Source organism: Periophthalmus magnuspinnatus, chromosome 13, assembly GCF_009829125.3.
Source record: "Periophthalmus magnuspinnatus isolate fPerMag1 chromosome 13, fPerMag1.2.pri, whole genome shotgun sequence".
Taxonomy (NCBI): Eukaryota; Metazoa; Chordata; class Actinopteri; order Gobiiformes; family Gobiidae; genus Periophthalmus; species Periophthalmus magnuspinnatus.
Genome location: NC_047138.1, coordinates 17,397,250 through 17,541,428, shown reverse-complemented (window position 1 = coordinate 17,541,428; position 144,179 = coordinate 17,397,250). Strand labels below are relative to the sequence as shown.

Genomic DNA, 144,179 nt, shown 5'->3' with positions numbered 1-144,179 from the left:
TCAATTATTATTATTATTGATTAATAATTAATTTATTATGATTAATAATTGTTATTATTGTGTATATATATATATATATATATATATATATATATATATATATATATATATATATATATATATATGTGTATATTTAAATTATTATTTAATAATTCATGTTCTTTATTTTAATATTTAATATGTGTGTTTATATTCATCCATTTATTTATCTCCATCAGAACCACAAATTAATTCAATAAATAAATTAGTTAATGAATAAGGCAATAATAATGACAATAATAGTAGTGACAGCAACAATAGAAACGTGTACATACAATGAAAACAATAACACAACAATAATAGTGATATACAGCAATAGTGGTGGTATGATTGCAATTATTGTAATAAAGTTTACATAATGTCGTGTGTGTGTGTGTATGTGTGTGTGTGTGTGTCTTTGTAGGAATGGGGGGGTGTATAGGAGTGTGCGTGGCATTCTCATAATTACTATGTTAATGGTGTTATAATAGTCTATTGGTGGAGTTTATGTTGTTGATATTGATGACTGATTGAAAACAATATTGAAGTGGTTTATGAATGGTGTCCAGGTTTCCATGAAAGACGGTATGTCATCCTCAAAGTATGCTGTCATTTGAGAGGTTGAAATGTGATGGATGAGCGAGTTAGACCAGTGTTTGATGTTTATTGACTGTTTTGATTTCCAGTTTTGTAGAATTATTTTCTTGGCGATAGTTAGAGATGTCAACAAACTGTTTTTATATTTAGGTGGTATGGTGAAAGTTGTAATAATGCCAAGTAAACATAGGGATGGGGAGGGAGGAATTCTGCAGCTCAGGATGTCTGTGAGTTTGTGTGTAACTGTGTTCCAAAAACCCTGAACTGGTGAACATTCCCAGAGTGCATGTAAATAAGTGTCTGTGACTCCCATGGTGCATTGTGAACAGGTGTCTGTGTCTGTTAGTCCCATTTTGAATTTCTTGTATTGGGTGATGTGTGTCCTGTGGATAACTTTGTATTGGATAAGTTGTAGATTAGTGTTGGATGTCATTGAGAATGTATTTTTGCAAATTTCTGTCCAGAGTTCGTATGTAGGTGGTGTATCTATATCTGTGTTCCATTTGAGTTGTGGTGCATGTATTATATTGTCTGAATGGATAAGTTTGTATAGTTTGGAAATGAGTTTCTTTGGTTTCTTGATATTCTTTATGTTTTCTAATAGTTGAGGGGGATCCAGGGTATTATTAGTTATATTAATCTTGCTTTGGATAATGGATTTGATTTGTAAGTATTGAAAGCGATTATTGTTGTTGATTTCGAACTGTTCCATAAGTTGTCTAAATGTTATGAATTTATTGTTGTGGAATAAGTGGTGAAGGTGAGTGATGCCTTTTTGTTCCCATGTGCGATAGTGAAGTGGGGTACTATTCATGTGAAAGTCAGGGTTGTGCCAGATGGGGGTGTATTTACAAGGTGCCGTGGAAGAATTAGTTAATTTTAAGGCTTTCCACCAGGCTGTCAGAGTTGTTGAAATGACTGTGTTCTTGAAGCAGTTATGTTTTTTGAGAGTAGTATTCATTGAGGGTATGTCTGCCAAAGAAAGATTTTTGAAATATGACTGTTCCAAAGAAATCCATGTGTTATTATTGTATGTTTGTCCTGTCCACTTAACTAGATATTGTAGTTGATTTGCCAAGTGATAGTGGATGAAATTTGGTGCTTCGAGGCCGCCTTGTGCTTTATTTTTTTGTAATGTTGAGAGTTTGATTTTTGCTTTTTTGTTCTTCCAATAAAAGTGTATCATTAATGAGTCTAGTGTCTGAAACCATTTGTCCGGAGGTGTAGCTGGGATGTTTGCAAATAGGTAATTCAGTTTGGGGAGGATTTTCATTTTTACTGATGCTATTCGTCCTATTAGTGAAAGTGGTAAGTTTGTCCATCGTTCAAGGTCGTTTTCTATTGTTTTAAGCAGAGGGTTATGATTAAGTGAGAACAACTCTGACAGCCTGGGGGAAATGTTAATGCCTAAATACTTAATGTTACCTGTGTGCATACCAGGGAATGAATCCTGAGCTGCAGAACTTCCTCCTTCATCTGAGAGAGGGAGTATTGTTGATTTGTTCCAGTTGATAGTGTAGTCTGATATGGATGAGAATGTATTTATAATTTTGAAAGTTTCGTGTAATGATTGCTGTGGTTTTTGTAGGTACAGTAGAATATCATCTGCATATACGCTGATTTTATGATGTGTGTCCGAGACGTATATTCCTTGTATGCTGTTATTTTGGCGTATTGCTACTGCAAGCGGTTCAATGAATAAGGCGAACAGCGAGGGAGAGAGCGGGCATCCTTGTCTAGTGCCCCTGTGCAGTGTGAACGAAGGTGAGGTGATACCATTAGTTGTGACTGTGGCTCTAGGTGAGGTATAGAGTGTCTTAATCCAGTGGATAAATGACTCCCCGAAGCCAAATTGATGGAGTGTGTGGAAAAGAAATGTCCAGTTTACCTTATCAAAAGCTTTTTCTGCATCTAATGAGGTTATGATTGTCCTGATATTTGATTGTTGAGCGATATTGATGAGGTTGAATAATCTACGAAGGTTGTCTGAAGAGTTTCTATTTTTGATAAATCCTGTTTGGTCGGGGTGAATTAATAGTGGTGTAACTTTTTCTAGCCGGAGGGCAAGTGCTTTTGTAATGATTTTTAAATCTGTATTAAGTAATGAAAGAGGTCTATAGCTGGTGGGTTGGGTTGGGTCTTTGTCTGGTTTAAGTAATATTGTTATGGCTGCTGTATTCATATGAAGAGGGATTTGAGATGTATTTTTTATTTCAGTCACTGTCCGGTTGAAAAGTGGTGATAGTAAATTCCAAAAGTGCTTATAAAATTCAGGGGGGTATCCGTCGGGACCGGGGGCTTTGTTGTTGGGCATCTGAAGGAGGGCTTTATGGAGATCTTGCAGTGATAATGGTGCATCTAAGAATTCAGCCATATCGGAGGGTAATTGTGGTAGGTTTATGTTTTGGAAAAATGATTTAATTGCTGTTGGATTGGATTCTTTTTCTGATGAATATAAGTTCTTGTAGAACATACGGAATGTGTTATTAATTTCTTGTGGATCATGAGTGATTTGATTTTCAAAGGTCTGTATTGATGGAATTATTGATTTGTCTTTTTTTCTTTGAAGTAAGTTTGCAAGATATTTACCAGATATATTATGTTTTTCAATAAGTTCATATTGGAGTTGTTGCATAATAAAGTTGTTTTTTTCCTGTAAAATTTTGTCTAGTTGTAGTTGTGTGTTTCTCAATTCAGGCATATTTCCGTTTTCTGTCAATGTTATTATCTTTTGATGTAATTGTTGTTCTAATTCTATTTGTTTTTTCTTTTTGTAGGTTGAATATGAAATAATTTTCCCTCTTAAATATGCTTTACCGGTTTCCCAGAGTGTTATTGCAGTGGTCTCCGGGGAGTCATTCAGTTCCATAAAGGATGCCCACTCCCTCTCTACCATCATATTGAATACTGAGTCTTTGAGTAGTGAAAGATTGAAGCGCCATCTCAAGGAAGGTTTGGTGTAGTAATGAAATTGTAGTGTTAGACTGACTGGTGCATGGTCACTAATTGAGATAGGATGAATTGTGGTTTCTTTTATATTAGACAAGAGAATATTGCTTATGAGGATATAGTCAATTCTTGAGGAAGAATGATGTACCGCAGAAGAGTGTGTGTATTGTCTTTTGTGTGGGTGTGACAATCTCCAACTATCGCCAAGTCCAAAGTCTGTCATGTATTGTTTTATTGTGTCTGTGGAATGCCAGTGTCTATTATGTCCTGCGATGTGTGAGCGGTCAAGGTTTGAATCCAGTACTGTGTTGAAGTCTCCAGCGATGATTATATTTGAAGCTTCGTTTATGTCTTAACACGTGTATGTCTCTCTTTCTGTGTCTTTACATGGTGACTGGTTTGGAGGGGCCAGCTGTGGTCCTATGATCTGATGACGCTGACGAAAAAAAGTAAGAACATAATAATAATTCCATAGAAGCTGATTTTGAATGTTTACCCAGTGTCTTAACATTGTCTATTTCTGTTTTTCCATGGCGACCGGTTTGGAGGAGCCAGCTGTGATCTTGTGATCCGATGACACTGATGAAAAAAGGTAAGAAAATAATCATAATAATTACATAAAAGTTGCTTCTGAATGGTTATGGTACTCAGTGACTTAACATTGTCTCTGTTTTTCCATGGTGACTGATTTGGAGGGGCCAGCTGTGGTCCTATGATCTAATGAAACTGAGGAGAAGAACCATGTCTCCAGAAAATGAGGAACAAGACCTGATCACAAATATGAGGTAAGAAAATAGTAATTCCATAAAAGTTGCTTCTGAATGGTTACAGTACTGAATGTATTAACACTGTCTCTTTCTTTTTCCATGGAGCCAGCTGTCGTCCTGTGATCGGATGAAGCTGATGAGAAAAAAACGTTTCTCCAGAAGATGAAGAATGAGACATAATCACAAACATGAGGTAAGAAAATAATAGTAATTCCTTTGAAGTTGCTTCTGAATGTTTACTAGAAGCTGGTTTTGAATGTTTACTCAGTGTTTTAACATTGTCTCTTTCTGTTTTTCCATGGTGACCTGTTTGGAGGGGCCAGCTATGGTCCTATGATCTGATGAAGCTGATGAAGAAAAGTAAGAAAATTGTAATACTAATTCCATAGAAGCTGGTTTAGAATGTTTACTGTCTTAACACTGTGTCTCTTTCTGTTTTTCCATGGTGACTGGTTTGGAGGGGCCAGCTGTGGTCCTATGATCTGATGAAGCTGACGAAACAAACGTAACAAAATTATAATACTAATTCCATAGAAGCTGGTTTTGAATGTTTACTGTCTTAACACTGTGTTTCTCGTTCTGTTTTTCCATGGTGACCTGTTTGGAGGGGCCAGCTGTGGTCCTGTGATCTGATGACGCTGATGACAAAAAACGTGTCTCCAAAACTTGAAGAACAAGATGGAGCTGATCAGAAGAGCACTCTGAAAGAGTGTCTGAAATCTGTCAATAAAAGGGAGTTTTTTTGGAATAATTTTTTATACAAATTATACAAATGCAAATATTTTTAGTACAATTAACTTTTCTGGTGAGGAGTCCGCTACATGCTTGTCTACTAGAAAGCTACACATTATATCACTAATCTTACCTTATAAAATGGCTTTTTTAAAGTGCTCAAATATTTTGTGAAAAACATGCATTCGTGCGTGCATTCAGGGTTGTAGAAGCCAACAGGTGGTGTTCCTTTGTCAGAATTTTTCATTTAATTTGCTTAATTGCTATGACAACGGAGGACATTGCAATTAAGTTTGAAACCATAAATATGATACTATTGGTTTAAAAATAAGTAAAGATCAGACTGGCATAAATGTTGTTTTACCCAGATCTTAACATTCACAGCCTGATCTCTCAGTCCTATAGCACCAGCCACAGTTTAACTCAGAATCAGAAAAAAGATTTATTGCCATTGTCATTGAACTAAACTCACTCAAGTAAGAACTTGCTTCTGTGGTTTGGTGCAGAAAGTCGTCCAAAGCCTCTGATGACTGTGGGCTCCAATTACACATGACTGTACACTGTACCATAGGCCTGCCTCTTATCAGCAGTGAGAGAGCTCCTTCTAGTAGACAGTAGCCACCAGCCCCCTCTGCTGAAGTGACAGTACTGAAGTAGGCCTCTCTGTGTGGGACATTGCAGCGATGCTTTTGCTCTCCTGAAGCCAAGGGCTTTGGAGAAGATGAGTACGTTCTGTGAAGACCTGGGAGACAATCACACAGCTGTGGGACCACAGCAGCCAAAGAGAACATACTTTCAGACATCTTTGTGTTTTAATGTAGGCTTAAATGTAGGTTATATTCTAGGCCATCGTTAGATGTCTGGTTTGTACACATATTGGTGTATGTTTCAGTGTATATTTTTTGCGTTATGATCCAGAGTATGAATATTATTAATATCACAAACACTTCTTTAAAGGGTTCAGTGAATCCTTGTACTCAGTGTGATCCAGAGGAGCAGTGCTATTTGGAGGGGCCTGGACATCCTGGACTCCATGGTGACTGTGTGTCACCAGTGTAAGCAGCAGGGCAGGGGCGTGCTCTCCTCCAGAGACGCTGTCAGGTACTTTAGGTACTCTTGGTAGGTATACTAGGTATATACAGGCATAGACACTCGTGTAGTGTTTTTTTACATAAAAAATTAACACATGCCATATTTAAAGTTTATTTAAATATTTACAATAAGCTTTACAATCACAATTAGTGACAGTATTTTGTCCACATTTCTTTTCACCTCCTTCACTATTATCTGTTTTACACAGATCTGATTTTTTCTGTATGGTACATTATATTTTCCTGGGGCTCGGTCTTCCTCCCAGTTTTTCAGAGATTTAGGGCTCACACTTTGGTTTTGTTCCACTTCTGTGTAGCCACTGTCTTCCAGATCTGGAAACACACGTTCAGATTATCACACAAGTTTTATGTCACACAAAAGTTAATGTGGTCCATTGGGGGAACACTGGTTATTTCTTTGCAAAAATGATAAATTAGAGAGCGAACTGAGAGTCAAGAGTCATATTTCCTTAATGGGTGCTCATGATGAGGGTGACCGAAATGACCAACAGGGCAAGATCACGCCACTGCTCCCCCATGTGACTGAGCTCAAAACAACATAAGCCTCTGTACCTGTTTGAAGGAGCAGACCAGACCCGTCCTGCCTCAGTTTGACCATTGGTTTGTCCGTTAAGAAGAGGTGGAGTGTTGACAGGCTCCCACTGAGAGCTCCAACCCGAGGACAGAAGGCCCAGAGCAGGGAGAGGGGCACTGCCACACACCCCCTGCACAGGCACGCGCACACACATATATTGATACTTTGCAGCTGATGTCATCAACATTCCCTGGGGGTGTGACACTGTGATGCTAACTGGAGACTCTGCTCTGTCTGAAGCTCAGCTAGTAAAGTTAGACTTTCATTTTATATATATATATATATATATATATATATATATATATATATATATGTGTGTGTGTGTGTGTGTGTGTGTGTGTGTGTGTGTGTGTGTGTGTGTGCCTCTGATGGCTACTTCCAGCAGGATAATGCACCATGTCATAAAGCTCGAATCATTTCAAATTGGTTTCTTGAACATGACAATGAGTTCACTGTACTACAATGGCCCCCACAGTCACCAGATCTCAACCTGATAGAGCACCTTTGGGATGTGGTGGAATGGGAGCTTCGTGCCCTGGATGTGCATCCCACAAATCTCCATCAACTGCAAGATGCTCCTATCAATATGGGCCAACATTTCTAAAGAATGCTCTCAGCACCTTGTTGAATCAATGCCACGTAGAATTAAGGCAGTTCTGAAGGCGAAAGGGGGTAAAACGCCATATTAGTATGGTGTTCCTAATAATCCTTCAGGTGAGTGTATATATCAATAAGTTCAAAATACAAAGTAATGATCCAAAAGTGTTGTAGATTATAACTAAGTAACAGATAAAAGCAAAATATGTCTTTATCCTCACCAGTCCAATTACAGCCAGGTAAAGTGGGAGCTATTTAAACCCAAGCTCACTACTAAGCAACATAGTTATGACAATTTCTATATCAACTTGTCATTCATGTCGTCAGATGTTACAATAATTTTTGAGAGTCCGACACGCTGGAGGGACTATGTCTCTCGGCCGGCCTGAGAACACCTTGGGGTCCCACCGGAGGAGCTGGAGGACATGTCTGGGGTGTGGGAAGTCTGGTAGTCCCTGCTTAGACTGCTGCCCCCACGACCCAGCCCCAGATAAGAGCAAGAAAATAGATGGATATTTTTCCGTGGGTACTTTTTCTACTAGTGGGGAACTTTTTGTTATTTTTTTCTGTACTACTGTCAGCTGACACTACTACTATGATTTGAGCTGTAGGGCTTGAATTAATAACTACTATAATTTCATTATAGGACTTTGTGGACTGGTGTCAGCAGAACCACCTCATCATCAATGCAGGGAAGACCAAGGAGATGGTGGTGGACTTCCGCAGATGCCACTCTACTGCCCCCTCATTGAACATCCAGGGAAGGGACATTGAGAGAGTGGACTCATATAAGAACCTGGGTGTTCATCTGAACAACAAACTGGACTGGACTCACAACACAAACGCACTGTACAGGAAGAGCCAGAGCAGGCTCTGTCTCCTGAGGAGACTCAGGTCTTTTGGAGTGAGAGGGCCACTCCTGAAGACCTTCTATGACTCTGTGGTGGCATCAGCCATCCTGTACGGTGTGGTCTGTTGGAACAGCAGCATTACAGAGAGAGAGGGGAAGAAGCTGGACAAGGTGATCAAGAAGTCCAGCTCCGTCCTGTCCTCTGAACTCAGTGCAGGAGGTGGGGGACAGGAGGGTCCTGGCTAAGGTCTTTTCTATGCTGAGCCATGAGTCTCACCCCCTGCAGGACGCTCTGTCTGCCCTGGAGAGCAGCTTCAGTGACAGACTGATTCACCCTCGCTGTGTTAAGGAGAGGTTTCGCAGGTCTTTCCTTCCTGCTGCTATCAGACTGTACAATGAAAACTGTTAACACTGTGTTGTTCAACCATACCTATGTGCAATACTCAAGTCACTTTACAGAGATGTTACATTAGAGTCTATTTTTAGTTTATTTTTTAAGTCTATTTTTTAAATTATTTAAAGCTATTTATCTATTATCTTGTTTTATTGCATGTATCATTTTCCTTCTGTTCTTTAACTGTGCGGTGCAATACTGGAATTTCCCCACTGTGGGACTAATAAAGGCATATCTTATCTTATTAGGGTTTAAAAAAGTTTTTATTCTGCACTCTCCTGTTTTAATGTTAATATTATGATTATTTATGCTTTAATTTATGTGATTGTAATGCCCTTCTTATTCTGTAAAGCACTGTGAATTACTTTGTGTACAAATTGTGCTGTACAAATAAACTTGCGTAACCTTGTGTAATCCCCGACTCAAGACAAATATATTTAGAGAAAGTTGCCATTCTCCATTGACAGTTCAGGGTTCTGGGAATGGCTCGCCATCTCCTCTGAGAGTCTTCTGAATCATCTCCAACCATACAAAAGCTAGTCTGCATAACAATAATGTATACAGCTAGTTAAAAATCCATTTCCATTCTCTTTGTAGTAGTAGCTATAGCTTTGTTTCTTTTTCTATCAAAGTATCAAGTATTGTATTCCCATTGTACAATTTACAATATCAGTAACATACATGCATGTTTTAAACTCCAAATATTGTTACGCATGAAATTGTTTTTTCCAAATGCAATAACAACAAATTGAATCGCTCCTTTAATCTTAACTCATTAACCATGTGACTTGTGATTAATATTTTTATCCAATTGAATTAGTAAACCTTATCTGGTTTAGCATTGTATTACATCCTTTTGCATAAAGTATCTACATGTACATTTAACATCAAATAAACATCACATTTCCCCCTGAAATAGTGTAAAATTAAATAAAAGTACAGTGACATTTGTTGTCAACTTAACTGTTGCTTTAAAATACCGTAAAACAAGCACACATACGTTTCATATTGACCTTAAACAGTAGTTTACCACTCGCGATTAGCATTAGCGATTAGCGTTAGCATCATGTTAGCTTCACATTATACGACTCTCTGTGATCTGATTAGTAGCTACCTAAACCCCAGCACCTGCAGCCAATCATGATTCTGCCCTAGTGCAGCCTTTGCAGTTCAGTGAGTGAATTCTGGAGGTTGTGAGCTTTCACATGAGGCAGGGACTGTCCATATACTGAGAATGAAAAAAACTTGGATCTCCAGGAGAAGACACTGGTGACACTGGTTCTGGTGTGTTTGGAAAAGAGTATTGTAAATGAGCCTGAGTCAGAAGAGGTTGGCCTATTATTATTAACTTGCTCATGTGGTCGAACATTAAAAATTGGCACTCACTTCTTCAGTAAAATTAAGCAGGCTTCATAATAACCTTTATTTTAAACCAATGTATTTGTTGGTGTGTTAATTATTATTATTATTATTATTATTATTATTATTATTATTATTATTATTATATTCTGTTTGTGTGTATTCGTGTATTTTTTCCCCAGGAGCCTGCAGCGCTGCTCCAGACCACACGATTGCGCTGTTGTATCACAGACGGCCGCTGTAGGTGAAAGACGCAGTTAGCTTTAGCTCTGCAGGCTAACTGCAACTTGAACTGCACTGAGTTTGTGCACTGCTCACTGTGGACCTGCCTGGTAAACCTCATGCACGCACACACTCTGTGCAAAAGGCTGTTTTAAAGAAGTTTGAGTGCATGACAGACGCGGACCAGGCGCGGAACAGCGGTGCAAAAGAAGCAGCGCGGCTGCGAACCCTCACCCAGTGCCCTCTGCCTCAGCCCCGTGCGTCCCGCCTCACACAGCGCTCATGTGGCCCCTGGTAACACGGTCTGCGGTCAACACAGGTCAGTGATCCACACGCTCCACACACGTATTCTAATGTTTCTAAAGTATAAAGTCACACAATTTTCTGCAACTGAAGACGAACCAGAGAAGTGCGTCAGGTGTGCTGTGGATCCGCTCTGTGACCAAACTGCTCCTTCTCTGGTACTCAGTAACTCACTCCAAACAACATAACAGACCCCACTGAAGCCTCTCAGACTGTGATCAGTCACTCAGATGAGCTGCTGTCAAAATTACCTCACTGTAAAGCAGGGCTGCCCAAACTGTGGCAAGACTAATTGCTATCGCCCCACATAGCAATCATACTGCAATTTGAAAAGCTCCTTATAGGTCTCACATCATCAAAATGACTAAAGCTTATGTGGAAAATATATACTTTTACAACGGAAGTTACTCCATAACCCTGAGTAAGTTCAACGGGATCAAAGCATCAGGCCTCGTAGGGATGGGACAAGATCTCATGCCACAAGATCCCACAAGACAAAATTGCCACAAGATTGTGCACACATTATTTAAAAAAACAAACATTATTTTCTTTCCTATCTGTTTACATTTGGATTGATGCTGATGAGTTACATTTCTTGAGTTGTTTTTGAGTCATAATTCCAAAAATATGACTCAACAACATTATAATAAAAATATAAATTTAAAACAAAAATGGTGATAACAAAATTTTGAACTGAATTGGACAATTATAAATCATGTTAATCATCTTGTCTCGTTCTCATGGCCCAAATGTCATGTCTCGTCTCATCTTGTGGAAACTTAATTGCACAAACCTTAACCTTAAGGCCTTTGGTAATGTCTTTATTGTTGGTTGCTTAAAGGTTCTATAGTACACAAAATTGACTCTTGAGCTTTAAGCTATGTCATAATTTTGTTATCTCATCAAAAAAATAGCCAAAGTTGTGTTGTGTTTTGTTTCATTCACACATGTTTAAGTAATCCTGCATTATCAGGCTGCTACGTCTCGAAAGTTCAAAATGGTCTGTTCCACCTTGCGATGTCATGAAGCGGTAGTTTTCAAGTGAACAGCTTCCTTTTACCTTCAGTAGAGGTTGGAATTTGAAATATCCAAATGATTCTAGTGAAGATGTATGGAGTTTAAAAACACACTGAAGCACTTTCTGTATTAACACATGACATCATAAGGTGGAACAGAGTGTTTTCTGTTTGAGAGAATAACTCAGCATAAATATTCAGGATTTGTGTGTTTAAAGGACCCATATTACGCTATTTTCTGATGTATGTTATAATATTATTTCCTCATCAATTCACATAAATGGAGTTGTGTTTTTGTTATAATTCACACATGTTTAACACACAAACTGTATATTTAGGCTGAGTTCTTTCAAACAGAAACACACTGTTCCACCTTGTGATGCCATATGATAATACAGGAAGTGCTCTGTTGTGTTTTTAAACTCCATACACCTTCACTAGAATCATTTGGATAATTTCAGCCCTGGAATTGCCAATCTCTACTGAACAAAAGGTAGAGGGTAGATGCTAACTTGGAATCTACCGCTTCATAACATCATAACATCAGCATTTGAGCTTTGGAGATGTAGACAGACTAATAATGCAGGATTACTCAAACATGAATGTGCATGGAACAAAACACAACTCCAGGTATGTTTTTGATGAAGTAATTCTAACATTGCTTAAAGTTCATAAAGAAATCACTGTGTGTAATACATAAAAAATATATAGATGAATCTTTGGTGTCTGAGCCCTACAGTAAACACATGAGTCTTTTGTTTCAGTCAGGTGCTGTGCGCTCAGAGCCATGTCCTCCTACAGCTCCCTGCTCCTCAGCCGCCCCTCTCCTACTGTCACCCATGTGGAGCTCAACCGGCCCGACAAACGTAACGCCATGAATCGCGCTTTCTGGAGGCAAGACTCCCACTCATGCCCTTATTCATGTGATGGCAAAACCCTCATTCATGTGATAGCAAAACCCATATCCATGTGATGGCAAATACATTTTGAATAAAACTTAGGGGAGGGCTGTCTGTAGGTATAAGGAACAGTGTGATTGATGCCTGGCTTTAATCAGGGCAGTCATGTGTGATGTCACATAGTACTTGCAATTGCAGAGGCCACTGAAGGCAGCACACACTCAGTTTTTGATTGTTTTTGACCAGAAAGCTGCAAATTTACCTAGTTTGTGCAAAAATTTCCAAAAGGAGGGGACAGTATGCTATTAAAACCACCATATACACACATATACATATTTTAGTAGTGAAAGTTGAAAAGGCTAGATGCCAAACTTGATACCACAATGATGATTATAAAAGCACTTTTTAGTGTCGGTGTCCCAAGGTCCAAAACTAATAATGTAGTGTATTGCATAATGTATTGTCTATGAAGAAAGATATGTTTAAATTGTCTTCAGCTGTTATGCTTTTGGGGGGATAGACTGGTTTGGTCTTGTTTGCAACTAATTTACTGCAAATTTTGTTCTAATTAGACTCCAAATCCCAGCACCACATCACAGGCCAAATTAGACCCCTGTTTTAGACCATGTAATGTGACATTAGATAATAGTAGTACCTTTATTATCATATGAATTATTATAATGTGAATTTGCACTAATTTCTCATATAGATTAAGACCCCTCTCTTACTGTCTTAACTGTTTAGTTCAACACTGTCCTATGCAACGTTTTTCCTCCCAGTATATATTTCTATAGCTTGTATATATATATATTTTATACCAGTTTTAGTACAATTTAGTATCTGGATAGAGAGAGACCAGGTAATTACAGACATATTGCCCGTAGGCCTGTAACAATAATTACTATGAACGCTTTTGGTTATATGATAACTTTTGAGCTGTAAAAGTTTGAATTAATAACTTCTATGACTCATTATGGATGCAAAGTAACTACTAAAGTGTTTTACTCTGCTGTTTATTTATTGCAGCTCATGATTTTTTTTTAGAATAGTTTTTTTATGGTATAAATCTGCTCTTGGGTGATTGTGGCATAAATTAGTTTCAATATTACTGTTTATCATCTATATTTACTTCACCAATGTATCGCCGTTCAAAAGGTATTATCGTGACAGGCCTACCCATAGGGAAATACCAACCTCTCCAACCCATCTGAAATAAACCCCTTTGACCATCTGCAGTGAGATGGTGAGCTGCTTCACTGAGATCTCTGATGACCCTGAGTGCAGAGTGGTTCTGGTGTCTGGAGCAGGCAAAATCTTCACAGCCGGTGAGTGCATCCTCTGCAGGGAATGTTTTATAGAAAGTCCCACTCACCTCTTTCTGATTTTATGTGTGCAGGCACTGACATGTTTCCTGATTTGTGTGTCCAGTAGGGCTATCCAAAAATCAATACCCACGCACTAATTGATACTAAAACTTGTATCAAAATGATGCAATTTTTAGAGATAGTCCATAGATACTGAAAAGTTGTGAGATAGTAGAGAGGAGAAAATGGGACCTTTTGTGAATAGCTTTACTACCATTATTCTGTGTTGAAAATTGCTCTCCATTGTGAAGAATCACTTCCTCTTTTTATTTGTTGTTTTGTTTGTGTGTGTGTGTATCTATCCAAAATCAAAGACATTTTTATTTTGAGTTTTGATTTCATGGTTACAAACTTGAACTCGGTGCCATTTAACACGAAAAATGTCCCAATTTCTTCCTCTAAAATGTTTTCCTTAGTATCGGAATCAAGTTGGAAATTTTAGTATTATGATTTTGTGACAATTTTGATGCAGGTATTGATGTGATTTCTGATTTGTGTATGTGCAAATGTAGACGTGATTTCTGATTTGTGTATGCGCAATTGTAGATGTGATTTCTGATTTGTGTGTGAGATGTAGACTTGATTTCTGGTTTGTGTGTGCAGGTATGATTTCCGATTTGTGTGTGCAGGCATAGACTTGATGGATATGGCCAGTGATGTGCTTCAGCCAGAAGGTGATGACACTGCCCGAATCTCCTGGAACATTCGCAAAATCATCTCCAAATACCAGGAGACCTTCTCAGTCATAGAGAAGGTGAGTGTGTGGGCTATTTGAAGCACAACTCTGACATACTGCAACTTTAAGGGGAAATACATTGCACTTTTTTGGTGGGGGTCCGTTGTCTGCTTGGAGATATTATTGCTTTGACTGTATGGTCCACAATTCGACATTAAACCTACCTATCTTGCAATGTTCTGTGACCTATAGCAATACATTTCCAAGGAGACTAGCAGGTAGCAGGTTAAAGGTCCTATATTGTGCAAAATTTACTCCTGTGAGCTTTTAGTCATGTTTGAGTGTTGTTACCTCAGTAAAAACATACCTGGAGTTGTGTTTTGTTTATTCACACATGTTATTAGTCTGTGTACATCTCCATAGCTCAAAATGCTGTTCCACCTTATGATGTCATGAAGCGGTAGTTTTCAAGTTAACGGCTACCTTTTACCTTTAGTTCAGTAGAGATCGGCAGTTCCAGGGCTGAAGTCATCCAAATGATTCTAGTGAAGGTGTATGGAGTTTAACAACAGTATAGCACTTCATATATTACCACATGACATCACAAGGTGGAACACAGTGCTTTTAGTATGAGGGAAGAACTCAGCCTAAATATGCAGGGTTTGTGTGTTAAAAATGTGTGGATGAAACAAAACACAACTCTAGGTATGCTTTTGATAAGGATACAACATTATAACATAGACTTTTTAAAAATGCATAATATAGGCCCTTTAAATGCAGCCCCTTTAAGAGACAGTTGTGATGGTTAAAAGGAATGTATACATGTTTATTGGGCTTTTAAAATAAGATTAAATTAATTCACGAGAACACTCTAAAATGAGTAATAATTGATACAAGCATAGCATCAAAAGAGTTGGTTTGACGTTTTAACCAACATTGTTCCCCTATGAAATATAAATGAAATTGCATGCTGTGATCCAGAATAAACCCATCTCCAATACTTGAGTCTGGTCACCGCTACATTTCCCTCAGTTCATATAGGTGTGATTGACAGGTGCTGTCAGCAGAGGGAGCTGTAACATAAATCTGATCTTCTGAAACATAACATAAAAATGTCAAGGAGGTCTACACCATTTTGAAGAGACAAAGATGTCCAGAGCATCATATGTCCACTTAAAAACTATGCAATAGGAGAAAAGGTGTCTCTTGTAGCACTGACAATACTGTAACAATTAATTTGCCTTTTCTAGTATATATATATATATATATATATATATATATATATATATATATATGTGTCATTATAGCACTTCATAGTCTTCAAGTTTATTTATCTAGCATATACAGATCACAAGATACATTGGAAAACTACAATAAAACGCCAAGATATCCTGTCTAGCTAGTATTAAATGCCAGTCAGAAGAGGTGGGCGTTCAGTGTAGTGTTAAACTGCATTAAAGACTGAGATGATTTGACAGGCAGAGGGAGGCTGTTCCATAGTCTGGGTGCTGCCACAGAAAAGTCTCTGTCACCTCTACACAGCCAGCAGGAGCTGTTCAGTTGACCCCAGGGCTCTGGGTGAAGAATAGAGCTCCAGTAACTCTTTGAAATAAAGAGAAGCCATAGAAGCACATTTTAGCCATTTAAGCACAATCAATAACAGTTTGAATTGTACTTGACATGAGGCAGTGCAGGCTCTCGTCTCTTATTTGTCATATTTTGTGGCACGAGATCTTATTCTGTGTTTAAAAGATTCTGTTAAATTATTTTTTGTACCAATGAGTAATTATTGTGAATATGCTGTAATATGTTTGCAATCAACATAGCTCATCATAATGTTCCCACAGTCATACAATAGCCACAGAATGTCCAGCCTCTGTATCACCTTCCCGTTTGTGCATTTCTTTCAGTGTCCTAAACCAGTGATTGTAGCTGTGCATGGAGCCTGTGTGGGAGGAGGTAGGCTCACATCTACATTTCACATAAAGGCAGAGCCATTTGGATAGTTTTATTATATTACTCTTTGCCCACACTGACAGACAGTGCGAAAATAAAGCATCACAGCTCAAGGTTAAAAATTATAAAACATGTTTTCAGTCGTTCAAGTTCAAAACACACAAGTCTTTCACACTTTTTTGTGCGTCATGGCTCCAAACAACTATTTCTGATCTGTGGTAAAACAATTCCTCATATTGACTGATCACAATTATTTATTTAATTGTATTAAAATACAAAATATTTAAATATTTAAATATTAATTTGATCAATTTAAACAACAGAATTTTAATAATTGACATTTTACACAAAAAAATGTCACATTTCTTTCTCGAAAGACTACTCCAAATCTCACAATTTTACTGTGAGAGGATTGGCTGTTCACCATTAGACATGACGGACTCTTGATCTCATTTAAAATGTGCTAGATTGCACAGCCTTATTGCACAGCCCCTCCATTGTTCAATATTATAATGTACTAAATGTCTTTGTCTCCATGGGAACTTTTCATTTATAAATTGGGCGAAGCTGTACTTTCAAACTTAACAAACTAAAACTAGTTTAGCAGTAAAATGTGCACTGACAATACTCAATATTGCTAAGTTATCTCCCTCCTCTAGGGGGCACTCCAGAGTACAAATAAATCACAATGAAATGAAGTGTACTTGGAGCTTAGTACTGCTGAAAACACATTTGCAGTTTTTTTTGTTTTGTTTTTTTTTTTTGTAAAATTAGGACTCAGTCCACATGTAGTTGAGGACGTTCACTGACAATTTAGAGAAGACTGAAATCTGAACTGCTATGCTAATACAAAAAACTCATTTCAGAACTGGTCATGGAGGTCTAAACTACAGAGTTTTATACACAACAGGATACCATCTATCTGTGGGCCATATGCCAAAAAAAAAAAATAATAATAATAAATATAATAATAATATAATAAATAATATAACAATTTCAATTTTATCATAATTCATGTTTTCTTCATATATTCTATACAGTGGTTAAAGTAACTTAAGTCTGCTGTTTCTGAAAGTCTTTACTGTGATTAGTTGTATCCCCCTGTCATTCAGCACTTGACTGAGGTTGACCAATAGGAGAAGCGGGAAGTGTCTGTTTTTACCATAGACCTGCTATAAACTAAAAAGCGAAAATCGCAATATGGTGATTTTACCAAAATGGCAAATTGTCACAGGGATGAGATCAGGATTTGTTTTTTATTGCCATATCGCCCAGCCCCATGCATGTGGAAAAAATATTCAAAATATGCTCATCCACAGCCAGGTGTTATTACATAATATTGATTATAGCAGAAGAAGGTTGAATCTTGTTATTGTTATTTTCTAACCAAGACACTGTAAACAACTTGGATGTGTTGGTCAGAGTGTAGTTCAGACAGATATTTAAGCCATTCTCTTGCAACAGAACTGAAGAAGTTCTTAATGAGAGACCAAACGTATTCACTCTAAAAAAAACTTTGTCTAGTTGACAGAGATCAATCCCCTTTTGCTATACTCCCTGCTATATACCCTGGACAACTCATGCCAGTGTTCTGCTATTTTAAATGCCTTCAGAATGGGCTTGACTTGATGTTTGCCAATGTTGTGTGTGAGAAGTGTTTTGGACTGAGCAAATTGTATGTTTCAGGTGTGGACCTGATCACAGCCTGTGACATCCGTCTGTGCACTCAGGATGCATGGTTCCAGGTGAAGGTAGGGTTCCACGGATGCTTGCAGACACTGCTGAAGATGGGGTAAGATGGCAGGAGGGATGAAGCGGGTAAAAGGTGAGGTGAACAAGTGGGGTGAGGCAAACAAGTGAGGGGTGAGAAAGACAGGTGAAGAGTAAGAAAGACAGGTGAGGTGTAGGCATACAGGAGGGGCTAAGGTGATGGGTGGGGTGGTGGGTGATCTGGTCAGGTAGTGATGGGTGTTTGAGTCCTCAGGAGGTGGACATTGGACTGGCAGCAGACGTGGGCACTCTCCAGCGACTCCCTAAAGTCATCGGCAGCCGTAGGTGAGAATCCTGCAGCTCACTTTTCACTTTAAGGGTCTGTATTCTGATAATAAGCTTCTCAAAAAGGCAGTTCTTTAGAGCTCAAAATGCTCTCTGCATGCCACACTGTTTTAGTTGGGTTTACACCTAACTGCCCACAGACACAGTTCAAATAGAGCTGCTAACTGGGCTGGACTAAAGAGGAGGGGTGGGGTCTGGACATATTAGGAACAGTGTGATTGGTCTAAAACAACAACTCCGCCCCTGCAGCAGGTGTTTGTAATCAGAAACACCTGGCTGTAATCAGGGCAGTCCTGTGTGATGTCAGCAACCACTTGAAATAGTAGTGGCCACTGAAGGCAGGTCAAACTTAGATTTAAGCGTTTTTGACCAGAAAACTGCAAATTTGCCTAGTTTGCACTAAACTTGTCAAAAAAAGGCTAGGAACAGAAGACATTACTATTAAAACACCATACACACAGTTTACTAGCATAAAAGTTCATTTAGTGTTGCGTTCCTCTTTAATCATGACTAAACTCTGTCTTTAAAGGTCCTATATTACGCTAAATTGGCTCTTGAGTTTTAAGCCATGTTATCCCCTCAAAAACATACCTGGAGTTGTGTTTTGTTTCATTCACACATGTTTGAGTAACAATTTTAGTCTGTTCTCCAGTACTCAAAATGTTTTGTTCCATTTAATGATGTTATGTAGTGGTAGTTTTCAAGTTGGCATGCACCTTTTACCTTTAGTACAGTAGGCATTGAAAGTTCCAGGTCTGAAATTATACAAATAATTCTAGTGAAGGTGTGTGGAGTTTAAAAACACAGTGGAGCACTTCCTGTATTACCACATGACATCACAAGGTGGAACAGAGTGTTTTCAGTTTGAGAGAAAAACTCAGCCTAAATATGCAGGGTTGGTGTGTTAAACACCTGGGAATTAAACAAAACACAACTCCAGGGATGTTTTTGATGAGAAAACATTATAACAGCTCTAAAAAAAAAAGAAGTAATATATAGGCCTTTTTAAGTTTTAGTCCCGCTTTAAAAGAGAGTAAAGCACTGTGGTCTATGTGTGCAGTTTGGTGAATGAGCTGGCTCTCACTGCCCGGAAGATGTACGCAGACGAGGCCCGTGACTGTGGACTGGTTAGGTATGACATGAACTCTACAAACACATCACACTGACAAGAATCCACTCCAATGTCCTAGAATGTCAGTTTAAAGCCAAACTAAGTCACTTTAACGATAGAGTTCTCCCTGACCCTCGCTTGTGAGAATACGTGTCATGCATTTTTTTCTTTTTTATATTAGTTAGTATAATCACATACAAAAACATACAACGCAAAAAAGAGCCAGGGTTTCCCAGGAGAACTCTCTTCTGGTTGATGTTCACCCTTGTAATATAGCAGAGAGAGACGACGATTGCTTCAAACATCCTGAAACTTCATATTTAAAGGTCCTATATTGTGCACTTTTTATGCAAAATTGACTCTTGTGAGCTTTAAGTCATATTCAAATGTTATTTCCTCAAAAACATACCTGGAGTTGTGTTTTGTTTCATTCACACATGTCTACATCTCCAAAGCTCATCACCACTTGTTATGTCTTGAAGCAGTAGTTTTCAAGAGTGTGTTAAACGTGTGAATGAAACAAAACACAAAGCTCCAGGTATGTTTTTGATGAGGAAACATTATAACATGGATCAGAAAATTGCGTGATATGGGCCCTTTAACCATCACAGGGACTTACAAATGATGATCTAATAAGGTAAAAATGTTCCTGAGTTCTACTTTAAATCCTGTAAACATCCCCTGCCTTGGAAAAAGTCTCATCCTGTAAACTGTCCTCTCTTGTGTCCCCTTGTGCGTTCTTGTGTCCTCTCTGTCCCCTTGTGTCCCCTCTGTCCTGTGCAGCCGCTTGTTTGTGAACAAAGAGGCCATGATGGCAGCTGCTCTGGAGATGGCGGGGCAGATCGCAGCGCGTAGTCCTGTGGCCGTTCAGGGCACCAAAGTCAACCTGGTGTACTCCCGAGACCACAGTGTCCAGGAAGGTCTCAACTATATGGTACACATGCTATATTATCAGTCACTACGTTTACATGCACAGATCAGTGTCAAAGTCTCCAGCAAACAGTCGGAACACTCTTGTCCCAGTGTACAGCAGGTCAAAGAACTGAATAGGCGCAAACGGGGGTATGAGGCGTTCGGGGGGGCTAGTATTTTAGCATTAGCACTAAAACTTTGAAAACATAGATAAGCAACATGTCATTTACAGTAAATAATAAAAATAATGCATTAGTGTTGAATGGAACTTTTCCAGATGCTCAAAAGTTACAATTTTGTGCGTCATTCATTCACTCCACACTCAGTGGTGGTAAGCTACCATTGTAGCCAGTGCTTCCCTGGGGCAGATTGACTGTAGTGACGCTGCCAATCTATACCATCAGCCCCTCTCACCACCACCAACACTCATACACCATTCATACTAGGCAATGTGGGTAAAGTGTCTTGCCTAAGGACACAACAACAGTTTTTGCCTCTGGCACTGCACTGTGGCACTTGAAGTTACCAGTGGTCTCCCTTCCAAGTACTAACCAGGCCCAGCCCTGCTTAGGTTCAAAGGGTTGATAAGATCTGGATTTGTTCAGGAGGCTTGGCCATATTGAGTATTTTGAAGAACTGTGTCACTCACAAATTATTGGCTCTCTGCAGTGCAAATAAACAGATCACATCAAATCTCATAGTTTTTACTTTCATTTTTAATGGACCAAAACAATGAAACAGCATAAGCTAGTCCACGGTGGAGAGACTGTAGTTCGTTTAGTCACGACATATCTAAAATCAGTGAGTGAATGTCCAAACAAATGTCTAATATTTCCCTGGCTGTTTCCTACTTTGTGCACAAGGAGCAGGTATCTAAGTACATATCTGCTTCTCCAGATGGTTGATTGGGATCTTTGATATCTGATTCACAATGCCTCAATCGTAGTTTGAGGTTTTACCGGTTTTACATGCATTTTGAAAATCCTGTCTAGATTGGACTAGGCCAGTTATCTGATTTTCCTAGCCTGCATGTAAATGTAATGTGTGTGGGGTGTGTGGGGGCAGTATGATACAAGGGTGGCAGGTGCATCTGAGTCTGACCCTGCCTGTACTCCTGTTCTTCAGACTGCATGGAACATGAGCATGCTGCAGACTCAGGATGTGATGAAGTCTGCCCAGGCCTCCATGGAGAAGAAGGGCCCTGAGAGCATCACCTTCTCCAAGCTTTGACCTGACCTCAGATCTCACCACACTCACTGTGCCTTCACTCATCTGTGCTTATTTAATGATTCATCCCATCATTTTTGTATTAACGTCATCAATAAAATGTCACATTAAATTGTCAGCCAGTTCAGCCTCTTCTTAAAGGAAGTTTGTGGTTTGTAAACTTGCATCAGAACAAATCCTTGATTTTTCAATAAAAAAAAAAAATCTCAGTTATTAAAAACACAAATTAAGTGATTTAATTCAATGAATTGCCCAGCCCTAGCTCTTACAGTTTTAAAACAGATATTACAGTCATAGCTGAACCTGGGTCACTAGTGCCTTAAGATAGAGGACAGTTTCTCAGTATATGGACAGGCCTCATGTGAAAGCTCCAAACCTCCAGAATCCACTCGCTGAGATGCAGAGGCTCCACTAGCACCGATTCATGATTACTACAGGTGCTGGGGTTTAGGTCGTGATCATTCAGATCAGGGAGAGTCCTTTTAGGTTTAAACCAACTGGATTTCAGCATTAAAACTGGCAACCCAACAAACAACTCATGTCCAATATTTTGTAATAAAAAATAAATCAGCATTACAGTTGTTACCAGTAAAATCTATATGTGATGTTTACCTGATATCTGGGGACAGGTCATATTCATGGAATTTAACATCAGACTTACATAATGGTTCCTTTATTGTTATGTCATTAAGTTGTCATGACAAATATGTGGTAGTCTACAGCGTGAAATTCACAGTTGAGTGGGTATAATTCATGTTATATAAATGTGTCTTATATAATGGTGAGCTCAGCTGGCCTTCTGAAGACAATGGGACCAGTACTTATTCACTTACGTATTTTCCGCACTATAAGGCGCATCGGAATATAAGGCGCACCTTCTATGAATGGTCTTTTTTTTTTTTTTTTTTTTTTTTAAAAAAAAAAAAAAACAACTTCATATATAGGGCATTATAGATTATAAGGCGCATAGAATATAAACTACTGTAGTAGCTGGAGTTGTGTTACGCATCCACGAGATGGAGCTGCGCTAAATGGAATGTCAACAAAACAGTCAAGTCAGTCAAACTTTATTAATAGAATAAAAAAAAAAAGTTCTGAAAACTTTGTTCACTCACAAAACAAGTATAGTAACTCTCAAAATAGTGCAACGCAATAACAATAACTCAACGTTGTTCAAACGTTAATGTCCATATTCACAATATCTCCCAGCCTTGTTTAGTTGTAAACACGTGAAAGAAACACGTAAAGCCTCACTTTTTCAGTTCATTGCTCATTCACGAATCAGTCGAGTTCTTCCTCTTCAGTGTCTGAGTTGAACAGTTGGGCGAGCTCATTCAAAGTGCCCGATTCCATCTCCTCAAAATCACCATTATCCGTGTCGCTGCTGTCGTCTAACAGTTCAGTGACAATTCCTGCCTTCGTGAAACTCGGACCACAGTTGAGACTGATACCTCAGTCCAGGCATCCGCAATCCATTGGCAGATTGTGGGGTATGTCGCCCGACGCTGTCTCCCCGTCTCCCCGTTATTACCGCTATTACTTCGGAGACGCCTCCTGACTACGGGTGTCATAATTGACCAATATTGATCCATAAATAAGGCGCACTGTGGGTTTTTGAGAAAATTAAAGGCTTTTAGGTGCGCCTTATAGTGCGGAAAATATGGTACTTTGAATATGTATGTAATTACAGAATACTGAATACCTGCATTAATATATTTTATAACATACTCTGATACATGGTCCAATCAGAGTTCTGTTCTGAATACTTGGAATACTTTTTCATCAAGTTGCATTTAAATTATAGTGTAAAGACGCAACATAGAATTAAAAACAGTATTATGTTTGTTTGACTGTTCTGAATTTATTCATCGCTAATTGAAGAAGGAAAAAATATACATACACTCACCGCAAGAGCAATGTTTTATATTTTTCTATAATATCGTGCAGTTTAAAGCCTTAATTTTGTGACCAAGAGCCGCCATGTATTAATTTCAGTTTAGAAAAGTAACTGTATTCTGAATACCACCAAATGAAAGAATAACTACCTGAATACAGTTACTCAAAATTAGTATTCTGAATGCATATTCTCGGTACATGTATGCAGGTACTTTGCAACACTGCTGATTCATCTGTACTATCTCTCACACTTTGTTGATGCGTCTCAAACGTAGACTTCTGGATTGATCCACAGACTTGCAGCTGAAGCGTGGACGTGCTTATTGTGAATGCAGGTGCGCGCGCTGAAGCGGAGGGGAGCAAACGCACATGCGCAGTGGGCACAGAGCATCACCGAGGCGCGCGGACGGCAGCACATCTTCGCAGCATCCGCGGCTCAGGTAAATGCCTCAAATCCTGCTTTATCACGACCTGCTTTTGACGACATTCTGAGACACGGGTTCATCTTTAGACACGGCGCGATTTGTGGTGTTTTCATAATGATACGTGAGAGACAATAGAGTTACGTTCAGGGGGAGATAAGGTAGCGTAGGGACAGACGCGTGATATACAAAGGCTCAAGCAAAGGTAGAATCAGCGTCAAATGGCGGTGCAGCGGTGTGGTGATGTTCTGGAGCTCTGAGGGTGTTTGTCTCCATCCGTATGCGGGGTTTCGTGCGTATTTTGGGGCGTGAACCAAGAGGCCCGGACTACGCACTTTGGCACGGGCAGCGGATGGATGGATGGATGAGAGGAGGAGTGGTTTCTGTGACTGTGACCACAGCGTCCTGTCTGCCGCGGGGACTTGGGTCGTGACGGCTGGGATAGGGGCAGCGTAGAGCCCGGTTTGGTGGATGACTTTGTGGTTGTTTTGGTGCGTGTGGAAAATGGAGACTTGGGGAAGGTGCCATGGCCGCCATCCGCATCACGCTCTACGTCACGTTTTGTCAAAATAAACCTCCAAATCCCGTAATTAATCACAGCCTATTAATTCCAGTTAATATTTAAGCAGCGTTTGTGTGGTTAGGTTTTTGTTTTGTTTTTTTCCAATGTTTGTAATAAGCTTCATTGGCTCTTCTGCACGGTGTTGTTGACGCACGTTGTGGCCACGTTCAGATTTAATTAGTCAAATATGGAGTCTTTGGCGTTGGCTGGACAGAAATCATAGCAATCCAAACTGAGGATGAGTAGCCGTTCAAGCTATCGATGATGGCTGAAGTACTCAGTTTTGTTACTTAAGTATAAGTACAGATGCAGGAGTAATTACTCAAATAAAAGTAAATGTATCACATAAAACCCCAGACCTACTTAAGTATTTAAATATCACTTTAAAAATTTAGAGTACATATTTTACTGACATTTTTGAGAACTGTTTAAAATGTTAAATGCTGTGATATTGATGAAGAATTGTCAACAGCAGTCTTATGGCCATGGTCACATTTTTATACATTTTCCACCCTCAAGGAACTCAAAGCACTTTACACTTTACTGTAAGTGTCTTACTCAATGATAGCATTCATCTGTGGGAGCTGTGGGTGATTGGATCTGACTGCTCAAGCAATGATGTTTATGTTAAGAGCAAGCGAGATTTGAACAGCCAACCTTCGGATCAGTGTACAAACCGTACTACCAACTGAACTACTGTTGCATGCTCTGACCACTGAGCCTCTGCCGCCCAAACTGCTAAGCTCCATCTGCCCTCATTCTTGCCCGTTACATCTTGTAAGTGAATAGATGAACGCACTAGCTGTTTTTCCACATTAGGCTGTGCAGAATATTAATTATAGCCGAAGCAATAGTTCTTTGTTCTCTCCTTAAAGGGCCAATATTATGCTATTTTCTGATCTATGTTATAATGTTGTTTCATCATCACAAACATGCCTGGAGTTGTGTTTTGTTTCATTCACACGTTCAACATGTAAAACCTGCATATTTAGGCTGAGTTCTTCTCTCAAACAGAAAACACTCTGTTATGATGTTATGTAGCGCAACTATGTTTTTAAACTCCATACAGCTTCACTAGAATCATTTGGATGACTTCAGCACTGGAATTGCCAATCTCTACTGAACAAAATGTAAAAGATAGCTGTTAAATTGAAAACTACAACTTCATGACAAGCTGGAACAAAGCAGCTTGACCTTTGGAGATGTAATCAGACTAATAATAAAGGGTTACTTAAACATATCAATGAAACAAAATACAACTCCGGGTATGTATTTGAGGAGGTAACAATATTATAACACGAGCTAAATCTCACAACAGCCTTTGGGCTTTTGGTAGAATAGTACCTGTGGTAAATGTTTAACAGTTAAGTGGCAGTTTGTGAAGAAAAAGATGAGAAGAAAAGTACAAAAATAGGTCAACAGGAAGTGGATATGAGTTCTAAAGCAGAATCCCTCTACCTATGTCATCAACACAAAAAAATCCAAAATGCAGAGAAAACTAAAACGTATTTAGTCTAATCATAGCTATTGTGCAGTATAGACTAGTTTTGGCCTTTGTTTACGTTCTGGTTGCTGGAGGCAATAGTTATGGAATTACCTCTATGTATGTCATATCTGCTACCCGTGTCCAGTCAGGAAGTGAAATTAGGAAGATTTTTAAAATTATTTTTAGTATGTTGATATAATGATGTTTATTGTGTTTTTCCGAAATGTATAGTCTAACCTGTAATTTGCAATTTTAAGGTCCACAAACATGACAAAAGAGGAGGAACTTGTGACAGAGAGACAGGAGGAGGAGGCGGTCCGGAGGAGTGAGGACGGAGACACAGAGGACGAGCAGGAGGAGCCTGAGGTGGACAGAGACGAGCCAGAGGACGCACAGGAGGAGCCAGAGCCGGAGGACAGGGACATGCAGGAGGATGGGGAGGATGAGGGGGATGTGCCTGCAGATGAGAGGGACATGCCAGAGGACCAGTCTCTCCCTGAGTATGTCCCTGTGGACCCAGGGCAGGAGAGACGTCGACCCAAAGTACACCCCTCTGCCCTCGCCCCACTGCCCAAAGACTATGGTAGGGGTTTCTTGTAAGCATGTGCTATACAATACAGCAAAATATATCCATAATTAGCACCGTTGTTTGGAATGGAGATATGACTAGTAACTGATTTAAAGGTACACTGTGAAACTTTTTTATGGTGGAGGGTCCATTTGTCTCCATTGATATGCTGTTGCTTTGCCTGGAATGTTCCATAGTAAAGCTTATTAAACTTTAAGCCACAGTAGTGCAACTTTTTATTCAAAAATAGACTATTTTTTACTCTTATTTGGCCTGGAGAAGGGCCTCCTCCTGCTTGTTTCCATGGAAATGTTGTTCAGCTATAACATTCCACAGTATGGCATAAAGCTTATCTGTCTCCATGGAGAATGTTCTAGAGTATGGTTTTAACTTTGTATCTCCATGAAATCATGCAGATGTGCTACCTCAAAAAAGTTACATGCTGTGCCTTAAATTTTCTGAAATTAATTCAATGAGTTATTGGTGACATTTTGATGGCTTTTTACCATTCAAAAGATATAACCTTTAGTTTTTAAGTGTTAGTTGCTATGACAACGGTTCTTATTTTCCATCATTTTGAAACCCGTGGATGGAGAGGAGCAGAGACAACGGTGAAACAGTCATGGATTAGGACGACTGCTGCTCTCAGTTGCTCCTATAGTTGCAAATGTAATATACCTAATAAATACTAGGGCTGAACCATTTGGGAAAAATAGCAAATTGTAATTTTTCTGACAGACATTGCAATTGTGTTTAGATTTGTAATTTATGTTTTGATAAAAGGATTCTGTTCAAAGTTCACATTTTAAACACGTCAAGGAGAACTGACAAACTAATACAAGATTCACATTTCAGAACATGTTTGTACAGATCTAAACTACAGGGTTAGCAGTTTTGATGCAGAATAAGACAGAGATTTTGCTGTTTGTGGAGGAAATTACTTAAAAGAAGTGATTTTGATTTGATCGTGATAAATCTTGCAACATGATACTCTACTAGTACAGGTGCATGTTTAAAAATCATCTAAAAAAAAATACAGTTTCTCAGTTACAGTGACATGAGTATTAGTGTTGTTACGATACAGAAATTTCAAACTCTATTTTGACACTAAGGAACAAACTTGATTCTCAATACCGATTACAATACCATGATGATAATAAAAATACTCTTTCTTAGCATGTGGTTTTCAACATTAAATAATAATACTTTCTTTTCTATTCCATGTGACCGTATATTTGTGTAATCCCTCAGTCGTCCAAGTAGATTCCATAGTGGTCCATGGACGTATACTAGTCTATGTGGGCTTATACTTGTTCTGATACAGCTCAAGATCATTTTAACGCTGTTCAGGAAATTTTCATTTCTGTCCTGTGAATGTGACTTTTTAGTATCGATACCTGCTCAAATGAGTATCTAGTTTTGATACTGGTTTTATGCTCGATTAGTATCTGATTTTCAGTAGTTTGATATATTTGACAGTGCTAGCAAGTATTTGTAATTAGTTTATTATAATAAGATAAGATATGCCTTTATTAGTCCAGAATTAAATAATTCCAGTATTGCACCGCACAGTTCAAGAGCAGCAGGAAAATGGTAACATGTAATAAAACATGATAATAGATAACATGGTGGTACGGTTGTACAGTCAGGAATATATAGAGAAAAGACAGACCCTGCCATCCCTTTGGGCCCTGATCCTCCACAGCTCTCTATCAGGACAAACTAATCCAAAACGCTATCAGCCATTCACAAAAACATCAGCTATTTAAGCCATTCACAAAAACATCAGCTATATAAGTCACCTCATTTACTCTGCAAACAACAGAATAAAACATCTTATATAACCTCTTGTATAATTTACTAACAATGTAGTTTAGACCACTACAAACATGTTCTGAAATGTCCCTGTGTGTCAGATGCCCTTCCTGTCTGTCAGCTGCCATGCCTGTCTCTCCCTGGGGTCTTATTTTGTGTAAAAGCTGCTAGCCCTGTAGTGTTAGACCTTTACCATCATGTTCTGAAATGTCCCTGTGTGTCAGATGCCCTCCCTGTGTGTCAGATGCCCTCCCTGTGTCTCCATAGGCTCTTATTCTGTGTAAAAGCTGCTAACCCTGTAATTTAGACCTCTACAATCTTGTTTTAATCCCTGGGATTCTTGGAGTAGTTTAGCAGTTCATATTACAGTCTGTTAGAAAATCATGCAGTTAAAATAAAAACTACAGCGCTAATCGTAGCAGCACTATTTCTTTTCTTCATACAATTTTAACCCATTTAAGCTACATTACACAACTTTCCTCTTTGTTTGACAAAATCAGATAGTTGTTGCATTGTGTTTTCTGCTAATTAAAACATTTTTTATCAGTCGCAAACTAGTACAAAAGTGCCACGTGCATAACTATACAATTTACTGGGAGGAGAGCTGTTTGACTGTGCAGAGGTGACCCGCCCTGCTTTACTTCTGTGTCTGAAAACACCATTCTAACGCTATGCTAGTGGACAAACATCATGCATGTAAACACTAGTGCTTTGCAAAAGGGTTTGTGAGAGCTTGTAGATTTAAAAAACAACTTCCTCCTTTCACTGTTTGAAAATCAGGTACAAATAGCAGACGAATGACCAAGAGAATATTACACGTAAATAATGTGGCTCTGTCTTAGTTTTAAACACGGGGCTACACAAGGCCATTACACAGGGCTGTTATATTCTGTAGGCACAAGAGTTATTCATTATATAATTAGTCGACAATTATAGTCGACCCTCCATTCTCCACACTTCACTCCCACCTAAAGCAAAGCTGCACCGCTTCTTCAAATATAATTTAGTTTGTCTCATTTTTGTGTCTCTCCTTTGAAAATACCAGTATGTTTTGTCCTTCCACTTACATCACTTAAAATTATAAATTAGATGTTACGTCCCGACAGATACTCTTTTCTTTCTTTTCTTTTCTTTATCTTTATTTATACAGGGGAAAATGAGAGCACTTAGGCTTTCTTTTTCATGTGCGCCCTGTTTAAAATACAATACAAGCAGAAAAACAAACAAGTATACACGTCCGTATAAAACATTTAAACAGGTGCAGGTGCATTTCTTAGAGGCTGTTTACTCAGTCATTATTCACTTTATTCTGGAAGCTGCCATGGGCCATTGTCATTTGGGTTGTATTATTTTGCATGGAGCGGCTGATCTTGACAGTAGATAACTTCTATACTTTTAAAGCCTCCCAGAGTGCAGTGTTGACTTGTGGGTCACATGAACATTGAACATTTCACACACATGAATCTACTTTATATCATATTTTAGTGTCTTGCCTAAGGGCACAACGACAGAACTTGGTCTGAGCGGGACTTGATCCTCCGACCTTCGGGTTGGGGGACCAACACTCTAACCACTGAGCCACTGTCGCCCCACACGTTCATACATTTGTAAATGTTTTTGTGAATGTTAAGTGAAAACTTATTTTGTGATTATTTTACTACAGCTTTACTTTACTTTAATTTGTGGACGTTGCCTTCCCTGCAGGTTTTTACCCTCCAAAAACATTGCAAAAATCAAAGGTATACTGTCAAAAGAGAGACTTATCCATGCATTTGTCTCCAGTAGGTTAGACTACTATAATGGCCTGCTCACTGGCCTCTCCAAACAACCATTAAGACAGCTGCAGTAAATCCAAAATGCTGCTGCCCAGGTCTCTGCTCTGGCTCCTGTGGCTCAGAGAATAGACTTTAAAACAGCTCTGCTTGTGAACAAGTCTCTCCATGGCCTAGCACCAAAGTACATCTCTGACATGTTTGTGCCATATGAACCATCTCGCACTCTGAGAACTTCAGTGACCGGCCTCTTGCTGGTGCCCAGAGTCAGGACTAAACATGGGAAATCAAAGTTTCAGTTTTATGCAACAAAAACCTGGAAGATGTGAGACAGGCCTCTACTTTCACAATGTTAAAATCCAGGCTCAAAACAGTTCTGTTTAGCTGTGCGTATGACTGAAAGATTTTTGCACTCTTCTGCACTCACTCTTCTGTGCTCTTCTCTTTGTTCATTTTATGATGATTTTTTACAGTTTGATTAGTTTGTAATGTGATTTTAATGTCTTTCTCTAAAGCACTTTGAATTACTTTGTGTATGAATTGTACTATACAAATAAACTTGCCTTGCCTTATATTTAATATATCAATACCTGCAAATATTGGATATCAAGAGCAAGACAATATCAGATATCATATGGCCTGAAAAACCCCAGATGTCCCTTTCAGTTACAGTAGAGTGTACTGATATGGTACTGTCAACATGTGTTGCAGCCTTCACCTTCTTTGACCCCAATGACCCCGGCTGTTACCAGATCCTCACTGACCCCCAGACCACCGTCCCTCAGCTGTTTGCTATTGTCAGGCAGTGGGTCCCCCAGGTGCAGCACAAGATCGACATCATCGGCTCTGAGGTAGGGGCCCTCACACACACAAACACACACACACCTTATGTTAGGGGACACTACATTGACTTGCATCTTCCATTATAAAGAACAATTTCATCTTCCATTATAAAGAACAATGTTGTTGATCTAATACTGAAGGATTTATCTCATGGAGGGCCTGATTTTGGTCCCCACAAAGCACAAAATCCTCCTGAGGTGACCATATTTGTGTTGTGATTGTAACACAACCTTCTTGTCCTGTATAAAATACAAATCATGCTATACATAGTACCTCTGCTTTGTCCCTGTCAGATTCTGAAGCGCGGTTGTCATGTGAACGACCGCGACGGGCTCACAGACATGACCCTGCTCCACTACAGCTGTAAGGCCGGGGCCCACGGAGTCGGTAAGAGCTGTACATCTGCTAAGGGCCACACTGGATCACTGTACAGGGGCCATGTGACATCACAACATTCTGCTGCTGTCATGAACACTATGTCCTGTGTACAGGGGAGCCAGGGTCCTCACAGCTCCTATTTGATGTACTGTGTACAGGGGCCCCAGGAGCCCTCAAAGCTCCTCTCTGATGTACTGTGTCCTGTGTACAGGGGAGCCAGGGGCCGCTCTGCGCCTCACCTCACAGCTCTTGTCTCTGGGGGCTGATGTGAGCCTGAGGAGCCGCTGGACAAACATGAACGCTCTGCACTATGCTGCGTACTTTGACGTCCCCGAGCTCATCCGCGTGCTGCTGCGAGCAGCCAAGCCTAGAGGTACTCCCAAGTTTTAGTATGCTGTAACAGTGTTGCATCATTGTTAACTTAATCACAATTGCATTTAGAGTGATTTCTGCATATGTGAGTTATCCTGTAGTCCCAAATTTGAGTGCTCTGAAGATTCCTGTTGTCACCTATAGCGGCCCACTGCTCTGTATTTACTGTAGACTGGGCTTACCTTATTATTTTAAAACAAAATGTAAAATGATCTGTATGCTACAGTTTCATGCCTTCTGCAGTCAGAGCAAATGTGCAAGGCCTCACAAGCCACTAGGGGCATTTCATTCCCAGTCCGTGTGTCCAGACCTTGTTTTTGTTTAGTAACACAAAAGTCTGTTTGATAATCATAGGTTGTAAGGAAATTCACCACATACACAAGACAATAATAGCCACTAGGAGGCCCCCAGAGAAAGCATGACTCACTAGCCACAAAACTGGGTGTGCTGTTGACCGTAAATACTCCAAGATTTTTCTCACTTAAAATGTTATAAATACTTTTATATATATATATATATATATATATATATATATATATATATATATATATATATATATATATATATGATTATAATTTGAAAAAGTTTTCTGTTTGTCAGTACAGATACAGTCATTCATTGTATTACATCCAATATCTAGTAGAGTTGTACTAGAGCATTATCCTGTAGTACTCACACTGTAATTGCCTCCAACGGTCTGTTAAACCTGTCTCCCCAGTGCTGAACTCCACATGCAGTGACTTCCACTATGGCACAGCCCTCCACATCGCAGCCTCTAACCTGTGCCTGGGGGCTGCCAAGTGTCTGCTGGAGCACGGGGCCAATCCCACTGTCCGGGTAAGTACCAGAACTAGCACCAGCACCAGCACAGCCAACAGGCAACAGTGACAAACTCACTCACACTAGATTTTCTCATTATATTTTTAAATATGTTTTTTTTCACACATACACACATATACAGTAACAAGGAAAACTGCTAATTAAAGGCGCACTAGTAGAGCTTTTCTACCTGCTTGTCTCCCTTGAGATGTAATAACTTGGACTGGAATGTTCAACATTATTGTATTAAACTCATATATCTTGCATTTATTAAACTACAGGTGTGTCTATTGCTCAAAAATACCTTGAAAAAAAAGTATTACTGTGGGTCCTCTCTACAGATCTGACCTGTAACTTGGCCTGATGGTATCACCTGCTTGGCTCCATTGAGATGAATACGTTTAATGCCGTACTGTGGAACATTCCATGCAAAGCAAAAACATCTCTTTTGAGACAAGCAGACAGGATAGAAACTCCACCAGAAAATTTACATTTGTTTTACCTAAATATCAAATATTGAGGTAATGACAATCTTAAACAAAATACTGGGGTGCTCATAGATGTAGAATTTATTAGTTAAAGGCTCAAAAACATGAAAAACAGCACTAGTTTATTTCAGACGTTTTGCAGTGGTGTAATGTTATTCCTCACTTATCTTATGCATTTTCAGCATCCTAATTATTCACCATGATGAGTTTATAAGCACTTTTCACAACTCTCACAGACCAGAGCGGAGTTTTGTTGTCTCGGTAATGCTAACAACAACTAGAATGCCAATGCACACTTGCAGTTTATCAGACAATGAAATAATTAGATGCAGACACACACACTGGACTTGTCAGATGTACACATTGGACTTATTCCATTCCTCCACAGCTGCCTATACAATATATCTGTACTGAGACAAGACTCATTTTGCTCAAATACATGGGACAAAGTCAGGTACAGGCCCTTTAAGTATATAATAATTGATTTAATTTTCATTTGTTCTTTTTAGGTGTAATGCTGTAATATAAATGAATATAAACCCATACAATAACACATTACATGTAAAAAGAACAGGACAATTTTTATACATCTATTTTGCAAAGGTAACAAAAAACTACCACAGCTATCACTACTACCACTACTCCTGCTCCTACTACTACTACTACTACTACTACTACTACTACTACTACTACTACTACTACAACTACTACTACTGTCCTAACACTGTGCTGTTTTTTTGCGCTTTTACTCAAAATTGTACTTTTTTGCCATGCATTTGAGCAATATGTGTCTTGCCCCAGTACAGATATATTGTATGCGCAGCTCTTGAAGACAAAATGTCTGTACTGTCTGCATCTAATTAAAAAGTGTTTTATTGTTCAGTGACCAGGAAGTGTGTGTTAGCCTGCAAGTTGTTGTTAAGATCAGGTATAGCGCGTTTAACAAAACAAAAACATACATTTGAGCATTGTGTGTTTAGAATGAGCGGGGCCAGGTGCCTGCAGAGGTGGTCCCGGACCCCATGGACATGAGCCTGGACAAGGCCGAGGCAGCGCTGGTGGCCAAAGAGCTGAGACAGATCCTCCAGGACGCGCTTCCTCTGAGCTGCAACCTGCCCCGCGTGACTCTACCCAACTACGACAACATCCCCGGCACTCTCATGCTCTCCTCCATGGGCCTGAAGCTGGGCGACCGGGTGCTGCTGGACAATCAGAAGGTCCACTGTCTCATTAATGTATCCTCCTAGTGTCCAAACATCTCGTCTGTGTCCTCCTACTGTCCAACCATCTGACCCTCTCCTCTGCATCCTCTGCTCCTCTGACCCTATCCTCTGCTCCTCTGACCCTATCCTCTGCATTCTCTGACCTTTTCCTCTGCTCCTCTGACCCCCTCCACTGCATCCACATCTCCTATGACAATCTCCTCTGCTTCTCTGATCCCCTCCTCTGACCTTCTCTGTATCCTCTGAGCCTCTTCTCTGCTCCTCTGCTCCTCTGCTCCTGACCCTCTCCTTCTCTCATCTGCTCCATCTGACCCTTTCCTCTGCATCCTCTGCTCCTCCGACCTTCTCCTCTGTGCCTCTGACCCTATTCTCTGCATCCTCTGCTCCATCTGATCCTCTCCTCTGCCCTTCTCCTGTGCTCCTTTGCATCCTCCGCTCCATCTGCTTCTCTCCTCTGCTTCTCTGCCCTGCTCCTTTGCTCCTCTGACCCTCTCCTCTGCTCCTCTGTTCTCAGGTGGGCACTCTCCGGTTCTGCGGGCCCACAGAGTTTGCCAGTGGGCTGTGGGTGGGGGTGGAGCTAGATGAAGCTGAGGGGAAAAACGATGGCAGTGTAGGGGGAGTCCGCTACTTCATCTGCCCCCCCAAACTTGGTGAGTCGGCTCTGCGTGCTTAATAACAAATCAAGTGAAGGCATTTATAAATCAACTTAATGGCTTTTGTATGCACCTATGCACTTTTTAAAAATCCACTATGGAACTTTTCTAGAGGAGGACATGCTACTTTAGCGTCTCCAAGGAGATTGTATAGCTTTGTCTGGAATGTTCCACAATATGGCATTATACTTAACTATCTCCATAAAGTAAAAAAAAGGTAGAAGGTAGCAATTAACTTGAAAAATACCACTAAATGACATCACAGGGAATTCTCTGGAATACAGCATTTTGATCTTTGGAGATGTAGACAGACTAATAATAAAACACAAACATGTGTGAATGAAAAAAACAACTGCTTTTGAGGTTTTGTGTAATATAAGACCTTTAATAAATGTTTGTTTGATTAGTTTAATACTATACTGTGGAACATTTCAGACAAAGTGATACATACCGTAGTGTAATATTTTTGTTAGGACCATTAGCATAGAAGATATATTCATGAGTTTCAGTCACATGGGTGCCATTTTGAGAACATTTAACCAAATCAAATATTGAAGGAGAGTAGTTTCCTCTCATCATGAACTCACTCGAGTAGACTGTCTCGGAGTTCTGAATTAAAAATTCAAATTCCTGCCATTTTAAGCACTTGAAAAGCCCATGGGCATTGGATATAGAACAACATTTTGCCCAAATGTCACTTGTGAGTCTGAGCCAGTTGGAGCAAAGAGGATTTTAAAAAGCTCACGGCCTATTTTTCCATCAGAAGTTCAGTTGACTCTTGTATGAAAATCATTTTGCAGTCATAAGAACCCAAACTTAAAGGTGCCCGGTGTAACTTTTTGTGGGTGTCCCTTTCCTGCTTGTCCCTATGAAGATGTTATTCCTTTGCCAGGAATTTCCACATTTCTGCATTTATTCAATTATAGGTTTTTAATCTCTAAGAAAAGAAACCATACACCGATGAGGTCTGGTAATCACGTGGTTGTTTCCATGGAGCTAGATAAGCTCATGTCATACAGAAGAAGAAGAAATAACTTTTCCATGCAGACAAGTGCCAAAATGTTGCATAGTGCAACTTTAATGCTGGGTCAATGCCAGCATATTTTTCAAGACTGGTAAAGCCATGAGAATGACACTACCAAAAATAAATAAATAAAAATCACCATCATCATCTTTATCAGGTAACAAGGAAGCTTGGTTGAGTTGGAAGTGAAGCAGCAACCAAATTTCATACTTTACCATAGTGAGAACAACAGTTTTGGATATGTCCCCTGACTTATGCTCTGTGTGGTGTTACAGGTATCTTCACTCCAGTGTCTAAGATCTCCAAAGTTGAGGTCCAGACACCCTCCTCGGTCACCTCCACCCCCCGCACTCCACACATGGACCTGGCCTCTCGCCTCGCTGCCAAGATGAAGAAGGAGAAGGACAAGAAAGAGAGAGACAAGGACAAATGTGAGCACACACATAATACATTCCACAATGAAAGCAACTGGAGGAAAAAGTGAAGAGCAACATGAAGGGATTTCACTGTATAAATTAACTAAAGAATAGGGATGGGACAAGATCTCAGAAGATAGTATTGTGCAAAAAAATTATCTTGTGTTTTCTCCATGTGTAGTTCCAAAAAAGCATTACAACAATGATAGCAAAGTATTCAATGACAAAAAAAAAAAGGGCCAAAATTGCGAAGTGGACCACACAATTTATTTATTATAAATTCTATCAAAACCACATCTCATTCACATGGGAATTCTGTCTTGTCCCACCTCTACCAAACAATATCGCAAATTATGAAAATTGAAGCTAGTTTTGGCAAAAGAAAAAAAATGATCTTTACAAATATGGTATGGCCTATTTCACTTTCACTCACCAGTCGTCTCCATTCTGGAATTTTAAACTTTCTGATGACATTTTAAAGGGTATGTTGTTTTGACCTGGTTTAAGGATAATGTCTGTGGAACTATGAACTATCTAGAGTTCAGTTACATTTTTATATAAGTTTTTTTTTCCCTTCATGTGTATGTCCAGGGAGATGTTAACTTGCTTGAAATGTTCCACAGTATGGCATTAAACATGTCGTATTTAATTAAATTTGTTTTTTTTTAAAGGATGCACCAATCCAGCTTTTCAATTTTGATACCAATTTCACTACTATGATATCAGCCGAAACCAAGCAGAGACTGAGCAGCATTTATTTCCTTTAAACTAACAAAACTGAACTGAACTGAAATACGTTACCTAGCTGTTTTTTATCTCTCAAGCAACAACAGAACAGCTTTGTATAAATAAAAGTTACTTTCTGTGCCAAGTACAGCCAGTAAAATAGTCTTAGCCAAGCCGATATCCGATCCAGCGATTTTTTTTCTAGATTGTTGCCGATATCCATGACTAGTATTGAATTAGTGCATTCCTAGTTTTTTTTGGTGCATTCTTACTGTGAGGGAGAGTAATTCTGCCCTCCGTGTAAGACTTTGACGTGAAATTCTATGATTGTGTGTGGAGCAATACAGTTGTGTGACAGCAGCTTCTGTTGTACAGGGCAGAGGAAGAAGTCGTCCTGTGTGCCTCCAGAAGGGGGCGTGGCGGAGCTGGGAGACCACGTGCTGGTAGCAGGACAGAAGCTGGGAGTAGTGCGGTTCTATGGGAAGACAGAGTTTGCCCCAGGTATGAAGGAATGGGTTTGGCACATTTTGGGCTGCTTTATCCCACTTTGGTCTGCTTTAGCCCAGTCGAACTCAGGCATGAGACCATAGTGAAATTCTGTGTCACCATTATCACTCCCAAAATAATAAAGTAAACAGACAGGTGTTCTGGGAATGTCCCATCAGGAGGAGGCCCCGGGGAAGACCCAGGACATGCTGAAGGGACTATGTCTCTCGGCTGGCCTGGGAACGCCTTGGGTCCCACCAGAGGAGCTGGAGGACGTGTCTGTCCAATGACTATATGAGCCATGAACATATTGCGTAAAATTGACTTTTATGAGATTTTAACAAGTTATAACAGTGTTCTGTCATCATTAGCTCATTCAATTATTGCCCTACATTTGTGATTATTCACATTCAGAGTCACATATTTTCAACAATAAAAACACATGAATGAAAATCTGCTGCTCTAGTTTTTTAACAGAAAGTCAATGGGCCAGTTTCTGCTATTAAGCTGTTTGATTTATGTATACTGTTGTTTAATACTAAATACCCCCAAAAAGCTTTAAACCCACAGTATGTAACTTTTTCTCCCAAAAATAGACTCTCCATGGAATTTTTGTTATAATCTATAATAAGATGATCATTGTCTTTCTTTTTAACATGATTGATGATATTATTGCACTGTATTCTATTGAGGCGACAGTTGCTCAGTTGGTAGAGTGTTTGTCCTCTGATCCGAAGGTTGGTGGTTCCAATCCTGCTCTTGACCACTATCACTGGTTGACCAATCAGATCCATTGATCCACAGCATCCACAGATAGATGCTGTCATTGTGGCAAGACATTTAAAACACCTTGCCCCTACTGTATGTGTACACTGGTGTATAAGTGTGTGTGTGAAGGGATGCGTGGTTCTTTGATGTAAAGTGTGCCTTGAGAGTAGAAAACTGCTAAATAAAATGTTTCCAGTGTGTTTCCTTGTCTTAACCTGCTGCCCTGTGTCTTGACAGGTGACTGGTTTGGTATCGAGCTGGACAAACCCACAGGCAAACATGACGGCTCTGTGTTTGGAGTGCGCTACTTCAGCTGTCTGCCCAAATATGGCGTGTTTGCCCCGCCATCACGAGTTCAAAGGTCAGGATCTCATTTTTCATTAGACTGTTGTTATTAAAGTAGCCTCAAAAAGCTAGTTTAACCATTTGTTTTGAGTTTTAGGAATGCCTTTTTATAAGTTGCCAAAGATGCAGTGCTAGGTTGGGCTCACTTGACATCACAAATTTGTCTAATTCCTGTAATTTAAACTGAGCTGGAGGACAGGACAGAGTTCTATGGTGGAATTTGCTGTATAACTGTTTGTAGACTGCAGATGTGTTGACCTGGTTTATGATTAATATCTCTGTAATTACTTGGCCTATCCACATGAAACAAAACTGACACAAAGTTCAACATCTTCTTGTCAGTAAAAATAAACAAAATTTAAATTATTTATTTCACAAGTGCTTCAGAAAGTGTTGGCATTATTCAACCCCAAATACGTGATTGCTGTCAGCTGAAGGGAGCCAATCCCAAACAAATAATAAAAAGGTTCAACATTTGTGGATCATAAGTTTGGAGATTTCTTCCTAAAACAGTGAATCTCCCATACAGTTGTGTTTCAGAGTGGTGAAAAATTAGCACCGTGGCCATAGCAATCAACAATTCAGAACAAAATATTCTATCATTTGAATGGTCAAAAGTCCACTGTCACCTCATAAACAGGAAGCAGAAACTTATGAATAGGCCGCTGCCTTTCATCTGTAATTATGACATCATCAAAGTTTCTATTCTGCCTTTGTCCTTGGGCCTGACCCCTGTGTGCTTTACTCTGTGTGTGTTTGCGTGTTCAGAATCGGGGGCCCCAAAGACGCCTCACAGAACGACTCCATGGTTAAAAAGGTTCACCAAGTTACTAGTAAGTGCTAAGTACTTTTTACTTCACTTTACATGAATACTTTACTAAATAATCCACAGGCCAAAGTACTCCAGAAAGGTACTGATCAGGGACATAGGCTAAAATGGTTAAAGGTGTAAGTATAGGTTAAGGTTAGGCAATTAGTGACTATTGTTAAGTTTAAGATCAGTCTCTAGGAAGTTAGTCAATGTAATCAGCCCAAGAAGCATTGAAACATAACATGTGTTTATGTGTGTGTGTCTACAGTGTCACAACCCAAGCGCAACTTCAACACACTGCACTCTCCCAAGGATCTGACCTCCGACAGCTCCATATCCAGGTACACACTCACCCATACCCATACATGATCTGAAAGTACCAAAGTACACCTGAATACAGCAAAGTGCACCAAAGTACACCAGAGTAGCCTACCCCAGGGTACCCCAAAGTACACCAAGTTACTTTAAAGTGCAGCACTGCAGTCTAAAGTACACTAAAGTGCACTATGGGATACACTAGAGTATCCCCATGAAACCCACACATAAAGGCCTGAAGAACAATTACCTTAATGTTGCATAAGTATGCAAAATGATTTTAGAAAACTCATGTGTGTACAATTGTTAAAGATGCGGTACCTGACTTTCATACCACAGAAAGAAGTAGGTAGGTTACAAATGTAATTACGGATCTATGAATCGCAACTGACCGCAAAAACAATCATTCAGTGCTTTCAGCACCACCCTCTGATGGTCAGTAGGTATGAAATACAACGGTCTAAATTCGTCTTTAGCTCTCACAAACCCTTAAGCACATTGTTAATATTCACATGCATTCATTTTCGGGAACATGCACAGCTTTAGAACAGCTTTTGTTGTTACTACTTAACACTTCATTCTCAGCAGCAGACAATGTGCAGAGGTCTCATTTTGTCACAATATGCTGATTTTACAGTTTCCTCTTTGGTGTGAAACACAAACTTTACTCATTTAAGTGTCATACCCCAGATTTAATCCATGAGTTTAAACAATAAGAGCATTTAACTTTCCTCCTCCGGTCATAGTCATGGTTCTGTTGACCGGAGTGCCCAGCACATGGTTATTCCCTGTTCCTGACCATCTCCTCATGTGTTACAGATTACTGTTCTGCTGTTGGTTCCCCTGGATGCTCCGCGCTGAGATGCACTCCTAACCTCCCCCTCCCCTCTCCACTGGGCCCCCCCTCGGGCCCCCCTCACACCTGTGTCATTGTGTTTGAGACAGTCCTCTTACTATAGCCATTTGTCAGCAGATTAGTGCCTTGTATCAGACACACACCACACGGCTACACATGCACAGCTCTGAAGGACAAGGAGAACCACAGATGAGCTTAGAGCAGACAGTACAGGGGAATCTGTTGGCCCTTATAGAGCTCGCGATCAAACGGCAGAACTTCATGTTATTGGCAAAATGTACAAAATCTCCATAGAGATGCATTATCTCAATGTCAGAATACATTTAAAGAACATATTATGCATTCTTGTTGTTTTAATTCTCTTTTAAGCATGATTTGGTCACACTGGGATAGGTTTTCTTAATTTCATAACTTAAAATAATGTCTGCATTTGGAAAATATATTTTAGAAACTTCACCTTTGTTTCCAGTGAGGCATTTAAGTGTTAGAGCTTCCTCTGCTGTCATAGGAATGAGCAATGGCAAAGTAAACAAGCCCTTTTCCCTATGAATTTAAGCGCAGATTGAGTCTGATGATGGTTTATGGACTTAAAAACTGCACAGGAGAAGTCTAGATTTTTAACTGTGATGCAACAATCCAGACAAAATGCGAACAGAGCATTTTTGAGTGCTCATTTTGCATACTTTGTAATAATGGATTAAACAAAAATATAACTCAAGGTATGTTTTTGATGACGGGCCAACAGTATAACATGGTTAAAATCTAAAAAAGGCCATTTTGCATAATGTGTTCTTTAATATCTTGAAATCTCTGAACTGAAAATTTGCTGTGACAAAACAATCCCGAGCTCTTCTGGCCTAAGTTGCCCTCCTCTTGGAACAGAATTTCAGGGAGGCAGTATAGCGCCCTCTGTGCCACCTAATTACATATGTGTTTGAAGAGGAGGCAACATAACAATTATATGTTTATTGAAATGACCTTGTGATCTGAAAATGTATATATTGTGATTCAGTGGCCTGTACTTTTCCCCACCCACTCCTCCTATTGGTCAGTCTGTTTCACGCTCTGAGTGAGTGACAGGTGGGTTTAACCAATCAGGGTGAGGCAGATTTTAAAGATACTAAGTGTACATTATTGACACATATAAAGTGTTTGTGTTGTGCTCTGAACTACTCACACAGCTGGTTTATTTGTATATTATTCTAATGAGTTGGTGTCATCTGTTGAAAGGTCAGGAGTCCTTAAAATGGTGCCTAGAACAGGAAAATGTCACATGACCAAAACTTAATAATAGAAACACCTCGTCTGAAGTTATTAACCCATTTAGACAGAAGTGGAGTACAACAGCCCCGCCTACTCTGAAGTCCACTGAGGATGTCAGTGTCCCATTCATTTTCTCCATAGACAAAGACCAAAAGTAACTTCACAGTTTATACATTACATTACTCCACCCTCCTCCCACCAGACCTTTTTTTATACCTCGGAAAATCTATGGGGAAAATGAGTTGTAATTTTACTTCCAGAGCCTTGTAGTGGGCGGACACCGTTGCTGTCCATACCATACCCCCCCTCCAAAGATCTCCAGATCACCCCCCTAAACATCTTCTCCTGTCTGAACCTCCCTCTCTACTCCAGTCTGGACCTCCTCCAGTCTGGACTTCTCCCAGGCTGGACCTCCTCCAGGCTGGACCTCCTCCAGTCTGGACTTTCCCCAGTCTGGACCTGCTCCAGTCTGGACCTCCCCTCAGCTCCAGTCTGGACCTTCCCTAGTCTGTGCCGCTTCTCCTGAGCCCTGGTTTTCTTGGTGTGTAAAGTAAAACTACTACTACTGTAACTTTTCCTTTTATTGAGTATTGAAAGTTATATAATCACTAATGATGTTTGCTATTACTCAAATAAGAGTAACTGTATGGACTGATATTTGATTTGATGTAACTGAAAGGATAAAAGGTTAGAAAATGCACCAAATCTGGTATTTTCAAAACTGAGACAAATTAAATCATATCTGAAGGAGCCCTGCAGGAAACACCAATGTTCAAATCATTTCATATTGTCAACATAAAGCTTTTGTCACTTGTTGAGTTACTCACAGTGGAAAGAAGATCCACAACTTTTACTCAAGTAAGAGTACTATTACACTGTACAATATATGACTCCTACTGTAAAAGTATGGTGTCTGTAAACTACTTAGATGAAAGTACTTGCGGAAACATGAGAGTGTTGGCGCCGTCTGCAGGCCGCTGGCGGGAAGACACGTGAGAGTCTGTTCTGTATTCTTGTATCTTTGGGCCAAACAGCTGTTGTTGTAGCCTCGTGTACATGTAACCTTGGTGTGATGCATGCTCATATCAGTGACATGAAAACGCCTTGAACAATACCACCAGTGTATCCCAATAAAGCAGGTATTCATGTTTCAGAGTCTGTGTCTCATTCACCTGTCCAAAAAAACAAAAAACAAAACAAAACGAGGCCTGTTTATGATTAGTACGTTTATTTAAAGGTCTTATGTTATGCAAAATTGACTCCTGTGAGCTTTAAGCCATGTTACATTGGTTAAATTGTCCAAATGATTCTAGTAAAGGTGTATGGAGTTTAAAAACACAGTGGAGCACTTCCTGTATTACCACATGACATCACAAGTTTTCAGTTTGAGAAATGAACTTAGCCTAAATATGCAGCGTTTGTGCGTTAAACATGTATGAATGAAACAAAGCAGAACTCTTCTCACTCATCTTTTTGATGAACTCATCTTTTTGATGAGGAAACATTATAACAGAGATAAATAAAATAGTGCAATACGGGCTATTTAAATAATCACTGTGTAACTTTTCTAATGGAGGGCTGACCACCGGCTTGACTCTGTGGAGATACTGTTGTTGTTATGCCTGGATGTTCCACAATATTGCATTAAACGTATTTGTCTTGCATTTTATCTGCGTTGCATTCCATTACAAGTGTTTTTATTTTTCAAAATGTTGTAGAAAAACATGCATTTGACCTATAACTTGGCCTGGTGATGTCGCCTGCTGTGTAATGCCATTCTGTGGAAACTTCTAGGCAAGGCAGAAACATCTCCACAGAGACAAGCCGGTAGCTGAATCTCCACCAGAAAAGTTGCTAAGTGCATATTTAATGAGGAAGCAGAACTGTTTAGCAGAATAAAGGGCCTTAAACTCTCTCTGCACCTCCACTCTGCTCCTGTGACTCCTGGTCCTCCTCTGCATCTCCTGGTCCTCCTCTGCACCTCCTGTGACTTATCTGCACCTCCTGTGACTATTTTATACCTCTGGTCTGGTGCTGGTCCTCCGTTGCACCTCCGGCAACTCCTCTTCTACTCCTGTGACCTCTCTGCTCCTCATCTACACCTCCTGTGACTCCTCTCTTCTTCATCTACACATCCTATTTTGTCCTTCGGTCTGGGCCCCCTCTGTACCTCCTGTGACTCCTCCTCTGCTCTTCCTGTTACTCCTCCTGTGACTCCTTTGTTCCTCCTGTGACTCCTCCTGTGACTTCTCTGTTCCTCCTGTGACTCCTCCTGTGACTTCACTGCTCCTCTTGTGACTCCTCCTCTGCATCTCCTGTGACTCCTCTGCACCTCATTCTCCTCCTCTGCAACTTCTGTGACTATTTTGTCCTCTGGTCTGGGACTGGTGCTCTGCTCCACCTCCTGCAACTCCTCTACAACAGGAGGAATTCCTGTGACTCCTCTATACCTACTGTGACTCCTCTGCACCTCCTGTAACTATTTTGTACTCCAATTTGGTATAGGACCTCCTGTGAATCCTCCTCTGCTCTTCCTGTGACTCCTCCTGTGACTCCTCCTCTGCACTTCCTTTGACTCCTATGCTCTTCCTGTGACTTCCTGTGGACTGGACTGACTCCTCTGTCTTCTCCTGTGACTCCTATGTAACTTTTCTGGTAGAGGGAGGGTTTGTCTCCATTGAGATGCTATTGCTTTATTTGGACTGTTTCACATTTTGGAACACATCTATTTTACTACAAAATACACTGAAAACATCCCATCGTGTGGGCATCCATAGATGGACCATTGCCCTGGTGGCATTACCTGATGTTCCCACAGTGATAGATATTTGAATGCCAAACAACATTCCTGGCAAAGCAACAACATCTCTATGGAGAACCGCAGTTGGCAGACCCTCCAACAGAAAGGTTACATAGTGCATCTTTAAAGGGCCGTATTATGCTATTTTTGATGTTGTAATTTTTTTTTCCTCATCAAAAACATATCTGGTGTTTTGTTTTGTTCCATTCACAAATGTCTAACACACAAACCCTGCATATTTAGGCTGAGTTATTCTCTTAAACAGAAAACACTTTGTTCCTACTTGTCATGTCATGTGGTAACACAGTAGAGCTCCACTGTGTTTTTAAACTCCATACACCTTCACTAGAATCATTTTTGATAATTTCATCCCTGGAATTGCCAATCTCTACTGAACAAAAGGTAAAAGGTAGCTGTTAACTTGAAAATGACCACTACATGACTGGGGAGAGCAAGGCTGCAGGAGCAGGAAAGGTATGTGGGGAGAGGGAGGACACAGAAACAGGTGTGTGGGGAAAGGGAGGATGAAGGAGCAGGGGTAGTTGTCTCAGCAGAGGGAGGATGAAGGAGCAGTGGGAGGTGTCTGTCTGTCTCCTAGTCTTGGACGTGTAGCTCTACCTGCCCGTGTAGGCCTGTACGTGTACGTGCCTGTACGTGCCCGTTAGGCCTGCTTTAAAGCCTGAGAGCAGAGCAGAGGTTTGAGTGAGGGGCCTGTCCGAGGCCCGCTCTCTGTAAATGGCTGATTTATGGATGAAAAGATGGGGGTGACCACCCCCACTGAGCGCCCCCCACCCACACCCACGCTCAGTGCAGTGCCCCCATTGTTCTCAGCGCGCGCACATACGCGCACGCGCCGGCCCAAACAATGGCCTAACCCCGCGCGGAGAGGTGAATGGAGCCACAGTTTGTGCTTTTGGCGCGCTCGGGCCTGGCTCTTATCTCCATCAAGGCTCACGGGTTTGTCTCCTCACGTGGTGCGCGGACAGACGCGTCCAGAGCACCACGCACGCGCCTATAACGTGTGGTTGGGGTGCGCGCGCGGGGATGAGCGCTTTTGGCTGAGGTGCACTGGGCGGGGTCTCCAGCAGTCTTCTCTGTTGTCCGTGGCAACCGAGAGGATTGAGCGGGGTTCAGGCGCTTTGTTTGGAGCCCCTCGTTTTTATGCGGCCAGCGTAAGAACCTGCCACCGTCACACGCACGGCGCGCGGAATGTGCGCGTGGACACGCAGACGCGTTCACGAGTCAGAGAGAGCGAGAGAAAGAGAGCGAGGAGAGATGGCTGCTGGGATTTAGCTCGGCGTCTTTTCGCGTCCAACACAACAAGCTTATTATCTGTGTGTACGCACGCAGCACGGATTACGCGCACGAGAACAGGTCAGTGTGCTCCTTTATTCTGGGCTTTTTTGCATGTTCATCTTTGTCCTTTGGATGATATTAACGGTAGATAATTCTGCATAAATGAGCCATAATGAGCTGTAGTGTGATGCACGGGCGCGTAAACGTGAGGCAGCCGTTCGCGCCTGGCGGTAAAGCCGTGAGTGCGCGGTTCTGCTACTTGTTAGTCCCTGTTCTGTGCTTGTGGACACGGAGGAGGGGCGCGGGGCGCTCTGTTATCGTCCGCACGGTGTTTGTGCTCGCGGCATGTGGAGAGGCGCACAAACATGTTTCAAACGTCTTGGCGGATCACATGATCCGGATCCAGCCGAGGCGCATCAGTCCCGACGGGGTGTCTGGATCCCGAGCCGGAGTGTCTGGTCCCGGGCCGGATTGTCTGGACCTGGGCCGGAGTGTCTGGACCCGGGCCGGAGGGTCTAGGTCCACGGCTGGGGTGTCTGGTCCTGGACCATAGGGTCATGGTCCTGGGCTGGGGTGTCTGGTCCCGCGCCGGAGGGTCTGTGTCCCGGGTGGAGTGTCTGGTCCCGGGCTGGACTGTCTGGATCCGTCTGCTTCAGGAGCAGCACCGACTCGGTGATGTCATGTGGCCACGGGGACCTGTCTTTGTTTTCCCGGTGTGGGACTCGGTCCCCGGGGCTCGCTCCCGTCTCCAGAATGAGTGCATGTGACACGTGTGCTCTACTCGGTGCTATCTGCTCCGTAATCCCCGCGCGTCGAGTTTACTGCCCGTTTTGCCATAGCAATAACAAAGCCATAAAGAAAGACGGGTGGGTGTGCGGGCTCGTGCGCACTGGCGGGAGACGTGCACGCGGCTGTGGAAGGGCATATTTGGGTGTGCGCTCTGACGGTGGATGCATATTATTTATTATTGCCTGTTTTCTGCGCACACTGGACCGTTTGGTTTTCGCGTTTTCCTTGTTTTCCTCAAACAGAACTTGGCCTATAATATAGCCCATATAGGCGCCATATTAGAAGAAGTTACCCCCCTTCCACAAAATGGAGGGGGAGACGCTCACTGGAGCTCTCTTCATTAGCAATGCAAATGAGGCGCTTTTAACGGGGCCAGAGCACCTGCTGTCTCCCGGGCTCCCGGTCCTCTGCTCCGGCCGAGCGCAGCCTGTGACCCGGGCACGGCTCCGCACGCCGTTATATCCACATCTACTGTAGCTTTGACCACAATTTGAACAAGTGAATAATGTGGGGGTACTGGAGGTGCGGGGGCTCTATCAGCGCGCTATGGAAGGCGTCACGTGACCCGGAGATCAGACGCTGGTTTTGGAGAGGAGAGATCTGGGTCAGGAGGAGTCAGAAAATAGATCCATATTGTGAACAGAAAAGGGCCGTCTGGATGATGTCTCCAGAGCAGGTTTAAGACGGTACAAAGATGTCCGCGTGTCTCTGTGGTCGTGGCGTGTGACCAGGAGAAGCATGTGTCTAACATGGCAGCACCAAAACAAGTCTAGTCCTAAATCACAGTTTTGTTAGCTCTAGAATTATTATTATTTTTCTAGCCTAATCAGTATCTTTTTATTGCAAATTAAGATATCATTTTACTAACCCTTTTTTAAATCATTTTAACTTGAATTTATCCATAGACCTTATGATCAGACTAACAGGCCTAAAGGCATGAGTGTATCTCTGACCCACAAGTCTTATAGAGCACTCTTTCAGGGCATATTTAAATCGAGTTTCAGTCATGTCTAATAGTCAGTTTGGGTGTTTTTAATGGAGAGGTCTACAGCTTATCCTCTGTCAGGAAAAGCATGTGATTAGGAGAAGAGTTCAGATTTGGAGTCTCTCATGCTTTTGTACATGAAATCAAAAATGAAAATGAAAACCATTTTATTTATTTTTAATCATAAAAATGTAAGAGAAAATGAAAATATAGCTCGATCAATACTAGGAAAAAATATGGGGTTTTTTTGCCAGCTGTAGTGTGTGACTCCAAACCTGTACATGATCCCAGATGTTAATCCCCAGATGCAATGGTCACAGCCGCCCTGGGACAGACTGGTGGAAAAGTGCTTTTCTTTTCTTATCTACCGCCACTGTAATACACACACACCTACACCCCCCCCACACACACACACACACGCACGCGCGCGCACCCCCCCCCCCCCCCCCCACACACACACACACAGAGAGAGAGAGAGAGAGAGAGTTAGAAGTATGATAGCTGTACAACCTGTGCCAATGTGGCCCTGTTGGAAATGGGCTACTTTACTTACACTCAAAAAAGTTGATCCTATTTAAAGTGTTTGTATTTTTTCATTTTATATTGCCATGTTAAGCCAAAGCTTTTTTATTTTTATGTAACTTTTTAGCCAAAAACAGACTCAAATATAAGCAAAAAGAAAAAAAGAAAGAAGAAAACATCCTTAAAGTGAGCTTGCCTGCTTCTACTGCTTGTTTCCATGGAAATGTTGTTCCTTTGGTCCTGGTTATAATATTCCACAGTATGGCATAAAACATATTTGTCTCCATGGAAAATTTTCTGAACTATGGCTCTATTTCCATGAAATCACGGAATCCAGAACGTTACATACTGTACCTTTAAGATGGTCTACTGCTTTGCCTGGATTGTTGAACTCAGTATGGCACACAGTATGGCACTAAACATATCCAAGCCAAAGTCTGATCTTTGGTGAGGAGAGTACAGTCACAGTAAAAATGCCTGTGTGAAATGATTTTAATGATAAAAACACGTGTGATTAATGATAAATGTGGCATGCTCAGAGCACCTTTAAAGGCCTTATATTACGCAAAATGTGATTCTTGTGACCTTTAAGTCATGTTATAATGTTGTTACCTCCTCAAAAACATACTGGAGTTGTATTTTGTTTCATTCACAAATGTTCAAAATGCTCTGTTACACCTTGTGATCATGAAGCGGTAGTTTTCAAGTTAACAACTACCGTTTACCTTTAATCAAGTAGAGATTGTCAATTTCAAGGCTGAAATTATCCAAATGATTCTAGTGAAGGCGTATGGAGTTTAAAAACACAGTGGAGCACTTCCTGTATTACCACATGGCATCACAAGGTAGAACAGGAAAAGTGTTTTCTGTCTGAGAGAAGAACTCAGCCTAAATATGCAGGGTCTTTGTGTTATCACAACTACAGGTACGTTTGTGATGCGGAAATAGCAATATAACATAGATCAGAGAATAGCATAACATGAAATTATGAAATCTAAAACATTGCCTCAACATTTCATTCATGTGTAGATGTTAACCTAGTGCAGATTTGTGAGTGCAGTTTGTGAAGTGACAAAGCAGTTAACTTCCTGTAACTTATGTCTGCTGCATTTTTCTGTGAATGAAAAATCTGTGAGGCTCAGCAGAACAGAGCGCCACTGTGTAGTGCAGGACCGGGGGCGGACCGTAGGGGGCATCATGATGGGTCAGTACCTCTTTCTAGTATGAATGAGTATGAATGATGTTCTCCAATGAAACTGTTAGTATTTATTTAGAAATTTCAATGCCTAGACACCAGTTTGAATCTCTGGATCAACCTCTGTAGGGCCTAAATGTCCCTTTGTCTCCATGGTAACCCCTTGTCTTTCATGAGACCTAACTGTCCCTGTGTGTCAGATGCCTATTTCAGCCTTCAAATGTTCCAGGACATATTTAAAGTAATCTTGGTGTTAACACTTAAATCATCAATCTAATTACAGTCAGAAAGTCCAAAAAAGTAGTTATTCCAAACAAACTGAGCGCTAGAATAATGTCCAGTGTATCCAGTGTGTCCATGTGTCCAGTCTGGTCCTCTTACATGTGTGCTTGCCATAGATTCCAGGCGGCATGCTTCACAGGGTTAGGAGGAGAGAGAGGGAGAGAGAGAGCGTGAGAGAGAAAGCACATGATGGAAGATAAAGAGCTGTCTGTGTGAGTGTGGGGGTAGAGAGGAGAGAGGGAGAGGAGAAGGACAGAGAGAGAGATGAGATGGAGGAGAGGGGAAGAGACGAAGACAGGAGAGATAGAATGAGGGAGGGGGTGTGAGGAAGAGGGAAAGATATGAAGAGAGAGAGAGAGACCAGGAGGATGCATAGAGAGAGAAAGAGAGAGAGACAGACCAGAAGGATGCATAGAGAGAGAGAGAGAGAGAGAGAGAGAGAGAGAGAGAGAGAGAGAGAGAGAGAGAGACAGACCAGGAGGATGCATAATGAAGAGTCTCTATAGCAGCCTCACACAAGGCCTGTCTGTGAGCGGCCCCTGGGAACACATAATAGGCTCCTAATGATCTACGCTCCACTCTATCTATCCTTCTACATATCCATCCATCCATCTATCAGATTTCTCTTGTTGAATATCTCACTCATTCAGTGAATTGAATAAAACAGGGACAGTGAACATCATTTCTCTTTAAAAGGTGATACAGGGGAATAGAGAGTAGTGAGAGCATCAAACTAACACCACATGAGATCTTTAAGTGTCTCCCTGTTGTAAAGAAGACCTATTGTGCTTGTGTCTGTTCTGTCGTTAGTCTCTGAAACCTGTGGATTGTAATGTTATTTGTGTAATCATGTAATTTAAATATTTTAAATCACAGTATTCATGATTTAATAAAAGAAAACAGTCTGCGTTAGAAAATTATGTTGCCCAATAGAAGCTGACGTCACTGTAAACGTCATTACAGTAGTGTAGCTGTCGGCACTTCTGATGGATAGCTGCACATCATGCTAGCAAGATGCAGATTTTTTTTTCATTTGTACCAAAATTAATCCTGCACGTATCACCAATCAAGAAAATAAAATTGCAGAACAAAGTACGCACAGATCAGTGGGTGTGTAATGGTGGAGGTGAAAAAACGGGAATTGATCGACAATATGGCATCTTGAAAATAAGCAATTAAAGATGGCAGAAACATGCATGAATCACTCCAAATACAACTTCAAGTGGGTAAATGAGAACGAAACGACTGTAACATGGTTAAAAGCTCTGATAATAGTCCACTTTAATGGATTTATGGGAAGTGGTTACTTCAAAGGCTATTACACATGATCACTTCTGGTAGTACCCATATTCTCCCATATAACTTTCCACAATATCTTCATTGAAAGCAGCAGCTACAGCATAGTCTTACACAACGCTTTTCCTGATGTTCAGTCATATTACAATTATTCACTCCACAGTCAGAGGTGGTAATCTACTACTGTAGCTACAGCTGCCCATTGGCAGCCTGACAGAAGCGAGGGTTCCAGTGAGTGCCATTGGCCCCTCCAGTCACTAACACTCATGCACACACCACAATCTGAAATAAGTGTCTTGCCAATGACCATCAGAGCCAGTGCACCGCTGCCCAACTGTGGCCTCATATTCCCCTCATGAAGCTGGTGCACACATACTATTTTCATACCATTATATGAAAAACAGCCTTGTTTCTGAATTCTAGTTTTAGTAGTTTTGCTTTTTCAATAAGTTTTTTATGTGTCGATTTCCATCAACTATTATGTCAAGGTATTTATATGATGATGATGATGACACAAAATTGATGGGCGTTCCCTGTGTGGTGATCATTTTGGGGAGTTCTGTTGGATAACAACATAGTCTTATTTGCATTGTAAAAGTCAATACATGCTTGTATCATGCAGAGTTGTGTTTGAATTATTTATTTAAGTATTAAAAAGAGGAGGCACTAAAATGGAGCCTTGTGGGACTCCCTTTGTAATGTACAGATAGACTGATCAAACTTCACACATTTAAATAGTTTGAAAATGAACCCAGAGTCTGATCAGTAAATCCTATGTCCAAACATCTCTGACACAGCATAGAATGGTCAACTGTATCAAAGACTAACCTGCAGATAGAGGACACATACATTTTTTTCTCATGCTCAGCATATGGACAGGCCATGCTTCATGTGGAAGCTCAGAACCTCCAGAATTCACTGAGCTGCAGAGGCTGCACTCGCACTGATTCATGGTTGGCTGCAGGTGCTGGGGTTTAGGTAGTGACGATTCATATCAGAGAGTCTTTTTAGATTTTAAATCAACTGGATTTCAGCATTGAAACTGGCAACCCAGTTAGAGAACTAAAACACCAAATAATAACCATAAATGGGACATATGGGTTTTCGCATGTGAGTGGCTCTGTTGAATAACCCCAGTGTGACCCCGGTTTACTTTTGGGTTCAATTTTGTTCACATACACCACACATCATTCACCCCAAACGCAGCACCATGAGCCACGTGAGAGACCATCAGCTGATAGCCGAACGTATTTCTATGAAAACGCGCTTCACGCGGACAGAGCCCCGTGAATACGCGCGAACACACGCTTCCCTGTAGGCGGTGGTCTTTTCTTTCACCTGTGGCTAAATACACTGTGAGGACTGTACGCACTGGCAGCGGAGAAGAAATAGATTTTTGAACGACACACAGACAGACTGAGGCTTACCTGCGCAGACAGAGGCAGGAGAAGTCTTCTGAAGACTGATAATAAGTTTTCCTGATCAGACGAGCATGTAAAACAGCGTCCATTTATGCAGATATACATGATCCGAGCACTTTTTTGCCCAATCCCAAGCACTTTACTCTCACAGCATAGTGCGAAGGTCAGCCCGAGGTCGGCCGCGTTTTCAACGCACTCCTAGACCTCCTGTTTCAAGCGCTCTCCCAGTCGTTTACTGAGGCCCAGAGGTACAGAGGTCCTTTTATGTCCACCTAACTAGTGGCATTGTGAAAATGATCTCAGTCAGCATTACAATAGTTATCAGTAAAAGCTATAGTTGATTTGAACATGTTTCCTGGTATCTGGGGACACAGAGGTCATGTTTATGGTTTACATGTGCTTGTGTGTGTGCGCGTGTGTTCAGAGAAATGCTAATCCATGTTTAAAGCAGTCAGTAGGGGGCACTCTGGGGGCGCAGGGAGATCTGCTAACTTCTCTTACATAACACATCATATTCTGAAGGTGGATAATCAGCATATGAGAACATTAAAGCTTTGACGGCAATATGAGCCTGCTTATGGTGAGACAAGGCAATTCAATGTGTTAGAAGAACACTGTAATGATAGCAGCTAAATATGGATTGGAGTATAAATCAGCCCAACTAGGCCTGCATATTGTCACTGTTAGCCAGTGGGAAGTTATTCTGAAAAAGTCTTAAGTTACCCACTAGTAGTTACTCTTAAAAATGTAATATTAAGTTACACCCAATACTGTTACATGTTTGTGTAGTGTGCATATGAAGGTCGTATTGAAAAATCTGTTGAGTTGTTGCCATGATGATGTGTGGTATGGTTATAGAATGTAGGATGTCTCTGGAAGTCCACTGAGGGTGCATGATGTCACCCATAGCATTCGGCTCCAGCCAAATGAAGCCCATCGAGGCTAACAGTTATAGTGACTAATCTGCAACTAGGTATCATATTTGGAAATCCAAAGTGCATGTATCATAGCAGCAAAAGATCTAATGAGGACCAAGGTTCCTGAAGGTACTCCCGCACCACTGGATTGGTAGGGGGCAGGCGCTTAGTAAGGCACGATAGTTGTCAATTAAACCGGTTGCTAATGGTAGCTATATTCATATCTTGATTTAGGGACAAAATAGTGAAGTAAAAACACCAGGAACACGTACAGCGAGTTACAACCGTTTAAGGTCAGAATGACAAGCCTGACAGCAGCCATTACAGAGAGAGAGAATGAAAGTGAATTAAAGTGAGATGGGTAGCGGGCTACCTATGTGCTTTTATATATAGTGTATTGGAAATCTGTTGCTGTGCACCTCTGTCCAGGTGACGTGTAAACACAGCTTTGCGTGCAGCCTCCTGATCTCTCTTATGGAGTTAACAGGCTTTGTGTAAACACTCGGACATTGAAACTTCGTTGCTCCCTTCAGGAAAATCCTCTTTGGTCCGAGCCTCTAGTTCAGAGAAGTCCCAGGTCAAGGTGAGCTGCACTCCAAGGTGGGTGGCACCTGGGGTCACCCTGGGCACAAAGAAGTGAGGGGCTGGGTGCTTCTCTGCTCTGTCTGTGGTTCATGTGGTAGAAGCTGGACATGTGAGTTACCCACACTTACAAGTTCTTAGTGGCCTAAAGCCTTTGGATTTGTGAGGGACAGTGGAGGTTGGAGAGACAGTCAGAGACAAACTGTTGATCTGGGAGTAGATTCCAGAGTAAATTGGCTGCACTCCGAACTCTGGATTAGACCTGGGCTTAATACCTTTACACTAAAAGGCCTGTCCAGCAATCTGCTGCCAGAGAGGCCTCACTAATCCACAGCAACAACAACAAAGAGTGATCTGCAGTTATCTACTGTCACCTGTGTCACCCTGTGTCCCCCACTGTCCCCCGATGTGACGCTGTGTCAAGCTGTGTCACCCACTGTCACGCTGTATCCCCCACTGTCATGTTGTGTCACCCGCTGACCCCTTTCCCCCCACTGTCCCCCAATGTCCCTCTGTGTCACTCACTGTCACCCAATGTCCCTCACTGCGTGTCACATGTAGTCAACCACTCTCCTATGTCACCTATTGTCCCCATGTGTCACTCACTATTACCCATAGTCACCTACTGTCTTCCTGTATCACCAATCACCACTGTGTATCAACCAATGTCACCCTGTGTCACCTTGTTTCAGCCTATGTCACATGCAGTCATTATAAGTCAATTTTTGCGAAATTCTGCAATTTTATGTTATGTTATGCCACCCTTATTACTTCATTATGTTGCTGTTTGAATTTATTTAATGATTTATTTAATGATTGCGTGTGTGTCTGTGTGTGTGCAGGAGGCCCGCGGTGGAGGCGTACAATGCTGAGAGCCTCTTCTCCCTGCTCCTCGTCGTCACCTTGTCCTCCATGACCTGAGAGTGCCAAAGAGAAACAGAAGAGAGACAAAACAGACAGAAGCTGAGGAGGCCAGGAACGCATCCTGCACCTTTGTCAAAGTTTGCTTTTCATTTGCCACAATGGCAGAGACAGAGGCGAGTGCAGCTCATGCGGTGGACGAGGATGGTAAAACCACAGAGAGTACACCGGCAGAACCAGAACAAACCCCCGCCAAAGCACCAGACCAGCCCGAGGTCAGTGCAGAAGTCAACAGCAAAGACACTGTGAACAAGGAGGAAGTGGTGGCCGACGGCACAGAGGCTGGAGCCACACCTGAGGCACCCGAGACATCTGAGGCAGCTGGGGGCGAGGGCGAGCAGGCCGGCACCACTGAAGCAGCCTCCAGCACTGAACACAAGACATCACTACTGGACTCTTTTCTCCACAAGAGCGGCCTGGGCAAAGTCATGGGCACAAGGAAGAAGAAAGAGAGTCCAGCAGCAGGAGCAGAGGAAAGCCCTGCTGACGGAGGCACCAAGGATGGAGAGAAGGACGGAGAGAAGGATGGTGAGAAGAGTGGAGAAAAGAGTGGAGAGGAGGCCCAGGCAAACACAGAGGAAGAGGCAGCTGCAGAGGGAGAGAAGGAGGGAGAGAGCGCAGAAAAGGAGGAGGACAAGAAAGAGAAGAGTAAAAGTTCAGAGGCCAAGTCTACAGTGAGAGACTTCATCAGAAAACCTGTGGCCCGCATCTTCTCCCATCGTAGCACTGACAAGAAGGACAGCTCGGAGCCCCAGAAGCACATGAAGGTCCGCTCCAAATCCTTGGATCGAATTGAGGATGCAGAGGCTCTGAACACCACAGATCCCAGTACAGAGGAGGGGGCCACTGTGGGAGCAGAGGAGGAAGCAGAGCTCAAAGCCTCCTCAGCTCAAGCTAAGCACATGAGGCGCTGGCATTCTTTTAAGAAGATGATGGCTCAGAAGACACACAAGAAGAGCAGCGGGGGAGTGGAGGATGGGAAAGAGGAGAGTGCAGACGGAGAGGGCGGCGGAGACTCATCCACACTGGACTCCAAAGAGTCCGGGCAGAAGCGCTGGAAGCTCAAGCGCTCCTGGACTTTCCAGGGAATGAAAAGAGACCCATCCATAGTTGGCATCAGCGGCAAGGCCAAGGGTTCAGACAAAGAGGCGAATGATGGTGCCAAAGGGGAGGAGGAAGCAGGGGAGAGTGGAGGAGAGGCCCAGGCCGAGGGAGCTGAGGGGCCCAGTGCAGAGGGAGGGGAGGAGGAGAAAAGCGCTGCCTCAGCAGGGGTGGGAGCTGTCACACAACACGCCAACGAAATCTGGACCTCCTTCAAGAAACGGGTCATCCCCAAGTCTAAGCGCACAAACACAGAGTGTGCCCCGGAGGAGGACACTGCAGCAGGTACTGTCCCTCACATGTGAGCTGGTAGCACTATTACCATGTTAGAGATGTTGTCCATACCTGTCATTCTATTCTACTATTCTCTAAGCACACAGCTCTGAAGTCTAGTTCAATAAAAAATATTTTTTTTATTAATTAGTGCTCTTATGTTGCCTAATTATCACAGCTCTTCTAACACAGCTCCTCTGTTCTGTAGGTGAGGAGGGCAGCTCTGAAGAAGGCAAAGATGGAAAATCAGCAAAGGCCAAACGCTCCCATTTCGGCCGAGCCGTGTCGCTGAAGAACTTCATCCTGCGAAAGGGCAAGTCCACCAGTGTGGACTTGAGTGAAGGAGCTAAGGAGGAGGAGGGGGCAGCTGATGGAGAGGAGGCAGAGGCCAGTGCCGAGCCTGCTGCAGATGGTGAGTCTGCCCCCACAGCAGAGAGCAGCAGCACACAGCCAACTGACACAGAAGCCCCAGCCAAAAGCCCGGCCGAGGAGGTGAAGTCCACGTCAGAAGAGAAGAAGGAGGAGAAGGCCTCAGAGGACCACCCCGTGACTAACTGTGAGAACGGCTGTTCCAACGGCACCGACGACAGCGCACACAATCACCAGGACGAAGACTCCACCAGCCCGGTCAAAAAGAGCAAGGTGTCCGGAGACAACGCCAAGATCATAAACACCACAGCGCCCTGCAACAGTGGTGAGTCCCCACCGCCCCACCTGGACACCAGCAGGGGGAGCACTAACCACATTCATGGCCTCCAGCACGCTGCAGGTGACAGGGCGCAGGGAGGGTCAGAGAGGGGTCAGGGGAGGAGTCAGGAGGGCCCAAACGAGGACATGGGGAGGAGGAAGGGACAGATCCGGGAAGCTGCTGTGGCCATAGTGGAGAATGTGATGTCAGCTGCAGCAGATCAGTTAGAGAGAGAGCTGTGCACATCCAATGGTCACCACTGAGTCCTCCTTTAACGTGCACGTGTCTGGGCTTGTGGGCACCACCAGGAGCATGCTGTAAAGGAGGAGAGCTGGTGCTGCAAGGAATGACTAACCTCAATAACCCCAACAGAGACAGTGAATAAACTTAACCCTAACAGAGATAGTCACTACATGAAAAGAGAGCTTCCAATGCACTAAACAACCAAATTCAAATCATCTTTGCCCCCAAACCTGCCAGACCTTTTGTCCCAGGCTACAGCAGGTCAAAGAACCCAAAAAGTGCAAATGGGGGGCTACGAGGCATTCAGGGGCGTCTAGTAATTTAGTATTAGCACTAAAACTTTGATCACTGGTCTGTAGCTCGGGTCACTCTGTGGTCTCTCTGTGGTCACTCTGTGGTCTTTAGTTCAGGTCACTCTGTGGTCACTCTGTGGTCTGTAATTCAGGTGACTCTGTGGACACTCTGGTCACTTCTGTGGTCACTCTGTGGTCTATAGTTCAGGTCACTCTGTGGTCACTCTGTGGTCATTCTGTGGCTTGAGTCACCCTGTCTAAATGAATCCAAACTAAACTACTGAAATGACAAACCTCCTGGAGGTTGTAGATCTGGAGATGGGTCCTTGGGTTCTGCACTCTCGCTGCCCAGAACATTGGCCCACTGCTCCTGAAAATGAAGTATACCTTAATCTCTCAGCCAACGTCTCAGACACTCCTGGTTCACATGATGCACACTTACAAGTTGTGAGATGAAACTGCAGTGTCCATTGCAGGAGAGGACATCCGTGGTGACCTGGGAACGGAGATCCAGCCTCCTGTGTCCCTGCTGCTTATGATCTAAAGAAACTAAAGCCTGACACGTGACGTCACTGTTTACCTTTACCACCTTTAATACTGTAAATTCTGGTTATTGCAGAGCTGTAAATATTTGCATACTTGCTATCAAATACTGTCTCTGTTGGTGTCTATGGGGGAGGCACAGACTGTGACTGACTGCTCCTGTCATAACCCTGTTCTGATCACCATGACTGTGTATGTTCATATCACTGTGATTCTGCAGACCTCATTTAATCCTTATTTTCTGTTATATTGTTTACCAGACCAAAAGGCGGAAAACGTGTGAGGCCACACAAAGAGGATTAATACGGCCTGGGATCCGCTGAGCACCTCCCAGAAGCCCCCTCCCTGCCCCAGCCCCTGTCCTCACCTGTCCTACTCTGACCCTGCCCCTGTCTTGTCCCTGTCCTCACCTGTCCTCTTCCTGTCCTACCCCTCTCTCCCCAGTGCTCGCCCCCCTGCCTCTCACTCCTGCACTCACCCCAGAGCTCTGACCCTCTCCCCTGGGCCCAGAGCTGTGACCGGGCTGTCACGTCCACACCCCTCCCATACACACCAATAACCACGTGTTAACAGTCACAGTGTGAGATGCAATTAACATAGACAAAAAAATATATATGATCATTTCTGACAAAGCAATAATTTAGATCTTTCTTATGACCCTTATTTGTAAGCGACCTCCATTTTGTTTTCTGTGACATTTTATATGGTCTTAATGATAGAAAAAAAGAATACGGCTGCAGCGTTGTTGTTGGCCTGCTCTCTGTGCGTGCCTGCAGAGACTGTTAGTTTGGTAGTTCCCCGCCCTGCCCCGCCCCTCCCCTTCGTGAGCCCCGTAGGACGGCAGCACCATGGACTGTACATATGGACTGCTCCACTGCACTGTCTCCACACATGTGATGTTCTAGCTCCCTCCGTGTACACGACACCACAAAGAGTACGTCCAAATGTTTCTCTTCTTTGCTTTGTATTCTCTCATTTTGTAAAAAAGACAAAAAATCTCCTCTCACTGAGCCACTGTCCCATGTTCTGTTGTTTGGATATTAATGATAATGTTTTGTTGCTTCAGGTTTTCATATGTTGGATAGCAAACTGTCGAGACAAAAAAGAAAATAAAGATTCAAATCTAACAACTAAACTCAGGTGCTTATGCTATTCCTGGCTGCATGTGTTTATGTGTGTGGGAAGAGTGGTATGAGTGCGCGTATATGTGTATGTGTGTGTGAGGGGTATGTGTGTGCGTAGGGGCGTATGCATGTGTGTGAGTACATCAGTCAATCAATTGATCAATATATCAATATCACTTTATTTGTTCCTAAGGGGCAATTCAAACACACTGATAACAGAAAGCTCAAACAAAAGTAGATCCAGTGTAAGGGCAGCTTGAGGTGAGTAACATCCATCAAGACAAAAGTGTTCCCCTTCTGTGTCTTCTGTGTCCTGCAATATCACAGCAGCCTACAGGGGAAACTCACCTTACCCAGAATTTACACCTGGAGATGCAGCAACATGTAAAGTTTGCAACGCTGCATACGCACGTATAATTTAAAGTGCCAGAGACATCAGAGTTGCTCCTGAAACGCTAGCCTTTGTATATTCTCACGTTTAAACACCTAACTGTTGTATATTGCTTATATATTCATTGTTGATTGGATGAATTATGTTTTAAAAGTACACAAAAGTTGACAAGAGGGATGATGCTTCATAGCAATAACAAACCGTGGCTGTGGTTCTCCCATTAATTAGGCTCATTACCATTTAAGTTTTGGTGTCTGCTCCATGTGCATTTGCCTTCATAAAAGTTGTTTTTGTGAAGTTGCTGTTTGACGTTGTGCAGTGCTTTATATCCTCCATGACTATAAACTTTTCCAAGTCCATGAAGAGTCAGTCATTCCCCGAGCTCCTGAGAAGTTTATTTTGACACCATGTAACATTTTCCTGTCTTTCCCCTGCTAAAAAGCTTGGAGACACCCCATTGACACTGACAAATTTGAACACCAACCTAATTTGTGCGACGCAAAGCATAATTGGACGTGTGTATGAAATTGCTGGTGTAGATTTGTCAGACTGGTTAAAATGAAAAACAATTCCTGTGCATATCCTGGAGATTAGCCTCACTCTCAAGTTCTTAACCATATTGTCAGTCTGCTCTGTTGTTTCAGTGATGAGATGGCTATTCGCTCAAAATGTTTCCTCTGGACCGTCTTCTGTCATATTTCATGTAGAAAGTCCGTTGTGTTGTTGTCATAAGTCAGTTGCATTTCAGAGCTAGCTGGGTAGCATAGCTAGCTCCAGGAAAAACAAACTGCTGAAATCACACAATCCAATAGTCCTTCTTTTCTTTGAACTGCTCTTGCTCCACTTTCTAGTTGATTAAACTGCTCAATGTGTCAGCCACAAGAGCAGCCAACCACAGAACCCATGTGTGGGTGTGTATGTGTGTATGGGAGGGTATCTATGTATGTATGTGTGTTTGTGGGGATGAGGAGGGGGGGGGGGGGGGGGGGGGGGGGGGGACGTGTGCATATGTATGTGGTTATGCACATACATATGCACCCCCCCCCCCCCCCCATCCCCACGTATGTGTGTGGTTATGCACATGTGCGTGTGGTTATGTACATGTGCGTGTGTGAGTGGGTACGCATGTGTATGTGTGTGATTATGTGTGTATGTATGTATGTAGGGGTGTGTGTGTGTGTGTGTGGGTGTGTGTGTGTGGGGGGGGGGTGTGTGGGTGTAGGTGGGGGGGGGGGGTGTGCGTGTGTGGGGGGGAGGTGTGTGTGTGTGTGTGTGTGAATGTGGCAGGGGTAAGCGCACGTGAGTATGTGTGTGTGGGTATGTATGATGTGTGTGCGTGTGTTTGTGTGTGAATGGAAGCAGCTTTGTGCTTGAACATCATTGGACACTGTGTAATCTGCCCTATAATCCCATCTCTTTACATAACACTGTAATGAGTATTACACTGACGCGCGCACACACTTACACACCCGCGTGCACAAACACACACATGTTGACTCTATTAGACTGTCATTCACACTTTGGAGTCATTAATCGACTCTTAAAGGTGTCATATTCTGCCCCCCTGACCAGCCACACCTCTCATCAGGTTATTTATCAAATCAGACCTTGCCCTCTCTGCTCTCAATATAGAGACCCCGCCCCTGGACAACACAAGATGCTGTGGTCATTTGGGTGTTTGCTGTGACGCTTTGTAAGTGTGGAAATGACTTTCTGGAATAATAATAATGAATGATTTCAAACACACACGTGACAATAACCATTTAATTGTTATCATATATACTCTTCACAAACAGTACAAAGAATCTCCTGCTAACCAACAGGTTCCACACTAAAGCAGTGGTAGTTTTGAGCCTGTTTTAAACTACCTGGCACTCCTGTCTCCTGACAGTAGAGGGCACAGTTTGTCCTGATCTCACATCACAGACGGACAACTGATACAGAAGCTCCTCTGCACACAGGAGGACACTTCTGATTGGTCCATCAGCGCTGGGCACAGAAAGACAAAGAGAGTACCCACAGACAGAGAGAGTACTCACTCTCATGGAGAGTACCCACAAACACAGAAAGCACCCACAAGGACAGAGAGTACTCACTTCTACAGAGAGCACCCACAGACACAGAGAGTACTCACTCTCATGGAGAGTACCCACAGACACTGACAGCACCCACAGACACAGAGAGTACTCACTCCCACAGAGAATACTCACTCCCACAGTGAGTACCCACAGACACAGGGAGTAGCAAGTCTCACAGAAAGGTAAGCAGACGGACAGAGAGGGGCAAATAGACGGACAGAGAGGGGGTGATGTAAGAATGTGATGTCCATGGTGTCCTCTCACAGAGCTACAGGCCTGTGTCCAGTGATGTGACTGCCCTGTGGCCACTGTCACACTACATTCAACTGTCAATCATGTTTATCTTTACTGACATTGGCTGGACGAACAGAGCTGAGTTTTAGGAGTACCCAGTGAAGGGTGAGAGTACCTGATGGGTAGCAGTAGTACCTGATGGGGGGCGGGAGTGCCCTTTGGGAGCCTCAGACGTGCAGACAGACAGCCCCTAATTCCATAGTGACAGTTAGAACAGCAGCATGTGTCCTCTGCACAGATCAAAGGATTATACTCCGACAGCCACACACATATGCACACTGCCCCCCCCCCCCCCCCCCCCCCCCCCCCCCCCCCCCCCCCCACACACACACACACACACACATGCCATCTGAGATGAACACACACTCACTCACTAATATGCTCGCACACACGCACATCATCACGGGAGAGACAGGGAGCTGTGGGCACCAGGCTCCTGTAGAGGGCGCCAAACAAACACACTTCATAGAGTGGAGTGTTAAATGGTGAGTAAAGGAACGAAATCCTGTCCTCCTTGTTTCATACTGGGGCTAATAATGACCTCAGTCACACTCATACAATCATAAAACTGCACAAAATGCAACTCTTTAGATAAGAAAGAAAAAAACACTCAGCTACGCCTGTATCTTTTTCACAGGTTGTCCCAGTTGTGTAAAGAGGGTAGTCATAGATATTATTGATTCTTAAAGAGGGGGTATTTTACTTCTATGGAGTATTAACTGTTAATACATAATATATTTAGATCATCATATTACCTTTTATTGTATTGAAAATCCTATATACGTTCAATATCTCCACTCCTTTTGCTCTCCGAGCTAAGTCTCTCCCCCATAAGAGCGCTATCACAACACAACACACAGCACTGCTGCACATTACAACTGGTGTAAGTTACTGTTTTGTATCATGTTTTTGTATATTTATGGAGAATGGTCACTGGGAGCATGGATGGAATTTCCAAACACTGTTAGGCTAAAGATAAAAAGTAGCTGTTAACTCTAAAACGACCACTTCATGACATCACAAGGTGGAACAGAGGATTTTGAGCTTTGGAGATGTAGCCTAATGCATCTAGGCTAATAATAAATTGTTAGTCAAACATGTGTACATGAAAAGAAACATAACTCCGGGTACGTTTTTATGGAGGTAACACTATTATAACATGGTTCAAAGCTCACAAGAGTCAATTTTATGCAATATGGGACCATTAAATGCCTGTCTATGTATTCCATTATAAAATATGTCCGCACAGATCTCATGTGTTAAGCGTGCGTATGTACAATAAAATGTTCTGTATGTGACTTTCCATGTTCATGTTTACTGTGTGTCGTTACTCTCAGAGATGAGGCAGAGTGAGATCTGTGCTTAGGGAGAAGGTAAGTAAGCAAGTTTACATATATTTTGGTAAGAATTCCACGTGCAGTCGTATCGATTTACAGACCCCTGACGTCACCATATTTTCTTTAAAAAAATACAGAGTTCTTTTAGATCGTGCTCTGACATTGCAATTGTTTAGAGAAGACATTTAACCTGCCCGGTCCTGTCTGTGTCCCCGTGTCTCTACAACTATGTGAGTAATGTTGAGCGTCAGGCCGCTCCGGTGCATCCACATTTACTCCTGTGGCAGATCAGGGAGCACGCCCAGCAGGGGGAGGACTTCTGCCAAACGAATACAGCGGCCATGGAGGAGTTCTGAACTAGCCGTGAAAGTGTCATATACTTGTAATAGTTCTGTGTCTCCATTCAAAGAGATAATAATGTTTTGCCTCGAATGTTCCACGGCTTGGCGAGCATTGTCTTTATATTTGATTACACATAGCGATGTTGCCTTTCAACAGATCTGACCTATAACTTGTCCGGGTGGTGTTTGTTTTTTTTGTTGTTGTTTTTTTTGGGTTTTTTTAGCTATAAACTATTTGGCTATTCTTTCCCCACACAGGACTTGCATAAGTCTAGTAATTATACTAATTACACTATTCAGTTGTAATTAAAAAATGAAATAAAATTCAGTAGCCTACAATTCGATCCAGTATATAAATAATACGGCCTACATACGCTGCCATACAGTAGACTATACTGTAGGATTATTCTTAAGGGCTGCGTGGAGTGGGTTAACTCTAGCCTCTATAGGGTGGAATTTATTATGTATGCTTATGGTGTGACCACACGCACAATCAGCCCGAGCAAAAGTTCTAAGACTGAAACCGAAACCTGTGTCTGCTGCCATCTGCTGCAGGAGTGGAGAGCCACAGGGGGGAGAGAGGAGCGGCACACAGAGGAAGAGCGCTCTGGGCTTCACACTCACAGGAGTGGACTTATATTGTCCATGTAAGAGCTTTGGTCCTGGCGCGCAGAGAAGTATGAACCTACATGTCCCTGGCTCTGTTGTGTAGTAGTGTGTACTACTACACAACACAACTACACAACTACTACTCCTACTGTACGCCTACTGTAATGCCTGATCAGGCACTAGGACCGGATTCCTGCGCTCCTCCCCGAGCACAGTACAGCTGTGGGCTGTGCGCAGGGCGCGGGCCAGGGCGGGGCGTCTGGACAGCAGAGGTGAAGGGACGAGGCCGAGCTCAGACCGCACTTCTCCGGGCACTGCTGACTTGTCTCTCCGGTCTGTGTGTCTTTCGTGTCCCCGCTGCTACAGGTAAGTTGCGCTGTTTTTTGAAAACGTAAACTCAGGCTTTGACATGGATCCCTCTGCGTAGCGTCAACAGCCTACGCTCTGGAAACTTTACGTCTATCAGGCCTCCGTGCTTTAGTCCGTGTGTTGTTTTTTTTTTTTTGCTTTGTAGCCCATATTTAGCTGATTATGTGTGGAATGATCATAAACTTTATCATAAACTTCTTTTATAGAGAATCTATCAAAATGTTTCTGGCTAAACGTCTCCTGGGAGGCATCGTAACCGTCATCAGGTGAGTGCCTCTCTTGCCCCTCACCGCAGGGGCAAGAAGTAAACAAACAGCCATCCATGACAAACAAACATTCACCGGAGAATTTGCTGTTTTTGCAACCGAAGGGACATGAGCTGAACGTGGGCACGCTACAGGGCGCAGCAATCCGCCTCTATCTGAATATAGACCCATAGCCTATACTAGAATTCAAATGGTTCCTAATCTACTATTATAAAATGGGCTATTTAAGCAGAGTGTGCTATAGTGGGCTTAGACTATACATAGACTGTACCTGCTGTTGCTTTGCCTGGATTGAATGTTCCACAATATGGCATTTGATTTAACAGTAGTATTTATTTAATGACCAGGACAAGTGCATTCTTACTGTCAGTGTCACCTCTCCCCAGATCTGATGTATAACTTGGCCTGGTGGCAACTGCTTCTATCCATGGAGATAAATAAATTTAATGCCATGCCCTGGAACATGTAGGCAAAGAAATAAGATCTCCATGTAGATGAGTAGGTGCCATTCAAGAAAGTCTGCTTTGATAAAGCTGGAAATGTATCAGACCCTGGATATAACACAAAGTAAAGGACCTCCCTGTTATTGTCAGGGTGTTAATAATTTGACATCATGCAACTACTATACATGTGCCTGCTAGACTACATGGTGTACTGTGATACTGTTACAATTTGGTACGTGGAGTGCAATGCTAATGTGAATACTGTAAGCAGTCAAGTTTACAGTACAAGTAGTATGATAATAGTAATGTGTAGTATGGTAGTACTATGAGTGTAGTACTTATGTGTAGTATGGTAGTACTATGAGTGTAGTACTTATGTGTAGTATGATAGTACTATGAGTGCAGTTGTACTGTGTAATATGGCAGTACTATCGGTGTAGTAGTACTGTGTAGTGACTGTGGCTGTTGTTCTCTGCAGTAACATCGACCCTGCAGACTTCAAATCCTCAGACCCCGTGAGTATCACACAGCTTCACTGTGTGCTGTGTCCCACTGTCTCTGCTCCCTCGTGTCCTCTGGGCCCCTGGGCCCCTGGGCCCCTGGTCCCCATGTCTCTGGCCTCTCTGTCCCTAGTTCTCTGATCCTTTTGTCTCCTAGTCCCCAAGTCTTTGGCCCCACATCTATGGTTCCCCTGTCCCCTGGTCTCTTTGTCCTCTGGTCCCCATGTCCCCTGTCGCTCTGTATACGTCAGTCCTGTGTGATACATGTCCCTGAGTGTAGACATCATGTGTGACACATGTCCCTGTTGTGTGCAGCCTCCTCCACGCAGACCCCTCAACTTCGCTGAAAGCCATGAGTCTGAGGAGGAGAAGAAGTTCAGACAGACGTTCCAGCAGCTCGCTGGAGATGTGAGTACACCACAGTACACAGTCTAGTACACACTGTAGGACACACTGTAGAACACACCTTTTGAATATGTGGGATAGTGAAAGTAATTATTATTAATATTAAATAATAAAATTGATGTTTTTTACTTTTTAATCTGCTCTTTTTTATTTTTGCAACATCTTTAATTATAATAAACAGTATAACAGTATAACAATGACCTCTAATTATAATTTATCTCTGTAGTAGTTGTAGTTGTAATGATAAATAATTATGCAGATGACAGTGCACACACAGACACCACTAAACCCAGTGCTTAGTAAGTTATATCCAGTCCTTCAGGATCTGCAGAGGTTGGGGTGTGTACACACACACACACACACACCCCCACACACACACACACACACACACACACACACACACACACACACACACACACACATTCACACATTCCTCTCATTGCCAGGCGGGGCAGCTTTGAGTCATCCTGGGGCGATGGCTGTTGGACTGGCCCAGCTTGTCTAAGCTCTGGTCCACACACCACTCAGGCACTCTCTACAGGACACACCCACTTTCTCTACTATCGGGATTTGAATAGTTCCTATAGTAACACAATGTGGACAAATGTTTTACCCACAATGCATACTCAATACTCAGCAACTCAAATGGACAGATTTCTAGTTTGACGATCACACAAGATTACATTAGATTAGATTTATGCTCCCCTTTAGCAAAACCCAGGAAGAAAAATGATGCTACAAACCCATAGCCTGTAGCTTTGTTGTCCAAATATAGACAAAAATATATAAATGTTTTTTTCATTATTATGTTTTTATAGCTCTGAAAAACAAAACCATGCGTCTTTACTGCAAGCAGACTTGCATCTCCACAAACCTGACTCTTATTTTGCCTGGGGGAGCAAATTACAGTGACTTTAACATTTTAATAATGAAATACGTGAGGCTACAGCAAGTGGGGAAAAGACTGATTCAAACGAATGCAATATCCAACATCCACAATAAGGAAGTGTCAATTGTCAGTGTGAAAACAGGGGGCACTATAGCTCTACAGATTTACTGATATTTCTTTCTAATTTGATTCTGATGTTTTAGAATGAAGAACCATCATTTGACATTGATGGATGGATAGAGAGAGAGAGAGAGATAGATAGATGGACGGATAGATGGATGAATGGCTAGATAGTCCCCCTCAGGAGAAATTCAGATGTCCAGCAGAAACACAGTTGTTCCAAAACTGACACAAACATAAACCTGTAGCAATATTAATAATTTCCCCCAAATTATATAATTTAAAAATGAAACTGTAAATCCAGTGAAAATAACAATAGACTTGAGTATACTTGAGACTGCATTTTGTATAGTTAAAAAACAAGGCTTCGTGGGGGTGCTCTGTCCAAGCTAAATATTGGCCTATGCTGAAGCGTTATTAGCTGATACGCTAAAAGTGCAAATACCGACGCAATATTCCAGCTCTCCAATATTTTGTAGAGAGTGCCACTGTTTATGAAATAAATAACCGCTTTTTATGACAGGGAGAAAACAAAGGATTTTTGTCCATTTGTGCAGTAGGGCTGTAGGGCTTGTATTAGTCGATGTCATTTAGATTGTAAGGACTTATATGAGACAACAGCAGAAAGGATTGAGTTAAGTATTTTTACACGTAAATGCAGTTCCCTAGTGCCTTTTTCTGCATTAACAGTATTTTTTACATGAACTCCCCTGCAGGTGTAGTCTTATGAATGCAGTTTGGGTCAGATACACAGAGATGCATAATAGTTTTGAGAGCTTTTGCCACACCCCTTTTTTGTAGAGATCGACCTAGATGTGTTTTTTTCATGGCCGATGCCGATACTGATAGTGTAGAATCCAGTGCAACCGATGGCCGATAAGATATTTTTGGCTATTTATATATAGAGCCAATTTTGTTTGCTTCCCTCAGAAATATCTTATTTGAAATTACAACTAATATAAATATTGTCTATACTTTTTTACTTCTCTGCATTATTCAACTATAATAAGGAAAGATCCTCTCAATAGAAATGATTTTTAGGCATCCACAACCCTATTTTTACTACTAACCCATAACAAAGCTGTGTAATCTCATTTTGTAAACACCATCAACACCAAGAGTTTGTTTAGTTGACTACAGCCCTATTGTGCTGACAGAGAGGACCACTTTTTGTTTCACATGGATAGACGCAGTAATGAGTTGTTGAGTTGTTAAGCCAGGACTAAATGACTTCATACCTAACAGTGTCTCCTAAAGCTGTGTGTGGTGGAATATGTTGTATTAAATGCCATTGTCTTCACAGGACATGGAAATCAGCCCTGAGGAGCTGAAAAAGATCCTCGACAACATCTGCAGAAAGCGTGAGTCACTAAAACATGTTCTCAATCAGGGGCACTGTTATTTCAAAATGATAACTCCCAACTGAAGAAACTACTACTCATATAAGAGTAACTGTCTGATTTATAATCGGAAGTCAAAAGGCTGATATTACATTATTCTCTTATCTATGTTATAATGTTATTTCCTCATCACAAACATATACCTGAACTTGTATTTTGTTTCATTTACACATGTTTAATACACAAACCCTGCATATTTAAGTTGAGTTCTTCTCTCAAATGGAAAACACTCTGTTCGACCTTGTGATGTCATGTGGTAATAAAGGAAGTGCTCTACTGTAGTTTTAAACTCCATACACTAGAATCATTTGGATGATTTCAGCTCTGCTGAATAAAAGGTAAAATGTAGCTGTTAACTTGAAAAGTACCACTGCCTGACATCACAAGGTGGAAAATAGCATTTTGAGCTTTGGAGACTAACTAGACAAACTAATAATAAAGGGTTGCTCAAATCTGTGAATGAAACACAACACAAATCCAAGTGTGTTTTTGGGGAGGTAACAACATTATAACATGGCTTCAAGCTCACAAGAGTCAATTTTGAGTAATATAGCACGAGACATTAAATAATGCACAAAATCTGGTAAAAAAAAATAAAAATGAGACAAACCAAATCATATCTGAAGGTGCAAGAAACACAAATATTCAAATCATTTCATATTGTCACACTGGGAAGAGTGACCACAACTTTTACTCAAGTAAGAGTACTGTACACTGTACAATATATTACTCAAGTAGGACTTGTGCCTAAAAGTAAGCACTTGTACTTGAGTAAATCCAATCCAATTCAATCCACTTTATTTATATAGCACATTTCACAAACAAATGCAGTTTCCAAAGTGCTGCACAAATAAATAAAACAACTGGTCAAATAAGCAAAATTAAAATAATAAATATGTATATAAAAGCAATAAAACAATAACATCAAATAAAACAAGCAAATAAAATCAGTAGGAACAAATCAATAAAAGACAACAGAGGACCATACAACTCATGCAGAGTTAAAAGTCAAAGAGTAAAAGTGGGTCTTAAGACAAGACTTTAAACACTCCACAGTGGGAGCTGTTTTGACGTGAGCAGGCAGAGCATTCCAGAGCTTTGGACCGGCCACAGAAAAGGCTCTGTCTCCTCTGGTTTTAACTCTTGTCTTATGCACCACGAGCTGGAGCTGGCCCTCGGACCTCAGTGTGCGCGCCAGAGTATAAATTTGGATAAGGTCCAAGATGTAATCTGGGGCCAGTCCATTCAAAGCTTTAAAAACAAACAATAAAATCTTAAAATCAATTCTAAAATGAACAGGGAGACAGTGCAAAGACGCAAGAACTGGAGTGATGTGTTCATGTTTTTTATTTCCTGTTAAAAGTCGGGCAGCAGCGTTTTGGACTAACTGCAAGCGATAAAGTGTATTTTGGTTAATTCCTACATAAAGTGCTTTGCAGTAGTCCAAACGAGAGGAAATAAAAGCATGCATCACATGCTCAAAATCCGAAAAAGATCAAATAGACTTAATTTTAGCTAAAAGACAAAGATAAAAACTGGATTTCACAATTGCGTTGACCTGTTTATCAAGTTTAAAATCAGAGTCCATAATGATGCCAAGGTTGGTGACTGTGGGCTTAGTGTACTGACTCAGGGGTCCCAGGTCGAAAGAGGAGCTTGCACCGACACTGGGCCCAAACACTATCACCTCAGTTTTATTTTCAGTAAATGCAACAGAGTACTTCCCCACCTCTGGATTTGAGTAACACTGGTGCAGTCAGTCAGTGTTTGCCCTTTGATCAGAGGGTAGCTGGTACAAATCTATACCATTTCAACAGTATTTCAGTAGAATTCTCCTTCCTGATCATGTCCTGTGTGTTGCAGGTGGTCTGGAGATCGGTACTGATGGCTTCAGTATCGAGACGTGCCGCAGCATGGTGGCTGTCATGGACGTATCCTTCTGCACAGGCCCCTGGTGTAAGGCCCTTGATCAGAGAGGCCTTGCTATCAGAGCTGTGGACTTGCAGCAATTTGAGCCAGTCTACAGTCATTATTTTTAAGACTTGACTTGATTTGGACTAGAAAGTAAGTGACTTGGGACTTGATTTGACAAGAACTTAGAGTTTGACCTAGGGCTTAACATGGACTTAACTTGGGACTTTACTTGGACTTGATCTGGACTTGAATGTAAGTGACTTGGGACTTGACTTGGATATGACTCGGACTTCAACCTATGTGACATGGGACTTGACTTGGTCGAGTATTTTTTTTTGCTCTATAGCAAAAACATACTGAATTCTGTCAACTGGACAGTTCCGCTTTCTTTTGCTGTAGGTGAAAAGTGTCCAAACTTTTTCAGCAAGGGCCACATATCACACACAGATAAAGTGTCGGGTCGATCGAGAGACAAAGACTGGAGATCAGTACAGTGAATGATTCAGTTATGTGCATTTATAACAGGTTAGACTGAGCCAACAGACCTTTATTCATGCTTAGATTCTCAGTGGGATTTGCTAAATATTTGATATTGGCTTTATCAAGGTAGTGTTTCAAAAACTTGTAGTAGCAAGTACTGCTTAAGGTAATATGGGCCAATTCACCCAGAAGCCATATAGACCCTCGGACACCTTTTTATTTGTGTGACTAGGGCTTTTATTTGAAGAAGGATCATTTTAAAACCACATAAATAGCAAAAAAAGCTTAGGACTTGGGACTTGACTCAGACTTGAGGCCAAAGACCTGAGATTTGGTTGTAAAAGGGCGACAGTAGCTCAGTTGGTGGAGTGTTTGTCCACTGATCTGAAGGTTGGCGGTTCAAATCCTGCTCTCAACATCATTGGTTGAGCGGTCAGATCCACTGATCCATAGGTTGGCGGGGTGATTCTAACTCACACAGATGAATGCTGTCGTTGTGTCCTCAGTGTCTGCGTACACTGGTGTGTGAATGTGTGTGTGAATGGGTGAGTGGCTCCTTGTTGTAAAGTGCTTTGAGTGCCTTGAAGGTAGAAGGTAGAAAAGTGCTATAGACCATTTAAAACAAGGCCTTGGTGAGCTCTGGGTACACTGCTCTCTTCTTTGTGCTGGTGCTGCGTTCTTTGACTCTCTGCTCAGAGCGACAGCACAGGCAAACTGGGCTTCCACGAGTTCAAGTTTCTCTGGGGCAATATCAAAAAATGGCAGGTGAGTCTTTACATCGTTTATCAGGGGGTCAGAGGGGTAGAGGAGTCAGAGGGGACAGAGGAGTCAGAAGCTTCAGAGGAGTCAGAGAGGTCAGAGGAGTCAGAGGGTGGCTGTGACTACAATAATAGCTTATAACTTCTGTGTCTTTTAGTGTTCAAAATACTCTATATAAATAAATGTATACTTATTGTTATTATACTTGTCTCTCTTTTCATGTTCGTAATATGTGTGTGTATGTGCAGGGCATCTTCATGAAGTACGACAGGGACAGGTCTGGCCGCATCTCGTCTCATGAGCTGGCCGGCGCCTTGGCGGAGGCAGGTGAGTGTGAGATCATAGACTATATATAACACTATGGGTGACGTCACACTTAGTCCACTTCTATTATACAGTCTATGTGTGGGATGTGTACCTACGATGGGGTGCATGGAGTGTAAAAGACAGACCAACTGAAATAGGACCGTGCAATTATTAGAATTTGAAACATAATTGAAAACTTTGCTCCAATCAGCTAGGCTACAAAAAGCTGTCATTTAAAACTTTAAATATAATGACATTGTGTTCTGAATATTATACATACTATTAGAGCTTTGGACCATGTTATAATGACGTCCACTCTCCTGTGTTCTGTGACTGGTGCATGCAACAGTTTAGTGCTCAGAAGTGTTACCTACCCCCTGTTAGGCGTGTTCTATCAAAATGACGACTGGATTCGGTCAATTCAAATCTCAAAGGTTTATTACCCTGACAGTTACAATCTAATACAGCAACTGGGGTCGAATGATCTATCCCTCGAATGTGCAGCAAGCGGTCTGTCTGCCTTTCCCTGGACCCAAAGAATAAAAATGTAACATGCAACATGAATATGCAAATATTGAGTTGAGCAGGTAGACGCCTTGATCCCTCCTTCCGGCCTCGTTCACCTCTCCGGGCTGCACTGGTCTCTTTTTCGGCCTTGAGTCTACTCCGGCAGCCTTATCTCTGTAAAGGAGTGTCTACACAACCCCAACAGTTTCCCATAATTCATATCACACAATGTTACCTTTAAAGAGAGACTGTTATGAGTGAATAGTTAGTGCTTGTTAAACAACCTTCAAAAGGATACAGCATTCAAAGAATATATGAATTCAGTATAAAAATGGTGTTTACATGACAATATTCAAAGGATATATGAATTATTATGTTTTGATATGATATATGAATTATATAATGCATCTAAGCTTTATTCAAACTAATATGCATTCAATATTTTGATATATGTATATGTGATGCAACTAAGAAGCTTTATTACTTAGCATAGCCTTCACCCCGTATCTCCATCTACAGCCCAGACAATGGCTTCTGGGTGGCAGCTGAAACATTTCCATTTCAAGAACATTGTCATTTGATGCCTTTTCTACCACACCCTGAAAAACACAGAACATTCTCTCCAAAGATCTGACTTGTAACTTGGCCTGGTTGTGCCACCTGCTTGTCTCCAAGGGATACGTTAATGTTTAGATATACTGTAATTTGATGCTGTACTGTGGAACTTTCAGAGACCAGTGCTGAGTTTTGCCATTTTGTCCTTTATATGTTAGCTGAGTATTTTTTGTAGTATTAACAGTAAATAAAAGTCATAGCTTATTGAGTACAGACCATGCTCTCCTCTGTGTGTAGGTTTTCGTCTGAACGACCCGGCAAAGAAGACAAATGACCTGTACAGCCTGCTCGTGCGTCGCTATGCCGACCAGGACGGACAGATGGACTTCGACAACTACGTGGGCTGCCTGGTGCGCCTGGACAGCATGTGCAGTGAGTCACCTATCAAGCCTCTGTGGACCTGCTCCTGTCCTGCTCCTGTCCTGCTCCTGTCCTTCTCTGGTTCTGCTCCTGTCCTGCTTCTGTCCTTCTCTGGTCCTGTTGCTGTCCTGCTCCTGTCCTGCTCCTGTCCTGCTTCTGTCCTTCTCTGGTCCTGCTTCTGTCCTTCTCTGTTCCTGCTCCTGTCCTGCTCCTGGTTCTTCTCATGCATCTCCTCCTACTCCGGTCCTACTGGTGTCTTGATGTTTTAGCGTGGGACATATCTTTGGATTAACTTGTATGATATTTTCAATTTTTAACGTGAGTGACAAGAGACAGGAATCCCTCATCCTTCGCTCTCCCTTCTCCCCCCTCAAATAAAATAAGATAAGGCAACGCAAGGCTTTCTTCAACGCAAAGTCTATTTGTATAACACAATTTGTACAGATAGTAATTCAAAGTGTTTTACAGAATAAGAAAGACATTAAAATCACAATACAACAAATCAAAACATAAATAATCATGAATAATCATCATAAAATTAACATTAAAAGAGAAGAGTGCAGAATAAAAACCTTTCAGTGATATGCACAACTAAACAGAACCGTTTTGAGTGTGGATAATAAGATGAAGACACATATCCTAGGTGCCTTTGCCCAAAAATACAATAACTGGAGTACCCTTCAAATACATTGCCATCACTGATCACTCATATGCACCATTCTATTCCAAGGCATGGGCCATATTGACAAAAAGTGCATTAATTCATTTATATTTTGTATATTTTCCAAGAACAGTGACGTTATTCTTCCAGTCCATCACAAATGTTAATGCTAAAATGTGCCTGTAAATGTCCTGCGTTAACTCATATTCAGAGTTGCTAGATTTTCTGAGGAAAAAGTCCTGCTCCTGTTCTGCTCCTGTTCTGCTCATGTTCTGCTCCTGTTCTGCTCCTGTCCTAGCCTTGTCCCGCTCGTATCATGTTCCTGTCCTGATCCTGTCTCTGTTCCTGTCCTGACCCTGTCTTGTTTTATTGGAATTGTTTAGGTAATAAAATGTTCTCTACAAATTACAAAAAATGCAGGCATTTGTTGAAAAAAACAAACAAAAAACAAACAAACAAAAAACTAAATTACTAACCCTGTAGTTTAGACCTCTACAAACATGTTCTGAAATATGCCTGTGTGTCAGATGCCTTCCCTATGTCTCCATGTGGTCTTATTCTGTGTAAAAGCTGCTAACCCTGTAGTTTAGACCTCTACAAACATGTTATGTGATTCTTGTAGTAGTTAAAGAGTAGTTATTTGAACCTTCTGTCAAATGTGAATACTCATGGACTGCATCTACATCTGAAATCATAAATATCCAATTGATCCAAACAAGTAAATAAATACATTTTACCTTTCTTTTTCCACAAAAAAGGTCTCAGGATGTTGGATAAATACATGGAAACTATTTGTTAATTAGTTAGTTTGTACAAGGGTTCTTAAAATCAGACACTAATCAATACTAAAACTAGTATTGAAACTAGATACTGATTTGAGCAGATATCGCTACTTAAAAAGTCACGTTCACTGGACAGAAATGAACCTTTCCTGAATATTACATAGAGTAGTATACACCCATGGGCCACTATGGAACCTACCCAGATGACTGAGGAAAACACAGATATAAGGCCACATGGGAAAATAAACAAAAGTGCTACAATTTAATGCTGAAAATCACATTCTATTGTCTGAATAAAGAGGTTTTTATTATCATCGTGGCATTGGATTTGGTATGGAGTCTGTTCCTTAATATCAAAATTGATTTTGAAATGTTAGTATTGTGACAGTGGTAGAGACTGAAAACGTTGATTTGAAAAAAAAATCTGTTTTTCTCTTTAGGAGCGTTTAAGACTCTGGATAAGGACAACAACGGAACCATCAACCTCGGCATTGAGGAGGTAAGGCTGCTTAGAGCTATGAATGAAAAATGCAGTCAGCAAAAGTAATAGTAGTAGTAGTAGGGCCCATATTGTGCAATTTTTTTTATCTGTTATAATGTTGTTTCCTCATCAAAAAGAAAGATGGAGTTGTGTTTTGTTTCATTCACATGTTTAACACACAAACCCAGCATATTTAGGGTGTGTACTCCCAAACTGAAAACACTCTGTTACAGTTTGTGATGTCATGTGGTAATACAGGAAGTGGTCCACTGTGTTTCTAAACTCCATACACCTTCACTAGAATCATTTGGATAAGTTCAGACCTGGAATTGCCAGTCTCTATTGAACAAAAGGTAAAATGAGCTGTTAACTTTAAAACTACCACTTCATGACATCACAAGTTAGAATAGAATTTTGTGTTTTGGGCATATAAACAGATTAATAATCCAGGATTACTCAAACGAGTGAATGACACAAAACACAAATCCAGGTATGTTTTTTATGAGGTAACAACATTTTAACATGGCTTCAAGTGCCCAAGAGTCAATTTTGCATTATATAAGACCTTAAGTATAGATAATTGTACTTGTGCTGACTATTGTTCTAGTTTATGTTCCACCCCTGCCTACTTGTATGCATAATTTTTTCTATATTGCTTACTACTTATTACTCCTAGCACTTCTATTTGGCTGTGTACTTTTCGATAACCATCCCTTTCTCAATCTACTTGTGTGCTTGTGTTGGACAGTGGCTACAGCTGACCATGTACTCTTGAGCCCGGAGCTGCGGAGACCATCTTTGGGACCACACTCTAACATTCCACTTGGGACCAAATACCTGCTTTTTCTTTGTGAGATAAAACGATAATAAATGATGTCATGTTTCGCACTCATGAGGCATATGGTCATCTGTGAGGGGTATTTTACTTCTGTGGTGTACTAACTGCTAACACATAAATATTTAGATAAATTTTAGCTGCCCCCATCAGTGGTGGTAAGCTACTATTGTAGCCACAGCTGCCCTGGGCAGACTGATGGAAGTGAGGCTGCCAATCTGCGCTATCGGCCCCTCCGACCACAACCATTCACTCATGCACACATCACTTTCATACAGAGGCAAGGTGTGTGAAGTGTCCTGCCTAAGGACACCACAACAGAACTTGGTCCAATTCTCTGATCTTTGGGTTGGGGGGACCACTGCTCTAACCACTGAGCTACTTTGGTGATGCATCTCAAGGGGCTATCCTTAATAAAATTAACATTTGAGCAGGTATCAATACCGAATAGATTCCATAAGGCAAAGTTGACCTTTTTTGAATCGTTTTAGTGTGCGGTCACACTTGCCCATACACAACGTAAAAATTAGGAGTATAAACCAGGGGTCAATTTTGAACTAATCCAAGACTAATCCTAGACCAGGACTATGGGCCCAAACCAGCATCCAATAACAGCATGTGTGAGAAAAGCGCTATTTCCATTATCAGTGATATGGTGCAACATAAAACAAAATTGTATAAATAAAAACACATTTGGCCATGTAAAAGGGAGATATTTTGGCACAAGACAACACAGACGGGCTCTTCCACCTGTGTACGGATGGAGGCGCTGTGCTACAGCGGAAAGAGAGAGAGAGAGGAGTCTGCGCACTGCAGTGCCTTCTTTCGTTCGGAAGTTTGGAAAAATACACAAAGGAGCAGCGGAGCGGAGTGAGGTGAGTGTCCGGACACAGACCTCAGTAGTCTCCTGCTTTGCCCTCTGGAGCGTGGCTGTCTGCTGCAGAGCCATCCCATGAGCCATCCACGGAGCGCATCAACCCGCGGAGAAGCGAGAGGCAGCGACAGAACGCCCCCGGAGCCGCAAAGCATTGTGGGTACTACAAGGCTCGTTACAGACAACATCCCGTCTGTGTGTGTCCCCAGTCTCTTTATCTACAGCCGAGCTGTGGTGTTTGCAGTTGTAAGCAGCGGGAGAATGCCCAGGAGCAGTGTGGAGGGCTAGGATATAGGATAGGGATCCAGGCACTGGTCACTCTCTGGTTACGATAGTGTGCAGGGTGGGTGGGGCTTGAGCGGGTCATAATGCATCTGTGAATGAAAAAATCCGCCTGGAGTCCACTGCACGATGGATGCTGTTTTATACTGGGACACAGATTTATCCTCATTGGAACACAGAGGGATACAGAGCTATACATTCTGTAGGATGCAAAAATAATATGTGATATTTTGAAATTGAAAAAGAAGATATGGTATATTCAGATGTGGGTAGAGTAGCGAAAAATTGTACTCAAGTAAAAGTACAAAATAGTGTTTCAAGAAATTACTCAAGTAAAAATAAAAAAGTAACTGGGAAACATACTGCTCAAGTGAAAATCAGATGTTACCTCCCGACATTTAAAGAGTAACTGAATGTAATTTGAAGGACAAAATAAATAATGCACAAAATCTGGTATTTCCAAAGGAGAAACACAAAAATGAGACTAAATCATATGTGCTGAGTGCTGCAAGAAACATAATTTCATATTATCAACATAGGCCCTTTACTCAAGCAAGAGTACTGTTGCTTAAATAATAATAATAATTATTATTATTATTTTTTACTAAATTAGGAGTAAAGTATGCTGCTAGAAAAGTACAATTTCTTTAAAATCTATGTCAATGTCAAGTAAAGTACTACTACTTCTGAGTATACAACGGCTTGCAAAAGTATTCATCCCCCTGGAACTTTTTCAAATTTTGTCAAGTCACAAACACAAAATTAAATATTTTTTAATTTGCATTTTATGTGAATAAGTAACACAAAATGGTGTGTGAAGTAGAAAGAAAATTATACGTAATTTCCAGATTGCAAAAAAACCCCAAAAAAACCTGAAAAGTGCAGCATGTAAAACTATTCAGCCCTCCTAAGTCAATACTTTGTGGAACCGCCTTTTGCTGCAATTACAGCTGCAAGTCCTTTGGGGTATGTCTCCACCAGCTTTGCACACCTATGGACTGAAATATTTGTCCATTCTTTCTAGTAAAACAGTTCAAGCTCTGTCAGATTTGATGGAGACCGTTTGTGAACTGCAGTTTTCAGGTATTGCAACAGATTCCCAATTGGATTTAGGTCCGGACTTTGACTGGGCCATTCTAACACATGAATATGCTTTAAATCATTCCATTGTCACTTTGGCTTTATGTTTAGGATCGTTGTCCTGCTGGAAGGTGAACCTCGGCCCTAGTCTCAAGTATTTTGCAGACTCCATCCATCTTCCCATCAACTCTGACCGGCTTCCCTGTTTCAGCTGAAGAAACGCACCCCCGCATGATGCTGCCATCACTGTGTTTGATTGTGGGCATGGTTTGTTTAGAGTGATGTGCAGGGTTAGTTTTCCTCCACACGTAGCGTTTTGCGTTAAGGCCAAAAAGTTCGATTTTGGTCTCATCAGACAAAAGCACCTTCTGCCACTTATAATAATACAGGCTTGTCAAAGCACTACACTATAGTCATTATTCATTCATTTCCACACATGGTGATGGTAAGCTACTATTGTAGCCACAGCTGCCCTGGGGAGACTGATGGAAGCAAGGCTGCCAATCTGCACCATCAGCCCCTCCAACCACCACCTATCATTCACACACACACCACTTTCATACTAGGCAATGTGGGTGAAGTGTCTTGCCTAAGGACACAACAACAGAACTTGGTCCAAGCGGGACTCGATCCTCCAACCTTCGGGTTGGGGGACCAACACTCTAACCACTGAGCCACTTTCACCCCACACTTGTTTGCTGTGTCCTCCAAATGACTTCTAGCGAACTGTAAACAAGACTTCTTATGGATGGTTTTCAACAATGGCTTTCTTCTTGCCACTCTTCCATTAAAACCAGATTTGTGTTGTGCATGACTAATAGTCCTGTGAACAGATTCCCCCACCTGAGCTGTGGATCTCTGCAGCTCTTCCAGAGTCACCATGGACCTCCTGACTGCATCTCTAATGAATGCTCTTCTTGTTCGCTCTTTAAGTTTTGGTGGACAGCCATGTCTGGGTAGGTTTGCAGTTGTGCCATACTCTTTCCATTTCCGGATGATAGATTGAACAGTGCTCCTTGAGATGTTCAACCCTTGGGAAATCTTTTTAGATCCAAGCCCCGCTTTAAACTTCACCACAACTTCTTCTCTGACCTGTTCGGTGTTCTCCTTTGACTTCATTTTGTGGTTTGCTCCCCAACACTTTCTTAGCAAATGTCTGTGGCCTTCATAGCACAGCTGCATTTATACTGAGACAAGATTACACACAGGTGGACTCTTTTTAGTCATTAAATCAACATTCAATCTTTCCAAAATCATCAGGCAACTTCTAAAAGCAATTTGTTGCATTCAAGAAAAAGGGGTCTGAATACTTTTGCACGCTGCACTTTTAAGTTTTTTATTAAAAAAGAAAATTGGAAATCTTGTAAAATATTTCCTTCCACTTTGCCATTTTTTGTTGCTCATTCATATAAAGGGCTAAGAAAATGTCTTTAAATGTGTGGTTGTGACATGACAATATGTGAAAAAGTTCCAGGAGGATGAATACTTTTGCAAGCCACTGTAAATGAAACTCAGTTTCAAGAAAAATAGCTGAACATTGTATTTATTTATTTATTTATTTATTTAAGGAGTGTTGAAGGATGTTGCAATGGCAAAAAACTGGCAATGACACAGGGTTTGATTAGTGATGGGACTTTCAGCTCTTATATGGGATCCGAATCTTTTGGATCAATTTACACCCATTTCAAAGAGCCGTTTAAAGACACAAGCCAATGTGAGAACTCATTTCATCTACAAACTAATCACTGAGAGAAACGACCAAGTGTCTTGTGTAAAATGGTTCAAACTGACAGTGGAAGTGTGTTTACCCTTTGAAATGATGCAGAATCTAAATAAAATGTTGTACTACAATAATAATAATAATCAAAAAACTGTTTTTTATGATGCCAAATCTATTTTTATATGCACAAAGCTCTCACTCGTGTCACCTGCTCTGCTTCTCTGCTGATTCATGTGCTGGTTCAGAGTTAATCTGTGTAAAAATGCATAAAAACTAGAAAGAAAAAGAATCAGTTATTTTAAAAAAAATAGACTCTGTTCCAACTGTTCACGTTAATGAACCATTCAAAAGAGCCGACTTGTTCAAGTCACGTCACATCAGTAGTTTTGATTTAGTGTCTCTGTTGTGTCGGGTGCAGTGTGTGTCAGGATCAGCACAGAGATGAACAAGGCGGATTACATCATCCCTCCAGATGAGGACTTCACCAGAGTGGACCCAACGCTCCTCGGGAACAGGGCCAAACCGCGGTTCTCCCACACGGAGGTCAAGGTTTTGCTCGAGGCCATCAAGAAGAACCGCTATGTCCTGCTCCGTGAGTACATTCACAACCCCTGAGCAGAGGTGGTAGAGTAGCCAAAAACTGCTCTCAAGTAAGAATTACTCCAAAATAATATCACTCAAGTAGAAGTACAAAGTAGTGGTCCAAGAAATGACTCAAGTAAAAGTAAAGCATATGGGACTAGTACTAGTCAAACAAGAGTAACTTAAAGAGACTTAACTGTTGGGACACTAATATTGAGCAAAATCTGGTATTTTCAAAGAATAGATACAGAAATGAGACAAACTAAATCATTTCTGAAGGAGCAGTGCAAGACACACGTCCAAATCATTTCATATGGTCAACATAAAGCTTTTAGACTCACAGTGGGAAGAATAACCAACACTTTTACTCAAGTAAGAGTACTGTTACTGAGTACTGTTAAAAATATTACTCAAGTAGACGTAAACGCATGTTGCTAGAAAAACAGCCTGTGAATACATGCAAGCTCTTGGGTAATGTGACACTAGCACCGTAGTAAATGTATAGGAAATAATACTGTGCTGGTCTGCTGGAATTACGAATACTGTAAGTGATGTTCTTGTTGTGATGTTGCACAGGGAAGTTTAACCAGGGCGTCTCTGCTGAGGCCAAGAAGAAGATGTGGTGCCGAATCACAGACCAGATCAACAGTCTGGGGGAGAACCAGAGGGAGGTGGGTTCTGGAGCTGCTCACTATTGACATCCTTGCAGAATGATCTCGTATTGGTGGTTTTAGAGATTGTAGAATGTGATGATACTTCCAGATGTGGGCAAGAGCCAGAGTTTCTGATTGATTACATTGTGTTTGCCATGAAATATCTAAAAGGTATATTCATAAATGCTTAACCAGATGATTTCTATTAGTGACTAGTAACTTCATTAAAGGTCCTATATTACCCAGTCTTGTGAGCTTTCTGAGATTTGAGTCATGTTAAAATGTTGTTACCTCCTCAAAAACATACCTGGAGTTGTGTTTTGTTTTTTTTCATTCACATGTTTTAGTAACTCTTTATTATTGGCGTGTCTTCATCTCCAAAGTTCAGAATGCTTTGTTCCACCTTCTGATGTCATGTAGTGGTAGTTTTCAAGTTAACAGCTACCTTTTGCCTTTAGTTCAGTTGAGATTGGAAATTACAGGGCTGAAATCATCCAAATGATTCTAGTGAAGGTGTATAGAGTTTAAAAACACAATGGAGCACTTTCTCTGTTACCACATGACATCACAAGGTGTGTCTTTGTTTGAGAGAAGAACTCAGCCTTTTTTGTGTTAAATGTGTGAATGAAACAAAGCACAACTCCAGGTATGTTTGGAATGAGGAAACAACATTATAACATAGATCAGAAAATGTCCCCCCCCTCTTTTAGACCCTCCTCTGCTCGTCTTGTAGACCCTCACGTGGACTCTAAAGTGGCTTGTCTCACGCAGGTGCGTCAGATCATGAAAAAGTGGGCGGACCTGAAGTTCGATGCAAAGCGCCGCATGGTGGGATCCAGGAAGCGCTTCAGGAGGAGGAACCTGGGCCCCATTGAGAAGGCTGTCCACAAGATCCTCACCATGAGCCCAAAGGGAGGTAAGGGAGTCCCTCCATTACTGACAATTACTGCAGTTCTAAATGCGTATCTTGTTTCAAATAATTCAGTCAATCAATCAATCAAAATCACTTTATTTGTCCCAAAGGGGCAATTTGAGCTCACTGACCAGTAAAGTATAATAATAACAGAAAGCTCAAACTAAAGTCTCAGTGCAGCTCAACAGGCAGGACCATCAGATCCAATGTTAGGGCAGTTTCAGGGGAAGTAACAGGCCTCAGGACAAAAGTGTCCCTTCTCTGTGTTCCCTGTGTCCTGTAACATCACAGCGCCTCTAGGGGGAACCAGTTAAAATCTGCAAACACAACAGGAAATCCATGATATAAAGGATTGGACTTTTCAAGGCATGAAAAACTGCAAACAAAACTCCAGGAGTAGCAGATGTAATGCCAAATAACACAAAGACCGGATAATTTGTTTGTAATAGATACAAATGTGCAGCTTTTACGATTTGCTCTAGCGCCCTACATCACAGCATTACCACCAAGTTATAAGCTACTATTAAAGGGCCTGTACCAGGCTTTGAACAATGAGTCAGGAACATGGTTTAGTTTGAACAGTTAACCCACCCACTTAGTCCATCCTGCCACTCTAAGAAACAACTGTCTGGGATATTTTCATGAAATTGTTTCCACGTGTTTCTCATTGATCTCTCTTCATAATGCACCATGAGCTGTCTGGGATAGTGTTAGGGCTGTCTTTTGGTTCAGCATGAAGCTCTGTTTAACTGAGTAGAGCGGATCTGACATAAATCTGAACCACTCAAGCTTCTGTGGAGCTAATCAGGCTCCAGGTGCATCATGTTGATAGAAACCATATACTTCATATACAGACATTTCTGTACCAAACCTTAGCTGTTCCAAGCTGCCACATGTAGACAGCGCTACAGAAGCCACAACCTCTCTGATTGGCTGTCAGGTGTGTCGCAGAGCTGTGCAGTACATCCATGGTGTTTGAGTATAAATCTGCCTTCAGGCACTTCTTTTCCCATGATTCTTTGTGACAATGTGCCTGAATTGACAAAAACTCATGCCGTCATCATTAGCTTCTTTGTTAGTTATTCCCCATATGTCCTTTGGTCAATTTTTTTTCCTCTCAAATAAATGTATTGCCAATACACTTTAAGGAGAACCAGGAGAAAATCAAGTACAGGGCCTGTAAGAACTGAGTATCATTTTTGGAAAACAGTAGTATGTGCTGTTACCTGTAGAGCCATGTCACCTGTATCTGTGTTCAGATGGAGAGAGCGACATAGACCTTGATGAGGACCGCTCCTTCGCCAGTATCTCTCTGCCTGAGAACAGCCTGTCTGAGAACACTAGCTTCAGCCTGCCTGACAGCTCCTACAGCGAAACCTTCAGTTCTGAGATGTCCACCACCGACAGGGCAGGGGACGGTAAGGACACACGGCAACAGGACAGGGGACGGTAAGGACACATGCCGATGGGGCAAGGGATGGTAAGGACACATGGCAACAGGGTAGGGGACGGTAAGGACACACGCCAATGGGGCAGGGGATGGTAAGGACACATGTGGAGACAAGACAGGGAACGGTAAAACACACGTGGCGACAAGACAGGTGAAGTTAAGAACACACTGGACAGCCGATGGGAAGGACACAAGCACCAACAGGACCGGGCATGGTACGGATACACACCCTAACAGGACAGGGGATGTAAGGACACACGCTTTGACAGGACAGTGGACGGTAGGGACACACGCTTTGACAGGACAGTGGACGGTAGGGACACACGAGGTGACAGCACAGTGGACGGGAAAGACACGTGGTCCGACCAGACGGGACGGTAAAGACACATGTGGTGACAAGACAGGGCATGGTAAGGATACACAGGACAGTGGACGGGAAGGACACAAGCGGTGACAGGACAAGGGACAGTAAAGACACACGAGGCAACAGGACAGCAGATGGGAAGGACATGATTGCCAATAGGCACTCGCCATGAGGACAACAGACTGGAAGGACATGTGTGCCGACAGGACAGGAGATAGTAAGGACACATGACCGACAGCACGAGGGACGGTAGTTGATCAGTGATTTTGGTTCCTGGTTTCTCCTTTCCCAGACTTGAACTATGAATCCCCGGACTATGGCCTGGACTTTGATGAGGAGGATGATGAAGACCACAGCCCCCTGATGGAGTCAGAGGAGTTCTTCCGATCAAAACCCACATACACGTACTCCCGACAGGAGGGCAGCCCGTCCCGCCCCCAGGGCCCCGCCCCCTCATCCCAGGACCAACAGCAAGGGGCAGGCCAGATGCTGCAGAGCGCCACCACGTTGCCCCTGGCCCAGTGCCTGCAGCAGCAGAGGGTGAGCCGGGTGCTGCTGGCCTCAGTGGCCCGTTCCGTGGAGACCCTGGCACGCTCACTACAACTGATGAAGCAAAGGCAGCAGGACTTTGTGCAGGAGTCTCTGGAGCTCCAGAGGCAAGGCGTGGACACTCTCAGGGACTTCTCCACTATGGCCCTTGCTATGCTGCGGACGCCACCCCGCGATACATCCACGGCCACGCCCATCCCTGCGTATATACACAAGTGACACACCCACCGACATGTCCACCACCGCATACATACACGTGGCACGTGGTTACTCAAGTAACCACTGCACCGACAGTAAAGTCACTCAGGACTTTTAAGACTCTGGGGGCCCCTTGTTGTAGCTTCCTTGGGCCACATACACTATATACAAAAATACAGAGGCCAGAAGGATCAAGATAATACTGACCAGAGATGGTTTGCTGTATGGTTTTCATGTTCCCTTTAACCTGTAAATCTTAGTAACACTGTAACTCTTTCATTGTTCAAATGTAAATATTTATGTATGTGACTTTAATCATGTTACTCGGGCAACCTACTGTACCTCACTGCTCTAGTCATGTGACCCAAAGATCAAATGACTGCTAAGAAGGACTGTATACACCAAATGAAAAAGTAAGTAAGTTGTGCTAGAATCCAGTGACTCAAAAGTTTGTATTCAGAACATGGATTTTTGGTAGATTTGTACAGTTACTTCTCAACAATGAGTAAGAGTAACTTAAAACATTATATAATATATAATTATGTAATTATAAAATAATGCACAAAATCTGGTATTTACAAACGATAGAAACAAAAATGAGAAAAACTGAAGGAGCGATGCAATAAACACAAATGTTCAAATAATTTTGTATTATCAACATAAAGCTTTTGTCACTTTGAGTAATCAGAACTTTTACCCAAGTAAGAATACTGTTACTTCAGTACAAATATTACTCAAGTGGACAAAAGTATGCTGCTAGAAAAGTACTCTGAAAAGTATAATTTCTTTAAAAAGTTAAATGTAACTGAGTACTATCCACCTCTGATTATTAATAATACATTCTGACCTGTTCTTAAAAGTTGTATCGCCTTCTCTCTATCTTTCACTTTCCTGAACCTAACCTTTTTTAAAAAAAAATAAACCACAACTGGCAGAAAAATATCTTTGTTTATTAGAAATCCACATTTGTTACTATGAAATCATAAAATCCGGCTGGACAGGTGTTGTGTTATTGGATGATAGAAGGACTGGGGGAGGGGACAGGGCGGGACAACAGCAGCATTCAGGCCACGCCCCTCACATAGTGCACACTCACCACATACTATTGCTTAGAAAACCCGGAGGACGCGAAGACAGGGAGGACACAGGGGTTAAAGTGCCTGGGAAAGTGTGCTCTTGGTGGGACAGGGACAGGTGGCTGTGTCCCTGTAGTGTCCCCGTGTGCTTGGACAGTCCGCAGTGCGAGTCCACATCGCCTGGTAAGTGTTCATCCTTTGGCATATGACTCGAAGCTGGAGACGGAAAAACAGTCCAAAAGTGTCTCAACATTTCCATGTTTGTCCCCCTGTGAGTTCTGTACCAGGACATTCTAAGAGAGGAAGTCCCGCCCCCTGCACGTGCACGCTGGTACAACTGGAAGCTCGGGCAGTGCGCATGTGACATGTCCTCTGTATGTCCACAAATGTCTAGTATGTCCAAACATGTCCAGGGCATGTCCAGAGTATGTCCACTGTCCACCACTGCATCTGGTCTAACACAGCTCTCAGGGGGAACGCTGACACCTATGGGACAGAGAGAAGAATGCACTGTGACAAAGCATATGTATAAGTACCCTCTTATTTAATGCTTTTTTTTATCTTTATATTTACTACTTTCTGCCTTTTAGATACATACAAAAGACATCAAATATATGATCCAAGACATGGAATTATGGAGTGAAAAAAGTGAAATAACTCAATAATTTCTATATTTTATATACAAAGCAAAGGGTGCATACTTGGATTATTTGAAATTCTACCTTTGCTTTGTCAACAGCGCTACAAACCCTTGGCCTTCTTTCAGTGAGCTTCATTATGTAGTCTCTTGAAATGATTTTCACTTCACAACTATACTTTGTCAGGGTCAAGAAATGCCAAAAGGGTTCAACGCAAAGGGTAAAGGCTATTCTAAAAAATCTAAAACTAATTTGGAGTTATTTTGAATTTATTTTATGTGTAATACACTCCGTATAGTTTTGCTGCTTCAGTGAGAATCTACAATGTAAAAAAATATGGAAATATAGATAATAAAGAAATATAAATAGAAGAAATATAAATGAAAAACTGTTTTATTGTCCGAGGCCCAGTAAGTGCATTGTGTGCCTGCTAGTTGTTCTCTCTGAAAGTTGTGAAAAGCACTTATAATTTTGGTGCAATGAATAATTAAGATGGTTGGAATATGTTAGGTTTAAAAACCGTTTAAAATTAACTACTTCTGTTTTTTACATTTTTGAGAGCCTTTAACTTGGTATAATACCACATTTCTTTTTTACAAAGAGAGCCAGAGTGAATACTGACCAGGCCAGCTGAGTTCCTCACACACAGGGCAGTCAGAACAGAGGGGGGGGTGGAGTCAGACCAGAGGCAGTGGTCAGGGGCGGCATCAGTCCAGAGGCAGGGCTACGGAGGCGGTGGTGGAGGGGCTCATTGGGACAGGGGGTCCTGCTCCTGCCCAGGGTTTAAGTCCACTACAGTGGTTCCCCGCACAGAGTTGTCCAGCCCCTCTGCTCCAGACGAGCTCCTGTTTGGGCCCCCACCTGTTCAAAGCACACAACAGTTCATAGTTTAAAGATGTAGTTAAAGTGATTAGTAATGACCAAATTATTAAGTAACAGTACTTGTTTGAGTACATATCCCAAGAGGGGCTTATACCTCAGTCAGTGGAGGGGGGGTTGAGCCTGTATCTGAGACCGTCAAAGCAGGCGAAGCCTGTATCTGAGCCTGAGGAGGGAGGGAGGCAGGCTTATACCTGAGCTTGACAATGAAGGCAGGGCCTATACCTTAGCCTGTTGAGGGGGCAAAGTTTATACTTGAGCCTGCTGAGGCTTATAACTGAGTCTAAGGAGGAGGGAGTGGCCTAAGTGAATGCATGGGCATGTAGTTATTCCTGATTCTGTGGAAGGGGCAGGGCTTTTTCCTGATCCTGAGGAGGGGGTGGGGCCTGTGGAGGAGGGTGGGGTTTTTACCTGAGCCTGCGGAGGGGGGCGGGGGCACGGGAAGCACCCCCCCTCCCCCTCCGTTGGTCTGGGAGCACACGTTGGTGTGGTGAGCCGCAGCCTTCTGTTTGTAGTGCTGACTGTGGAGCTTGTACTTCATGAGGAGGATGAAAATGAAGACCAGCACTGAGGCCACGATGATGCCGCCGATGATGATGATCATGGTGCCCCCCAGGAACTGCAGAGAAATAGGCACAGAGGGGGCGAGTTAGAGAGGCACAGAGGGGGCGGGTTAGTGAGAGAGGGGGGTATGAAAAGGGCTTAACTCACATGTTTCACTTGAGTCGTTTTGACAAGTTTATTTTTAGGCTCAGACTGTTTGGGGTGTTTTGGGATATTTCTGGCAGCTTTCAAAATAGAATTGCAAATTTCAAGGTAAAATTCTGTGCCAATGAAGGCTTCTTCTGCTTTTTTGAGTAGATTTTTAAACCTGTACTTGTACTTGTAACTGAGTATAATTCTAAATCAAAGAAGTTACTGAATAGTGTACAAGTCTCAATTGTATCGATTCACAGCTGTCTCACTGCTGTCACTGCTCCTCTCTAAACCCACAAACGCACATAACAGCATCACCTGCTTTGATTGGACAGAGCTCAGAAAATATGTAAATTGTGGTTTAAAACAATTCAAATTACGCTGTTTAACTGATCAAAAATACTGATCTAAAATACAACTAAAACCTTTATGTGAGTACACATTTGCAGTACTCTTTCTACCACTGCTGGTTATACACATGGAGTGTTCCAGACCAGACTGTCCCGGTCTGGTACGGCTTGGGTGTACACTCCATAGTGTATGGATTGTACCAGACCATTACCTGGTCACGTATGGAATGGCAGCGTCCATACTCGGCCTCTGTGGTGAAGGACACACAGCCCACGAGCCTGGTGCCAGTGAGCGCGGTCAGGCCATCGTCATACACTGCAAACACGCACAGGTCATAGTCACGTGCAGATGCCAGGTCCCCCAGAACCATGGACTTGTGACTGGAGGGCAGCATCCTGGACAACAGACATAGTAATAGAAGGTTTTAAAAAATCATTACAAAAATAAAGAAACAAAGCTATAAAAGATGAGAAGCAAGATTTTGTATTTTAGTTTATTGTGTTTGTCTAAGTTTGACAAATACAAAAGTCACTCTAAATATTCAGTGCATACATATCTTCCTACAAATAATACAGTCAAGTAAATGAAACCTGAAAGTATACCAAAACATCAAGGACACACTGAAACATGTGTCTGAAATTCAGAATTTCATCACATTTCTAGTGTTAGCAAAAATGATTCACGGGTAAAATTTCAGAATGTAATTAATTAAATATGTAAATGAAATGAACACTTTATATACACTCTACTGCGCACACTCACACACATTCACACATGCACATGCACACACACATGAACACATTCGCACACACCAGCACACACACGTGTGCGCACACACACACATGCACACACAGGCACACACACACACGCACATTGAAAGTCAGATCTAATAGCAATGCTGAGAGGCATTTTCAAAAGATTATCTGCTCCTCTAACCCTAAATCTTGCCAAATGTGAGTTTGGACAAGGCACTGTGCAGTCAGCAGGTTGCTAGTAGAATGGTGCCCTGTAGAAGCCAAAATCACAGCTATCGTTGCGTTCCCTGGTTCCCAGCCCATAGCCGTGTTCACTGATCACAATCCCCTGACATATAATAATAGTAAATAAGTATATTTATACAAGACTTAAGATGTGACATTATGACGGCTGCATGGCATAGATGGAGCAGCAAGGCACTCAGTCCAATGAATTCCCGCTGGGCTTTGTGTGAACAACAGAGTGAACCATTACTGAGAGGAGTAGGGGTGCCTTATATGAAACTTAGCTTTTTATTTGTTAAAACACAACTATTAAATTAATATTGGTTACGTTAAACAAGAAATACTGCTAAACAGAATGCATATCAAAGTTCTGATTTTGCTGGGCCCTGTCAGCCCTGGGCCATTAGAATGTTTCTACCCTTTCCCTCTGTTCAGAGCCCTTGTATATAACACAATTCATATGGTACACATAGAGTCAATGTGCCAGTGCATTAAAAGAACAAATACATCACAGGAAGTTAGACTCAGATCACGCAATGGTAAATATGTTAAACAGAATGAAAATAACCAAAGCTTGTGAGAATAAACAGGTTTAAGTCTGCTTAGATTTCTTGCCTCTCTTAGTCCCAGCTATTGAGTTTGGTTTTGTACTTTGATTTTGTCCTATTGGCACAACTGGCACTCACCTCCTCCCACCATTTCATGTAAGAATCATTGCATATTTTGGCTCAGAAATAAAAGAGCCATACATGTGTTTTGACTTCTTGTCTCATTCTGTCTTATACTAGTTATGTCTTTAATAAATAAGCGACCCAGCTATTGGGTTTTCTGATTATTCTAGTCCTCTGATTTTGACCATGTAAATGCAGCCAGTGTAAACCTGGTCAGTATTTAAGAACCTTTAATACGTAGTGCTGCACATTTCACCTGCGGAGAATGTCATATCAGTGGACCCTGGATTATGGATTATAAAAATATAAAGATAAAGATATTATTTCTTTCCTTCTGTTGACAGACATAAAGAGGGGATATTTTACTTCTATGGAATATTAAGTGCAAACACATAACATATTTAGATCTGCATCTCCCCTCTCTTTGCTTCCCACACTAAGTCACTCCTCCTTCAGAGCACTATCATAACACAATCAGCGTGCATCTCGCTAATGAAACTACTGCACATCACATCAGGTTTGTGAACTTGTAGTGTATTGTTTTATATCCTACTTTTGTATATTTATGGAGAATTGTTGTGTGGGAACACAGGCTTGTGGGAGGAGGCATAGAATCTTACAGCTAAATGTAAGAAGGGTTTGATAGGGCCCAGGAAAGATCGCTACATTACTCAAACATGCATGGATGACATCTAAAACCTCTTCAGGCATGTTATTGATGGGGGAACAACATTATGACATGTTAAACAGCTGAAAAAAAAGAGCAATTTTGCATAATACCCCCTCTTTAAGTCCACATGCTTCAGTGGCGTGCATAGTGTCACACACGTACATATTTCATAATACATGTGATGCTCCGCTCAATCAGGCATGCTCTGAATCCTCATAGGACATGAGGACTACCATGTAAACCACAGAAACATCATAACCAGAGCATGGATGGGGTCTGACTGATCACTGGGACTCTCATCTGCACGGTAAATATAGGGCTGTAAGATTAATGTGAAATGCAAATTTGAATGGACGCAATTAGCTTATCGCAAATGCTGCAATTTTTGAAGTACGATAATGTCCTCTACCAAACAAACTCATCTGTATTATTCTGCATAAAAACTGTCACATAGACTAGTATAAAGCCATGGGCCACTATGGAAACTCCTGGACCACTGAGGGATAACACAGATATAAGGCCACATGGAATATAATAGAAAGTATATGATTCAATGTTGAAAATCATAATCTAATACCAATACTTGTCGGAAAAATCAAAGCTAGATATTTTTCCACATCGTTGGCCCTCATGATAAAGCATTCAGTGGATACCTGTGGCGTGATGTATGTAAAACTATGCAGTGCTGGCAGTACATCCTGGTGACTGGAGCTCATGTTTGCCAAACAGCGGACTGCATTATCATTGGGCGGTGTCTCTGAGTACACCATGGGGCCGACGTTCTGCACCAGACTCAGAGCAGAGAGCCGGGCCATAAGCAGATGTGACAGGAGACAGATGAAGAGCATGCTGCCGTTCATTAAGACTAGACAAGTACAAGTGTGAGGAGATTAGCATGTTCCAGGGGGAGCAGGGACCATCACGAGAAGAGACATGTTCCAGAGCCAGAGAGTGGACTCGTTTCAATTTACACTTAAGCAGGGGGTATTAGGAAAAATAGATTTTTCTGAGCTTTCTATCATACTATAACTCTCATCAAAAACATTCCTGAAGATGCATGTTTGGTTACACAAATGCAAGAATTCTCCATAAATATACAAAGGCATGATATATAACAATACACTGACTCAGAGCCTCAAAAAATTAAAAAGAATAATGATCTAAATATGTAATGGGTTAGCAATTAATATCCCATGGAAGTAAAACACCTCTTTAAGCCTGGGCAAGTGCACGTGTGAGGAGTATGTTCCAGAGTCACTCAGGGGGAGCAGGGACCACAGCCAGAGAAGGCTTAAATACCCACTTAAAGGTACTATACATGATTTTCCCATGTATTTGAGCTAAATTTACCCCAGTACAGATATATTGCATAAATTTACCCCAGTACAGATATTGCGTAAGCAGCTTTTGAGGTTAAAATAAGTCCACTGTGTACTCTTTGCATCTAATTATAAAGTGTTTATTGTCTGATAAGCAGGAAGTGTGCGTTAGTATGCCACCTGCTGTTAGGCTTTACAGTGACAGCAATACTCTGGTGCTCTGGTGTTCACTGCTTTCATATATTTGGGTAGCATGGTGATAGCGGTAGTGATTAGCACCTACGACTCACAACAAGAAGGTCCCTGCACTATGACATTTACATTACATTCTCTGCCTTGTTTTATGTTGCTGTGTTTTCATGCTAAAAGTGCCTTAGCCAAAATATCAAATTGGGCTGCACAATTTTGGAAAATATTTAGCTGTGATTTTTCTGACAAGCATTGGGATTAGAATTGCGGTTTCTGTTCAAAGTTCACATTTGATTAATTTTACTAAACTCATTTCAAACTAATTCAAGAATCACAATTCAGAACATGTTTGTACAGATTTAAAGTACAGGGTTAGCTGTTTTTATGGGGAAGATTTTATGCAGTGAATGCTGGCTAATTCTGCCTAATATCAATTCAATCAAAATGTGAGACCAAAATTGTGAACAGAACCACACTATTATTTATTATAATGTCCAAACTCATCTTGCTCTCAAATCCAATCTCTAGATCCTCCCCATCCCTCTTGTTTGTTATGCTCATTTAGGCTCTTGTCCCTAGTCCCACTCATTTACAGCATTGATTTCCATCCTCTGTGCCTTGAGCTACTGCAGGTGTGCCTTGGACAAAAATCCATAAGTTAATTCACACAGGCTTTTAATTGAATAGTTTACCATTTTGGAGTGCCCTGAACACATTCTGAACAAGTTGTGAAAGCAAAACAATCCTCACTGCCAAATACAAAGAACCAGACACAGGGGAATGGAACATATCTGCACCATTATTTATAAATGATGTCATTTGGTAATGCTGTATTGGGTATTGTGTTGTTCAGTCACTTTAAACATTTTATATTATGTGATATTGACTCTTGTGAACTTTAATCCATGTTATAATGCTGTTATCTCATCAAAAATAAATACCTGGAGCTGTGTTTTTATTCATTCACACTCTGTATTAAGCTCAAAATGCTCTGTTCCACTTTGTGATGTCATGTAGTAATAGTTTTTAAGTTAACCAATACTTTTTGTCCAGTAGAGATTGCTCATTCCAGGGCTCATCATCCAAAATCATCATCAAAATGGTTCTAATGAAGGTGTATGGAGTTTAAAAACCCAGTGGAGCACTTCCTACATTATCACATGACACCACCAGGTGGAACAGAGTGTTTTCTGTGTGAGGGTAGAACTGAGACTAAAATTCAAACATGCATGGATGCCATCTAAATCCTCTTCACATATCTTTTTGAAGAGGTGATAACATGGTAGAGAGCTAAAAAAAAAAATAATATTTTTATTTTTTGCATAATACCCCCTCTTTAAAGACATCACAAATGCAGGATAAACTTGAGGACACTTCTGTGCTTAGAAACAAGGGTCTAATTTTGAGGCATAAAAATATAAAAATAACTCAAAAAATTCACGTAATCTACATATTAAAAAAAAATTGGTAGTCTCTACATTTAAAGCAGACCTATTCTGCAAAAAAGACTTTTCATAGCTTTTTAACCATGGTGTTTTAAACATGGTGTTTCCCCTCACCATTTACTCACCCGAAGTTGTATTTGGATTGATTCCTGCATGTTTGAGCAATCTTTAATTGCTTATTTTCAAAACACCATTTTGCAGATCAACCTCTGTTTTCACCTCCACTGGCGTTTTCATGCCCACTTTGACATACGTACTTTATTCTCAAATAAAAAAAATAAAAAAAATCCACTGCTCACTAGCATGATATGCAGCTATCCATAGGAGGAGCCGTTAGCTGCACAGCTCTTTGTTGTGATGCATTAACAGCAATATCTGTTCCCATTGGGCACTACAGTTTTCTAATGCAGAAATCAGTGGGCATGTTTCTTTTATTAAGTTGTTTTAGATGAATATTACAATTTAAAATGTCCAAATTATGTATTCCTTTCTGTGTAGACTCAGCACACCTGACTGGGTGACAGGTGCATCGGAGGAGAGGCACTTGACTGAAATGTTAAGAAAACTCCTGCACACTGCCTTACTCTTGGTTCACTTTTATTAACACGTTTCGTTCCCTCTGACCTTCCTCAGGTCTTCTTAACATTTCAGTCAAATGTCCAAATTATAACATAATGATCCATGGGTGTCATAGATTATAACTATAGAGCAGATATAAGCACAATATGTCTTCTTTAAGTGGTTGCTTGTTTTATTTTTCAAAAAAGTAAGCATTAGAGCCTATTGCCCCACCAGTAGTAACAAGTTGTTAGTAGTAAAGTACAACGAGAGTACAAGCACACACCTGTATATGAGGATGTCATCTCTGGAGCTGTTGTACTGGACCTGGTACATCCTGACCCCGGGGATGTGGCTCTGGTCCGGCCATGTGACGGTGGCGGAGCTGGAGCCGAGGTGGGACACGGTGACCCTCTGTGTGTCTGCCCGAGCCTGCCCACCGCTCCAGTTGGACTTGATGGAGGTGGGCATGTCTGAGGGGCCCGGCTCTGGGTCTAGTTTGGGCTCATAGTGAGGGGACGGGTTCACCACCAGCTCCACCGGGGCCGTGGCCTCTCCCGCTGCATTAGAGGCGATGCAGGTGAACTTCCCCGAGTCCTGTATGGCAAACACAATAATACTTTCATTTATCATTGGCCTTAGTCAACTCTCAATGTCACCGACAGGAGGCAGTAACACAAGTACAAAATAGGATAAGATTAAAAGTTACTCAAGAAATGTAAAGCTACAGTTAAAGCCAGAATATGTAAGACATTTTAAATTCATGTCATGACCTAACTCACACACACTGAGCACTTTTTGAAACTTTTTAGTTTTTTGAGCTCAGTTTCTTTGGATTGCATCTTTTGAATTGCAGTATGTGAGATCAAAAGACACAAGTAAGAGACTGTGTGAAATGAGCTGTTTATTTTTCCCGTATCCATGGTGACCGTACAAGAGGCTAGCTAAGGAGCTAGGTGGACCTTTAAAATGCTACAGGCTTTATACGTCATATGTGGCAGACGAGCTTCTAGAGGAAATACATTGAGGGAATGTCTCATTTCATCACTGAACGAAACAACAGAACGATGAAAGGGTTAGGCTCGTTCACCCGGCTCCCCTTGGACACTGCTGTCATGCCCAGGCTGCAGGACAGACGAGGGGCACTTTTGTCCAGAGGGCTATTCCTCTCCTTATACTGCCCTGACACAGAATCTGCTGTTGAACTACCTGACCAGTCCTCCCCCCCGTCTGTTTCTATCTCTCCCTCTGCCTCAACCTCTCTCTTTCTGCCTCTCTAAGAATATACAAATAACTCCATTTTGACAAAAACCTCAAAAAGAACGTTATAATTCTAAGGAGACAAAATACAGTGACATAGCAAAAACGCACATGCAGAAATCAACAGTGTTGGGCCCTCTAAAAGGCCCATAAAAGGTAAACATCACAGAATAACCGAGAATGCAGATAGAGCCTTATAATTTCTAGGAGACCAAATGTCATCAACACAAAGCACCACATTACTGGACCATACTGACAACCCCTCCTACAGATCGAAATGCATTACTCAGATGACTCCAACATGCACCAGTCACTCTAAATGTAAAAGTGTGTGCGCTGGGGAAGCCATATAACACAGTTAAAAGCTCATAAAAGTCCATGTCTCCCTCAGCACAGTATTATAAACAGCAGTAAAGCTTGTAGCGTGTCACCTTGACGGAGGCCTTGAGGATGTCCAGGGAGCCATTGTCGTAGCAGATGGTACGGCTGGTGTTGGCCATGAGCTTGCCGTCAGGGCTCACCCAGTGGGTAATGGGCTCCGGGTCCCCGATGGACTTACAGCGCAGGCTCACTTCCTGACCCTCCATCACAAACATCTTGGACGTGTGACGGGTGATCATGGGCGGCTCACACACAAACTCCTCCTACAGAACACAACACAGGAGGTATACGGTCAGTGGACATAATGGTCTGGGCAATAGTGTGGAGATGGATGTGTGGAGCTGATTCAAAACTCTGAGATGAACATAGTAACCATAGTAACCGATCAAAGAAACATTTGGCCCCTCTCAATTCAACAGATGAAGTACACGTGAAGAACATATGAAGAACAGATGAAGTACACATGAAAAACAGATGAAGTACACATGAAGTACACATGAAGAACAGATGAACAGATGAAGAACAGATGAAGAACAGATGAAGTACACATGAAGAACAGAAGAACAGATGAAGTACACATGAAGAACAGATGAAGTACACATGAAAAACAGATGAAGAACAGATGAAGTACACATAAAGAACTTATGAAGAACAGATTAAGTACACATGAAGTACACATGAAGAACAGATAAAGTACAGATGAAGTACACATGAAGAACAGATAAAGTACACATGAAGAACAGATGAAGTACACATGAAGAACAGATGAAGAACAGATGAAGTACACATGAAGAACATATGAAGAACAGATAAAGTACAGATGAAGTACACATGAAGAACAGATGAAGTACACATGAAGAACGGATGAAGAACAGATGAAGTACACATGAAGAACATATGAAGAACAGATGAAGTACACATGAAGAACAGATGAAGTACAAATGAAGAACAAATGAAGAACAGATGAAGAACAGATGAAGTACACATGAAGAACAGAAGAAGAACAGATGAAGTACACATGAAGAACAGATGAACAGATGAAGAACAGATGAAGTACACATGAAGAACAGAAGAAGAACAGATGAAGTACACATGAAGAACAGATGAAGTACAGATGAGGAACAGATAAAGTACTGATGAAGTACACATGAAGAACAGATGAAGTACACACGAAGTACACATGAAGTACAGATGAAGTACAGATGAAGTACAGACAAAGTACCCATGAAGTACAGCTTAAGTACAGACAAAGTACAGACGAAGTATGGATGAAGTGTAGATGAAAAAAACATGTAGTACAAAGTACAGATGAAGTACAGATGAAGTACAGATGAAGTAAACATTAAGTACAGATGAAGTTTAGATGAAGTACACATGAAGTACACATGGAGTACAGATAAAGTACAGATGAAGTACACATGAAGTACAGATGAAGTACAGATGAAGTACAGATGAAGTACAGACGAAGTACAGACGAAGTACAGACGAAGTACAGACGAAGTATACATGAAGTACAGATAAAGTACAGATGAAGTACACATGAAGTACACATGAAGTACAGATGAAGTACACATGAAGTACACATGAAGTACAGTCTTAGTAAATACTCATCTAAATGTACTATAGAGAACAAGTTTGAGAAGTACAGGAGCCAAAGGTTTTTCACTCCTATAAACTTTAGTCCATCTGAAAGAATTCAATTTTCTTTTGCGATAAACCTAATGCCCTTTTCAGGCATTTGAGAGAGACCGGACAGCTCATGCACATGTTTGCTAATCTTCTGAACCAAATGCCAAATCTCCAAGAATTACAACATAAATGATGGATTATAGACTTTGCTCTGAATTAAAAAAAAAACAGTATTTGGGAAGTGTCTGCTAATGCATGACAAGTACACAGCTGTGAATGTTTAGGAGAGATGATGTACAGAGCTTCATGCGTTCAGCTGAGAGGAGGAGGGGCAAATAGAAACAAACACCTCAAAGGCTGCAGATATTTAAAAAATAAAAAGTCCTCTGCAAAGAATAAATATACTGTCTGTAGAAAGATCTTGTGTCTGTAGTTTAGCCCTCTGCAAACATATTCTGAAATATTCCTGTGTGATGCCTTCCCTGTCTCTCCATATACTCTGCTAACCCTGTATTTTCAAAATTCTGCAGCCCTAAGCTTAAGGTACACTTTACTGTCCTCGTAGAGAAATGTGTCCTCTGCATTTGACCCATCCTTCAATTATGCTGGGGAATTCTATCAGGATCAGTGCTGCACCTGGGAACCCTGTCATTGCTCGATTTGGAGCCTTAACCGATCTGGCACCATTTTTCAAACTGAGCATGCCCAGATACATTGGTGCAAGAGCTAAAGTTGCTATAGTAACCGTACTTTGGACAAATCAAATTTTTGAAGTTTACTCTTGAGATATAAACTTTTTACTGATAAATACTTCCTCAAAGTTGGTGAAAAGTATGTATTTAAACTGATGACTTTTGTTAGAAAACAGAGCAGAGCTGATTTAAATCCGACTGCATTATTAAAATGCCTCACTTTGATGATTCTGGTCAAATGCATGACGTATGAATACATTTAAACTGAGCAATACGTGTGGTGACAGCAGACAAAACACATACTACTCACATTTAAAAACGAGTTAAACAAGTTCAATTAAAAATGTGTCAAATGGGACCAGGTGCCAGATCAGGCAATGGCAGAGACCCATGTCCAGATCCTGAACTAGTCTTGGTGGGGACGACCTTTAGCTAGAGCATTTACCCATGGTGCATGTTTTGGGTTGTTTGGCAGCCCTACTCAACAATTATTCATGTTTTGGGTCAAACCTTAAGGGGAGACACTACAGGCAAAACTCTATTTAAATTTTTAATTTTTTTGTCAGTTTGGTCTCTTAGCAACAAGCTTTCATGTGGAAACAACAAACCTGTCCACTCTGCACCGCAAGATGTTTTAATATTTTATTCCATCAACCCACCTCCATAGAATTATATGGGACATTGTGACTTCAAAGGCCTTTTCATAACAGGCCTGTCACAATATGACATTTTGTAGTGCGATATACTGAAGACAATACAGATGATAATATTGAAAATAATTGATACTACTGACACAATAACCCCAAAGCAGGATTACTTACTCTAAAACTATTCTAAAAACATGAGCTGCAATAATAAGTTACTTTATATCTGTAATGAGTCATAAAAGTTATTTATTTGACCCTCTACATCTCAAATCTTACTATAGAACAGAAAAATACCATACAGTTTCCAACAAAGAAAACATATCCATTGTAAATATTGACCCCCAAAAAGTATTGTTCCGTCTAACATATATTTAATGATAAGTCTATATAGTAATTATTGTGACAGGCCTATTTCTCAAAATGCATTTTCTTCTATAGGGACCTAAGTAGCAGCTACACAGACCATACATTACAGTCTTTATAGCACTCAACAAGATTTTGACAAAACATACAGAATTTGTTGATCAAAATCTGATCTATTCAAGTTTTAACTGCAAAAAATAGGGAATTTTTCAGTAAGATTTAATTTTCTCAAATACCACATCAGATATCCAAAAGCCACTTTGCATTTTTAGTATCTATTATGATGACAAAATTAAGCAAGAAATTAAACCTGGATCTTTTTGTATTGTACTATTTGATAGTTTTTCTTATATTCAGGTGAGTAAACTACAGTAGGAGTTTCAAAATAATATGTCTACATTTAAGATTTTTAACCTGTAGCATCTCGCCTTAAACCCAAGAGTGGTAAAGAGGTAGAGTGTAGATTGATCACAGATGGACTCCTCCTCTCCCCTGGGTATGTGTTCCCCTGTGATGGGCCTCACCTCCCTGATGGTCCAGAAGTACTTCCCAGCCAGGTCTGTGGGGGAGGCGCACGTCTCTAGGTCGTCCTCTCGGGTCAGCCTCCTGAGCCACACTAGCTCACAGTTACAGTGCAGAGGGTTACCCCCGAAGCTGAGCACCAGCGCAGTGAGAGGGGAGCCTTTGGTCTTAGCGTAGACCGGGATGCGCAGGAACAGAGGGTCAGGAGGGATCTTCTTCAGCTTGTTGGAGGTCATGTCCAGACTGCACACAGACAAAAGCCTTTTTAGCTGGATTGGATTGGGGTTAGTTCATGCACACTTGGTAATACATCTTATTCTTGTATCCATGGGTTTCAGAATGGAGCGATCTGGGCCAAAAATGTATTAATTAATTTACATGGGACACTAGCAGAAGGGATAAGTTAGTGAATGAAATCTTAAAGGTCCTATATTACACAAAATGGGCACATGTGAGGTTTAGGCCATGTTGTAATGTTGTTTCCTCATCAAAAACATACCTGGAGTTGTGTTTTGTTTCATTCACACTTGTTTAACACACAAACCCTTCATATTTAGTCTGAGTTCTTCTCTAAAATGGAAAGCACTCTGAATTACCAATTTCTACTGAACTAAAGGTAAAAGGAGCTGTTAACTTGAAAACTACCGCTTCAGGACATCACAAGGTAGAACAGAGCATTTTGAGCTTTGGGGATGCAGACAGTGTAATATACAAGGTTTTTGTGAATGAAACAAAATATAACTCCTGGTATATTTTTGAGGAGTTAATAACATTCTAACATGGCTTAAAGCTCACATGAGTCAATTTTGTGTAATAAAGGACCTTTGGTATGTTTTGGTGTAAAAAGGCAGATTAAACTCATGGTTCTCAAGTTGTATCTCTCTTTATATAAATGCGTTGTTTGTGCAGTTTGGGTCAGATACACAGAGATGCGTAATAGTTTTGAGAACTTTTGTCGACTAATCGATCGGCAGAACATGTTTTTATTTGACTACAGCCCAAGTTGCCATAGCAATTCATTACTCAAAACAAAATATATCTTTTAAATGGTCCACTGTCCTCAAAATGTCATCATATAACAGGAGGTTGAAAAGCATTAATACTCTGCATACATCATATTGTGCTGTAAAAATACCAGCTTAAAAAAACTTTTTACAGACATTTTGTAGGAGACAGGTAGAGGGGTGCACAGTGTGTTTGCTGTGTGTGCGTGTGTGTGTGTGTGTGTGTGTGTGTGTGTGTGTGTGATTGGTTGAGAGCCAAGGGGGTGGGGCTCACATGGGCAGGTGCGCGTGCACGTACGTGTGAAAAGGCGAGACTTGCTTGGGGCACAGCGTAGTGAGTCAGGGCTGGGTAGCCGTAATTTTTGTTGACCGCAAGCTTTGTTTCCATTTACCTATTTTGCCATAACCTGTTACCTACTTGTATGTCAATCCATGTTCTACTTTCTCTGTTGCGCTGCTGAATCCTCCGTGTGCCTGCGTGTTCGCCAGAATAAATCACCAACAAACGCATATCTGATATCAGCGTATTTGTCCTTAATAAACCTCCAGCACGTCACAAATCTACAGTCCAGGACCCACTCTGGCTCTCACCGCGGCTTCAATGTTTGCATAGGGAAGCCGCTACACATTTAAAGGTGCACAATGTAACTTTTCTGGTAAAGGGTCTGCCACTGGTTTGTCACTATGTAAATGCTATTGCTTTGCCTGAAATGTTTAAAAGTATGGTCTATCTCCACGGACACCAGGACAAAGATCTGTGGAGATGTGGTCCTGTTCACAGTAAGAATACAACAAAAACACCTTCAATAAAAGCAAGATAGACATCTTTAATGCTGTACTGTGGAATATTTCAAGCAAAACAATAGCATCTCCATTGAGAAAAGCAGATGCCTCTCCAGAAAAGTTACATACTGCATCTTTAATGTTTTTGATAGAAACCATATGTGTGATTCTGATTTTAAATTCCATAAATATGACCGATATAAGGTAAGCATGTTCAATCTAATACAGAGGTTCTGAGCTTTCACATTTACATGCTATTCCATGGTTGCCATGGTTGTGGCTGGAACATTGAGCTGATTGTAGACTTATTGTAGATTGTGTAGATTGTGTAGATATATTTTATATTACAACTTAATATTTGGGTATTTTGACCAACTAAGAAGTGCAGCTTATGCAGTTCAAAAGCTTGCAGGTGTAGACTTGTGGGAATAGGCTTGTCAGAATCAGAATCAGAAGACTTTTATTGCCATTGTCTGTGAACACAGTTCACAAGCTAGGAACTTACTGCAGTGATAAAGTGCAACATAAAAACACACTGAATAAATACAAATACAAATAAGGGCATGCACAAAGTTAAAAAGATATGCTTAAAAATAAAATTAAAATACTTAGAGGTAGAAAATGTATACAGCAGCAGCATCAAAACAACAGTGCAAACATGACTTATTAAAGTGACTTGTGGCAGTAGACTTGTAGGTGTAGGCCTATGGGTGTAGGCTTGTGGGTATAGGTCTGTTGCGGGTGTAGGTGTGATAGGTTAAAATGGCATTACACAATGTTCTGTCTTTATACAGTGATGTTCATCATAATGTGATTTTATGCTGGGAGAAGATTGGTGGGAACAGTAAAAGGTTTGCAATGAATAGTAATTTAGATAGGCCTTAAAAACATTATAAATATAGTTAAAAGTTTGTTAAAACATGTATTATATTATATTGAATGTGTATTGTATTTCTCTGTATTATTCCTGTTGTCTCACTGAAGGGAATTGTAATCATATCATTGGTGATCAACTGCTAAGCCTGGGGATCTTTCTTGGTGATCGGTAATCCCTTTACCCGCCACTTGGGGGATTTCAAGCTGTTTTCACTCATTGCATTAAACTTCTGCGTGAGAGAAACAACATGAAATCACTCTCGTGATTAATTATTTTCAGGTAAAGGTTCCCAAATGTTGTTACTTGTGATCTGTTGAAGTTTGTTGTTGTAAAATGTTAAACTTAGGCTAAAAGACTGTTCATATTTTAGAAGTTTTGGGGAATGTGTTAATTCTGTTGTGAACTGATGCGCTGCTGTGGACTCATAAGCTAATGTGCTAATGTGCTAATGTGCTAATGTAATATATTGTTCATTTCAATTGCATTAAACCTCTGCGTGAGAGAAACAACATGAAATCACTCTCGTGATTAATTCTCCGTATTTTCAGGGGTACAACATATCCCCTCTTCGGGGGTACAACATAGGCCTGTGGGAGTAGGCTTGCGGGTGTAGGTTTGTGGGAGTAGCCTTGCGGGTGTAGGCCTGTGCAAGTAGACTTGTGGGTGTGGGCTTGCGGGTGTAAGCCTGTGGGTGTAGGCCTGTGGGAGTAGACTTGCAAGTGTAGGCCTGTGAGAGTAGTCTTGCGGGTGTAGACTTGCTGGTGTAGACTTGTGGGAGTAGACTTGTGGGTGTAGACTTGCGGATGTAGGCGTGTGGGAGTAGGCTTGCTTGTGGGTGTAGACTTGTGGATGTAGGCGTGTGGGAGTAGGCTTGCAGATGTAGGCGTGTGGGAGTAGGCTTGCAGATGTAGACTTGTGGGTGTAGACTTGCTGGTGTAGGCCTGTGGGTGTAGACTTGCTGGTGTAGACCAGTGTGAGTAGGCTTGCAGATGTAGACCAGTGTGAGTAGGCTTGCAGATGTAGACTTGTGAGAGTAGACTTGTGGGTGTAGACTTGCGGATGTAGGCGTGTGGGAGTAGGCTTGCAGATGTGGGTGTAGACTTGCGGATGTAGGCGTGTGGGAGCAGGCTTGCAGGTGTAGACTTGTGGATGTAGGCGTGTGGGAGCAGACTTGCTGGTGTAGGTTTGTGGGAGTAAGCTTGCAGGTGCAGACTTGCGGGAGTAGTCTTGTGGGTGTAGGCTCGCGGGTGTGGGCCTGTGGATGTTACAGATGTAGGCCTATGTGTGTAGGCCTGTGGGTCATACCGAGCCAGCTTGTGCAGGTTGGAGAAGATGCCTTCTGGGACACTCTCAATCAGGTTGTGGTCCAGGCTCAGGGTGTTGACGCTCGCCAGCAGAGCGATGGTGTCCCACGGGATCTCCACCAGGTTATTATAGCTGAGGTCCAGGTCCTCCAGGGTCTCCAAGAAGTCCTGAGGAGACACAGGAGTTATGGGCAGGAGACACAGACACTCTTTAGTTCGATGTTCTCATAGAAACACATCTGAAGAGTGAAAGACCAATGTGAGCGGAAATTTTGGGTGACTTTTTTGAGAAATCCTCCCAAATCTGATAAGAGCTGAGAGGAAGGAAGCCTTCTCACCCTCTCTCATCTCCCTCACTCCTGTCTCACCCTTCCTTCACCTCTCATTCCAGTCTCATCCTTCTCTCACCACGGTCTCACCCCTCCCTCACTCTCACACCCCTTGCTCATTTCAGTCTCATCCCTCCCTCACCCCACTCTCACCTCTTCCCTTAACGCCCACCCTGTTAAGCTAAAAAAATAAAATAAATCTTGCACTGGAAAAGGTCTAGGAGCACATTTGTGCTAACTGGATAAAGCTTCATTTCCTCTGTGTTGTGTTTAACCAGGGAGAAGATCATTTCATTAAGCTACTTTAATTACAGTGTGAAATGATCACACTTGTGAGTGACATCAAATATTACCATGAAACTCCAACTCAGAGTCTCATCCAGTGTTTTTAAAATACATTTTAATATGGACTCTTTTTCAGTTGTAATAAGTACAATATTATATTGTGAACACAAATGAAAGGAAAGTGTAACTTTTAATGGCACTGTCAGAGCACTGCAGTGAGGCTGCTGGTTCAAGCCGCACTCAAGACACATAGTAGTTCTAGTTATAAAAGTCAGAGCTAATACATTTTTACAGAGATTCCTTTTGGTTTTGAAACTCCACTTGAGCAAAATGAAAATCTCTGAAAGGGTTTCTTAGTCTTCCAGTTTTAAGAGGACCTGTACATGTGGACAAGTGGAAAATTAACTTTTTTGCTACTAAACTGTATATGGTGTTTTAGCACATTCTCTGTTTTTCCTAGAGGTGCTTTTTGGGCTATTGTAGTGCAAACTAAGTAAATGTGCATGAGTGTGTGCTGCTTTCAGTGGCCACTGTAATTTTAAGTACTACATGATATCACGGAGGACTGCCCTGATTACAGCCAGGTGTTTCTGATTACAAACAACTGGCTGCAGAGGTGAAGTCTGAAGTATGCATACCTGTTAGACCAGTGGTTCTTAACCTGGGTTCGATCGAACCCTAGGGGTTCGGTGAGTCAGTCTCAGGGGTTCGGCGGAGGCCAAGACACACACCCGACTCATGATTAGCGGACTGCGAGCGTCTCCAGACGTTGGCCCAATTCAACAAATGTACCCTTTGATGTATCTATCGAAGTACCTGCCCAACTTAAATGAGCCGTTTGAACACTGCTCACGCCTCACAGACCCAGCTCACAGTCCTGCGTAAAGACACAGCCCTGATTTTCAGACGCTGTGCGCAGGAGCAGGAGGATCAGGAGGACATAACTTTCGCCCCTCCCTCATGATGTGCTAAAAAGCTTGTCTGTAGATGTATAATGAAAATCCTGATTGGAAATCGCCACAGAAATCTATTTGATGTAGTAAAAAGTTTATTATATCTGTGATAGATCTGCTCTTGTCTCCGCAATGACGTATCACGTATAACACATCAGACATGTCGCCCAAAAGTAGAGCCACAAGCGAGTGAAAATGAGCCAAAACAAAAGTCTTTGGAGAGCTTTTAACAAAGGGGAAAGGGCCAACTGAGGAGCCAGAAGAGGAGACTACAACCTCCAAGAAAAAGGAAGTTAAATTTAAGAGACAATACCAGGAGTCCTACTTAAATATGGGTTTGTCGCTACAGGTGATTCTCACGTGCAGAGTCCGCTCTGCGTAACATGCAGAAAAAGCAAATGAGGCAATGAAACCTTCAAAACTGCTTTGGTACATGGAGACTGAGTACCTGGGATTAAAAGATAAGCCTTTAGAGTTTTTTGAAAGAAACTGTGGAGCAGACTAGATCTAATCACACTGCGGGTGTCATTGTCTCTCATCACTCCTCGATGGGTCCACCTCATCCCAAAGACACAAGCGCATGGCTCCCACTGATGCAGCGGTTTGGTGAGTTGTATTTTTTATGCACTTAACTTATTTTTGCCATATTTATCTGCCACGTGTAGAAGGTTTGTCCGTGAAAATAAAACCTGCATTATTCCGTTGCATTATTATTATAATTATATACAATGTTATCTTCATTTTAGATGTCAAAAAGTATTTGCGGCTCCCAGTGTTTTATTTTCCGTGGAAACTGGGTCCAAATGGCTCTTTGCGTGTTAAAGGTTGCCGACCCTGTAGCGTGATGGAAATTAGGTGATGGGTGTGTGTTAAAATGTAAAAAATAATAAATAGCATAAATACAATACGTTCATTGTTGAAATACATAAGGATAAAAATTGAAATAATTTCAGTGTGGTAGAATTAAAAAAGGTCATGTCTTTGTAAAAAGGTATGTATGTAATTTGTTGTGAGTTCATGCATTTTATTGGTTTTATTCTTTGAACACAGTGAGGTTAATGCACGATTCATTTTGTGCACCAGTAAAACATCCATATGTCTTGAATTTGAAAAAAAAAAAAAAAAATTCAATAAACAAGGGTTGGGGTTCAGTACCTCCAACAAGGTTAAGAACCACTGTGTTAGACCAATCACATTCTTCCTTGCATGTCCAGACCCCGCTCCTCTTCCCCCCTCACTCTCCCCTTTAGTCCTCCAGACCCTACCCCTCAGCCCTCCTTCACCTTCTTACCCCTCCCCCACCCACAGGCCCGCTCACCCTCCAGGCTGGCTCACCTGGAAGGCCCCCTCAGAGATGCTCTGGAGCTGGTTGTTGGCTAGGATGAGGTGGCGTAGGTTGACTAGCCCCTGGAAGTGCGAGTCATCCAGGCTTGTGAGGCGGTTGGCGTCCAGGTGCAGCGCATGGAGCTCCTGAAGGTCAGCAAACGTGTAGGGCCAGATTTGACTGATGGTGTTCCGGCTTAGGGTCAGGTGGATCTGCACATGCACACACACAACAGACAGTGAACAATGATGGAGGGGAGAGAGAAGGAGCAGGAAGCAAACAGCTCTTATGCGGTAGTTTAACAAGAGAGGTTAGAATGGGTCACATAATAAAATACTTAAAAGAACTGTATATATCCTGCGCTCTGACTTTTTGAAAAAAGACACTACACTCACAGCTGAACTTGGGTCACCAGAGCCTTAACCTGCAGATAGAGGACACATACATGTTTTTCTCATTCTCAGTATATGGACAGGCCATGCCTCATGTGAAAGTTCAGAACCTCCAGAATTTACTCACTGAGCTGCAGAGGCTGCACTAGCACTGATTCATGATTAGCTGCAGGTGCTGGGGACCACTGAGATCAGAGAGAGTCCTTTTAGGTTTAAATCAATAGATTTAAGCATTGAAACAACCCAAATTACAACATAAGTAACTTGGCCATCATGTCCAATGTTTTTCTAATAAGTGCAATATTAAATTGTGAACGCCAATGAAAGAAAAATCTAACTTTTAATGTCACTGTCAGAACACTACAGTGAAGCTGCTGGTTCAGTTCTCACTCATAACACAGAGTAGTTCTAGTTTTAAAAGTAAAAGCTAATACGTTTTTACAGAGATTCTATTTTGTATTTAAAAGTAAGACAGTCAATCATTATGATTAAATCAATATTCGGCTTCACATGTTTATGTCATATCTTGAAACAAATAGCTCAGGTTTTGGAAATTTACAGTCAGAATGTTTAAACCTCCATTTGCCAAGACATTGAAATAACAGTTTAGCCATGATTGTTATGAGCATAGCACCTGGAGAAAGCCCCATGTCACATCTCCACTAACCTAACCTAAAGTTTGGCAGTTTGAATCCTGCTCAAACCAGAGCATTTTGTCATTGTGTCCTTGGGCAAGATACCTCCAGTGTTGAAGTACACTATGTATGAATGAACATTGGTTTGAGAGTATTTACATAATGTATCTCATGTAGCTTGTGCACTTCTGGACAGAATTACATGCTTTTTAAGGCATTTTTGCCACAGAAAATGGTAGATTTTGTTTGTAAAAATAATTTCTGAAACAATTCTGTGAATACTAACAGTAATAATATTTGGCAATACGTTTTTTTCCCACATTTTTTCCAAATGTCACTTGCCGTCATTCCTTTTCTGACTGCCCTACGTCAGAGCAATATTTTGAAACTCTGAATTAACAAAAATCATAGTTGCCCTGGGCCCAACTACATTATGACTGAGAACAGATAGGAGCATCAAGAGGCCTACAATCAAAAGGTTGGTGGTACAATACCTGCTCATATCTGTGTATATTGATGTGTATATTGTGTTTATATAATAGACAACGTACACTACCAGTCAAAAGTTTGGACACCCTCTCATTCAATTAAATTTTTTTCTCTTTATTTTTATGACCATATTTTCACTAAAAACACTGAATGAGAGGGTGTGTCCAAACTTTTGACTAATGTATATACAAACCATTCTAAAGGCTGTGTAAAAGGGCGGGACTGACCAGGCTGGACATGTTGGCGAAGTCACGGTGCCGCAGCGTGGTGATGAAGTTGTCCATGAGGCGCAGTTCGGCCGTCTGCCTGTCCACATTGGGCGGCACAAACAGGAGGCCCGTGTTGGCACAGAGCACGGTGTAGGAGGGCATCAGGTTCTGGCAGGTGCAGCGCTTCGGGCACAGTGCCGTGGGGCCAGCAGGGGGCAGCAGCAGCAGGAGTCCGCACACGAGCAGCCGCAGCAACATGGCTCCTGTGAGAAGAAGGGGCAGATGGGCTCAGCGTGGAGATGGACACATTATCAAAGGCTAACGGTAAGGCTAAGCTAACACAGCCAAGCTACACGCCTTGGGTGGAGTCCAGGCCATTGTTTACACAGGGAGCTAGCTGCAGTGTTAGCACAGAGTGGCTCTCATCAGGAAGCCCCACACACTCACACAGCCAACGTCTGCTCATGGAAGAGAGATTAAAGGGAATGTATTAAAGGGCAATCTATTATTATTTCACAGCTTTGAACCTTAGGCTTGGGATTGTGTTTAGTAGTCTACAGTACACCTTAAAATAATTTGTGTGTGGAGATGTTAAACAATGTGATGATGTGAACGATGTAATGATAAAAATCACCAGCAGATGGCTCTAGGCTTGTAACTGATGGTGCTATGAAAATGAAAGTACATTTTGTTGAGCGAAATACCAAATCCTACACTTTCTGTACTGCTTAAAGCACATATTGTGCTTGTGTCTGCTCTGTAGTTATAATTTATGATACCCGTGTGTGGGGAAGCTGGCCCGAGTGATCAAAATAGGAGGCAGACTCAAAGGAAGTCCCATTAGACACAATTTATTCCCGTGTAGTGGTACACCGTGAACACAAAAAATAATACATATTTACAAAAATTAACGGTGCTCAACAAAAAACGAAGCAACCAAACTTAAACAACTGAAACAAAAGCCACGAGTACCCTGGCTACACTGGTGTTCCTCATCTGTCTAATTACCCAGACTAAAATACTTTCCTGTACCGGAAGCCCCGCCCCCGGTCTACTCCATCTCTTGTCCAGGGGCTGTGGGAGTAACATAAGCACTATGTTCACTATAAAAGCATCTCTCGGGCCCAAGTCCCTTTACTAAAAGTGTTGAACTAAATAAACTATAAACACTTAGTTCATGAAATGAAAATACACAAGACATTAACACAAAGAAATAAACAAACTTGAACCAGTTTTCCCCCCTCCACATGGTCCGTCCCACGACCCCACTCAAGCCTATAAAATGGCCGACATAGGGCACGCCCCCTCTTTGTCTGGACCATGTGGGGATGCAGGTAAGATGATTATTGGACTGAACTGAATAGACACATTTAACTAAATAAAATATATTTAACTAACAAATGTGTGGTGATTTACTGATTACAACTAAACAAAACAAACCCGGGATAGTTCTATTTCGTTGAGTATTGAAGTTATTGAAAATGAACAGACATTTGCAAAACCAAATCTTAATAGTATTAAAAGGGACAAAGGCCCACTTTGTCACACCGTGGATCGTGTTATAATTTGGACATTTTAAATGAAAATATTCATCTAAAATGACTTAATAAAAGAAACAAGTCCGCTGACACTGATGTTCATGTTGGAAAACTGTGGTGCCTGATGGGAGCTGACGTTGCCGTAAACTTCATCACAACAAAACGCTGTGTAGCTGTCAGCACCTCCTATGGTTAGCTGCACATCACACTAGCGAACAGCGATACCAAAATGACTACGCAAAACTGCCAAATACTATCATAGATTTTAAAAATAACATTGGACAAGGAAGTAAGTATGTTACAGTAGGTGTGACCCGGTGAAAATGGGGGTTGATCGGTGAAATGGTGATTAAAGATTGCTCAAACATGCACAAATCACTCCAAATACAGCTTTGAGAGAGTAAATGAGAAGGAAACAACTATAACATGGTTTAAAGCCCTGAAAAGTGCATTTTGCACAATAAGTCTGCTTTAAAATGAACTAGTTTGTTTTTTAAACGGTACAATTCCAGTATGGCACCTTTAACATTGAGAAGTACAATAAGTGCTGGTGCAGGGAAACTTTCACTAATCATTTCAATGTGATCTCTGTGTCTGGAAACAGAACTCGGGCTATTACATTATGGGAACTCTGAGCTCTTAAATGTGGGATGTATCATGGCTCTGGCTCTATTAATGAGTCTGTTTCCAAACACAAACCTACATGTACACTGTCAGCGTTTCCATGGAAGATAAAGATTAAAGCAACTGAACCAGTGCACTAAGATGCCCTGTCAGCACAGAGCTACAGAGACTTAACTCACAGCACAAATATAGGCTAAAGCTGCAAGATCGGGCCCTGTAGGTCTACAAAGGTTGTCAAAATACTAAAACTAAATACTCATTTGGGCAGGCATCAATACTAAAATAGTCACAATCACAGGACAGAAATTAACCTTTCATGAATAACTTTAGAAAGATCTTGAGCTGTATCAGACCAAGTATTAGACCAAATGGACTAGTACACAACCATGGACCACTATGGAACCTACTTGGACGACTGAGGGATTACACAGATATAAGGCCACATGGTAATATAACAGATTTTTCTATTGTCTTATGAAACAGTATTTTTTGTTATCATTGTGGTATCAGAATCAAGACTATTGTAAAAGAAAAATTCAAATCTGTCAACTGGACAAAAAGTTGTTTGAGTGAAGCCGTTTGGCTGCTCATCCAAACCGTTTCTTCAGCTCTGGTCAGATTACTGCTGGACACTGCCTTATATCTATGTGAAGGGAGGAGCTAACTACACTGAAACTAACCCACCTATTTGTGTACAGTTTCTGTTTGTTGGCTAGGTCACCTGTGCCTGAGTCATATTTAGCATAATCATTCAAGCCCCTAATGGGTACTGACGATGGAGTTATAAATAGAGGATAAATAATGTCTAAGGTCCCATTCCTGTTCCTGTTCCTAAAAAGGACTGTCTTTCCTCACTATCTTCAAAGGAGTGGTTAGTGGCTTTGAGCTGGAGATGTATACCAGATTGGGATCTCGAGCTACTCTCACAATGGTGTTGGTAAATTTGCTTATGGAGTGGCTGTTTAGTTTCTCCAATATAACACTCACTGCACTCTTCACTATACTGAATGGCGTAGACCATGTTGCTTAGATTGTGGCTTGGGGTTTTGTCCTTTGGGTGAACCAGTTTCTGTCTTAAAGTATTTGTAGGTTTGAAATAGACCAGAATTTCATGCTGTCTGAAAATCCTCTGAAGCTTTTCAGACACACCAGTTTTGTACGGGATGGTTATACCTTTTATTGTAAGTTCCAATTCTCTGTTGTAATGACTTTTTTAGACTCCTTTGAAGACCCATTTTGGACATCCACAAGCAGAGAGGGCTTTCTCCATGTGTTGTTCTTCACTTTTCCCTCTGTGTTTGCAGGAGCCACTTGAGCCCTGTGTAGTAGTGTACGGATAACACCGAGTTTGTGCTGCAGTGGATGGTGTGAATCAGACAGCAGGTATTGGTCAGTGTGTGTGGGCTTCCTTAAGACTTCTGGGGGCATCTATCTCCTATTTATAACTCCATCCTCAGACCTAAAGCTAAACAAGGAAAGCAATAGGGCTAACCAGTATGCTAATAGGTGTGGGACTATCCATTAGGGGCGTGAATGATTATGCTAAATATGACTCAGGCACAGTTCACATTTAGTGTAGCCCAATAGACCCAATAGGCCTACAAACAGAAATTGTGAACAACGGGTGTGTTAGTTTCACTCAATCAACTTTTTGTCACGTTGACAGATTTTAATTTTTCTTTTACTATGGATCATATCTGAACAACTGAGGAATTATACAGACAGATCAAAACTATTCCTTATAAAAAATCAAGGTTGAAATTTTAATATGACAACACTAAGGCCGACTTGTCTAAAGGTGCACTATGTAACGTTTGTCCTCATGAATATGCTTTCTCTGAAATGTTCCATAGTATGGCATCTAACATATCTATCCTGTATTTATTCAACAGTTTGTTTTTTTTATGTTACCTTGAAAATCTTGCACTCTTAATGTGTCTTGGTCCGGTGGCATCACCTGCTTGTCTCCATGGAAATAGATTAGTTTAATGCCATACTGTGGAAGAAAGTAATACCATCTCCATGGAGACAATAAAATGAAAATTTGCATAGCACAACTTTAAAATTTAAATTGTATTAATGCCTTATGTAAAGTAAGCATTTAGCAGCAAATAGCAGTCTACTTTTATACTTTTCACTTTTACCTCACTACATTTGAGAGCAATCTGTACGTTCTACTCCACTACATTTTTAAACTGGAGTGAAAAGTAAAAGTATTTTATGCTGAGGGGTTTATTTTTTTTTTTACATTTGAGTAAACAAAAATATACAAACAAAAAACAGCTAGAAAAAATACGAAACTGATTCATTTCTGTGGAACAAAAATCTGCACAATTCTTCATCAAAAGCATGATCATCACATTTGATGTTTTAATACATCTCAAAATCTGTCAGAAATACTTTTGCTTTTTTCTCCTAATATACATATAAATACTGGTAGTTACTTTAGTAGTTACTTAAGTAGATTTTTTCATGTGATATTTTTGCTTTAACTTTAGTATTTCTTTTGCTGCTGTTTCCATACTTTTACTTCAGTAACAAAAAAACAAACAAAAAAACACCCACATGGACAAGCATGGGATGCCATCGAGCCAAGTTACAGATCACATCTGTGGAGAACCAAGTCCATTCATAATAAGGATGTGTGTTTTTCAAGATAATATTTAGCAAAAAACACACCTGCAAGGATTTTTTGTCTGTTTACTGACTGCAATGTTACGCAGTGAGGCTTTAAAGGTATTATTTTACACAAAATGGACTCTTGTGAACTTGGAACCATGTTATTATGCTGCTACCTCCAGAAAAACATACCTGGAGTTGTGTTTTGTTTCATTCACACATGTTTGAGTAACCCTTTATAATTAGCCTGTCTATATCTCCAAAGCTGAAAATGCTCTGTTACACCTTGTGATGTCATGAAGCAGTAGTTTTCAAGTTAACAGCTATTTTTACCTTTAGTTCACTAGAGATTGAAAATTCCAAGGCTGAAATCCAACTGATTGTAGTAAAGGTGTATGGAGTTTGAAAACACAGTGGAGCACTTCCTGTATTAGCACATGACATCACAAGGTGAAGCAGAGTGTTTTCAATCTGAGAGAAGATCTTGACCTAAATATGCAGGGTTTGTGTGTTAAATATGCAACATAGATAAAAAAACAACAACAACAAAACAGCGTAATATGGACTCTTTAAACTGTCTATGTATGTGTATTGAGACTCCCATTAGAACCACAGCTATTATACTCACAATAGTCCTTATCTAATTTAATGTTATTCTATTTAGGTTTTTGTGTACATTATGGGATGTATTTTTCCTTCACGACCTAAAATCAATTTGCCCATATGTATAATCCAGCCCAAACAGAATGTGAAGCCGATCCTGTCACCTCTTTCAAACCTGCACATTCACATTGTGGCGCCTCTAAACATGTCTAATTGAAAATGCAAGCTTAATCCTCCTGACTTCTGCAGCAGCAACAGGGAGCATTCATGAGCTGTGTTTCCGTGGAAACCTCAAGGCCGCCTCCCATTGGATGGACACACGCACACACACATGTTGGATTTCTGTGTTTGTGGGGACTTACGCTGACTTGCATTCATTGCCTGGAGACTGATCTTGACCTTATAAAAAGTAAACGTCTAACCAATTTCTGTTCAATGTGTTTTTCTGTTTGCTTTCTTGCAGAGCTTAGCGGAATTGCTAATTTAAACAGAAAGTTAGAAAATCAAACAGTGAGACAGACATTGGTTAATAGCAAACAGACACATGAGGCAACATTCACAGGAAACTAGGCCAGGACTAAACCAGGACTAAACCAGGACTAGACCAGGACTAAACCAGGACTAGACCAGGACTAGACCAGGACTAGACCAGGACTAGACCAAGACTAGATCAGGACTGAATGAGGGCTAGACCAGGACTAAACCAGGAGTAGACCAGGACTAGATCAACCAGGACTAAACCAGAAGTGAATTAGGACTGGACCAGGACTAAACCAAAACTGAACCAGGATTGAACCAGGACTGAACCAGGAGTAAACCAGGACTTAACCAGAACTGAACCAGGATTAAACCAGGACTGAACCAGAACTGAACCAGGACTAAAGCAGGGTTCAACCAGAACTGAAACAGAACTGAAATAGGACAGCTGTAGATGTGTCCAGAACATGGAAGTATAAAAAGGAAGATGAACCAAAGATGGCGTTGGTGTTGTTATCAGTGGCCTGTACTCATTGTGGCCAAAAATGTTTTTTTCTTCCACATTTTTTTCTGAATACTGTCCAGGTCCCATTCACTGGTGTGACGTCAGAAATGCACAACATGTGATTCTGACCAATCAGGGCGAGTTTGTTGGGGGGGCTTGTTTTATATATTTATTTTGGGCGCTTCTTTGCGTGCTTATTTTGGTTCATACATCTGGGTGCTTGTTTTGGATACTTATTTTGGGTGCTTGTTTTGGATATTTGTTTTGTGTGCTTGTTTTGGATACTTGTTTTGGGTGCTATGAGAATTAACTGTTTTTTCAAGTTCATGTTGTGAAAATAAAGAATAATCCCTGTCAGCCGAACACGGGCAGTTTGAATTCCCAAAAAATGCATTGCTCTCTCTGTTCTGTCTGGGCTGCAGTACCTGGAGTGGCCACTAGTTGATTTTGCACTGATACAGTTCAAAAGCTGTACAGAGGCCTGTTTAGTGTTATACCTGTTTATAACTGACAGTTTTGACTACACACTAGCAGTCTTCCTCAGAGTGGCCATGTGATGTTGCTATGATGTTTCCGGTCAGCTTATATACACAGATTTTGCAGTCTGACTTCTTCAAGGCACTATACCAGGTGTGTGAAAGTCCTCGTCCCGGTTTCAAGTTCTGTGGGCACGTTTCCTCCTTAATCAAGCAACGATGTTTGCTGTCTTCTGTCCCAAATGATGTTTGTTCCATCCCAGTCTATAATGTGGTTCTTTCTTTTACAGTGGTCAGAAATAGCTGATTCTCAGGTGGAATTTACTGTTTAACTGTCATCTTGCAGATTTGTTGAGTTGGTTTTAATCTCTGTAATTACTGAGCCTATCCACTAGAAACATGTCATAAAGATAAATGTAGTCTGTCAGCATAAATAAACAAAAGTGATTTATTTTTAGCTTCAGAAAGTGGTGCCATTATTCAGCCCCAAAGACTTGATTGCTGTCAGTTGAAAGCCATAAGATTTATATGAAAAGTTTGTGGAGCCAATTTTCTGACAAATGTTAAGTTTCAACATTTGTGGATCATAAATTTGGATATTTCTTTCAAAAAGGGAGAATCTCCCAGAGGGTTTTATAGACCCCTGCCCTCCATCTGAAATTATGACATTAAAATTCTTGAACATAACCTGTGAGCCAAAATTTTCACTTTAAACTATGTCATTGATTTAACATTAAAGGAGACTGCGTATAGGTTTGGGATGAACGCACGCGCGAAAACACACACACGCACGCGCGCACCCCCCCCACACACACACACACACACACACCCGCACACCCCCACACACACCCACACACACCCACACACACCCCCACACACACCCCCACACACACACATAAGCCTCTTCTGTCTAGACCACAGAAACACAGGAGGAATGGGATTGGTCCTGTCTCTGGCTGTCCTCTGTTTACTCTCCGAAACGGTGCCCGGCCTTGTTTGGGTGCCTGGTTAGGCTGCTTGCTTGAATATGTCTTTGGGTGCTTGCTTTGGGTGCATGTTTTGGTTCATCTTTGGGTGCTTGTTTTGGGTGCTTGCTTGTATATTTCTTTGGGTTCTTGTTTGGGGTGCTTGTTGTGGGTGCATGTTTTGTACATCTGTTTTGGGTGCATGTTTTGGTTCATCTTAGGGTGGTTGTTGGGTGCTTGTTTTGGTTCATCTTTGGGTGCGTGTTGGGTGCTTGTTTTGGTTCATCTTTGAGTGCTTCGTAAGATGCTTGTTTGTATATTTGTTTGGGTGCTTCTTTGGGTGCTTTTGTTGGGCGCCTGTTTGAGTGCTTGTTCTGGTGCTTGTTTTGGTTGATCTGTGGGTGCTTCTTTGGGTGCTTGCATTGTACAGTTGTTTTGGGTGCTTGTTTGGATATTTGTTTTGTTTAGGGTAGTTGTTTTGTTTATTTGGGTGCTAGTTTGGGTGTATATTTTAATATTTGTTTTGTTTTGAGTGCTCGTTTTGGGTATTTCTTTCGGTGTTTCTTTAACTGCTTCTTTAGGTGCCTGTTTTGGTTCATATTTTGGTACTTGTTTTGTCTATTTGTTTTGGGTTTTTCTTTGGGTCCTTGTTTTGGGTGCTTCTTTGGCTGCTAGTTTTGGGTGCTTGCTTAGGTGTTTCTTCAGGTGCCAGCTTTGGTTCTTATTTTTTGTTATTTGTTTTGGGTGCTTGTTTGGGTGCTTCTTTAGGTGCTGGTTTTGGTTCATATTTTGGTATTTGTTTGGGTGTTTGCTTGGGTGCTTTTTTAGGTGCTGGTTTTGTTTCATATTTTTTGGGGTGCTTGTTTGGGTATTTCTTTTGGGTGCTTTTTAGGTGCCTCTTTATGTGCTACTTTGGGTGCTTGCTTGGGTAATTCTTTGGGTGCTTGTTTTGGTTTATATTTCAGTACTTGTTTTGTTTATTTGTTTTGGGTGCTTGTTTTGGGTATTTCTTTGGGTGCTTGTTTGGGTGCTTGCATGGGTGCTTCTTTGGGTGCTTGTTTTGGTTTATTTTTTGGTACTTGTTTTGTCTTTTTGTTTTGGCTGCTTGTTTTGGGTATTTCTTTTGGTGCTTGTTTGGGTGCTTCTTTAGGTGCTTCTTTGGGTGCTGGTTTTGGTTCATATTTCAGTACTTGTTTTGTCCATTTGTTTGGGCGCTTGTTTACTGTGAGGAGCGATGCTAATTCTTCCGTCTGACCGCTGAGGCTCGGGGCTGATCTCCTCCGTCGCAGCGTGTACAGATGGTCGCTTTTTCCAGCTCCACTCCTCCATTGTCCCAATCTCTAACCCAAATCTGCCCCTTTCTCCCTGGCCACATCGCAGGAGGAGAAGGGCGGGGTACTGGCTGTGTCTCTCTCCACATTACTCCAGTGTGTTGGGTTTAAAGAAGGTAAAATGGTTTGAACAGTAGCAGAGAGGAGTGGGGCGATGTGTTTGCACAGCTGAATGGTTTCACACAGAACTGGAGAGCATTCAAAAGGCTGGTCTCTTGTGGAAAGACATCAAGCCTCCCACTGTGAATATAAGGCTCTGGTATACATAAATGAACCTAGACTGGAATTTTAAATCAACCAGGAAACATTTGATCTGCTTTCCTCCTGCCACCTGTCATCACCTGTCAAAACCATGACAGGTGCTATTCTGGAGGGCTGTGCACTACCATGGAGATGTTACAGTTTTACCTGGAATGTTCCACAGTACAGCATTAAAGAGTTTTTTTAAGCTTTACTTTATGTTATAATGTTGTTCCCTCATCAAAAACATGTCTCAAGAGGTTTTAGGTGTCATGCATTTTTCAGTAATTTAATAATCTCTCCGATGGAGAGCTGGTCTGATGGCCATGGGGAAGCACCTGTCTAGGCTATACCCTCACACTTCAGTCTCACCAAACATGTGGGAGGAACACACTGCCAAGCCCTGCGCTCCCCCGAGGCTCATCCAGCTAATAACTAATCCACAGATGCAGCCACCACCACTGTGCAAGAGTTTTATTTAAAGCTATACTGTGGAAAATTCCATGCAAAGCAATGACATCTCCATGGAGACCATGGAGAAAGGTTACATACACCTTTCAACACAGAAGTCTAGTTATTTTAAACCTAAAAGGCCGCTCTCTGATCTGAATGGTCACTCCCTAAACCCCAGCACCTGCAGCCAATTCTGAATGAGTACTAGTGCACATTAAAGGTCCTATATGAACAATGAACCTGTTTTCTGTGGCAAGATTAAAAAAGAAAAAAAAAAAAAAAAAAACTTGAATATGTCTTCTTCCTAAACAGTATGCACTCTCAGTATGCAGTTTCAGAGGGCTCCAGTCACTCCTCTAAACGTGGGTGGCAATCTGCTCGTTTCACATTTGGCAGTTTTGCACTTTTAAAAGCAGGAAATAAAGTATAAAACATAAACTAGAAATGCAGTGAGCTGAGATATACAGAAGTGAGGGAGGAAGAGACAGAAAGGACTGAGAGAGGGAGAGAAAGACAGACTGAGAGGACTGACAGAGAGAGAGAGAGAAAAGGGACTGAGAGAGAAAACCGAGAGCAAGAGAGAGAGCGGAGTGCACGCGAGAGAGGACTCCTCCCTTTTTTCCAGTTATTTTCTCCCTCCTCTCTCAGTCTCATTCCCCCCTCCCTTCTCTTTTCCTCCCTTTCTCTCCCCCTCCGTTCCTTCCCTTCTTTTCCCCCAGTCCTCTCTCCCTCTCACCCCCCATTTAGCCCTCCATCTCTTCCCTGTCTCTCTCTCCTTACCCCCCCACCCCCCTTCTCCCTCTCCTCCTCCTCCTCCTCCCTCCCCTCCTCCTCCTTCTTCTCCTGCCTCCTCTTTCCTTCCCTTCTTTTCCCTTCTCCTATCCCTCCTACCCTTGCTCCTCCTCTCTCTCCACTCTATCCTCCCTCCTCTCCACCTCTCTCCTTCTATCTCTCCTTCCTCCCTCCTGCTCTCCCTCCTTCTCTCTCTCCTCTCTCCTCCTCCTCCTTTCCCTCCTTCTCCCCTCTCTCCTGCTGTGTATTCCCAGAGTTATTTGCGGATTCTGGGGGAGTGTGCTGTCCATCATATACGCGGTAGGAGTCTCAGCCCGAGCAGAGACCTGGACCAGTACCCTACATCACACAACAGCACCTAACAGCACTCTACAGCACCCAACAGCACTCAACAGCAGCTAACAGTACCCTACAGCACCCAACAGCACCTAACAGCACACTACAGTGCCTAACAGCACCTAACAGCACTCTACAGCACCCTACAGCCCCCAGCAGCCCCCAACAACACCTAACAGCACCCAACACCACCCTACAGCACCACCCTACAGCATTTTAGCAAAGAGGTGGAAAAGGCTAAAGCGAAATACAATACACGTCTGGAGCAGCAATTCTCCACCAACGACTCTGCTTCTGTCTGGAGAGGGCTTAGGCAAATCACCAACTACAGGCCCAAAGCCCCTCCCGCCGTGGACAACAAACAACTAGCAGAAAAGTTAAACGGCTTTTATGCGAGGTTTGAAGTTTCACACCCCTCCCCCTCCTCCCCCACCATCATGGACATTACCTCCAAACCCACCTCGGACCCCCCCTCCTCCCCCACTGCCCTCACAGTTGTGGAGCAGGACGTGACTAAGCTTTTCAGGAAGCAGAATCCCCGTAAGGCCGCGGGCCCAGACGGTGTCTCTCCTTCCACCCTTAGACACTGTGCTGAGGAACTGGCTCCTGTCTTCACGGACATTTTTAACACCTCCCTGGAGTCATGTCATGTCCCAGCCTGCTTCAAGCTGTCCACCATTGTCCCCGTCCCCAAGAAGCCCAGGATCACTGGACTTAATGACTACAGACCTGTGGCGCTGACGTCTGTAGTCATGAAGTCATTTGAGCGCCTGGTCCTGCACCACCTCAAGTCCTTCACCTCCCCCCTCCTGGACCCTCTACAGTTTGCCTACAGAGCCAATCGGTCTGTGGACGACGCCATTAACCTGGCCCTTCACTTCATCCTCCAGCATCTGGACTCCCCGGGAACCTACGCCAGGATCCTGTTTGTGGACTTCAGCTCTGCATTCAACACCATCCTCCCTGCTCTGCTCCAGGACAAGCTCGCTCAGCTCAACGTGCCTGACTCCACCTGCAGGTGGATCACTGACTTCCTGACAGACAGGAGACAGCGCGTGCGGCTGGGGAAGAATGTCTCGGACACTCGGACTATCAGCACAGGATCTCCACAGGGCTGTGTACTTTCTCCCCTGCTCTTCTCCCTGTACACCAACTGCTGCACCTCCAGCCACGACTCCGTCAAACTGGTTAAGTTTGCGGATGACACCACCCTCATCGGACTCATCTCGGACAGCGATGAGTCTGCCTACAGGAGGGAGGTGGACCGGCTGGTGTCCTGGTGCAGCAGCAACAACCTGGAGCTCAACGCCCAGAAGACAGTGGAGATGATCGTGGACTTCAGGAAAGTCACAGCCCCCCTGCCTCCCCTCACCCTGACGGACTCCCCCATCACCACTGTGGACTCTTTCCGCTTCCTGGGCACCTGCATCACCCAGGATCTCAAGTGGGAGCCGACCATCAGCTCCCTCATCAAGAAAGCCCAGCAGAGGATGTTCCACCTGCGGCAGCTGAGGAAACGCAAGCTGCCAGTCCAGATGATGGTGCAGTTTTACACGGCCATCATTGAGTCCATCCTCACCTCCTCCATCACTGTGTGGTTCGCTGGGGCCACTGCCAGGGACAGACAGAGACTGCAGCGCATTGTGCGCTCTGCTGAGAAGGTGATTGGCTGCAGCCTTCCATCTATACAGGACCTGTACGTCTCCAGGACTCGGGGGCGAGCAGGCCGTATAGCAGCTGACACCTCTCACCCTGGACATGGACTATTTGAGCCACTTCCCTCTGGCAGGAGGCTACGGTCCATTGGGACCAGAACCTCTCGCCATAAGAACAGTTTCTTCCCCTCTGCTGTTTGTCTCATGAACACTCTATAATATCTGCACTAAACTGGACACTTTATAACACCGGTCACTTTAATAAGCCACTTTGCACTGTTGTTCTGATGCTGCTATTGTACATATTTTTTCCCTTTAAGTATTTCATTTGATTTTTTTAAGCATATCTTTTTAACTTTGTGCATGCCCTTATTTGTATTTGTATTTATTCAGTGTGTTTATGTTGCACTTTTTCACCGTATCAAGTTCCTAGTTTGTGAACTGTGTTCACAGACTATGGCAATAAAAGTCTTCTGATTCTGATTCTGATTCTGATTCTTACATCACCTTACAGCACCCAACACCACCCTACAGCACTCCACTGCACCTAACAGCACCCCACTGCACCTAACAGGACCCTACATGACCCAACACCACCCTACAGCACCATACAGCACCCTGCATGTGCTGTGGGGTGCCTCTTGTTTCCATCCTCTTAGTTGTAATACAAAAACATGTCTCTGACTCAGACTCAGAGGAGTTCTAGTGGCTCTCCACTTGTGAAACTGCTGTCATTTTTAGTCCCAGGCAGAAGTCACTTTTTCACTTTTTGTGCTGAACATAAAAAACAATAAGCTTTCAGAACAAAACTGTTATGTTAACCGATCTGCACAACAAACTATGTCATTATTTCATATTTCAACTTTAAAGGCTGATGCTTCAGAATGCATTTTTCTCCCACAGGGACATAAAGTAGACCTTAAAGTGGACCAACCTTAAAGTGAACCTATTCCGCATAGACTTTTCAGAGCTTTTAAGCATGTTATGTCTCCCCTAATCATTTACTCACCTAGAGTTGTATTTAGAGTGATTTGTGCATGTTTGAGCAGTCTTTAATCGCCATTTTGCCGATCAACTCCTGTTTTCACCGCCACCAGTAAACGCCCACTGCTCTGTTCTTTTTTCGATCTTCAATTGTATTTTCTTGATCGGTTTCAGCAGCATCGCGTTGTCATTTTAGTGCAAATGAAAAAAAAAAATTAAAATCAGCTGCTTGCTAGTGTGATCTGGAGCTGTCGTAACGGCTAATGCAGGTGTGGACCAAGGGGTGCAGACTCGGGGTAAGTTGACAGTGTTTATTTACAATTCGTGCAAAAGACAGTTCAGACAGTTCATTTATCACACACGGGACGTAGGTAGCAGGAGGCAGACCAGACGGGCGTAGGGCAGGGCAGGAGCAAGAGCAGGAACACTGACACGCGGACGGTCTGGCCGAGTCTCTGGTCCAAGACGGTCCTGGAGGCAGGGGGAAAGACAAACAGATGATCTGGCCCCGAGTGTCTTCTGCCGAGCCCTCATATACTCGGCAGCAGGTGCAGGTAATTGCTCTGATGCGCTCCAGGTGCGTGCGGGAGGAGTCAGGAACTCCGCCCAGCTCCGGACAGACAGGTAGGGGAGGGGCCCCCAGGGGCCTCTTCCTGGTGGCCCAAAAAATTGATACGGGTGGACGGAGGGGAGCCAGACGGTGGGAAAAATGTCACTGGTGCGGTCCGGTAGACTGTCCAGTGGGGCAACAACGGTCCAGGCAACGGGCGGACGACACAACGAGGTCCCTGGACGGAAAGCTGTGTTCAGCGGAGCTGCAAGGGTCCCACCGAGGGGGCAGAAGACACGAGGAGGTCCCTGGACGGAGAACAGTGTCCAGCGGAGCTGCAACAGTCCTGACGAGGGGCAGAGGACTTGAGGAGGTCCCTGGACGGAGAACGGTGTCCAGCGGAGCTGCAACAGTCCTGACGAGGGGCAGAGGACACGAGGAGGTCCCTGGACGGAGAACGGTGTCCAGCGGAGCTACAATGGTCCTGACGAGGAGAGGACAGGTTGGGAGTGGACCGGTTGGGACAGGACAGCAAGCGGGGAACAGGCCTGTGAACAGGAGACAGACAGGTAAGCAGGGGTGGCAGATCGTGTAGTCCGATGAATTGTCCGTGGTGGGGGAATGCCGGGCGGAGCGAGGAATCCTTTCCCGAGTCCGCTTGGTCCATGTTGGCCAGATCGTTCTGTCGTAACGGCTAGTGCAAGTGCAGACCAAGGGGTGCAGACTCGGGGCAAGTTGACAGTGTTTATTTACAATTCGTGCAAAAGACAGTTCAGACAGTTCATTTATCATACACAGGACGTAGGTAGCGGGAGGCAGACCAGACGGGGCAGGGTAGGAGCAGGAAAACCAGGACCAGAGCGGGAGTGGAGGCTGCCAGGACCGGAGCACGACGAGACCAGGAACAGGACCAGGGAAGACTGAGCAGGAGTGATCTAGAGAGCGGGAGCCAGAGCAGGAGACGGGAAGCGAGCCGGAGGCCAAGATAGAGCAGGATTCAAGCAGAGGGTCGACTGTACCGGAGCTGGAGCGCAGAGGCAGGAGCGGGAATGAGCAAGAGCGGACGGTCTGGCCGAGTCTCTGGTCCAAGACGGTCCTGGAGGCAGGGGGAAAGACAAACAGACGATCTGGCCCCGAGTGTCTTCTGCCGAGCCCTCATATACTCGGCAGCAGGTGCAGGTAATTGCTCTGATGCGCTCCAGGTGCGTGCGGGAGGAGTCAGGAACTCCGCCCAGCTCCGGACAGACAGGTAGGGGAGGGGGAGAGAACACAGGAATTGCAGGCATCATGACAGCAGCTATCCATAGGAAGGGCCAGCAGCTACATGGCTTGATGTCAGCTTCCATTGGGCACAGCTGTTTTCTTTCAGTCATTTTAGATGAATATTGTGATTTAAAATGTGCAAATTACAACATAATGATCCACGGCTGTCATAGATTATAACTGTAGAGCAGACACAAGCACAATATGATTTAAAGTAGCACCTATACACACCAAAGTTTACAGTCTTGTATTCAACAAGATTTTAACAGACCGTACAGAAGGATTTGTTGGGACAGGTTTATTAGGGGCACATTTTATCAACAAAATTAAGCAAGAAAGCTGACTCTATTAACTTTTCAGATATGTGACATTTTGGCTATTTTCTCACCTTAAAGAGAGGGTATTTTACTTCCATGGGGCATTAACCGCTAACACATAACATATTTAGATCACCTGTTGTTTTGAAAATGCTATATTTGTCTAAAACAACAAATTAACATGTTAAATTAACAAATTAAAAGTTTCACTTTTGTTTTTGACACTCTGAGTCCCCCCTTCCTTCACTCCACCTTCAGAGCTCTATCACAACACAATCAGCGTGCATACCACTAATGAAACTACTGCACATCACATCAGGATTGTCAAGTTGCTACATACAGTTTGGTCGAATGCAAGGAGGGTTTGAATAGTGCCTTGGAGAGATCGCTAAAATAGTAATTCCAAAACCTCTTCAGGCATGTTTTTGATGAGGGAACAACATTATAACATGGTAGAAAACTCAAAAAATTATTTTTCATAATATCCCCTCTTTAAGGGAGATATATTCTCTTAAATGAATGCTGCACTAAGTAAATTTTTTGATGGAAGGTCCAATACCTGCTTGTTCTCTTGGAAATTGCTTTGCTCCACAGTGGCATTTAAGTGAACTGTCTCCAAGAAGATAACACCAAGTACACCAAGTGACCAAGTCTGTGGAGAGGTGAGCTCACTCACAGTAAGTTTAGAAGCTTTTCAGTGTATTTTCTTTGCAAGCAAAACACCTCTAATTGAAAACATGCAAAATACAGAAGCTGTCATACTATATAACATTCCAGGCAAAGCAATAACATCTCCATGGAGACAAGCAGGTGGAAGAAAGAAAAGTTACATAGTGAAACTTTTTAGCTTGCATTATATTAGAAGAGTATTGTCCCACAAAATGGCTGCCTTTTAAAGAACGCATCACTAGCACAAGTTGAGTTCTGACCCAGTTTGTCCCAGATGTGTCCCCATAAGGCCTCTGTGTTCTGTCAGAGGAGTCTAAAAGTACAGGGGCTTTTTGTTCTCGCTCGGTTTAACCACAACGGCTCACTTCCTCAGATGGGACAGGAGTTATATATTATTGATATGGTGAGACATTTCCAAAGCAACACTCCAGGAATATTAAAAAACCCATATTACACTATTTTCTGATCTATGTTATAATGTTGTTTCCTCATCGCAAACATACCTGGAGTTGTGGTTTGTTTCATTCACACGTTTAACACACAAACGCTGCATATTTAGGCCGAGTTCTCTCAAACTGAAAACACTCTGTTCCAGCATTTTAAGCTTTGGAGATGTAGACAGACTAATAATAAAGAGTTACTTAAACATGTTGGAATGAAACAAAACACAACTCCAGGTATGTTTTTGAGGAAGTAACTGCAGTTGTGGGTCCTTAAAGCCCTACCTTGTCATTTTTTAGCACAAAAATAGACTAAAAGCAAGGTTTTTCTTCCCGCAAAAAACATGCATCTTTACTTTGAGCGGGCTTGTATCTCCACAAAACTGACTCTTGTTTCCATGGAAATGTTGCTCCTTTGACTATAATCTTCCACAATATGGCATAAAACTCATCACTATGTCCATGGGGAAAGTTACATAGAATGGTTTTAACTATCTATTTCCATGGAATCCTGCAGGTGACATGCTACCTCCAAAAAGTTTCATGGTGTTGCTTTAAAGGTACACTACGTAACCTTTCTGGTAGAGGGTCTGCTACACGAAGATGTTGTTTCCTTGACTGGAATGTTCCACAGTATGACATGAAATATGTCTTATATATCTCCATGTAAACATGCAGGTCAAGGCCAAGTTATAGGTAAGAATGCATGTTTTTTGTGTAATTTTTGAGGAATATAATCCACAAACCTTCTCATTATCTGTTTGAGATCGGCTCCACAAACTTGTCATATTAATCTTATAGCTTTAAGTTCTTTCAGCTGACGGCAAACACATCTTTGGGGTTGAATAATGGCCCCACTTTCTGAAGCTACTGTGAATTCACTTTTGCATATTTATACTGAGAGAGAAGAGTGAAATTTGTGCCAGTTTTTGTTTCATGTGGATAGGCCCAGTAATTACAGATATTAATCATAAACTAGCTTAACAACTGCAATCTGACAGTTACCCACCTAAAACGTCTAACCTGTCTCCAGCTCAGTTTAAACTACAGGGATTCTACATTCTACACTCTGATTTTCGATATTTTTGACAACCCTGTTAGATAGGTTTGGCTCCACAGTATGACAGGTCATACTGTGGAGCCTTCCAGCAGACCAATAACAGCTCCTTCCAAATAGCTGAGGGTATGGATCTAAAACATTCCAAAGAAGGCTCTGTACATTTCCATAAAGACAACCAGCAGGGGGCATGATTTTTCAGCAGACACACAAACACACAGTGCTTACAGGCTTGACCTCTGACCTGGAAATGCATCATGACCCCTGTGACCTTCCCCTCGGGTGCTTATCACTCTAATGGATGTGACATATCAGATTACATGATAAATGAGGCAAAGGAAAAGGAATGAACAAAGTTTTGCCTTTCAAATGATTTCAGACTCACAGATTGTGCTTATATGTTGTACAGGTTTATGAGAATTTATTTAGTGTATGTATGTATGTATGTATGTATGTGTGTATGTATGTATGTATGTATGTATGTATGCGTGCATGTATGTATGTATTAGTGCATGTATGTATTAGTGCTACTTATATGTTAAGGAATAATTGTAACTTTCCTATTCTCCATCTAGTGCTATTGGTTTGCCTGAAATGTTCTACAATATGGCATTAAAGAGAGGATATTTTACAACTATGGGGTATTAACTGCTAATGAATCACATATTTAGGTTACCATGTTACCTTTTATTGTTTGAAAATATATATTATAATATATTCACCCAAAAAAATGTTTCAATGTTTAATTACTTTAATTTACTTTCAGTTTTGCAATCAACATGCATCCCAATAATGAAACTAATGCACATCACATCAGGGTGTGAAGTTGCTGTGTACAGTTTTGTATCATGTTTGTTATATTTATGGAGAATTGTCATGTTGGACCATGGGTGTAGGCGTGTGGGTTGAGCATTTGACAGAATCTTATTGCTAACCGTAAGGAGGGTTCAAATAGGGCCAGTGAGAGATCACTAGTTCACTCAACCATGCATGAATGACATCTAAAACCTTTTCAGGCATGTTTTTGATGAGGGAACAACATTATAAGGTGGTAGAAAGCTCCAAAAAATCGATTAATCTCTTTAAAGGGCAGTTGAGGTTGTAATTTATAATCTATCTGTTTTATGAATCCTTTTGTGGTGCATCAACTAATACAGACTACATAAAGACTACATAAAGAAGTGGACTAAGTGAGTGTGACGTCACCCATAGCATTCAGCTCCAGTCAAATGAAGCTCATCAAGGCTAGCAGTTATAGGGGCCAATTTGAAGCCAAGTTGCATATTAGGAATTCTGACCGCGAGTATCATAGCAACCAAAGAGCCAATCCAGAACGAGGCTGTTGAAGGCAACGCCCGTACTCGCCTGCACCGCTGGTTTAGCAGGGAGCAGGTGCTTAGCAATAGCAATGCTGTCAACCAAACCTGTTGCTAATGCTATCAGGAGTGACCTCGTGGAAAGAAGGTGTTTTATTTATCCATTATTTATGTTCATGTGTTGAGTTACGGACACAATAGTGAAAGAAAAGTATCAGGATGTAGAGCGGGTTAATATGAACATTTTAAGCCCCAAATGACGAGGCTCACTACGAGGCTAGTTACAGAGAGAGGGGTTACAGTTTTCCAGTGTAAAGTGAACTGGAGCCAGAGTGAATGGAGCCTTGAACGCATCCATAATCACTTCCAATTTGGAACTATTCGGCTAGGAGGTTAGCTATGGCCATTTATATATATATACAGTCTATGTTCCTGATAGGGCACCTTTTTTCATCCAATCAAGCGCATTGTTACTAAGAATCATGGGAAAACCAACTACCCACCACCAGACAGTTGATTTTTTGTCATGGTGCAATATCACAGCAGCAGAGAGAACTAAATAGGCGGGGCTAAAAGTTCAAACTAAAACATGTTCTTGAGTCATGGTTTGAAATCAGGTACAGGACCTTTAATGCTATTACATGGAACATCCAAGATGCCCACAATGGTGGAGACGAGAAAGGTTACATAGTACACGTTAATAAAATGCATTCACAGATGTTAAAGGATTCAATAAAAATGTAAATAAAAGGCCACAATGGAATAACTGTTTTTACTGCAGAGGACTTTAGTGCTTATAATGGAACACAATGGAGCCACTTCAGACTTTTTGGTTTATTTGCTTATTTCTTTTTTTTTTTTATCACATAGGTCAAACACACTGACATTTTCAGTTTGTCTCTTTTTATTCTGTTCTTCTTTAGCCATTAATGTATTTACATAATTCTGTCTCTTTCTAGATGTTTCCTTTTGGTAGTGTAGTGAAAGTCACATGTTGTTCCTGAGGTCAGCGCGGATTGGCTTGTGAAGACCATCTGACACAAGAGCTACAGAGACTCAGGGCAGCACGAGTCCGCCAAACTGTCCGCCCAGAGACACACAGGGCCGACAGGAGCAGGAGAGACGAGAGACAAAGGCAGGAGAGATGGGACTCAACCACATACAGGAGCAGGAGAGACAAGACCCAACCACAAACAGGAGGAGGAGAGACGAGAGACAGAGGCAGGAGAGACGGAACTCAACCACACACAGAAGCAGGAGAGACGAGAGACAGGGGCAGGACAGGAACCAACCACAGACAGGAGCAGGAGAGACGAGAGACAGGGGCGGCAGAGACATGACTCAAACACAGACAGGCAAAGCAGAGACAAGAGACAGGGGCAGGGGAGACAGGACCCACCCACAGACAGGAGAGACGAGAGACAGGGGCAGGAGAGACAGGGGCAGGAGAGACAGGGGCAGGAGAGACAGGGGCAAGAGAAACAGGACCTAACCACAGACAGCAGCAGGAGAGACGAGAGACAGGGGCAGCAGAGACAGGACCCAACCACAGACCTGAGCAGGAGAGACGAAAGACAGGAGCAAGAGAGACGGGAATCAACCAGAGACAGGTGCAGGAGAAACGAGAGACAGGAGCAGGAGAGACGGGACTCAACCACAGACCGAGCAGGAGAGATGACAGACAGGGGCAGGAGAGAGGATGGCAGGAGAGACAGGACTCAACCACAGACAGGAGCAGGAGCAGGAGAGACGAGAGACAGGGGCAGGGGAGACAACCCAAACACAGACAGGAGCAGGAGGGACACCGACAGGAGAAAGAGAGATGAGAAACACGACCCAACCACAGACAGGTGCAGGAGGGACACTGGCAAGAGCAGGAGACACATATTTCATTTCCTTTTGGTTCACATTTCTGTAAAAGTGATCTCCATAGTTTTAACTGAGACATAGTTACGTCTTGAATGCTTAGTGGCTTTTTCTCTAATCATGTAAATTATTAATGATAAAATCCGCACATCCTGACATCCATAAGGAGCAGAGGGAGGAGCGCTGGGGTGTGACAGGGACAGCCACATCAGCAGAAACACAAGTCTTGGCTCCTCTCCTTGAGACCTGTCACTCAAATGGTTGTTAAAAGTATTGAAAATCAGATACTAATTCATATTAAAGGTAGTAAAAAAAGAGTATCGAGTATATTCCTTAGTTACTGTGTAAAATGAATGAGTAAATGTCCAAACACGTCTAATATTTCCCTGGCTGTTTACCTCTTGCAGTTGAATGCTTCTCCTAGTCTGCACCTAATCTAAATCAAATGGTGCTGTTACATGCAGCAGGTATCCGAGTACCTACCAGCTTCTCCAAATATGATTATTGAGGTGTTTGAGATTCTAACCACGATGCCTCAGTTGTAGGTTTACATGCATTTTGATAAATTGGATTAAATTGGACTAGGCCAATTATCCGGTTTTCCTGGCGGGCATGTAAACTGTCAGAGTGAGTGTAGAATGTGTGATGTCCCCAGTGAGTGCTACAAATGTGACCATCATACAATTCAAAGTCTGAGAGAACACAAAAATGGTTGAGCAAATGAATGAGAGCAGACTGGAGGTGGAGGGTTTGTGATTGGTCAGTGCTGGAGTGGGTGGGGATTTGCAGAGAGGAGGAGCATTGTGGAACTTTAGAAAAGTTCCACAAGGTTGGTTTATAGTCCAGCTTCAAATCAACGGAAATGAATAGCTCCCCGAAGGACAGCCAATCAGAAAGCTCTGTGAGGCACCTGACAGCCAATAAGAAAGTGCTGTGTCACACCTGACAGCCAATCAGAAAGCTTTGTGTCACACCTGACAGTCAATCAGAAAGCTTGCAGCTCATGCTGTGCTGTGCATATGCACCTTGGCCAAAAAGTGACTAGGACTGTAACACTGCTTTGGTTGGAATGTTCATGTTTTCACATTTTCTCATGTTCAATTTTAGTTGCATTTATTCAATTAGGGGCTTTCTGCAACTTAAAGCCACAGCATGTAACTTTTTTAGCCAAAGCATAAACTAAAAAAAAAAGCATGTGTTTTCATTTTGGTTGTGCTTACTGTCCTTACTTGGACAAAGTATGGTTTTAACTTTCTATTTCCATGGAATCATGCAAGTGACATGCCATCTCCAGAGAGTTACATACTGTGGCTTTAAAATAACCTGCGTTTTTTCCTGTGAGTGGGCTTACTTCTCCACAGAGCTGACTTATAACATGGGTTGTTTGTTTCCATGAAGATTTTGTTAGTGTGGAACCGTTCCAGGAAACGCAATAACATCTCCATGACAACTGTATCTATATGTATTTATTCCTTCCTGTCTTTTGGTAGATTTTAACATTGTAAATTCGGCTGAAATCGTTTCAGTGGAAGCCAAAATGAAACAAATCAAATCAGTTTAAGTTAAATAGAGTACCTGTCATTTTTTTCACTGTTTTGGTTTTAGCAAGGTTGGTTTTTTGTTCAAACTAAATCTAACTTATCTAAATAAATGAAAACATAATGGAATAAGTTAAATTATCTTAACTCAATAAATCAAAACTGGTCTGTAAAACTCCCAAAGCTGTGTTTAATGTAAGCCATTGTATCCCATGTACTAGTACTGTATTTTGTTTTTACAGTGTATAGCGCTAAGCTGCTCCAGTCCATGCAGGAGGTAAACAGCGATGAGCGGCTCTCCCAGATGGACCAGAGAAGGGGAGGTGGGGGGGTGCAGATGGAGGAAGGGGGTGGGTTTACAGATGGAGGAGGGGGGGTGGGTTGCAGATGGAGGAGGGGGGCCAGATGCTCACGGATTGGGCCCTATCCGCACAGATTAACGCTCGCTCAGATTATTTATAACCCAAACAGAATGCTTCTCCTGCCTTAGTGCGCACAACAAGCACATCTCCGGCTAGGACTGAGGGTAAAGTGCTAATGCTAACACTAAGGTTGCTCCTGGGTCCTGAGTTCACCTCTGTCCGGCCGAGACTCCCTATAAAAGAGCATTTTGTCCGGGGACAGGATTTAAGGTTCTTTTACAACCATGGCAACCCACTTTTAAACAGTATTTTCCCATGTAGCTGGTCTAAGGCCTAAAAAACAGACTTTTGACAAGACAATGCGAATTTAGACCTAAAATTATACCAAAAGCACATTCACATTTTCTTTGACTTTCCTTTGATGCATCACCCATTTTCTACTGAACAACATCCACTTTGTGTGAGTGGTTAAGCTCGTAAATGTTGAGTTTTGTTGATGTATTTTTCATTATCAGGTTAAGGTTAGGATCAGGGTTAGGTTTAGGGAAAGGTAAGGTTAGGGTTTTGGTTGGGTCTGCTAACTGCACATTTTTAGACAAAAGAAGGTGTCTGTGTAATCCCTCAGTAGTCAAGGTCTGATCATAGTAAAAGCCGAAGTTAAATCTGTCAACTGGACAAAACGTTGTAGGAGTGAAGACGTTTTGCTGCTCATCCAAGCCAGCTTCTATAAGAAAATTATAAACAAAGGTATTAGTTACCACTGAAACTTAATATTTTCTGTAACTCCATCTGCTGATTATGAAATTCTCTCCCTCCATAGAAAACAAAGCTGTTAGCTTTGAATGATGTGGAACATGGATGAAATGCCGAGAATTTAGGGTGTACCCTGTCCGGCTATGCCTGTTGAGCTGATAGCATAGCAGTGGCTAGCATGGTCACTAACCGTTTTTATTTAGTGTTTTTTAAGATTGCAGAGAAAGAGCAGTCTGTCGCAGAAGTAACAGCTGTGCACATATTTGAGTTTTCATCCGGTAATCCAGTTTGGGTAGTAAATATGGCAAAAAGAGGCTCTACAAATTGTCCCTATTCTTTTCAAATGTGAATCTTTGAAAAATAACTGCCGCCAATAAACAATGCCTTCTGTCTAGGAACAAAATCAGAATTCAAAATTTGAATGTGGAAATGTGCAAAATGAATGGGGCAGTACACTGGATGTGTTCTTAGCTAGCATGGTCTGAAAATCTCCAGGAAGCATTGGCTATGTTTACATGCACATAATAAATCTGATCATAATCTGATTTCTGTAGTTATCAGATTATTGAAATGTCATGTAAACAGTTCCATCTGATGTGACTGTGAGTAATCTTACTTTGTTCAGATTGTGCAGGTTTTGACTAGGACAATTATGTGAAAAGGGCAAACTAAAGTGGCAAAAAATGAAAGACGAAATGTCAAAGTGCGTATGACAGGTTAAACTGCTCCTTTCACCAAAACACAGTTAAAGAGGGAGTATTACATTTCTATGGCGTATTAAGTGCTAACGCATAACATATTCAGATCACCATGTTTCCTTTTATTGTTTTGAAAATGATATATTCGCCAAAAGCAACATATTAACATGTTTTAGAAATTTCACTTTTGTTTTTAAAGCTCTGAATCTCCCCTCCCATTGCTCTCTGCGTTAAGTCAGAGCATTATCACAACACAATCAGCGTGCATCCCACTAATGAAACTACATCACGTCACATCAGGTTTCTCAAGTTGCTGTGTACAGTTTTGTATCATGTTTTGTATATTTATGGAGAATTGTGTGGGAGCATGGATTATGGGCAGAGCATTGGACAGAATGTTACTGCTAACCAAAAGGAGGGTACAACTAGGGCCCAAGAGAGATCCCCAGATTCCTCAAACAAGCATGGATGACATCTAAAACCTCTTCAGTCATGGTATTATGTTTTAGAACTGCTACAATTGGTGTGTGTGTGTGTGTGTAAATTGTAAATGGTCACATTTTTCTATAGCACTTTTCTACCTTCAAGGCACTCAAAGCGCTTTACAACAAGGAACCACTCACCCATTCACACACACATTCAGCAGACACTGAGGGCACAGTGGGTTAAGTGTCTTACCCAAGGACACAACGACAGCATTCATCTGTGTGAGCTAGAATCGCACCGCCAACCTATGGATCAGTGGATCTGACCACTCAACCAATGATGTTTATGTCGAGAGCGGGATTTGAACCGCCAACCTTCGGATCAGTGGACAAACACTGAGCTACTGTCGCCCAGTAGTCGTGTGTGTGTGTGGACAGATATGGTTCTGGTTTAGTCCTGATCCAGTCCTGATTCAGCCCTAGTTTAATCTTCCTTTAGTCCTGGTTCAGTCCCAGTTGAGTCCTGGTTTAGTTCTGAGTCTTGTTGTTTAGTCTTGTTTTAGTCCTGGTTCAGTCCTGTTTAAGGCCTGGTTTGGTTCTGGTTTAGTCCTGATTTACCACAATGAGTGGTATATCTTGGAATAGTCCATTGGTCTCCATGTTCAGACCCCTCCAGTACATCTAAACAGAACGTCTAAAGGCCTGCACCATTCCAGATTTTGGCTCTGATGCATTTTCAAAGTGGAGTTAACTATTAAACTACGATAAAACTAGTGCTTGCCTACGGACAACCACTGACCATATCAGAGTAACACTGGAAAAACACTGACAACACAGAAGTAACACCAGAGAACCACTCGCCACACAGGAGTCCTGACCACACATGAGTAACACCAGAGAACCACTGGCCACACAGAAGTGGCACTAAAGAACCACTGGCCACATGGCAGTAACACCAGAGAACCACTGACCGCACAGGAGTAACACCAGAGAAACACTGACCACACAGGAGTAACACTCAACAACCACTGGCCACATGGGGTAACACCAGAGAATCACTGACCGCACAGGAGTAACACCAGAGAACCACTGGCCACACAGGAGTAACACCAGAGAACCACTGACCACACAGGAGTAACACTCAAGAACCACTGGCCACATGGGCGTAACACCAGAGAACCACTGACCACACAGGAGTAACACCAGAGAACCACTGGCCACGTAGGAGTAACACTCGAGAACCACTGACCACACAAGAGTAACACTCAAGAACCACTGGCCACACGGGGGTAACACCAGAGAATCACTGACCGCACAGGAGTAACACCAGAGAAACACTGGCCACAAAGGGGTAACACTCAAGAACCACTGGCCACACAGGGGTAACACCAGAGAACCACTGACCGCACAAGAGTAAAACCAGAGAACCACTGACCACACAGGAGTAACACCAGAGAACCACTGACCACACAGGAGTAACACTCAAGAACCACTGGCCACACAGGAGTAACACTCGAGAACCACTGACCACACAAAAGTAAAACTCAAGAACCACTGGCCACACCAGGGTAACACCAGAGAACCACTGACCGCACTGGAGTAACTCCAGAGAACCACTGGCCACACAGGAGTAACACCAGAGAACCTCTGACCACACAGGAGTAACACTCAAGAACCACTGGCCACAGGGGTGTAACACCAGAGAACCACTGACTGCACAGGAGTAACTCCAGAGAACCACTGGTCACATAAGAGTAACACTCGAGAACCACTGACCACACAGGAGTAACTCCAGAGAACCACTGACCACACGGGAGTAACACTCAAGAACTACTGACCACACAGGAGTAACACTCGAGAACCACTGACTACACAGGGGTAACATCAGAGAACCACTGGCCACACATGAGTAACACCAGAGAGCCACTGACTACACAGGAGTAAAACCAGAGAACCACTGACCACACAGGAGTAACACTCGAGAACTACTGACCACACAGGAGTAACACTCGAGAACCACTGACTACACAGGAGTAACATTCGAGAACCACTGACCAAATGGGAGTAACTCCAGAGAACCAATGGCCGCACAGGAGTAACACCAGAGAACCACTGGCCAGACAGGAGTAACGGCAGAGCCTTGGGTAGATCTTCAGCCTAGTTTATTGATGTTAATTGCAACAAAAATTGCAGTTTGATTAAATGAAATGTTTATGCAAGGTTTATTTCATCATGCAGCGAAAATCAGTTATGGAAATAGTTGGAAGTTACATAGAGCAGAAGAGACGGTCAGAGGAGCAGAAGAGAGGGTCAGAGGATTAAAGGAGAGGGTCTGGTGAAGCAAAGTATGCTGATAAGAGGGTCAAATGGAGCAGAGAATGCAGTGGTCAGGGTCAGAGGAGCAGAGAGGAGCAGAAGATCCAGAGGAAAAGGTTAGATGGAAGAGAGAATGCAGAGGAGAGGGTCAGAGGAGCAGAGGAGAACGTCGCATGGAGTAGATGATGCAGAAGGGAGGGTCAGAGGAATAGAGGAGAAGGTCAGATGGAGCAGAAGGTGCAGAGGAGAGGGTCAGAGGAGAAGAAAATGCAGATGAGAGGGTTAGATGGAGCAGAGGAGAGGGTCAGAGAAGTGGAGAAGAAGGTCAGATGGAGTGGAGGATGCAGAAGAAAGGTGGATGGAGCAAAGGAGAGAGTCAGAGGAGTAGAGGAGAGGGTCAGATAGAGAAGACCAGAGGATCAGAGGAGCAGAGGAGATACATTGTGCAGCCCTAGTAAAACATTCGCCCTCTAACTCAGAGGTGAACCATTCTATCCCCAAACTGGTTAAGTACAAAGAAGTGTGTCAAAATGGGTCAATGAATTCTTGCACATGTCCTGCAGAGTGAGAGATAATAGAAAAACAAAACAATGTGAGCTAATCTGGTATGAGCGATTACACAGGAGCAGAGGAGGAAAGGAGGAAAGGAGTATTTTACTTCTATGGGGTATTAACTGCTAACACATAACATATTTAGATCACGATGCCGAAAACAACAAATTAACATGTTTAAGTAGTTTTAGTTTAGTTTTTGACCCCCTTCAGAGCGTTATCACAACACAATCAGCGTGGATCCCACTAATGAAACTACTGCACATTGGGTTTGTCAAATTATTGTGCACAGTTTTGTATCTTGTTTTTGTATATTTATGAAAAATAGCCATGTGGGAGCATGGGTCACATAGGCTTGTGGTCAGAGCATTGTACAGAATCTTACAGCTAACCATAAGGAGGGTTTGAATAGGGTCCAGGAGAGATCGCTAGGGTGCTCAAACATGCATGGATGACATCTAAAACCTTTTCAGGGATAGTTTTAATAAGGGAACAATGTTATAACATGGTAGAAATTTTTAAAAATCTATTTTGAACAATACCCCCCCTCTAATATATAAATAAATTAACAAACTTTCATGACCATTTGAATAAATATATTTGAATGGAAAGTTGATTTCACATAATACAGTATGTCCCCCCTTTAAATTCCCCTTTAAATTCAAATTAAAAAAAATGATTGGGTGAATAAAAGAAGGATCTAGCCATAGAAGAACAATGCCTCAGATAACACAGTGCTGTAATTAATATGAATGCATTATGACTTATTCACTCTCGGTACAGCTCTATGCAGTATTCATGTGAGGATCGCTCTGTTCTGTAGACACAATCTCAACTTTCACTGTGAGGAAATGGCTCCATATGTGATACGTGATCTTCATTTAAAACAATGATGAAAGCACTTTTTTTTTTTTTTTTACACAATATACATTTTAAACAGACAATTCTTCATTTAAAGGATCTGTATGTATCCTGCGGTCTGTTTTAAAAAATTCACTACACTCACAGCTGAATCTGGGTCACCAGAGCCTTAACCTGACGATAGAGGACACATGTAAGTTTTTCTCATTGTCAGTATATGGACAGCCCTCATGTGAAAGCTCAGAACCTCCAGAATTCACTCGCCGAGCTGTAGAAGCTGCACTAGCAGAGATTCATGATTGACTGCAGGTGCTGGGGTTTAAGTAGTGACCATTCAGATCAGAAAGAGACATTTTAGGTTCAAACCAACTGGATTTTAGCATTGAAAAAGGCCACACAAATGAGAGACTTGTGTGAGGCTCATTCTGCTTTCTGACAGGAAAATCATCTTGAGGAGCAAAACATCAATTTATTTATTCATAATAAATGAGACATCACGTTCAATGTTTTTGTAATTAAGAATAAATCTGCATTAAATTTTGAAGTGCAGATACTGTTATCAGTAAAAGCTATATTTGATTTGCATATGTTTAACTAGTATCTGGGGACATAGATAGGATATATCATGTTTATGATATTTAAAATGAAAATCTTACATACAGTTCCTTTAACCTTTTGCGTTTTGTGAAAGGCTTTTAGGGTTTGGCCTATAGTCACATGTGTTACCACATCATGTAAATATTGAATGACTCGTTTCGTTCCTTGATGTAGACTCATACATCTTGAACTGTAGGAGTCATGTATCTCTCCACCGATCCGCTGCACGCGGGGAGCTGTGCGGCGTGAGGAGCGCTGATCCTACCGCCTGTGCCGCGCTCTCCCGGTTATCTTCTCCACACAACATCTGCTCTTTGTTGACAGTGAGATGGTCCTGATCTGGTCCTGATCTGCTCCTGTGCGCGTGCCTGGCCCCTGTGCGCGCGCCCGCCCCCACCCTGCTGCATTGAACACGGAGAGAACCGTGGAGCGGTGGCAGCTGTACAAACAGTGGCAGACAGGAGGAAAGCAGAGCCGCCTAAAAACATTTAAATTTGTCTGTTCCAAGCGCGCGCACTAAGACATCTCCCCGTGCGCGTGCACGAGCACCAAGCCACTCAAGTAAACACTGCCCCGGCTGAAGAGGAGGAATAAGGGGGAAGGAGGGGGGGTGTTCGGACCGAAACAGCACAAGGGACACAGTGTGCTCCTCCAAGCCCGCCCCGGCGCGGTTCGGGCCCGGGCCTACACCCCCACAGAGCTCCGGCTCCGGGAGTATGGTCGGGGCTGTGCAGAGCTCTATGTGCCCAAAATAAAGTGCAAGTTTTACACGCCCGTCCCTCCGTCCCTCGAATGCCTCTGGCCCTGTGTCTCTCACCGTATCCATGAGCGCGCGGCTTTCCATCAATACAAACGGTAACATTATCCTTAGCCCGCTCTCACGCGCGCGTACATGCACGCACACACACACACACACACACACACACAAGCACCACAGCATCCTACCTTCATGGATGTGCTGCTTCTCCGCCAAGCCTTCTCTCACCGCGTCCAACTATGGACTCAGTATGGTCCATATCATCTCGACATATGTGCACGCAGACCGGGATCGCGAGAAGGCGAGACGCGGGGAGTCCAGCCCGTGGTCCCGGATGAGAGATGCGCGCACGGGTCCTTTTGGAGGGCGGTGATGCTCCGGGAGGCTGTGGTGAAATGACAGTAAAGGAGAAGCAGATGCGCCGTGTGCTGGACTCTCACGGCTTCTCACACAGCTTCTTCACACTCGGGTACGATCCACAGAGCAGTCCGTGAGAAGAGCTCCGCGGCTCCGCTCTCAGCCCAAATGACGGAGCTGACGCGGGTCCGGGCGGTGTCCCAGGCAGTCCACAGAGAGTCACAAGAACGGGCTCACGTCTATAATCCACTCAGCGCCATAAAACCACCGACATGGGCCATTGTGCTTTTGAGAAGCTGCCAGCGAGCTCCGTCTCCTCTCGCGCGTTCGGCTGCAGCATCTGACTGTGCGTCAGAAAGGGACTATTTTTAGAGAAAAGGATGGATGCGTGAAACCTGATTCACAGCGGCGACAGTTGGAGCAGATTCCTCCATCCTCTGCACCTGTGCCCTCCTCAGCGCGGTCACACTCACGGAGAGTCCCGGGGACTCTCTGACACAGTCAGTAGGAGCAGACACACCCTACACCGGAGCAGGGCCCTCTACCTTCCGCTCAGCACCTGGGTCAAGTCCCGTCAGCACCGGGACAGTGCTCGTGCCGCGGCCCACAGGAACACGCACGTACTCGCGGGACTCAGACGGGACTCTCGCTGGCCACAGTCACGCGCCGCGCGTGTCCATCACACATGGAAGAGCCTTTGATAAAGAGATATAAAAGTGTTGGGCTCAGAAGCACCGCTCACTGCAGCTGAATTGGAATTAGCTGCGCGGGAACAGACGTGCGCAGAATGTGCAATATTCTGATGCCGCATCACAGAAAAGGTTCTTTGCATATCCCGGTCCACATCCGGTCCTCCTGAGTCCCACTTGGGTCCCAAATGAGTCCCACATAAGTCTTACATGAGACCCACATCAGTTCCAAAACAGTCCCACATCAGTCCCACATCACTCCCATATCAGTTCCACATCAGTCCCACTTAAGTCTCCACATCAGTCCCACATCAGTCCCACATTAGTCCCCACATGAGTCTCACTTACATCCCAAATGAGTCCCACATAAGTCTCACATCAGTCCCATATCAGTCCCACATCAATCCCACAAGAGTTCCACATAAGTCTCACATGAGATTCACATCAGTTCCACAACAGTCCCACATCAGTCCCATATCAATCCTACATGAGTACCATATCAGTCCTATATCAGTTCCACATCAGGTTCACATCAGTCCATTATCAGTCCCACATCAGTCCCACATGAGTCCCATATCACTCCCACATCAATCCCACAGCAGTCCCATATCAGTCCCACATCAGTCCCACATCAGTCCCACATCACTCAGACATGTCCTATATCAGTCTTACATCACTCCCACTTGTCCTATATCAGTCCAACATCACTCCCACATGAGTCCCATATCAGTCCCACATCAGTCCTCCATGAATCCCACATGAATCCCAGATCAGTTGCACATCAGTCCCGACATCAGTCCCGACATCAGTCCCACATCAGTCCCACATCAGTCCTCGCAGGTGGACATATTTGATCTGATACAAACAGACCATGCGTGTCCCTGATTGACTAACCCACCCGTCAGTGACGTCCCTTTTGAACTTGGAGAGGTGCACCAGATTCACATCTTCTTAAAGTATTGGAGAAGTGTGTATTCTTGATCCCAGGCAAGTTCCTCTGTGGAGTCCCTGCTTGAGTGTAGGCTGCTTTAGACCTGAGACGCTGAAGAGAAGGCTACACAGGTGTAAGAGAATATCATTTGAAAAGGCTGGTTGAGGTCAGGATCAGTCAGGAAATTAATCAAAGTCAATGTGTTGTCCTCAAGAAGCATGGAAAGCCAACTTCTTTGTGTGTGTTGTTTTGTGTACATATAAAGCTTTGATGTTAATGTGTTTATTCTGAGCAGCAAGATGGTCCTCTGGTGTCCTCATTTACAGTTCAGACCTGGTAGTCTGCACGAGCTCAGAACTGTTGGCTCCTAGGCACATGTGGAGGTTCAGGTGTGACAGTAACACATTACGATATACATAAAGTGTGAGTGAAACAGGAGGAATGTAGATCGGTTCCTCCTATAGCTGCTCCATGCTCCTCTTAGCTCCTCCTCACAGCTCCTCACCCCTCCTCACAGCCCAGCTCCTGCTCCTCCTCAAAGCTCTGCCCTCTTCCACAAACCTCCTCCTCACATCCACAAAGCTCCTCCCTCCTCCTCACAACTCATCCCTCCTCCTAACAGTTCCTTCCCATCCACAATACTCCGCCCTCTTCCAAAAAGCTCCTCCCTTCTCCATCTTAACTCCTACCCCTCCTCACAGCTCCTCCCTTCTCCTCAAAGCTCCACCCTCTTCCACAAAGCTCCTCCTCACATTCTCATACTGAAATAAGTAGATATTCTGAGTAACATTTTCACACATACTTTTACTTGTACCTGAGTATAATTATAGCATGTATTTGTAACAGAACTGTATCACCTCCTCTAATTGGCCAGAGCTCAGAGAATATGCAAGTTGAGGTTTAAAATAACTTCAGGGGGCAGGGATACAGGGTAGGTGAAAACTGACATTTTCTGAGCTCTCAAGCAAGGGCAATGGGCAAAGGGCAAGTGCATTTTTCATAACTATACTTAACTAATAACTCATTCATTGTTTGCATTGCATTATTCATTCCCATGGTGCTGGAAATTACTTCCACAGCTGCCCTGGGGTAAATATAGGCTGCTAATCTGACTCAATGGCATCTGTGACCACTAATCACTCACACACATACTCAACATACGACAATAGCAATTTGGGTGAAGGGTCTTGCCCAAGGACACAACACTAGCATGCACAGGTAAGAGCTGAGAGCAAACAGCCAACCTTCTCTTAGTGGGCAAATACACTAAACACTGAACCACTACTGCCCCTCTTGCTCTCTCTGGTTTATTTTGCCATTTCAGTCACCACGACTCTTGGGCTGTCAAAAGTATCAGCCCAAATCAAAATAGGTCAAATTTTCCAGTTAAGATAGTTTTGACTAAGACTAGCTCGAAATGGGTCCCTGTTGCACTGCAGGTTGGTCCAGCGGCATTGAAGGATGGGTCAAATGCAGAGGACACATTTCCTACTGGGACACCTTAAAGAGAGAATATTTTAATGATACTTTTTATTGTTTTGAAAATGCTATATTAATCAAAAGCAACATATTAACATATTTTATAAGCTTCACTTCCATTTTTGACGTTATGAGTCTTCTCTCCTGTTGCTCTCCTTATTAAGTCACTCCCCCTTCAGAGCACTATCACAACACAATCAGCATGCATCCTGCTAATGAAACAACTCACACCTCGCATCATGTTTGTCAAGTTCCTGTGTGCAGTTTTATATCATGTTTTTGATGAGGGAACAACGTAATAACATGGTAGAAAGCTAAAAAAAAAATCTATTTAGCATTACGTCCTCTCTTTAACCTCAACCTTAGATACTAAATGATACTATAACTAATATCAAAATACTAATTTGAATAAGTATTTGGAAAAAAATACATAAGTAGGACAAAGAAATAGTGTAAAACATGTGGTATTCAAAGAAAGTACCATATCTGAGGACATAGGAAGGTCATGTTTATGGAATTTAAAATCTAAATCTTTGGGTTTCTTTAAAGCAGATGAGGAGATACAAGCAGCAGTTGAAGCATTGCTGTTTGAGATGCAGTGTGGTGTGTGATGTGTCTCTGAGGACCACAGCTGCTCCTACTCTGGTCCATGTGTCTCCCGCCAAAGATCACAATGTGTGCAGGGACAGACACAGTCCAGATGGTCTATGGAGGTACATTATCACGAGAGTCAGAACACAAAAACATATATATGACCCAGGAACATATATGTATGGCCCAGGAACGGTCACAGTCTGCAGTATGGCCTCCTATTTTGTCTCTCTCCCCCTCCCTTTTTGTGTGATGTGTGTCTCTACCTATGTGGGTGTGGCAGCTCCTCCTGCACCAGAGCAGCACATCTGGCAACAAGCATTGAAACATTGCAGCATAAGATGCTCAGCAGCCCTTTTCTCTTTCCCAGTTTGTTTGTTGCTACTTGCGCAGTCAGTAATGCTTTTTGGCTCCTGATTTTATTATTTTTTTAATGTTATTATTTTTGGATTTTTACCTATCTGTTTGTCCAGGACCTGCCTGCCTCCTACTTACCTGTTCAGCTTCACTCCACTCTGTCTTCAATAAAAAACACTTTGTAATCTCTTTTCATTGTTTATAATATGAACCTGAAGGGAGACAGAGACACACACACACAAAGTCCAGCACATAACTCCAGGGTGTAAGATGCTGGCAGGGAAAGCATACATAGGGCGGCATAACCAAGTGGAGCCATAGTATACAGAAACATCTGTGCAGAGTACGGACTAAAGACCCCAAGGTCAAGGTGGCAAACACCTCCAAAGGTAGTGGAGAACGATTGAGCCCAAATCCCATGGGACTTTAGATACAGACTGACAGAATGGTGATGGCAAACCAACCAGACATTGTGGTGGTGGATAAACAACAGAGCAAAGCCGTTGTGATGGACATTGTTGTACCAAGTGATGGGAACATCAGGAAAAAGGATCATAAGAAACTAGAGAAATACCAGCGGCTCAAAGAAGAGCTGGAGAAGGCCTGGAAGGTGAAAACATCAGTGGAGCCCGTGGTCATTGGAGCACATATTTGGAAAAAATACATTAGTAGGACAAAGAAATAGTGTAAAACATGTGGTATTTAAAGAAAATACCATATCTGAGGACATAGGAAGGTCATGTTAATGGAATTTAAAATCTAAATCTGTGGGTTCCTTTAACCACTTGGCGTTCCGCGGGCGGACCATCGCCTTTACGTTACAACTTTACAGCAATGTACGTGTATTTCTGCGTCACCCACACAAACAATCTACACATCAAATGAAAGCTACGGCATTCATCATTCTATATGTAAATATGTAAACCATTTACACCTCTAATCACCACAGTGCTGACAGGAAAGCCGTTTTTACAGAGAAGTCAGAAATGTGGATTTGGACTTCACTTACCTTTGAGCGCTCTGGTTCTGTCAAACATCAACATATTCACACAAAGTTGGTCTCATTCGTTCCGTAAAGGTCCAGAGAATATAATCCAGTCAAGAAATTATGTCCACAAAGGAAGTTAGATCCTCCATGTCCAATCTGCTGCAGGAAAGTGAAATCTGCTCAGTCACTTCTTTGCATTTCTTTTGTCGATTTCAAGCATAATAAAC

The 144,179-nt window shown here is 42.2% G+C and overlaps 6 protein-coding genes across 8 annotated transcripts; 5 read left to right on the top strand and 1 right to left on the bottom strand.

Moving 5' to 3' along the window:
* Window positions 1-10,131: 10,131 nt before the first annotated feature.
* On the top strand, window positions 10,132-21,808 carry ech1 (enoyl CoA hydratase 1, peroxisomal). The gene is made up of 10 exons (XM_033976997.2): window positions 10,132-10,490; window positions 12,255-12,384; window positions 13,626-13,714; window positions 14,383-14,507; window positions 16,340-16,388; window positions 18,072-18,136; window positions 18,370-18,440; window positions 19,501-19,572; window positions 20,335-20,485; window positions 21,589-21,808. Exons 1-10 carry the CDS (start codon window positions 10,454-10,456, stop codon window positions 21,691-21,693), a joined length of 894 nt encoding a protein of 297 aa, XP_033832888.1. The 5' UTR covers window positions 10,132-10,453; the 3' UTR covers window positions 21,694-21,808.
* A 2,147-nt stretch (window positions 21,809-23,955) lies between these two features.
* On the top strand, window positions 23,956-41,495 carry clip3 (CAP-GLY domain containing linker protein 3). Its single transcript, XM_033976535.2, has 14 exons — window positions 23,956-24,026; window positions 26,314-26,639; window positions 30,923-31,062; window positions 31,348-31,441; window positions 31,644-31,805; window positions 32,523-32,641; window positions 34,092-34,328; window positions 34,849-34,984; window positions 36,287-36,442; window positions 37,529-37,654; window positions 38,645-38,768; window positions 39,521-39,585; window positions 39,832-39,904; window positions 40,698-41,495. Exons 1-14 carry the CDS (start codon window positions 23,956-23,958, stop codon window positions 40,750-40,752), a joined length of 1,884 nt encoding a protein of 627 aa, XP_033832426.2. The 3' UTR covers window positions 40,753-41,495.
* A 4,419-nt stretch (window positions 41,496-45,914) lies between these two features.
* Window positions 45,915-59,259, top strand: si:ch211-137a8.4 (myristoylated alanine-rich C-kinase substrate). 2 transcript variants are annotated; one of them, XM_033976978.2, is made up of 4 exons: window positions 45,915-46,171; window positions 54,925-56,389; window positions 56,586-57,071; window positions 58,405-59,259. In XM_033976978.2, the coding sequence occupies exons 2-4, from the start codon at window positions 55,105-55,107 to the stop codon at window positions 58,425-58,427; spliced, it is 1,794 nt and encodes a 597-aa protein (XP_033832869.1). In that variant the 5' UTR covers window positions 45,915-46,171; window positions 54,925-55,104; the 3' UTR covers window positions 58,428-59,259. The 2 variants fall into 2 exon arrangements, with proteins under 2 accessions (XP_033832869.1, XP_055082031.1); XM_055226056.1 differs by lacking the exon at window positions 45,915-46,171 and adding an exon at window positions 54,137-54,194 and having other exon boundaries at window positions 58,405-58,580.
* A 5,276-nt stretch (window positions 59,260-64,535) lies between these two features.
* Window positions 64,536-76,467, top strand: LOC117380235 (calpain small subunit 1-like). The gene is made up of 11 exons (XM_033977003.2): window positions 64,536-64,684; window positions 64,894-64,953; window positions 65,875-65,911; window positions 66,212-66,304; window positions 68,614-68,671; window positions 70,574-70,641; window positions 71,801-71,869; window positions 72,112-72,190; window positions 73,529-73,663; window positions 75,535-75,593; window positions 76,324-76,467. The coding sequence occupies exons 2-11, from the start codon at window positions 64,907-64,909 to the stop codon at window positions 76,348-76,350; spliced, it is 672 nt and encodes a 223-aa protein (XP_033832894.1). The 5' UTR covers window positions 64,536-64,684; window positions 64,894-64,906; the 3' UTR covers window positions 76,351-76,467.
* Window positions 76,468-77,181: 714 nt separating this feature from the next.
* LOC117379815 (uncharacterized) lies at window positions 77,182-86,026 on the top strand. 2 transcript variants are annotated; one of them, XM_055226060.1, is made up of 6 exons: window positions 77,182-77,285; window positions 80,785-80,958; window positions 81,525-81,619; window positions 82,373-82,517; window positions 83,774-83,932; window positions 84,621-86,026. In XM_055226060.1, the coding sequence occupies exons 2-6, from the start codon at window positions 80,808-80,810 to the stop codon at window positions 85,094-85,096; spliced, it is 1,026 nt and encodes a 341-aa protein (XP_055082035.1). In that variant the 5' UTR covers window positions 77,182-77,285; window positions 80,785-80,807; the 3' UTR covers window positions 85,097-86,026. The 2 variants fall into 2 exon arrangements, with proteins under 2 accessions (XP_055082035.1, XP_055082034.1); XM_055226059.1 differs by having other exon boundaries at window positions 77,187-77,440.
* Window positions 86,027-86,047: 21 nt separating this feature from the next.
* si:cabz01090165.1 (uncharacterized protein LOC100333421 homolog) lies at window positions 86,048-139,511 on the bottom strand. Its single transcript, XM_033976977.2, has 11 exons — window positions 138,749-139,511; window positions 108,644-108,888; window positions 106,912-107,112; window positions 104,011-104,177; window positions 100,044-100,284; window positions 96,239-96,451; window positions 94,834-95,144; window positions 88,927-89,110; window positions 88,080-88,287; window positions 87,412-87,650; window positions 86,048-86,637 (listed from the first exon to the last, which is right to left on the bottom strand). The coding sequence occupies exons 2-10, from the start codon at window positions 108,881-108,883 to the stop codon at window positions 87,538-87,540; spliced, it is 1,878 nt and encodes a 625-aa protein (XP_033832868.1). The 5' UTR covers window positions 108,884-108,888; window positions 138,749-139,511; the 3' UTR covers window positions 86,048-86,637; window positions 87,412-87,537.
* Between the last annotated feature and the right edge of the window lie 4,668 nt (window positions 139,512-144,179).

Coding starts and splice junctions, on each gene's coding strand:
- clip3 (XM_033976535.2), top strand. CDS start 23,956: ATGCGCAGTGGGCACAGAGCATCACCGAGGCGCGCGGACGGCAGCACA. Junction 37,655..38,644: donor GAAGACAGAGTTTGCCCCAG/GTATGAAGGAAT, acceptor GTGTCTTGACAG/GTGACTGGTTTGGTATCGAG. Junction 39,905..40,697: donor TCCGACAGCTCCATATCCAG/GTACACACTCAC, acceptor CATGTGTTACAG/ATTACTGTTCTGCTGTTGGT.
- si:ch211-137a8.4 (XM_033976978.2), top strand. CDS start 55,105: ATGGCAGAGACAGAGGCGAGTGCAGCTCATGCGGTGGACGAGGATGGT. Junction 56,390..56,585: donor GGAGGAGGACACTGCAGCAG/GTACTGTCCCTC, acceptor TCTGTTCTGTAG/GTGAGGAGGGCAGCTCTGAA. Junction 57,072..58,404: donor CACAGCGCCCTGCAACAGTG/GTGAGTCCCCAC, acceptor ATTGTTTACCAG/ACCAAAAGGCGGAAAACGTG.
- ech1 (XM_033976997.2), top strand. CDS start 10,454: ATGTGGCCCCTGGTAACACGGTCTGCGGTCAACACAG. Junction 12,385..13,625: donor ATGAATCGCGCTTTCTGGAG/GCAAGACTCCCA, acceptor GACCATCTGCAG/TGAGATGGTGAGCTGCTTCA. Junction 16,389..18,071: donor TGGAGCCTGTGTGGGAGGAG/GTAGGCTCACAT, acceptor TGTATGTTTCAG/GTGTGGACCTGATCACAGCC.
- LOC117380235 (XM_033977003.2), top strand. CDS start 64,907: ATGTTTCTGGCTAAACGTCTCCTGGGAGGCATCGTAACCGTCATCAG. Junction 70,642..71,800: donor GCATGGTGGCTGTCATGGAC/GTATCCTTCTGC, acceptor CTCTCTGCTCAG/AGCGACAGCACAGGCAAACT. Junction 72,191..73,528: donor CGGCGCCTTGGCGGAGGCAG/GTGAGTGTGAGA, acceptor CTCTGTGTGTAG/GTTTTCGTCTGAACGACCCG.
- LOC117379815 (XM_055226060.1), top strand. CDS start 80,808: ATGAACAAGGCGGATTACATCATCCCTCCAGATGAGGACTTCACCAGA. Junction 81,620..82,372: donor TGGGGGAGAACCAGAGGGAG/GTGGGTTCTGGA, acceptor TGTCTCACGCAG/GTGCGTCAGATCATGAAAAA. Junction 82,518..83,773: donor CACCATGAGCCCAAAGGGAG/GTAAGGGAGTCC, acceptor ATCTGTGTTCAG/ATGGAGAGAGCGACATAGAC.
- si:cabz01090165.1 (XM_033976977.2), bottom strand. CDS start 108,883: ATGTTGCTGCGGCTGCTCGTGTGCGGACTCCTGCTGCTGCTGCCCCCT. Junction 107,113..108,643: donor TCGCCAACATGTCCAGCCTG/GTCAGTCCCGCC, acceptor GTGCATGTGCAG/ATCCACCTGACCCTAAGCCG. Junction 87,651..88,079: donor GCCCCCCTCCGCAGGCTCAG/GTAAAAACCCCA, acceptor TGCTTTGAACAG/GTGGGGGCCCAAACAGGAGC.